The following is a 144,179-nucleotide window of genomic DNA, read 5'->3' as shown; positions in this document are numbered from 1 at the left end:
AATGGAGAAATTCTTTTAAAATGCAATCTTTCAAAGAAGTTCAGTGTCCTTCATTCCTCCATCTTGTTTCTCAATCCTCACATGCACAGAAAGGGAGGTGTGTGTGCGTGTGTGTGTGTGTGTGTGTAATGAGCAATGGCTCTCTGAGGTCCGTGTGGAAAATCATTATCAAGGACAGTCATAAAATCAGCCAATATGCTGCTGAACAACACAACTGTTCATCAACAGATCAGTTCTGATTGGCTGTCAATACACCATGAAATCCAGAATTATGTAACCCTTCATTTCAATAACAAACAGCTCCCTCGTAGTGCAAATCAGCTCATAATCCAGTTATGAGGATTAAATTCTTACTGCAGCTTATTTGGATCAGGACTAACAAGAAATTAATTGAAAGGGGTTGACCTTATAGGAATAAAGCTCTGCAGTTCAGCTGGCAGAACAGACTGAGAAAAAGCTCGGAGTGGGTGACAATACTGGTGATATAATTGGGAACATAACACACACACTCAGATTGGCCGTCTGCATTGCTCACGCGGTGTTGTCATCAATAGCTGGAAAGACAAAATCTTCATGTGCTGTGGATCCCAAAAGTACAAGACAAATAAACCAAAATGCTTAAATCAAACCAAATAAAACACTCCCCCCCCCCCCCCCCCCACACACACACACACACTACCTTTCATGTCCCTGATGTGCTAATTGTTGGAGGTGTGTTCCTGAAATCCAAAGTAGGACTCTCTTACCTACAGATGCACAAAATTTCACAAGGACCTGAAAAGCTGTAATTAAAGGGTGACACATTTCTGCTCCTCTCCCACTGTGTGTGGGATGGCCTGAAATAGAATTGCAGGGTTTCAACAGGCAAATCGCACTCTTACACCGCTGCACGGGCACCATCCTGCGTCTCAGCGAGGGAAATGGATACTGCCTGTCTCCATAAGCACTCCTCATCCTTGTTGGGAGTTTTACCAAACGATCTGACAGACAGGCGTGTTCAGGTATGATGACAGGCGAGGCTGAGGAGCAGTGTGGCTGCCTCAGGAGTCATTGAGTCTGAGGTGACAACACACACACAGTGGATCAGTTTCCAGACCGAGCCCATGACCTGAGCAAGGAGTGCAGCTGGGCGGGCAGCGGCGCATGTTCTCCCTCGACTGCTGCTGGTGATTCACAAACTGAGGCTAATTCCCGTTGTGTGATGGCATTTACATCATCTGCCTGAGGGTTTAATCTTTAATATGGGGCCATTATTATTCTACAGAGCCTTGTTGTGTTTGGGGGGTTACATGCGTGCTATATCTGTGCAGGCGTGTATCTATTTGTACGTGCATGTGCGTGTTAATGTGCCTGTGTGAGCATGTGTGTGTGTGTGTGTGAGAGAGAGAGAGCGAGAAAAACAGGAGAGAAAGAGTCTGTTGCTATGCATTTTTACACGTCCTCCCACCAGTCTCTTCACATGAAACATCATGGCAGAGAGGAGTTGAACACATATAGCTGAGCCATTTTCCTGTGATGCAACAACACTTTAGCAGTAAAAGCTCTGAAAGCCTCAGCGTAGCGTTACAGGTCGGACATGTCCCTGAGCCGTCTTGATGCTGCGAGGGAAGAAGGGCTTGAACCCCCTTAAATTGCTTGTTGTTTCGCCAGATTGCTCCATTACTTAGATGGATTCCAGGGTTAGAGCAATAGGGAAGTCACTTCTGCGTTTTATGGCTGAATCTAAGCACTATGTTATTTTGCAGTTTAACCTGTGATGAAGAATGCTATATGGGTTATTACATAACTTTCGGCTTACGTAATGGCTAAAAAACTAGGTGCATATTTGACTGAAACAACCTCCTTTTCTCCCACTTATTGTAAATAAAGTAACGTGTTGGGTTTCCACCACCAAACAATGTCACTGCAAGTTTTCATGCTAAGATAAATTCTCCAGATTAAACGACACAATACATAATTGGTCCATGCACTCCAGAAAGACACATGGGAGCGTTTTCTGATCAGATTAGCAGGGGACATTGTTTGCCAGTGCCTTTTGCATAGAAACGCTTTGGTTAAGGTTTGGTTTGGTTTAGGCACAAAAACTACTTAGGTTAGTTTCAGGGAAAGGTCATGGTTGAAGTTAAAATAAGTACTTCGTTAAAGCCAGGACACCATCTTGGTTTGGGCCAAAATTACTACTTCATGAAGGTCAGGGGATCTTTGTTGCCATGGTTATAAGAGTAAACAAGTGGTTAAAGTTCAGGAGTCACGGTTAAAACAGACTAATGTTGAATGTCAGTAGGAAACAGGAAACGAACAGCAAGTCTCCCGTCCAACATTTTGTTGACCCATCCATCCACCCCGACTTCTCCTCACAGACTTTGTCGCTCTATAAAAACGTCACCTGATTTCCTCCTTTGCTTCTGTCACAATTCCTTCAGCTGCGGGAGGGCCTTGTCACTTGAACGTAAACAAATGTTGTTTTGGGGCACTTGCTGAAACGACTGATGCTGTCGTTTTTCTTGGGAGGACAGTTTGATAAATTCTAAATGAAACTGCATGACTACAGCCCTATTGGCTTTTGAAATATGCGCAGCTAGCACGGCACAACACTGCAGCACAAATACTGTATGATCCTGAGAGGAACTTGGTGTTACTTGAAAATAAGCTGATATAATTATGGTTTATTTTAAAAAAGTAATTACATTATGTCACACCCTCTTTTGGCAAGTATAATTACAAGTGTCATTATGCAACCTACAGCTATGCTCATGGGTCACGTCCAGCACTGACGATGGCACACCTATGAAATAGCAGCATCCACACACTTCTAATGTGATGAATTATAAAAGAAGTAATTTATTTAGGGCTAAGTAAAGAAAGCCTTTTTCTTTTCTGACATCTATGACGGATACCAACTTGGCTTGGATGTGACAGCACTGTGTGAATTTCACAATCGCAGCACTCTCTCCAGAAATAATGTTATAAATCTCAATATATTTCCATAATCTCTATTTTACTGGCAGCGAACTGGCCGCAATTTTTTTTGCGGAAGGGCTGACAAATGTGTGGATGCTGCCATATGGGAAGCATTTACTGCTCTCCGTGCATGTTTAAGTGCTGTGCATATGAAAGAGATGTCTTTTGGTGTTCAGTCTGGAGAGGAGTTGTCTGAGTCCGTGTTGCTGGACCGATTTGTCAGTGCGGCCATGACGAGGTAGCATGATTAAGTATGAGTGGTGTACCGGGGAATGGAGTGAGTCTCTTTCTAAGTATTCACACTATTTTCTAAGAAACAGCAGATGGACCCAAGTGGTTTCAATTGGGCTGAGTTTTGTTTTAAATATTGCTTCAGAACCACAAGTTAATGCATCATTGTGCTGTAAACAAAAAGCACAGGAGATAGCTCAATGTCCACTGAAAAGATGGTGTACTCTGGGAAAACCACCAACAACATCTGAAGCTTTGCATTTAAAGAAAGGGTGTCCAATACTGACGATGTAGAGTTGGGTACCAACCCAAAATTCAAAAGAGTGGAGAGAGTGGCCACTGACGGCATGATTCATTTGACACCCTCCGTCATTGCTGTAGCCTTTTTAGAGAAAAACAAAACAAAACAAACAGTGCTTTTGTGCAGCGACGCAGTCAACAATGGACATGTAATGACTCACGCCAGAGTCGTTCCAAAGTGAACAAAGAGATAGAAATTGACTGTGACAGTACAAAAGATGCAGACAATGAGATGGGACAAATCGATCAGATCTCAATAGATCAAGTCAAAGCCAGACAAGGACTCTGGAAGGAACAAATCTGTGGTGACTGAAGCTGCTGCAGGTGTTCCCTCTCAACTTGTAAATCTGTGAATCACTTACACCTCCATGACTGGAAAACCGGAATAACAGGCTGAGAGGGAAATTATATTGGGCAGCTACAGGTAAGAGTATGATTACATATAGACCAGTGGGCGCCATCATTATCTCAGACAGAGCCTTTTATTTACTGGCCTCTGACCTCAGCCACACTGCAATGGGATGCTGCAGAAAAGTTCACCAAGACAAACAGCAGCTTGTCTGTGGGGATGAATGAAGAATGCAGTCAGGCATAACAGACGGCCATGACAGTGCAACAAGTGCAAAAAAAAAAAGAAGGCCAATTTTGGTCTGTGTACAGAGGTGATCAGTTACCATTAGCCTAAAAGCCATTCAGCTAACACCTCAAAGCTGTAGGCTTTATCACAAAACATAATTAACTAATGAGAAAAACCTGGTGGCCATTAGTGGTGAGTCTGTGCAGCTGAAGGGCAACGACAAGATGTCGCACCTAAATGGGTTACAGCACAGCACCAGGGATGACGTGTGCGTGTGTGTGTGTGTGTGTGTGTGTGTGTGTGTGTGAGCGGTGGGCTGAGCCGGGGTGGGATAAGAGGAGCAATTATGATACCCACTCATTTTGTGATAAGAGCTGCTTCCAAGCTGGAAAGAGAAATAAATATATTAAGCAGCTTAATAGAGGGTAGACACCAGAGTAAGATTTAGTGGAAGAAAAGACAGAAAGCGAGATGGAGATAATGTGGAGCAACATAAAAAGGATAAAAGGATAACAATGGAGGTGAGGAGACAAGAGGTCCAAGGGGAGAAGTCTGTGTGTTCCTGACTGAACTACAAATGGAGACCAATCAGCCTTGAAGTTGCTAGGTTCCAAATTTAACTGCAGCTTCAAAGTTGATCAAAGTTGTTCATCTGTCTGGGGCAAAAGACAGCATGAGGTCTTACAGAGTTTAGACTTAAACTACTTTTATTGATACTTAGACAGTCAAGAAATATCAATCTATTCTCAGAGATGTTAAAGCTAATCATAAATGTTGCCGTGCAACCTGAGGTCGAGATGTCAATATCTAACATTTTAGAGGTAATTAAAGATCAAACATACAATTCCCTGCTCTGGTCATAGATAATTAGAGAACTTCACACTTCGAGCTCAACAGGCTCTCTTGAAATGCCGATGCAGATTGGTTAAACGGTTAAACAAATTCCCTTAGTAGTTAAAGACACAATAACCTAAATAAGACAACTAATGAATTCATATGTGAAGGTATAATATAGTATCCTGAGCTCATTGAGATTCATTAGCCCCTAATTGGTTTTTAACAATGAAGCTCTTGTCCAAAGGCAATGAATCTAGTTTAACATCTGTTCAGAGAAGCCTATAAGATTACAGACAAAATGGAAAGCTCTGTATATGTATGGATTAACAAGTGTTATTAAATCACACCTGTTAAAAGAGTAAGAGGTACTTAGCTTCTCCAAAGCCATTATTGGATGATTTAGGGCTTGCCTGAGCGACGCTCTGCGCAGGCCATGCATGACACTGCGAGCCCAGGAGAAGGGGGGGGGGTGTCCCGCTGTTGGAAAAATCATTAGCTGAAACCTCAAATTCAATTACCTCCTTGGTACTGGATCTCCCCTGATGGTCCTCTGGAGAGCTTTGCAGCCAAAATAACTCCCATAACTCCCCCACTTTTGTGAACTCCCCCGCCAGATGAGAGGGGCAGGCATCAGGAGCCGCCATCGACGGAACAACACAATCAGAAATAGTCAGAGAAACATTTAGCGAGCTGGCGGGGAGCAGTGGAAGTAAACAAATACAAATCAATGATTTGATGATGATTTGTTGTGCCACAGGACTGAGTGGCCACGCAGCAGGACAGGATGCACACTGAAACGTGTTACAAGTTTTCACACAATGGCCTCCACTTCAAATCAAACCTTGCCATCTCCAGTGGAGGAAGAAGTACTCAGATCCTTTACTTAAGTAAAAGTACCAATACAACAATGTAAAAATACTCCATTACAAGTAAAAGTACATAAGTATTATCAACTAGTATCAAAAGTAAAAGTAGTAGTTCTGCAGAAAAATGGCCCCTGTGAGTGATATGATGATTTATGACATTGTCAGATTGTTATTGATGCATCGATGTGCAGCAGCAGTTTATTGTTGTAGCTCTTCAGCTAGTTTAATCAGTCCAGTGGTTCCCAACTGGGGGGTCGGGCCCCTCCAAAGGGTCAAAAGAAAAATCTGAGGGGTCATGAAATGATTAATGGTGGAGGGAGGAAGAGAGATCAAAGTTCTGCTACTCAAATTAGTATTCTTTGTTTTTTTACTTTTCTCTAATCTTTGCTGTTTTGTGAAATATTGGATAATTTTACCTCTTTAGGTATCGAACAGGCATTTCAATGAAAACAGAAGTTTATAGGGGAAATGTCTCTCTGCTGGAGCTGCTAACAACTCATGGACATCATAAACCAAAAGGTTGTGTTTAATCTCAAACAATGTGCTGTATTTATGTTTTGTGTAAAAGTAACTTGTCACTATTAAGCTCAAATAAATGTAGTGCAGTAAAAATGACTATATTTCCCTTTGAAATGTAGTAGAGTAGAAGTAGAAAGTAGCTTAAATGGAGATACTCAAGAAAAGTATTTCAAAATTGTGCTTTATTTTATATATATTCCACTGTTGGACATGTCCTGTGTGTGCCTGACTTTCTGAAGTCCACTGGCCTTGTCCTTTTGTCCTTTACAGAAGAAAAAACAATACAAATAAAGGGCAAAGATGCATGCGTGCACAAAAGAGAGAAAAAGAAAGTGGGAGAGGGAGAGGCATTAAGGGAGTGTGTAGGCTGTGAGCACCTTTCTATGCTCTTGGCTTCCATGAAGCCCTGAGGGAACAGCTGAGCCCTGCAGTGCGCTGTTAGTACGCCATGGGCTGAGACAAGTGGATTAACAGGGATCTTATTCTGCTTGATGAGGGGGTTGATGAGAGGCAGGTGGTGCAGCAATGGAGAGGATCTGTTGGTTAGAAGTATTTGAGAGTGTGTGTGTGGTTTTCACAAAGGAGGTGTAATAGTTAACAGCTTTTCCCGCGTCACATTCTCATCTCGTCAAAGCCGTTTAGAGTGACGCAGAGCTCATGAGAGGAAACCGAAAATTTTAGTGTGTGAAGTGATTCCTCTGCAGCCTCGTGGGAATGGAAGATTTAACAGATCAAGCAGGCATTGTTGACTTTTTGTACATCATGTCTGGGGTATAGTGGTAGTTTTACATTCCCATACATAAATTGCCTTGTTAGAGCATTTAAAATTAAATCAACGTAAATTATGAATGGCAATGCCTCTAAGTCTTTCCTTAAAAGGGATGATGAGTTTTGGGGGGAGTTGTACTCATTTTCAGCAACGTTCCAGTAATGACAGTGTAGGTTGGTTGACCACTTTGGTCCAGACTGAAATATCTTCACATCTACTGGATGGATTGCCATGAATTTTTGTACAAACATTCATGGTCCCCAAAAGATGTTTCCTAATAACTTTGGTTTCCCTGACTTTTCCCCCAGCGCCACCATGAGGTTGACAGTTGTGGTTTTGAATGAAAGATCTCAACAAATGCTGGATCAATTGCCATGGAATTTGGTACTGACATTCAGGTCCCGTCCAGATGAATTGTAATAATTTTGAAATACAACTAATGGCATTCCCATCATCCTCTGCTGTAATTTGTGTTTAGTGCTAATTAGCAAATGTTAGCATGCTAACATGCTAAACTAAGATGGTGAACGTGGTAAAAATTGCTAAACATCAGTATGTTAGCATTGTCATTATCAGCACGTTAGCATGCTGACATTAGCATTTATCTCAAAGCCTCGAGCTGCTAACAGGCTGTAGACTCTTAATCTTGTTTTTCAAGTTACCCAGAGCGATGCTTTTTTGACTCAGCATTCAGCATGTGACATAACTATTATTGTATTACAGCAATAATGTCAGCATTAAACAGCTCCTTGAAACTGACAACTATAATCAAAAGTCAAGTACAGCATTTCCCTTTGTTGTGGAACCATCTTTGTTGTTTTTTTTGTCTGAATGAAAATGAATCCTGAACTACTCTGATAATCCCTCCTCCCCCTAATACAAATAGTTTATTGAATTGCTTTATTGGCCATCCTAATCATAAACAGTTTTTGCCAAGATGTGATACCCATTCTAATATAAGAAAAAATATATTTCATGTTGTTTTCCTGCACCCTGAATTGTATTAGAGTTGAAGTTGAAGATGAAGTCATGAGACTGATTTGAGGAGACTGATGGGACTGTGAAAAAGATAAACTGGTGATATGAAAAAGAATAATGTTTATGCTATAATGCAAATCAAAGCAATATAGTCTACTGTGAAATCATAAACCTGCACTTTTTTGTCTTTATAGGATAGTTGAAATTGAAGAGTGAGTAGAAATATGAGAGAGACTCAGGGAGTTGACACACATAGCAAAGGCCTCGGCTGGATTTGGAACCAGGACACCGGGGTGCTATGGGGTTCTTTCCAGCTGCTTATTTATACATCCTTGGTCTTTCATTTCTCTGTGACCTGGAAATCGATCGAGGTCTGCCATCTTTAAAAACTTTCCAATTGGTAAAATGCCTTTTGGAGTTGAAGAGCAAGAACCCTTCCAGAAGAGCTTGGAGCGAAGTAAAGGGCATCCTGTGCATTTTAAACTTCATCTTTTCTTTTTTTTAAAGACTTTGTTCTATTTTTTGCATAACCATAAACATTAGGTATATTAAAGGCTACATTCGGTATTTTTAAACCTGGGCCCCGTTTTTGTTTTGTTTTTTGTTTGTTTTTTTTATACATATTTTGGGATATAATTGACAAATAGGTACAAAAAGATTTGGAATTCGTCCCGTAGATTGCCTCAGTCGGCAGGCGCGAAACGGGCTGCAACGGCTGCAACGTAATCCTTGGCGGCAACTGTGGCCGTCAAAAGTACTTCCAGTAAAAGTGCTTGTTTTTGCCAGTGACTGACTCAGATTGTTATTCTAAGTGTCTGACACCATTATGGAAAGGATCCTTACAGAGATAGACCTTTTTGTTAAAACCAGAAAACGAAATTTCTTGCTCTGAAATTTCGCAAGAGGTGAGTTGCTGAGTCAGAGTACTCTTACTTCGTACTCTCAGAATAGATATTCTCTTCACCACTAAAAGTGTAGGCATTTTGTTTGATCATAAAGCTTCAGTGTCTTTTAGAAGCTAGACATCGGATGAGTCTTCATAAATGTAAAGTAAAATGTAATATTTACAGTCTAGGGTAGGACACATTACATGTAAATTGTCCACCTTAACATATGGCACTATTTGAACACCCTACCATAAACGTGTCTGTAATGTGGCCTTTTGTTTGAAACAAGGTTTCTGCAGGGTTCAAGGTTTGAATTTAAAACTTTTTAAATTCCCCACAGAATGCAATTTAATAGTTTCAATGCCATACTGGCCAAAGTATGAAAGTATGATGGAAAGCCAATAGAGATGATATGGCTTAGAATTATTTATCATCATATCACATTTTTTTTCAGTACTTCCCAGCAGTATATAACTATAATTCCTTTTGATATAATTAACTAAACGCTATTTGACTTGGGATGTATTTATATATTCAGGGATTGATTTTCAGTGACAGTTGTTCACACAGTCCTTATAGAAAGCAATCGGTTGTGGATATGTGGAACTACAGGGTACTATCTATAAAGACAGAGATGTGATTTGGCGAAGTGGAAAATGTTACGAAATGATGCCACTTCAAAATGACGCTTGTGGAAGGATGCCCTATTTGGCAGGTACATGTTGTGCTATTTTCTCCATCTTTTCACATCATCCCCGTTATCTAGATAAGGGTAGGGGAAAATATGTCAGTGAGAAAAGTGAAGAACTTATGGTATATATTTTAGCACTTCTGTCAGTATGTACTTTGTACATTTCACCCAGTTTGCAATATTCATGGATATCAATGTAAGATGGAGGCAGTAAAATCAAAATGTCCCTACTTTAGTCATTTATAACCATAACTGCAAGCATGCATACATTTCTTACATTGTCTCATTAAGTATGTTTTCCTTGGGTATTTTATTTGCATCTATAAGTGTGAGTTTTTGTGTGTGCATGTGAATGGGTGAGTAGGAAAATGCTATTTCAGAAGCCCAGTAATGATGCCATTAGTATGAGGATAGAGTGAGTACTAAACCTCAGGGCAGAGCAGCACCACAGATGATTCCCCTAGAGTTAACTTTCCTCATATCCATCAGTCAGTGAGGCCAAACTAGCACCAGAAATCGACACCAGCAGCAGCAGCAGCAGCAGCAGCAGCAGCAGCATTTACATTATGCTGTCACCCTCCCCTGGCAATAATCCATACACCTGCACTATGACAGCAGCCTCCGTTTGTTCCTGTTTCTCTCTTTTTCTCAACTCCTCTCTGGATGTAACTTTTAATTTAAGGGAAACAGCCTTCCTCTGACTAAGCATAAACTGCATATTGTTCTCTTAGTGATCCCTATCGTGAGCCAGTCAGCACTTTCTAGGATACACAGAGATTGGGTGGAAACTGCTGAGACGCACAGTGCCACGGCGCTAAAGAAATGCACTGTGGTGAATCGAGTTTAAACCCCAAGCTTTATGAATCTGTATGTCTCTGTAGCCGCCTCCTCTATTCTTCCAGTTCACCTTCCTCTCTTCTTTTCATCCAACAAAAGTGTGCGGGGGCCATTTTGAACTAGAGGCCTCACAGCTGTCAAAGGGACTGGCCAATGAGGGAGCAGAGGAGCAGATGGCAGGAAGAGTGGGTCCAGATGGGAATTTTTGGCCAGAACAGCGAGGTTAGCGCAGAAACACCCTGACACTAAGTGCCGAGGAATCTTTAAAAGAACCAAAGTGAGTCAGGGCTTCGGTTTTGATGAGTCCTGAATAATGTCGGAGACAGGACCACGACACGGCTTTGGGAACAATTACAAAAGTTTGCTATGAGCACTCAGCACTACAATAAGCTTTAATGAGCACGTTAATGATTGGTTTATTCTAACCTATTAAGGGGCTTTAACATGGCGCTTGGGAGAACATTAGTCACCACACAGCAGCCAGCCGCAGGGAATCATCCAGGATCCACTTCAAGAGGAGCTTGATTGTGGTAACGACCGGTTGGAGGCTAAATATTCACCTTTCACTCTACGTGGAAATCAAACCGTCTGCACCTCAAACATTATATAGAGCACGATTCACCAGATTTCCTCTCAGTGTATCTTGCACTATGTTCCTTTTAGCTCGAGGGCAGCTAACATACGGTCACTTTTCACTTGTCCACAGTCGAGATCACCAGAAAACGATTCTCTGCATGAATTCGTCATGGCAACATTTTTGATATATCCCTCAACACCCGACCCATTACCCAATCCTACACCAGAATAGCTCAGTTAAAAGACAGGGCCAACTTATTGGAAAAATCAATCTTGGTGGCTGCTAAGTGTGGTAAGAGTAAAGTTAATAAAGCAAGAAACACTCAATTATTAATCTGCTCAGCAAAGCAAAGGAGAACCATCTTCCTACACAAGCGGTGAGTTCCACGGCTAATATTTTAAAATCTTTTTTTACAACCAAGTCTGGATTTGTTGCTCCCTCACATCGCATCAGCAAAATCTAAAACATCTAATATTACTGCTGCCTACACGTGAGGTATGTAAGTTGTTCTTTCAGTTAGCACACAGTTTTTAACAAAAGGTGTGTGTGTGTGTGTGTGTTTTCTAGATGTGGACATTGAGGCCAAAGCTTCAGATGTGATTGAATATGTGTTCTTATTCCAATTTATTCAAGTCAGATGCAGGTCTCTGATGTTTTTTTATGCCTTTATGTTATTGTCAAAGAATCCTATTAAAAGACCAGAACTAACAAGTTTTGGTTTTAGTTTGTCTCTCTGTCTCCCAATTCCCTATCTATCCCTGTCTGTGGCACAAAGAAGTGAAAATAGGTCACCAATATATACTTCAATTTGTAAAAAAGGCCACTACAGCTCCTAAAACAGCTGGCCATTGCAGTTTTTAGCAAACGTTACAGTAATCAAACAGGAGTAAATTGTGTGTTAGTTGGGGACTATTTTCTGCTGCAGATTTGATGCTTTAGTGAGTATTGACTAAGTGTATAGACTCGAAATAAACTGCCCATGTTCATGGTATTGCAGGAACACATCATGCAGTGCAACACTGGGGCCCATACAACAATGGAGGTCTATGGCACAGAGGAATAACCTGCATCAGGCTTTGGCTGAACAGGTAATATATGCCAGTAGGATCAATTCATTGTTGGTTTTGGTCTTTTCATGGGGTTTGCTGACAGTAGGAAGAATATAGAATATCACCAGACTTTCCTTTAACAGTTTTTGTTGCTATTCATTTTAGGAGGAGCACACATTGTGGCCAAGGATCCTGTGGTTTTCTGGGGATTTATTTATACACTGAAGTCCCAGGTAGACAGTATAAAGCTTGGTTTCACCTTTATTGTCCATGATCGTGCCTCTTTATTATTATGGTAAATCAGGTTGATGCTAGCCAGCAGTCTGTGATATTGCAGGATACCTGCTGCTGTTTTGCCCTCTAACAGTAGATCTTTCTCAGACGGTTTTATTTTGCCCGTTGTGATTCACAAACGGTCTTTATTGCTTCCATCTATGTTGTAGCTTTAGTTAGTTTATAGGGCTGTGTCACACCCTCTGAAGACCAACCTGCTTCTTAAATGTCCCTTTTTATCTTGCAGCTCCTGGAGCATGTCGAACAGTAGAACTAAGTACCCAGGGCCCCAACAAGGGAAGGGCTCTCAATGTTAAAAGTAATTAAAAGTTTGTTTTTATCTGCTGTTTGGAAATTATATGTTATTGGCATTATAAGTAAACTACAGTATTACTGGTGGCGGAAGGACTAAAACAATATAAGAACCTTTCCTCTTGTGTAAGTATTATACAGTATTATACAATTTTAAGATACTTGTAATGAACAATGTTTCTCAAGTAATAACTTTTGAGATATACTGCAGTGTTTTGATCAGTTTTACTCTTGTGTTCACAAACATTGCTGATGCAAATAAACCTTTAACAGCATCAGAAAAGTTGAAAAACTTAGACTGAGTTATTAGTAACATTACTCCCTGTATTAAGACCAGTCAGTCAGTTTGAGAGTGATAGCAGGTTCTAATGCTGTCTTTTCAGTTTAAATACTGGGGCTACAGACCGGGCTAGCACTTAACTCACCTTAATTCTGCAACTAAAACATGATTCCAGTGAAGTCTGATTCTGTTCTTTTTGTTATGAAGTACAGTAATCCTTTTTCAGTGCAGGGGCCAGAGTAGGATGTCTTTCCACTTTTGTCTTACACTCTAGGTATGAAGAAGACTTAAACACTATAACAAAAATAATGTTCTAATACCTCAAAGTGAAAGCTTCACACTTCAGTTACAGTATGTTGTGAAAAGAGGGCTGTAATGTGCAAAGATTTTATATTGTGCAGACTTTCTTAAACGCATTATTAACAACTCCTTACTGGTTACCCTATAACCACTAGAGATGTATGTGTTTACCTGTTGATTCAGTCATTTGTACAGATGTGACAATGCAGTACAGATGGGCCCAGATTTATGCGCTCCGCCACTGTCTCCTCTAATGTACATTCAGTGACTTTGACTAAACAAATGTCTTTTTATGTCGCAGGGAGTCTTTGCAGTGTCACTTTTGCATGTGTGGTGGTAGCTGAGCACTATGTCGGCCCCCCTCTCCAGGACAAGCCTGGTTTAAGTGGGTATTCATTCCATTTTAACTGTATTTAATAATTAATTTGAACTCTGCATTTGATCTCTGCAATACAAATCTCTTTTCACAGTTTCTTTTATTTATATTCCCATTAGCCATCCTAGCAATAATCACTATTTTTGCTGGGGTCATAAATGCATTTATAACATTTTTTGTCTACATTTTCCTTTTCACCATTTTGTTATTATTTGTCAGTAAACATTTAACAACAATTTAGAACTTGAAGCCAAGTGTCTGATTCGTCTTTTATAAACTTACCTATGTAGGTTAGTTTTGGGTTTGTTGAACCATCGAGTAAAGCTGCAGTCGCACATATAAAAAAGTGCCTGACGTTATGGTTGTTGTCATCTGTGAGCTGAACCCCTCATACATCTACAACCTCGCCGCAGAGGCGTCCAGTGCCACAGTGGTACCTGGGGCAGTGTCCTCAAAAAGTAAGTAAGGGTGAGCCCCTCAGGTCTCAGCACATGGCGTCATACTGTCACACTCTCCCATCTACAGTCCTTTGATGTGTTGTGAAAAGGCTGCTTCTGTGTTATCATCCATGTTGGATTTTTCTCTTAGATGACAGTGTGTGTGCTCTTTGTTCTGGCTGAGTCTCGTGACGGGTCTGCAGTGTGCTGTATGAGTATCGGGCTGCGTCACCACTGACTGTAATGGCTGAACACTGCAGGGTGGAAAAACCCCTGCAGCCTGCATACATTCATACCTTTTTGTTCTCAAAGGAAGGAAAAGATAATCTGACGCATATTCATTAAATAAGACGAGATCAAATACTGTTTTAAGGAAGTCGTTAATATCAATATTGGTTCGATGCCCTAGACCCTGTTCTTCGTTCCAGTAAATGGTCACGTAATATTAACTGCTAGTAACTTTTTGCCACAGCTAATTTGTCAGAGATAGTATGCCGTTGAAAGAGTGTGAAAGGCTCTATGATCAATAATGTGTTTGTCAAATGAATGCAAAAACCTCAAAACCTTGATTTTCAGAGAGCACAACAATTTAGACAGAGCTGGTCTTCACCATTACCTCCTCCGTGAATACAAATTCCCATTTTAATTTAATCAGGCACAGCAGGACGAGCTCATGGGGTCCTGCTTGGAATTGACTGCGGTGCAACACAGGTTTCATTTCCTGTTCAGAAGCCTTTCTAAAAAGGCACTGTTTTAAGCTACTGTACAAACTATCACCATGGCAACCATAGCTACCCTAAAAAAAGCAACAAAATGGATAAAACCACAACAGTAAAACAAAAAAGCCACTTCTGATGAATTCCTCTGTAATTACAGAAGCAAATCATTTATCTGGCGCTCAGTATTTTTTGAGTGGGAGGTCTACTGTAAGAGACGGTTAAGAAGGGGCTTATTTATCCAAGAATTTCCTTTTCCTTTCCATCTATTCATTTCAATCCTGTACGCCATCACTCTCATTCCGCTCCACCGACCTTATGTAAGAGAAAGGTCATAGCATATCTATTATTAAATGACTCGGTCATGGTTTATTACATTATTAATCACCTCAGTGTAGTCTCTAAATACACACAGTGTGACTTCGACCCGGGTGTCATATATGTTTAAGCAAAAATAGGCCTGCAATCTCTCAGGATCAACCCAACAGTTAATTAGTTGACCAGCCAAGAGACAGACACGTACGTCAGAAATATAAATAACGTCTGCGCAAATTCAGCAACGTAAACCTCTGAAAAAAAAAATCTCCCAGCCCCGGTGATTTGTCAGCGGGCAATGAAGAGGTTTCCCTGTGTTCGTACCGTCGTTAGAAGAAAAAGTGTACATGAATGGCAATGCAACTCTGAATACTGAACATGTCCTTTGAGGGAACTGAACAAACAGCCTCTGTGTAGTTGATACGATTGTATAACGTCTGACTGAGCCACCTGAACTGTCAGCATATCAGGGCCATAAAAGCAGCACAGAAGCAGAAATGTACTGTGAAAGCACCGCATGGGGCAGAGCAGCAAGAGCTCTGAGACACCCGCCCACCCTTCCTGAATCAGCCGTTTCTGTGGCGACCAGAGCGGAGGGGGGTGGAGGGAGGTGCTCGGTGAAAGTGAAGAGACAAACATTTGAAACCCGGTGGGTGAAACATGAAGGGATGGGATGGATGGATGGATGGGGGGACAGATATTGAGGGATGGGTGATAAAGGGATGTGGCAGGGTCAATGGGGAGATGGGGTTGATTCCTCAACATCACAGTCAGTGACAGATTGACAGTCGGAGGCAAACAACAGCAGCATCCACAGTGAGAGAGACAAACACCAAGGGGATTTTTCACTCTCAATGGCAGCCCAGATCACGGTCATGGCTCAGGGGTTTAAACCATCTCGACACTGACAATGTCTCTCTGTGAAATCTCATTCAGCCATATGGCCCTATTCAAAGCCTCGTATTTCTCTGTCCTCTCTGTACGCAAATCATACAGGCTGGAAGTAAGTCACAGCACATTAAGGCTTACTTCACAGACAAACTTCCAAAAACAACTGAAGTTGATTCAACAGGTTGTGCACCGGAGGAAATTATTCTGGACCGACCTGCCGATTCCCCGCGGTAAACAGTCATGAGCTGCCATTACACACAAATGACATCGCAGGATGCAACAGTACAAGCGACAAGTGTTGCATACGAACATGGAGGGGAAGGCGCTGAAATGTTTGGTTTAGACGAGAGATTAAAAGACAGCTTTGTATCATAATAAAAGTAAGGCTGTTTGAACTCAGTCATGGCCAAAGCAATTAGTAAAACAAAATCTAATTAAACATGATTAATTAAAACAGTGACATCACTTTTTGACGTGCTGTCAAAACGTGGACATACGGGGAGCAAAATAATTCATTCATTATTACAACTTCATACCAGATTAATAACACAATGTCCTTTTTTCATATAATATTACAGAAAAAAGAGCCACGCATAATCTTGCTCATTAAATGGATCCATGATTTGATGTCAGCTCTATTTTTGAAATCAGGCCAGTATGTTGGAAACCTTATTATGTAATGGATTAGACTTTGAACTGAGAATATTGTTACCATTTTATACTACAGTGATTGGATCCTGTCAATGCTACACCAATTAGGGACGGATGCAGTAGTTCTCTTGCGCAGTTGAGACAAAAGGCTCAGACTAAGCTCCAGAAAAAAACAAACTGTAAATCTGAAATGTAAACACCTGCAGATTTTCCTGACAGTTGTCGATAAATGACTGTGCCCACACACGCCGCAAACCAAAATACATGCACAATCTGCGTTCCATCAAATACTGTAGTCCACCACAAAATCTGAGAGCATCTTCATCGTGTTTTTTTTTTTTTTTCCCTGTGTCTAAACAAGACTGAGATAACAGTAGCAGAGCTGAAACGGTTCCCACTCCACCCACTTTCTCTTTTACTGACACATGGATTTACACATGGGGGGGAAACGGGATGAAATCAGACAGATTCACTCCTATCTGAGGCAACGTTTTCCCCAAGTCCCAGTGGTCTTTCTCACTTGCCAGTCAAGAGGTAAACAAGCCTTCACACAAACGAACATACATGCAAACATACGTGTAAAAAAAAAAAACACCCCCATCCGTCACATCTAAATGCGCACATAACTAATGATGGATACACCTCATTGCTAAGGAGAACTTTCAACAATCCATGTTGGCATTTGTTAAATGTATACATTCTGTTGTAAATACACATTCTCCATCATGATAATCACATCACATGTGTCAAGTGAAATAAGCAGTGCACTACTGAGAGTGGCTGATCATGTTGAGACTCACCTGCTTGTGTGGCTGGTGTCAGAGTCCTGGCGTGCGAGGCTGCTCAGACAGCGGCAGAGGATGCGCAGGGACTGGACTGAGTCACTCACACTGGACACATACCAGAGGACTGACTGGCTCTGCTCCGCACTGCACAGCTCACAGCGTCCTTCCTCTTCCCTCCCCGAGTCTCGGAGACAAACACCAGCTCTGCCTCCGCTGCCTCTCCCTCTCTGTCTTTCACACGTACTGTAGCAGCAGCAACAGAGGGAAGGCTGGGGGCTGCAGACTCTGTGATCAGCACAAGTCTCTCTCTCTCTCTCTCTCTCTCTCTCTCCCTCTCTCCCTCTCTCTCTTCCTCTCTCTCTCCTCCAGGCTCTGTGTCTCTCCTCAAGTCTGGCTACAGGCAACCATGGCTGGGGAGATGAGCAGAAAAACAGTGAGAAAGTGTATATATACGATTAAAGTTGACTCCCTCAAGTATATATGTTGCGTGTGTGTATGAGAAACAGCATGCTCCGACAACAACAATGCACACAAGCCTACAGGCTGTGGGAGAAAGCCTTACTCCCGCCTCCTGAGCCCCCTTTTTCACCACCACCTACCCACCCACCCATCCACCCACCCTCTCCTTGCCAGCCCCACACTAGCCTGTTGAAATGAGTCACCAGCTACCAGCCAATCGCGCAGTGGCACACAGCCTGCGATTAGAATAACAGGAGTATTTATGCACGCCTGTGTTGAGGAGATGGAAATGAAATGGAGAATTGTCTGGGAGGACTTGACATACTTTGCTCTGGGTGGGGAAGATCAGGTGATATCTGAAGAAAATAACAGGATTTATAAAAAAAAAAAAAAAAAAACACCATGTCACAGCAAACATTTTCTCCTTAATCGTATCCCTTACTATTTCATACAACATCTAGTAAGCAAGGAGAATTTTGTTTTTGGTCTAACAACCCCTTTAACTGCTTACAGAGCATCCAGCATGAAGGTAGTATGTGGTTATAAATTTAGTGTTCATCACTGCATCACTTGTGAGGTGTGACGCACTGTGTGCTATATGATTCATTCCATCAAGGCTGTAGCCACATTTGAGTACAATAAGGTCTGACCCCGGTAACTTTCATGTGAAAATGAAGGAAAATTACTAAAATAGAGTCACTGCTGTACTACCGTTCCCTGCCATCTGTAACTACGCACTGATCTGCGGTGCGTACTGCCTGCCATGGTAAGTGCCCTTCTGTGTAGTGAAGTGGGAGGAGATATTTTGGGCCTTCAGGGTTCCAGAAGTTAAATTACTGTTCGTTTTCTGTGTAGACAATGTTTGGTGACTGGCAAAAATCAAAAGGAACAAGAGTATATACTTAAAAACTTAGCAAAGCTTACAAATCGGAGACAGTCCCCCAAAGAAAAACAACAGTACCAGTTGTTTTATGGGGTTATACTGAGTCCCTGAAATGAATAAAATCCAAATGTGCCAAAGATCTCTATATATTACTAGAAAAGGATCTCACTAACGAAATACCTAACTCATTTTTCTCCCCTTTTTTTTCTTTTTTCTTCCATATTCTGTTGCCTGTGTAAAAGTTTTATGTCTCTTATGTAGTGTCTGTCATTCCACAATATGGCATTGTATATTTGTAATAAATAACTGCCTTACAGTTTGTAAACTTTGAATTTTCTACAATAAAAAAAAAAGCTGTTTGACGGGGTGAAACGTCATGATTGACAGCTGAGATTGACTGTGGTGCGCTCGCGACTGGGTCGGGCAGGTGTATGGGTGGGACCTCCTTTTGTCCCATTTTCTTTTCTCTATCCAACAGTTGTTTGATTTTAAGTTGATCACACATTTTGATTGCACTCAAATTCCACAATCAGTTGTAGAATGTGTCACTTTTGTTTCTTTGTGACTTAACTATGTGTGAACCTCATATTTTTAAGCACTATGATGAAGAGTGACAATTATATTTAGCAGTATAATGCGGCCAAAGCACAGCATAGGCCACCACGCACACAGAAAGAGAAAAAGAGGGGAACTAAATGAGCAGACACTCACAAGTGAGCAGGACACATAGTGACAAAGTCTTGGAAGTAGAAGGCCCTTTTTGTGGCTTTGGTGTCCTCTTTCATATGACTGCAATGATAACTTTATACAGCACAGTCAGAAAGTATTAGTATGGGGACACATTTTTTCTGTCCTCCAGCATGTTAGATTTGAATTGAAACAATGACGTGCTGATTTTGAGCTTCAATTTGAGGGTGTTTACATCCATATCAGGAAAAGAGCGTATGTGATGCTCTGCCAGGCCTGTGCTGGAACTATCTTCTCTTATTACCTGTTTCTGGTTTGCCATCAGTCCGATCTTCAGTGGGTTGGACTGACTTTCCAGTAATTGGCCATAAAGAAAACCTCTTGTGCCTTGTCTGTTTAGGATTATTGTGTGTAACGTGAACATGTGACGTTGGCATTGTCGTTTCAGTGCTGAACTCAATATGAGAGCAGGTGTTTGCAATGACTTTGCTTTTCTTCTTCTGTGTGTGTATCCAGAGTGATTTCCATGCATTTAAATTTTGGCTGTTTTGAAGGTTTCAATTACTTCCTGATATTTACATTTGATGAACCAAACAAGTGATGCAAATGTTTCTTTCTTTTCTTTTACGTTCTGGTGTATTGTCTTTAAATTGGGAGACTATGTTTAGAGGCAACAACTCTAACAACTCTAAAGCTGCAAGTCAGCACTTGAAACACCATTCAAAGTACAGGACCACAACAAGGAGAAACATATCAATGTCCCATTTCTTTCTAACTGTACAGTGCATTTCATATTGATATAGTATACATACAGTAATATGGCAAGTTTTGAGACCCCAGACTCGACTACTAAATGCAGAACTTAAAATAATGCTCCATTGATTTAGCATTTAGCGTTCCTATAACATTGTGGGATTCAGGATGGACAGTTTTTAAAAAAGTAAATCGATGCAGCTCTTTTTTGTTCCATGCATTCTTCTCCATTGTCAAAACCTGGCGCCTACATTACCCACAATGCAACTCGGCCGTCGACAGTCAACAGTGCTCGGAGATTCGGGTGCGTTATTCTAGAAGAGGCTAATGTAGCTTCAAGCTGCCAGCTTCAGGTGGAGATGAAGAGCCACAAAAGGGTTAATACTACTGGAAACTGGAAAATCAGTGAACTTCCCATTTAAAGACTCGTCCAGCCCTGATTCTGAGTCACTTTTTTTTATTTATAACCTAACTGTGTGTGAACTTCATATTTAGAAAAGTGGAAAATTGGAAAACTGGAGTATGAATATCAACATAACATCCATAAGACCCCTGAAACTCAATCCTGTGACCTCTAAACTGTTTATCACCCCCTCTGATGACCAGACCAGCCTTATTTTATTTATTTATTTAAACTTACAAGACTCCAGCCGAGCCAACATTGTTATTAATCTTGATCGACATCCCACTTGCTGAATAAAAGGGTTATTTTAAAGGGTCACACTTGAAAATCAATTGTGAACAGCACTTTTGGCCGAGACGAGATTTAATTTGATACAAGACTTAGAGAAAATCAGTAAAGATGTGAGACATCTGTGAAGTGCGGGGCACATAATGCAATAAACGTAACTCAATAACTGTCACCAAAAACTGTTTTAACGACTGTAGACCAAAAAAAAGTGTGGTGGTCTATTGCCAGGGTCACACATCCAAATGAATTTCTGTCATCTCTGGTGCAGCAGGAGAAATGATTTGAGCCAAAGGGCGTGAAGGTGAGGAAATACAGAGGAGGTAAAAGGAGGGACGGTGAGGTAAAGGAGATCAATAGCAGATTGTCTGAGAGCAGAACATCAGGAAAAAGAGAAGCATGTGAGGAGAGGAAATGGAGCCTGTTCCATATGACTCAAAGGAACGCCGCAGTGTAGCTGTTAGTCATTTCCTCTCCACAGATTTCAGTTGCAGGCTGGAAATAGACTTTGCCATCAGATGCAACTAATAGAATATCCTAATGATTATATGGATGAGCTGCAATCATTCCTAACATACTATTCAAATTTCCATTATTTTACTGTGATGGAGGGCAAAAATTATTGATTTTGGTATAGCTATTCAGAATGAGTGAATACGCTAAAGACAGGGAGAATGAGATCACGTTCTTCATTTAGAAAGAACACATAAAGTACTTTTACAACAAAACATACAGTGGAATAATAATTACAGTGACCGAAGTAGCGGAAGAAGTACCCAGATCCTTTCTTTGAGTAAAAGTACGAATACAGCAATGTTCAAATACTCCAGTACAAGAAAACCCTACTAAAGTAAAAGTACAGAAGTATTATCAGCAAAATGTAGTATCAAAAGTATCAAAAGTGTCAAAAAGTATCAAAAGTAGAAGTAGTCACAGACATAGATTTATATTAGATATAGATATAGATATATTATTATACATTATATTATTAGATTGTCAATAATGGAGCTATTTTTAACTACTTTATATACATTTAGGTAGTTTAGTCCAGTGGTTCTCAATCTAGGGATTGAGCCCCCTTCAAAGGGTCCCAACATAAATCTGAGGGGTCATGAGATAAGAAAAGATTTGGGAAATATTTGATAATTTGATCTATTTGGGGCCACAAACTGTGATGTAAATAAAACCTCTTTGGTGGAACTGCGACTTTCAGACATCTGAAACATGACAAGGAGCCCCAGCTTGACCCTTGTGACCCCTGTTTTTAAAGAGATCACAACCTAAAAGAGTTGGGAACCACTGGTGCAATATTTAACAATGTATTGTATTTTATATATGCTGATTATATGTTTCTAATGTAAAATCTTGATCTGCACAGTAACTACAGCTGTCAAATAAATGTAGTGGAGTAAAAAGTACAGGTTTCTCTTCATTTCAGAAATATTTTGGAGACATAGACTTATGAACGGGGAGGTTTGCTTCATGGTTGGATACAAAGCGGGGAGGAGTTCTCTGCTCTTCCCTTCACAATACTGGACCTTGTAAAAGCAGCTGTATCCAACTGAGAGTGATAGATGGCATGACAACCACATAAGACCATGTTTGACATTTACATCGGAGACTTGAAAATATCAACCGGGATGTGAAGACATTACTCATCCCACTGGACTGTCTAATATTAATGGAATAATGTTTCTCAGATCTTTGACATATAATTGAATAACTTTTGGAGAGTAAATGTGCGAGAGAGACTTTGTGCGATCCAAGACATTTGTGCATTTTATTTAAGAGCATAAAAAATATTGTGCAAGAGGGAGACAAATTTTGATATTTTTCTTCACATCACTGCGCAACTCTACATTAAAGCAGGCAGCCTTCGCCTTTGTCCATGAACGCCGTTATTCACAATCATGTATTCATTAGTGCCCATTGTACACCTATAACACGATCATATCATTTGGCTTGGCTACTTCTCCCACATTACGGTGGCCTGAGCCTGAGTAATTGCATCTTCAAATGTATTATGAAACTCTTTCTCCTGGTAATTTCTGAAAGATGACATTAAAAGGATTACTGTGTGTCAAAGGGAGACGATTCACCAGTCCTGAAAAGACAGGCAGCGCTAAACTGGACACAAAGGTGATAGCCTGTCAGGCAAAAAAGAAACAATAAAAAAAGTCAAATCTGATCCAGAGATCCAGAGAGAAGAGATTATTGTGACCAGTACCTGTTTGTCAAGGTACTCGCACCCCATTTGGGACTTCTCTCCTTCTCTTAGTCTGTGTCTCTGTCATGTTTTCACCCACAGCGCACTTCCTCGGCTCCCTTGAGGACCTCCACATCTGATACCAGCATACTGATGTTAAATGCTCTGAGCAAGGGGGAGCTGCGTCCTGCCATACTCCATTTCAGTTACTGAAGTCTTTGCTCTGGGGGACTGTGAGTACGACTCATGGGGGTTTCATCTCCTCCATCACTGTGCGGTGTCGGGGGATGACAAAACTGTCAGGCCCCAACCCTGAAGGCTTTCCTTTTAAAAGAGGCGCAATTGTATGTGTGTGTGGGAGTTTGTAGGTGAACATGTGTGTTCAGTGGGATAAAAACACATACAGTTTTGTGTCCACATCAATGTCTGTGCCTGCAGACGTGTGCATTATCTACTGGATTCAGTTCAGCTAGCAGTATCTGCAGGTATGATTCAGCTCCACATAGTGAGAACATTATTTACACGTTAATAGACTAATGACCCATTGTGCTGGGTGAGCAGTGTTACTGAGGTGATGAGGTCAATAGAGAAGGGAGATAATGATGAAAGTGATGCGTTGCCTCTATTAGAGTCTGTGTCATCCTGCTTGCCCTTTGATTTGATCACACGACCAGATGTGCAGTGTGATAAGCAAGACTCTCATCCCTCACCGTCACTGCGACAAGAAGGCCTGACACCCAGACTCTCTCCAAAGCAGAGGCCTAGTCACATAACACAACAAGCAATGACTACATTCAAACAAGATATAGCTGTACCTATTTAGCTTAATGTCATTATTTCCTCCCGGTGAGAAAAGGACACACTTTGAAGTGATTCTTCCCCTTTTTCTCTTTTATCCACTGTATGAGCTCACTTAGCCCACACCTCCCCCTGCTTGAACTTTAGCCCAATCAGGTCTACTGACTCGCTCGATCTTCCTTTGACATTCCTGAAGTTGGAAAATTAGCAGAGGGGCACGCTTATCCACAGCTAAATCTGTTGTACTGTAACTTAAGAGCCTGACTGACATATCAGTGATTTTATGTTGTTTACAATAGGTCATTTCCTGAGGCTTTTATAGATCAACATTTACTGTTTTTTATAGGGCATCAAGCCTCAATATTTCTCACGGCAAGCTGGAATCAAATGTTGTCATTCAATTCAGATTAATCTGATTTTAAAAAATGCTGATTTTATTTTGCTAGTTTATTAGGTGGTGTTGTTGTACACCTGCTTGTCTGGCGTCTTTTGTTAAATGAGAACAAATGTATTGTAGAAAAACATGTTAATATTTCTCAAAGTAAAAGGTTTTTAAAAAATAATCATTTTGATACTGAAACATGTCGCATTGCATGTTACTCTGTATCTGCTGGATGTGATCGCAAACACGTTCACCATATCAACTTTATAAAGGATAATGCGTGAGTGCTGTGTTCACAACTTGTTGCGCTGTCCCCCAAGTGGCCCAAAAAAATCAGTTAATGCAGGTTTAAATAAACTGAAACATTTGAGAAAAGTATATTTGCACTGTTAGTCAAGTAAAGTGTTACAATTATGACAACATCTGGCTGTGAAGGGATTTCGGGGTAGTGGCCGCACGCGGTATTGCAACTTCTCCGTTCATCACGTGACACACATCGGGCCAGAAAGCATTTTTCCCATACACAATCATTGGAAAAGGAGCGGCTGTAAAATGGTGAATATATTTATTTTGAGCGTCACAAACCCCCAAAAAATTTGATCCATTTGGGACAATAACACTTGGAAAGTCTAAAAGAGACAATTTATCCCATTCATGGGCTCAGCTGGAGAAGGACTCTAGTGCGCATGCTCTATGGACCAAGAAACACAGAAGAGTGAGGAAGCCCGCGGGGGCTTTTTTCAGCAACTTTCATAGGAATGAATGGGGCGCCATCATTGAACACGGTATCTGTTTTGACTACATCTAACACATGAGTGACTTACCTTTCTCATCCAGCAAACACATAGGAAGACGAGAGTGGCCGTCTATTGTAGCTGTTATACTCATGTTTGGCTCCACACAGCCCAGAAACAATGGCTAGGAAAAAAAAAACTTTTGTGTTTTGTGTGAAACTGCAACTATTCATCTGAGACCAGATACAATTCACACTACTGCTCAAAGGGTGAAGGAACTGCAATCCCCTTCCCAGAAAATACAGAAAACACAACATACACAAAGACAAACATGAAAACGACTTATTTCCTCTGGGTGGGAACACATTTTTCTGGAGAAGTGTGGCCCGAGACACACGCTGCCTTCAGTTTTGTTAGGCCCTGCTTTTTATAGATGACCTTCTCCATCTAAACAAAACATCACCATTTCCAGGTAGCGCTATTTTGTGCAACCGAAGTGTGAATATTTACAAGCCATACCAGGATTGTGATGGAGTGATTATGTCCCAGTGTCCCTTTTCCAATTACCATGCCCGCTTTCAGCTGACAAAGGTCTGTGTTCTTTTCCCCAATAATATCAACCTCTTTACTGAAATCTAATAGAGATACAACAAAACTGTTTTAATACATTTTATACGATTTGAGACCCAGTTGATAAAATCTATTAAATATTATTTTAACTGAATGCATTTATTAGATGAGGGCAATATGAATATGTGCAATTAATTGAAGCTACATATATTTACACGCAGACCCAGATTTGACTTTTCTCAGTGGTAAATGTTGTAAATGTTATGTACGTGCATAATAAAATGTGACGTTTTACACATTGTTTGGTTTTCAATTTTAGGCCAATGAGGATCTTGTCTGAATGAAGGCGCTCTATGAACTCTCGGTCATAACCACTCACGCTTAAGACCACGAAGAGCTTTCAGGAGCCATTGATTTCCTGGTGGCTCAATGCACAACTGCACAGCCACAATACAGGGAGAGGAGAGTCACGCAGCAAAGATAATCCACTTTCATGGGCCAGAAAAAGCATTTGGATCACAACATACAATTCAAAAGGAAGATTTAGGAAGAATTAGACGTGCTAAAACTCAGGATGCACAGTGTATCAACACAAGTACTAACTTTGCTAACATGTATATGGACAAAAAAAGCTGAAATGCTGAAAGTGAAACATGCTTTCTTCTCCTTGCTCTATAAACATCGGTCTCCCTCCCTGCCCATTTCCACATCTTTCAACCATTTTCAATCTAGTCACATCCATCTCCTCCACATATTCTCCATGTCCACCTGTTCCCTTTCAAGCCCCTGACTGATAAACAGCCCACCTCCGGAGGGACTCTATGTTATAATGTCGTAGAGGACAAGATGTCGACCAGCAGACATCTTTATATGTTGTCGCTCTTTATCACAAATCCCTGGGTACTGAGCTGTCATTTTTTTCTCCTCAAAAAAAGAAGACTGAATGCACGTCCACATACAATTGCACACGACACTCTGCAGGAGCACACGCACTGTGAATATACAGTTCCACGACAGGATGTTATACAAGTGTGCAGTAAAATACATACAAGACACTGAACACGCAGCTTACACTGTGCTGTGCTACGTTTATAATCCCTAGCCTTAAAATCTCAGTAGTTGTTTTTTTTTCTTTCGGGAGAGTTTGGCTTTTTCATTGAAACTAAAAAGAAACCTTTATGTGGAGAGCTCTCATTCAAGGGAGATGGAATTAAAATGAATAGCGCAGGAATGACAGGCAAGGTCTCTGGCTGCTTTTCTTTCAGAAGCCATCTTTATTTCATCCCATGCTGCTTTCCATCTGTCGCATTTCAAAAGATTCAGTCAAACTGTAGCTATTTGATCTTGTCCTTAACCTCCATTGAAATCAGACAAAAACAAATGATTGAGAATGACCTGAAATTGCATCTCTCCTGCACTAGATTCTATGTATATTAACAGAAATCAGTAACTATTATTTTGCAACTATAAATGACATGGTCTGTGTACATAAATCCCTTTGCATTTAGCACCAAGGCGTTACATCAACAGTGTGGAGCCCAGAGCACGAGCCTTCTGGATCTGCCACATCCACTTTGGGTGGAAGTAATTAGATAAGACACTTAATGACAGCACGTTGAATAGATGGGATGGGAACCACATGGGCACTGTGTGCAGTCTGCCCTCTAATCCCACCTATCTGTTACCATTTTCACAAGATGCCACCATCACAAGAAACACACGAGGGGCTATTAAATGTTTGTCGGCCTCCTTCTCTCACATCTCTGGTCACAAACACAGAAGTCAATCTAATGAAAGCAAAGCTACAAAGCCTCAACTTTAATCTATAAATGCACAAATTAGCCCAACAACCTGCAAAACCACACTAGCATAACTATAAACCTCCAAGTGATGCTGAATAAATCCTCTGTGCTGCAGAGTACAGCAAAAAGAGAAAGTCACATCTGGGGATCAGATTGCTTATTTTATCATAGAGCCATTTGCCTTTTCTGTGAGGGCAGTAAATCACCTCTAATTGGGTCTCATATGCTGCATGTGTTTAGAGACTGCAACTCCAAACCCCTCCAAACCCCCACTGTGGCATGATATTGAATAAAAAAAGAAACAACAAAACATTGGAGCGCTCAATGAATGACATGACCTTAATACAATGGAAGCTACCTGTATGTCCAGTGAATCAATTTTTTCAGCTATTTAATGGGAAACTAATTAAGCATGCTGAATTTCTGAAACCCACGAAAACCTATTTGGATAAATTTTCCACACTGAACTGCATGAAAGGATAAAAGGCAAACAGATCAAGATAATGATTTCTATATGAGGTGTTATGAAACTGTCACCATTTGCATATCTATTTCTGTCCGCTCTCAGGCATGTCTCCATGACTGTCATGGATTAAAAGCTTCAGTAGGACGTTACCTCATCACGCAGGAGGGGCAGGTCACCCTAACATTGTTAGATCCAGGGTGGAGGGATCATATGATACTGTCCCATTCCCAGCCAAATATGCTGTCTCAATCATACTCTGCTCTGAATTTAATTACAAGGATAGAGAGCTAGCTGCAATTTATACAAACAGGATTAACCACATACTCTCACAACATCTTATTAAAATGTAAAAACAAAAAGGTTCTAGTCATGAGCATATTATTCTCAAAATATTGATTACATTAGTCTGACAAAATAATATAAAATAAAGGTCCACATACTAGCTTTTCCAGAGCTTTCAACTGAACACCAGACAAAACCTGCAGCATCACAGCATCACCTGGGGAGGGGGTAAAAGTCAAGGAGTAGATGGACGACTGTAAGAGCCCACCCACATTCAACTCAAAAGACTTGAACAGAAACAGGGGTTAGAAGCTGTGAGATGTGGTTCAAAGCCCCAGACAAAGCTAGTAAAAGGAATTTTCAATCTAGTGTTTCCAAGGCCAAGAATAAACATTCACCCTCAAACTGATTTCATTAAATACCAACCAGCCAGTGCAGACCAAAATAAAACAAACAGAAAACAGAATAAAGTTAAAGATGTGCACTGTATATGTGATGGTTAAGGATGAGGGTACTTACCGTGGCATTTGTAGGTTGCACCGCCCGGCGGGGACTTCAGGTGGACGGAGTCAAACGCTCCCACAATTTAACCGCGCGTCTAGCAGGTGCACGTTGGTGAAACTGTCTGGAAAAGTAGGCACACCAGCCAAAAAAGGAAATACAGGGCAAAATGTGGAGCACAAACAACTAAAATCTGATCATTTTTTACTGCATCGACGTCACCGAGGGAGGAGGAGGAAGAAGAGGAAAGCTAGTAGCAAGAAGAATCCGTCAAGCTGTAAGTTTACCGTTTTACCGTTAACAAGAGCATAACGTTATTTGATCGCCGTTTGACAACACTTACTGTTGTTTTGAATACATTTCCAGATTCCTCGAACAATCTTTTACACTGTTAAAAAATATTCACTGGGCAGCACAGTAACCATGACTTTTAACCTGTTTCCAAAGTTACAAGTTCTTTTACTTACAAAGATGGAAGCCGGAAGTGACGTATCTGCTTGGTCGTGTCAAAGGGCGCATAGCCAAAATCGACAGTTTATTAGATTCATTAAATCATAAATTTAGGTTTATCTACATGAATCTTATGTGAAAACTTTGACTGCACCTGTTCTTGAGTTCATGCTGCTGATGCGTTGTCTGCTTTGGTTATGCTTTGTCTTCCTGTTGATTGTTTGTTTCAAATGTGTGTGTTGTTTGCTGTGTTTATGCATGTGGCACCCGCTGTGGAGGCCTAATGAGGTTTTTGTTGGTCACAGCTTGTTTGTTTAATGACATTGTGCTATTGTCTGAGGCTGTTCTACCAGGATGGTTATTGTATTCATAATACATAGGCTATGGTTGGGCAATCTGACAATATGTATCATGAGATGATAAAAATGTGTCAACCATCATGGAATTTGCCATACCTTTTAAACCTGCGTATTTCTCCCTTTAATATCTCTGCATGTACTTGGTCATGGCCAAAGTTGCACTTATGACTGTAGGGCAGTATTGGATTTTATGATTTTGGCATTAATGGGATGAACTACATGAACTATATTGATTTTTTTAGGTATTTAATTTGCTGGATGAGCTAAAATGGTGATCTTTTTTCTGGTTATTTTATCCATAACAGCTTCTCTATTGATATGAATTCTCTATTGAACCATAATAGAACATCTAATAATATATATGTGGCACATAGACAAGTCAATAGCAATGGAATTGGAATTGGATGAAGGACCCAAATATATTTCGCTACAGTTTGCTCAAAGTTCAGTACTTCTTGTATAAAACATCATACTAATTAAGGAACAACATTTGGCAACTAGAGCTACACATTTGCTGTCTGCAGCTACAGATCAACCAATGTGATTTGATTTCTGCTCAGACTGAAACTCTCTTTCACACACACACACACACACACACACACACGTATATCAGCATCTCTTAGCATCCGTTAGGACTTGAAAAACAAATTTTAATATAGCTGAATAAATTTTATTTTATTTTGTGCTAGTTGACATCAAAGGAGGACTGCACTACCACTGATGCCCAGGCGGCTGCCACCACAGGGAATGGCTTAAGTGGAGATAAATCCTATCAGATATATTTCTAAAACATGCATGCTCCAGAGACTTCCCCAAACGCACAGTAAAAAGAAGCATAAACATTTAGCACAGGAGAATTTGTCATTCGAGGTTAATCATGAGAGAGGTTTGCATTTGTGCTAAAATAGACATTGGAGAGTGTTGTCAAGACCAACCAGCAGCTTTTGGTCCTAATATATTTTTTGAAATATACAAAGCATCAATTGAATTAGATCAGATGGATGTGATAGGCAGCGTGTTAACTGGTTTGAAAAAATAGATGAAGGAACACATTGATTGCGGTGCTGTGTTTTATGTCGTTATGTCTCATGATTTATCGCAGCGCCTTCGCTGTGTTCCTCTGCCAAACAATTTTGAGCCACATGATCCAGTCGAAATCAGTCGCTCTGTCTTTGTTTCATATTTGGTGGCAGAAAACAAACAAACAAAGACTTGAACATGGTACACAAACCCGCCGTTGGTTGTAACAGGCCTGTTGAAAGCCGGGATAAGGCCAGAGCAAGGCACGAATCAAGGCTGGGTTACTGGAGCTCAGATGGTGGGTGTCTGGAATATTAAACTGGGCAGGCTGGTACTCGGTAAGACCCTGAGTTCAGCAGACATGAGCACACTGTTTGGCCATGATCTGTAAGTCCCCGTCATTTTAACCAGACAGTGAGGAGCTCTGTCTCCTGCATGAGCACAGAGCTTTGGGGAGGTGTTGTGCCAGCAGCGTCCTAGACAAGCAACACAGCACAAGCACAACACATACAATAGATCTGAAAATACAGAGATTAATCTGTGCAGCAGCAGAAGCACAAGAACTGAGAGCAAGGGTGAAGGACAGGAGAGCCTAACCACTCTGTGTACCAACACTTACACAACTAAGTATTGGATGATCATGTTAGCATTTGGATTTTTCAATTCTATTCCAAGCCTTGCAGGGATTACTGATTTTTGAAACATCATTTTGGAGGAATTGTCTAATATGGGCTGTGTCATTAAGTAAGCGAGTAGGATGAGCCAGAAGTGGCACAATTGTGTGTGAGGTAGTGAGAAATAGTGTCTAAAATAGCAGGCTTGAACCTTTTAACAGTGGTTATACATGATCGTGATGAACATCACAAGATGCTGTGCGGCTTTCATTTATGACGAGGCAGTCTTTCAGTTCACATGCGCTCGCGAAGACACAGACAGACGCGCACACGTAAACAATAAATACTCATGCGATCCAGCTTTGATCAGCCACAGCACGTAAACACATTAGCTGTTCTGTAAAGCACATGTGCCTTTTCGAAGGCAGGCAGAGAGAAGTTAAAAATGAAAACTGCATCCATCCCTATCCATAATCAGCATCTCCAAAGGCAGAGACAGTGATTCAAGCACATGTACGTGAGTGCATCAGTGCGCACAGCTATTCGCTTTCATTGTCTGGTGAAAACAGTAGAAAATGTTAATCTGTTTTGTGGCTGATGCAGGACCTCCTTTTCTGCTCATAGATGCACATGAACGAAATGTAAACATGTTTTCTATATTCTCATTCTGTCATTATGTTGGATTTTTTTGGCTGTGTCCGCTATCAACATGCAGTAGGAATTAATAATTCAAAAACACTTGCGTCAAAAGAGACTGTACCATTTATAGCTACAAATGGCTTTATATTTGTATTTAAAGGGACAAAAAGATGCCCCTCTCAGCATTCAAGCTGCAGAAAATGCGGAGGGTAACAGAACAGAACTTAGCAGACATGTATCACTGACTGAGATATGGCATATACATAATGCACAAGGCAAGAAATGCCAGCGAATGTATGATTAATATGAAACCAAAACATGGGGCGGGAGGTTGGGGTGGAGGAGGTGTAACCAGCAGCAGCTGTGTATAGCAGGTAGAAGCAAACCGCACAACCAGACACAGCAGCAGCAATGACCAGCGCAGTGTGAGTGTGAGCCTGCCAGATTGTAAAGACCACTTGATTTGATTGTAGTAGGACTGTAACAAACAATTATTTTCAGTATTGGTGAATCTGTCTGTTTATGTATTTGTTTGGTCTATAAAATGTAATTTGTGATTTTGTGCTCTCTATATCCAAGGTAACATCCTCAAATTGCTTACTTTGCCCAACTAACAATAACAATGTTATAAAATAAATTAACACATCAAATTCTTACATGAGAAGCTGGAACAGCTAATGTTGACATGCTAATGACATTTTTTGGAGCCCAACCAAAACTTAATTTTACCACTATTGATATTTGATGTTATATCCAGCCAGTTTCTATTTTGTAAATGTCCTAACCTCTTAATCAATTATTAAAAGTGATTTTTTTTTTAACCCAAATACCTGCAAACTAATGACATTCCCATCAGCCCTAGCTGTCCATCATGTTTTGTGCTAATTAGCAAATGTTAGCATACTAACATGGTAAACATGCTAAACCGAGATGGTGAACATAGTAAACAGTAGCCTACACTTTCCTAATATCATTGCCATTATGAGCATGTTAGCATGCCAACGTTAGCGTTTAGCTCAAAGAACAGCTACATAGTACAACCTCACGGAGGTGCTAGCATGGCTGTAGACTCTTAGATTGGGTCTTGTTTAACACACAGCACCAGGAAAGTGAGCTGACTGTCTCCTACAGGTGAGTAGCTGCCAGAGAGTGCGCTTATAGCTCCTATAGTAACTCCTTAAAATCCTATAAAATAAGTTCTATGTCGAGCCTTTTTTTAAGTGTGAACAGATGAGAGTTTGATCTTTTTGCATTGATGCTCTTCCTCACCTACATTAGCTGCTGATGCGAAGAAAGTCACATGATTCTCACTCGCTCACAGTCAATTTCCCAACGGCCAGTTACTAGGCCAATTATAAGACCCCCCATGTAATTCAGCGAACAGACCTGAGGCCTTCCGTTTTGTTGCTTCTGCAGGGAACTCTGGCTAACTAGCAAACTTCAATCAACTCTCTCTGTAGTGGAAGCTCCTCAAATATAGCTGTCAGACTCTCCCTCCTTCAGGGATACGCCGGAGTGTTTGCAGTGAGTTAGCAAAACACAAAATCCTCTTAACGTGGAAAGAGGGTTTCATTATTTCTAGGGTTACCTCTGGTATTCAGAACGGTGAAACACTTTTAATTTTCACACATACCTACAGGAAAATACTTCTTAAAGACATTGCATTCATAAATCAAGTTAATTTAATGGTATGTCTTCTCTAGAGGAGTCAAGTCAGGTTGCCAAGCAGATGGGGTGTAAAGCCTTTGTAGCCTATTCCCAGTCACACCCCTCAGGAGCCCAATCCATCATCTGCTGATCTGTCTCTGAGTGTGCACTAGTCCCACCCTCTCATTATGGAAATGAAAGCCTTAATTGGAAATTGTGTTAATTCTCTGACATGTTTGAAACTCTATCTCCCCTTCACTTCTTCTTCATTGGAGACACACTAGACGAATTTGGGGCAGCAGCTCCACTGATGCATATCCTGGTTAAATGTTTTCATCTTCGCCCACTTTCCACTATTCACGCCACATTATGAGCCCAGTGATTAATGCCCACAAAATTTACAAGCATGCTGGTTCACCAAAACTAATCTATGGTGGAAAATTGGAATGAGTAGTGGCGAGTTGCTCTAACACTGCATGAATAAGGATGTTGTTTTGAACTAAAGATAATCTTGTAGATGACTAGTAGACTGACATAAAGGATTACAGCTCCGTTCATGTCGGACATAAAATTAATATTAATGTATCTACACAGATGAGTACGGGCCAGCTTCAAACACTCTCTGTGTTCAAATATTATTCATGCCCCTCACTTGACAAAGCCCCCATTTCTTTAGACCTGTGATCTAGAAATGAAACACAGCACAGCGGCATCATGCTTTTGAGCTCTTGTTGAGGCTACAGAATGAACAAACAGTGAGACAAGGCACCTTCAATAGGACAAGAAAAAAGAATGAGGTCCACCCTTGTGCTAAAAGGAGGACACCTAATAGCTACAATACACCTACTAAGTAATAAATATGACAAGTTTGTCTGCAGTGTGATGCATCTGCAGGGTCAAGCTTCATGTGAAACTAATGTGGTTTTCACAATGAGCACATGTGACGTTACATTCTGTGGATTTTGTCAGTTGTCTCAACTCTGATCCTGTCTAAACAGTATGTCAGGAAGAAACATTATGCATGCATAGAAGGAGTTAAATAATAATACGTCCAACTGTTATGCGCATTTGCATTTGGAAGCAGTGAGATACCAGTAGCTGATGGCAGTGGTAGACACAGATTTTAGATATAATATTAGACTCTAATTAGTACAAAGATGATATGTTTGGGAAGATGCTTAGATAAAGAGCAGTACTGCTGTCAGGATTGTAAGTCTTGAATGTTTCCTTTAGAAGCAATCTGTTTTTAAATATACAGGTGAACCTACAGACTATAGCTTCTGTTTTGTGCAGGTTTTTTTTTTATCATGCTGCGGACAAAAGATTTCACAGTGTTTAAAAAAAGCAACAAATCCTCACGTTGCAGAAGATGAAACCGCAGAATGGTTAGCAGTTTTGCTTAAAAAGTAATAAAACAATGAATCGATCAATAATAGTTGCTGAAAAATGTTCTGTGAATCAGCTAATTGATTAATATACTAATCGTTTTAGCTCTTAAGGGACCCTTGTCAAAAATATTTGTTTATGTTAACAAATGACTATCGGCTCAGATATCATTATCAGACTTTTAGAGCTCTGTATTTGCATCAGCCGATGCAGTGCCTTTGCGTTCGGTTGTGTTCGGCAGTGGAAGACCAAATGCGAGTTGGATCTGCCACACTTTTTGATATGTATTTGGATATTCATATTTGAATGCCAGGTTTGACTCAGGTTTTGGGTTGTGGATTTGGATGATTTGGGTTGACAATCAGCTCCAATTAGTAGCTTTGGATCAGTTTTAGCCCAACTTGGCTGATTTTGGTGCAACATTCCTGATCACTAGTCTGGCATGTGTCCGGCAATCAGGAATACTGGATTTAAGTCAATTTTGACTACCTGGCAACATGTGCGCATCACATTAGAAAGATTCAGGTTTAAAATCGACAAAGTGGCCCTTTTAACTGTGCACCAAAAGCGAAGGAGAAAAACATTTGTCTGTACAAGCCCTACTGTACGACAAAAGCCACCACACTGGGATCAAGTCTGACCCAGGTGTTTACCTTAGCTGCCTTGCTCCAGTTTACAACCCCAAAATCTGTGTGGCTGTTTAGCATATGAATGATGAGATATGATAAAAGGAGTTTAGAGAGGGCTGATGAATATGTGTGGCTTTGAAGCGGTTGTTGTGTGATCGTGTGCAGATGAGAGCGTGGGAGGTGTCGTGTGTGGATGTGTGTGTGTCTGAAAGTGTTTGCTGATGAGGGTGACATTTGTGCGCACAGTGAGAGGTTTAACCACCAGCATCTGGGGCTTCTATCTCTTAAACCCTAAAACATCAAGCCAGGAGAGGAAAGACCCCGGCTCAGCCCGACGGTTTAGTGCCGCTTCCACCACATAGTCAGTGTGTGTGTGTGTGTGTGTGTGTGTGTGTGTGTGTGTGTGTGTGTGTGTGTGTGTGTGTGTGTGTGTGTGTGTGTGTGTGTGTGTGTGTGTGTCAAAGTGAGGACGTTGCTCTCCACACACAGGATTTCAGCACTCTGCACATACACCGTGGATCCATCACCTTAGCAACCAGTCGATTGAAAGATGATGAATCATGCCAAAGACTGCTAATTTCTTTGCAGTTGTCAAACATGAACAATGGGCGGTAAGATGGAGTCACAGAAACGTCACCACAGACAGAATGTGTGCATGTGTGTGTGCGTGAACTTGAAAGACTACCATAAAGAGACAGAAAGGAAGAGAAGCAAAATCAAAGCTAATCGGGGGGATATTGATAGAAAGAAAGACGCTGTTTATACGTCTGACTGACCAAAAGGAAGCTCCTCATCAGCTTGCCGAAGAGGCTTTCTTCTTAATTAACCCACGATACAAATAGGTATTTGTAATATAAATAAAGGGTAGTCATGAGGTCTATTACATGGGGACTTCAGCTGATGTACATTTGATTGCACACCAGGGATCAGTAGCTATACACAAATGCAAATATAGGTCCAAGCAGAAATCTGCTTCAGACAAATCGCTCTGACAAATACTCCATCTCCTGTTAATATCAGGTGAGAGTGAATGGTGTTGGAACAGTATGATCGGATTTCCTGCAGGTCTCCAGTGAATGAAGCTGTAACAACACCACGGACCTCATCTTCTCTGTACGTTAAGGTGACTGAATGGGCCTGGATGCTATTCCTGATACATAGCAGTCTTTGATTAGAGGGGGAGGGTTCTGAGTGGTCCATCTGATGTACATTACTGCCGCTGAGAGTGCTGACACATCCCCCTCTGCACACAATTATAGCAGTGATGGCCTAAAAGACATTGATTTAGTTAAAGAACAGGATTCGAGAGATGCACTGCTGTTACAAAAAATGTGACTGATGGAATAATAATCAATTCATAATAACGTAATGTAAAAGAGGCAGCTTGGCAGCCTCAAACTCTGCCGGCCTGAAATGGTGCTACTAATTCACCAATGAGATGCAAATATTGCTTCAGCCGATTGCTGTAGAATCAATAATAATGCAGAATGTGAGCGATTTCATGTCAAGCAATACATGGTTAACAGCTCCCACTGCTGGCGAACATCACAACTGCAATCATGTGCAGCACCAGAGATTTCCAGTCAGCTCCTTTTTTTTATTTGAAGCTTTGATTGATTTATAGTCCTGTTTTCAGCTTTGAAGTGCAGGAAACGGAGAGTCTGTGTTTCCTGTAGGGTTGAATTGTCTGCTATATCATCTGGCTTGGCTGATTTTTAGTGCGGAGTTTGTGTGTGATTATACGTAACCCGACCCATGATCATCAGCAGAGCATCAGATAATTACTGAAAAGCAAATTGATGCTGAAACAATTAGTCTTGATCATTGACAAAGTAATCAACAATAATCCTGACAAACAATGAATCATTTAAGTCATTTATCTGTTCTCTTCTGTTCTGTATATGTCCTGTAAGAATCATGGGACCCTCCTTTTATAAATTACACAGGGTCCTGGCCCTTATGTCTGTCCTATTGGTCCTTTTGGTATTGATATAGTCTATCAAGCAAAAAAAAGAAAAATTGAAGACGTTACCTTGGGCTTTGGGAAATTGTGATTTCATTTTTCTGTTTTTGTCTGCAACTGACAATTTTCATTATCAACTAATTTTCCAATTATTTCTTGATTAATTGATTCATTGTTTTGTTTGTAAAATATCAGGATGTCAAAACGCCCCTTACAATTTCTCATAGTCCAATGTGATTGTCTTCAACAGTCCAAAACTCAAAGATATTCTGTTGACTATCATGTAAGACAATGAAAATCATCAAATCCTGACATTTGGGAAGCTGGAACCAGGGAATGTTTGCCATTTTTGCTTAAATAATTACTAAAATGATAATTCGACTATCAAAATAGTCCATCTGCTAAGCGATGAATCAACTAATAGTTGCTCCAACAGATTAATCAATAATGAAAATAATCTTTAGTTGCAGTTCTAAACCAAATAGCATCAAAGATTATTTTAAGCGCTGTAAATGACCGAGTTTTTATTGTTTAGACAGTGAAACTCAAAATGAATCTTGACATCCTCGACACCAGCTGATGTTATTTTTGCTCTTACGGGCCCGATGATGTATAACCCTCCGTGTGAAATGTATGTGGGAGCTGGTGGTGTGCAATGTGCCATGTCCCGGTCACAGTGTTCCCTCCTCTCTACCGGTCACTCAGCAAGAGAGTTCCTGTGGGCAGAGTGAGAGAGCATCACACTCTGCCCACACATTTGTCCTCTAAAAACCACAGTCATCTTCATATGCAAAAAAAAAAAGCTGAAGTCAGACAGTGAGGCTGTGAATTTTTGAACCTAGTCAAAGTTTTATTTGTAAAATATATGTAATATAAAAGGTTACCATGATGATGGAAACTTAAATGCTGACTCTCTAGACTTTCAACACCCAAATCTTAGAAATACATGTGTCATTGACAAAAAGTGAGAACTATAAAAGGAAGATGGAGTTTAGCAACAATACAGTAACTAGTCGTTTGCTTTATGAAATCTGATGTCAGGACTATTCTCTTATAGTGTGGACACAATTTCAAAAAGTGCTTCCTCTGGACCAGCTCTGCTTTACACATTAGCTCACCTCCAGGCGGTAACAGTACATCTCCTCCTGTGCTTATATGTGTTTCTCTTTGGAGAGAAAGCCATAGACTATTCATAAGGATGAGGCAGAATCTTGGTGTATTATTCATTAGAGAGGTCCTTGTCTGAGGCATCTATAAACTCAAGGTGGATACTTTTTATACACTACAGTACTACTGTCCATTTTCAGTTCAGTTTAAACTGTTATTTAAATGAAACTATCTGAGAAGCCCGCTAACAACTCAAAGACATGAAACATGATAAGGGGCCCCAACTAGACACTGCTTTTTTGTAAGAGGTCACAATTTGGGATCCACTGTGTTAACCTTTAACAATGTTGTGTATTTTCTAAGCGTATCTTATGTTTTTCTGAAAAGTGAATTGTAGCAGAGTAGAAGCATAAAGTAGCAGAAAATACTACCTCAACATTTTACTTGAGTACAATGTAAATAAGTTTTTATTTTTGTACTGATAAAAGGAATAAAGGTAAAAGTTAAAGGCCACCCTGTGACTGTGAATTTTTGTAATATCAGAGTTTTGATGGATGATTTTCTGGTAGCACTGAAAATAGACCCCGGGATTTGTACTTATTTTGGTTTCCTGAGGAGGGCAGCAAAACACCTATAGATGCGCCACAGAGTTGAGAGCTCAGCAACAGGTCTGCCCTGATCTCCTCCTGGATCTGTTAATCCTTTACAGCATGTGGATGAATAACGGGTGGAGAGATTGCAGCTCTCAAGTCTCTCCTGCTGGCCCTCATCTGTTTTGTCTTTAACTCAGTTTTTGCAGCTTGATGGCTTTGGTTTAATTTAAGTACTATATCACATATTAGTGAGGTCCTTTACTATAACAGCGGTATCTCTATGCACAGTATCATTTATTTATACACTTACTAGCAGACTCATATTACATTACTCACTTTACTCACATCGGCACATGTTAAGCATTGTCGATTAGCTGCCGATTGTTTATTTTTTTTGCACCTCTGTGTTAGACTTTAAACTCGAAACATAAGTCACTATATTTAAGAGATATATTCTTGTCAGAATGGAGGACTATTTGTATGTTGCTGACAAACTCTGAATCTCAGTTGCAGTTTAAAGTTCTGTAGAAAGTGAAGATGGAATACCAACCATTCACAGAAGATGCCTTAACATGGCTAAAAAAAACTGTTGAGGTTCAGTGATGAACCGGTGTACGTGTAAAAGCTTACGATGCATTTATAAAAACCTTAATTATAGACATATAGAAAATTGTTGCAGATTACACCAATCTTCAGTTTGGCTATTGCATGGAAGAACATTCATAATATATTTAAAATGAATGTCATCTACAACTCCAAGTACATTTTAAAGCTATCTTTATATTCTTTATATTCAGGCGTTTTTTTCCCTGCTGTCTTAAGCTGTCCCAAACCTAGTGACTCGAGATGACTTCATATCTGAAACATATCTGTGTTTCTTATAGATGCCATTTATTTGATTGATTGGTCCTCTGCTTTTGTAAATTTGTTGTTATTTTAGTCACATAGTGAATGTCATTTACTCTCCACCAGAGAGTGCAGTTTACTCAGAAAGCAAAAAAAATCCCTTTACTTGAAGGTACCACACCACCATTTTTTAAATCTCCCCTCACACTGGAATAGAAACACCAGACTATTCTTTAATGACTGGTCTATTGGCTTGATGAAAAATGCACATATTTAACCCTGTGATATGGACCCAAGGCCTCACAACCCCGAACAGGACAGTCAGATGTAGAAGATGGATGGATGGGTGGATGTATTTTGTCCCACAAAGCAGCTGAGTTTGCAGATGAGAAAGTTCACAGCAGGTGTTTTATTCAACACTTATTACTTAATATTTATTCGATATTTGATATTTGATTAATTGTTGAATTGAATGGTTCCAGCTTCTCAAATTAGAGGATTTGGTGCCTTTCCTTGTCTTACATTATAATAAAATAGAGTCTCTTTGAGTTTTGGACAGAAAAGGCTGTTTGAAGATGTCACCTTTGAGCTCTAGGAAATAATTCTTCTACTGTTTTATAGGCCAAATGATTTATCGATTAAAATAATCACTAATGAAAACTAGAGTGTGAGAGTTGTGATGGCAGCGCATCATATTAAGCAATTCATTTCTACAATTCTTCTTCTTGTCAGGACAATCGTGGTTTGAGCAGAGTATCAGAACAACTCAAATTACACCATGGCTAAGTAATGCAGGCTAGTTTGACCATTTCCAAGCTATAACAAATTTAACCCGTGTGTTGCCTCCCGAAATTATGTATTCATTGTTTTTTTAAGAATTCACCCACACCGTGCCACTTCCGCCATTTCGCCATCAGAAAAAATATCCCCTGAAGAATTTCCAGAAAGTGGTACAAAGTGGTAACCACTGCATATGAATGCATGAATGGGCCAGTATTTTGTGCAAACATCCATTAAGAATGATCATTATCTGTACAGTGATCCGCGACTTAAAACAAATGTGGGCCAGGGGCGTGAAGTGGGGGGCCAATGGCTCCTTCCCTACTTCCAGTGCCCCTGCTCGACACCAGCAAACACAGCAATGACTGTTTCGCGCTTGGCAACTGTTGCTCGTCCAACACTGAGGACAACTTCTGGAACAGTCTTCCAAATCTCTGCTCTACTCTCCTGTCCAATGAGTGTCCAGATCACCCTGTATTAATAAAGCAAATTTACCAAGCATTTAAGAATACTTCATCAACAATTACTGATGTAAATATTAATAATATTTATTATTTAAAAAATACTGACACCATAATGGGATCTCAAAGAGGCCCAGTGGCTTACATACAAATACTGTAACTAATTCATGGTTTGTCAAAATTCATAGTTTACTTATTCTGACGTGCTACCCATTCATAAACAACATTTTCAATAGAAAGAAAGAAAAATAAGAAAAAAATAAGTTATCACATCTGACGGCAGCAACATCCTACTGAGCGAGAATGACCCTCGGCGACATTTAAATCCATTACAGGCCAGTGAGAGTAACACATCCATAAGCCCCAAATCTCTTTAATACAACACCCATTAGGAAAGTGCTGAGCTCTTTAGCAAGAGCTAAGATGGTCCACTACTCAGCAATACCACTGCCTCTGCCCTACATTCAGTGTAGTACAGAAAATCGACCACTTACCACATATTAATATAGAGACCAGGATATATTTTAATATATATATTAAAAGCCTGTCATTCTTCTGCTGCTGCAAGAGATTTTTAATCTCTGTAAAATATTTTCGTGGTTAAACTAGGCCTTTTATTTTGACTATTTTGATAATGTATTCATCATTTCAGTCATTTTTCAAGCAGAAATGCCAAACATTTGATGGTGGTTTGAGGGTTTTTTTCTTTGTATGACAGTAAGTTGAATATTTTTAGGTTTTGGACTGTTCTTTGGACAGCGATTGAGGCCAGTGGGTAAGGGAGATTGTGGCTTTGAGGTAGCAACACCAAAACTTTGGAATAGCCTTCCACTTTCAATCAAATGTTCCCTCTCCATTGACACATTTGAGACAAAACTCAAGACATACATGTTTTCAATGGCCTTTGGTTGCTCTTAGTGGTCTCAATATTTTAGTATTTTATTGTCTTTTGTTTTTATAAATTGATCTTACAAGTTTTTATTGTTTCTGTTTTACATGTGTGCACATATCTTAATATTACCTTGTATTCTTCATTGCAATTTATTGTTGTTATTGTGCCATTTTTATTTTATTTAATTTTATAATGATTTACTACTGATGTCTTTTACTCGTCATTGTTGTGCCATTCACTTTTTTTGTTTTGTACAGCACTTTGGTTGTTTTTAAATGTGCTATATAAATAAATTTGCCCTACTCTACAGTAATTTGTGTTAAGGAAGAGTGGCATATTATTTGTTTGTCAGAAGGTATAGTCCAGTATGTATGTGTGATTTTGACTTATTGTACAAAATGGAATTCATACATACTTTTATAATGCACCTGTGACCACCCTCGCTAACATGGTCTAAAATATCCATTTAGTTTCAGAAGTGGTTTCAGAAGTAGGCTAAAACCACATAACATAAAGGGTGGCACCCTTCAATGTTGGTGGCGCCCTTCAATGTTGGTGGCGCCCTTCAATGTTAATCTTCAGTGCTAGATTAAGGGTTTGGAGTTACAAGTTACAAATGAATTACGAGATGAATTTATACTAATTTATCACCTTTACCTGCTTAGCTCCATTCAGGGTCCGGGGGGTCTGGAGTGCCTCCCAGCAGAGAGACACCTTGAACAGGTCACCAGTCTATGATACAGCTAAAACAGACTGACACTAATGCTGAACTTCACATCTATATATTAGCAAATCAGTGGCTACAATACCCTCCACTTTCACGTTTCTGCTGAAGGAGTTGGGAGCGCAAAGTCACATGAATATGAAGAGACATGCAAACTGTGTTGCAAACCAGTCGCCCTCAATAGTATTCTTCAAATTTAGTGCACACGAAAAAGATGAATTATGTATTTGTAATCATGCTTTAAAATAAGCAGTCATCGGATAGCTCCATGATAGGCATGAGCAGGTGCAACCTTAATATCTTGATGAGTGGTCAGTTATGTTTGCAGTGGTGGCTGGATTAGATATTAACTGTGGCCTAAATCACTTTGTGCTGACGGATTTGGAAAGTGATAATCCAAGGTGTGCCTTTAAAAGCCAGACCGTGGCTACCTGGGTCCATTTGTAGCAAGGTCCCTCTCCATCACTCTCCTGATAAGCCAGAAGAAACACCACCGAAGGGCTGATCGCAACCGCAAGCAGCAACCATGAACGGCACAGAGGGACCATATTTCTATGTCCCTATGATAAACACCACCGGCATTGTCCGGAGTCCTTATGATTACCCTCAGTACTACCTTGTCAACCCAGCAGCTTATGCTGCCCTGGGTGCCTACATGTTCCTGCTCATCCTTCTTGGCTTCCCCATCAACTTCCTCACTCTCTACGTCACCCTCGAACACAAGAAGCTGCGAACCCCTCTAAACTACATCCTGCTGAACCTTGCGGTGGCTAACCTCTTCATGGTGTTTGGAGGATTCACCACAACGATGTACACCTCTATGCACGGCTACTTCGTCCTCGGACGCCTTGGCTGCAATTTGGAAGGATTCTTTGCTACCCTCGGTGGTGAGATTGCCCTCTGGTCTCTGGTTGTTCTGGCTATTGAAAGGTGGATGGTCGTCTGCAAGCCCATCAGCAACTTCCGCTTCGGGGAGAATCATGCAATCATGGGTTTGGGCTTCACCTGGTTGATGGCCAGTGCTTGTGCCGTGCCCCCTCTTGTCGGCTGGTCTCGTTACATCCCTGAGGGCATGCAGTGCTCATGTGGAGTCGACTACTACACACGTGCAGAGGGTTTCAACAATGAGTCCTTTGTTGTCTACATGTTCGTCTGCCACTTCCTCATTCCACTGACTGTCGTGTTCTTCTGCTACGGCCGTCTGCTCTGCGCCGTCAAGGAGGCTGCTGCTGCCCAGCAGGAGTCTGAGACCACCCAGAGGGCTGAGAGGGAAGTCACCCGCATGGTCGTAATCATGGTCATCGCCTTCCTGGTATGTTGGTGTCCCTATGCCGGTGTGGCCTGGTGGATCTTCACACATCAGGGCTCTGAGTTCGGGCCAGTCTTCATGACCCTCCCGGCCTTCTTTGCCAAGAGTTCCTCCATCTACAACCCAATGATCTACATCTGCATGAACAAGCAGTTCCGCCACTGCATGATCACCACCTTGTGCTGCGGGAAGAATCCTTTTGAGGAGGAGGAGGGAGCGTCCTCTACTAAGACCGAGGCCTCCTCTGTCTCTTCCAGCTCTGTGTCTCCTGCATAAAAGGGCCGTCAAAACAGGCTCCATGATCCACTATCCAAGAAGAAGACTTCCGCTCCCCCTGGGAAACGACTGAAGGCTAATGTCTACAGAAATAACTTCCTTTTTGTATTTTTACAAACGAGTTGGTTCAACCTAAAGACAGTTGCAGGAAAGGTCAGCCCATTACAGAGTTGTTCCTGTATGTACAGAATATCCAACTTAACAATCTATGAGATTTTTTTTTTCCTGAGAGGAAAGGGAAAAATATGTTAATCTTTTACAGTTGGATCCTATATGATACTGGCTTATTTTTGAATGTAGAGGCATGTAATCAAGGCAACGTAAAATAAAACGCACTTTGCAAATGACTCATCCTGTTTATGTTTTACTTGCAAGTTGGGTGGCAAAGTTCATATGACTGTAGTATATTTAATCAAATGAATAAATGTGAATGACCTATTCAGAATGCATTTATGTCTTGAGTCAATTTCTACTTTAGAGCTATTATTGTAGAGACTACCGCTCTTCTGCTACAGAACTTGATGGTACAGACACTTAGTGAATAAAGTTTAAATTTCTTTTGTCAAGGTATTTGCATTGCTACTGTAATCTCATGTCAATCATGGGTCACCTTGGACTTAGAACTTGGCCTACCTAAGGGATTATGACATTAATCAGGGATGAATATACCCACGACACAATACCAACTATATCTGATGACGAATATTAATCACATTAGTTAAAGGTTAACACAGACAAAGACTTATGGGATAACACATCAGTATTACCAAGAGACACCTTGATGCAAAGGTTATGGCAAGGAACCAATTACTCCTCACTTGTGTTCCATCATATCACTAACAAACCATATAGACCTTCCTAAAACGACTGTCAAAGGAAGAAGAGGTAGCGCTTTACTTTATCTCCTCGTATTTAGCATTTATAAACAGGATACAAACATTTAATAAATGGTTTATGAGATACTATTATGTAGTTGTAAGCAGATATAAATGTTTATTAATGTATCTGTCAACAACAATAACTCCCTCTGTGATCACCCATAAGTGAAGGCTGGATAATAAATGACAATACATTAAAACAGTAATATAAAATATGCCTTCATAGGAGATTGTTGACGAATGCTGTACATTAATATACATTTAAAATGTCCTTAAAGCTGCTTTACAACTACATCATAGTGTGATCTAGTGATATAAACCATTTATTAAATGCTTGTATATTGCTTATAAATGGTTAATAGGGTGACTTAGAGTAAATTGTTACGAGTTATGACCGCTGACAAATACTGAACATAAATAAATACTGAAAAGTGTCCTGTGTACTACTACATAATAGTGTGTTATAAAGGATTTATTAAATGTTCTCATACAGATAATAAATGTTAAATACAGGGACTAGGGGACGGGGAAAAGTGTTACAGAAGAATCAGTTATTGGGAGAGCTGCACAACATTTCACAATATATTTTAAATAATCTTCTCTTTTCAGCTGTCAGAATATAGAGAACAAGATTTAGGTTTTCTGTTTCAGTATTACTCTATAATGACCACTGCAGTCCTGACAGTGGATAGATATTGCAAACTGAGTTGTACCAGTATGTTAAATGACAGACACTCAAGTATTAACGTGATTCCTCCTCCTCAGTTCCTGGTTGTGCAGTAGTACGCGACGCTAGAGAAAAACAAACACCTCCAGATCTCTCCCATAATGACCTTCATGCGTAGCTATAGCAACCAACATACCAACGCATCTTTTGTGGAATACAGATATACTCAACCGAGCAGGCTGAAGTCAAGCTCCAGCTGAGAGCTTAAGGGAAAAAGAAGAAGAAAAAATCAATCACTTGCTGCTTTAATTTAGCACTAAAAAAGAAAAGCTTCTCCTGCTGCGGTTGCTCTAGGTATTTGAAGAATATTGGATAGATGGCAACCTTATGAAATGTTGTTCACACAGACAAGAAACCATTTAGCTTTTTGTAAGTAAATACCAGCTCTAATATATACGAAGAAATGAAATCAGCCCCCTAAACAGCTACCCAGTTCTATTCAGTGTCCATCAATTAAACCATCTTAATGTAGAATTATTATATTGTACCATTCGAGTTACTGGCTGTAACTTTCTAACAATTAAAGAAACATGAATTGTGTGTTTGTTGGAGTGTATGGTGTACTGCACCACTACGTGTTGTACAAATAAGTAGACAAAGAAGGCAATGCAGCTGACAGCCCATATACTACGGACTTCTTTTACGCTGTTCTATTTCCATGTTACTGTTGTGGATTGAAGTGTGTAAACCAGTGGACTATCACTGTTATATCTAGCAAATTGTTCCTCCAGTGTCGATCTTCAATAACACAAAGTCTCTGAAGCTGCATATTAAAACCACAACTGACACACCAGAGTGATTTGATTAAAAAAAAAAAGAGTGTACAAAAGCCTCTCTTGAAACATTACTTCCAAAACGGCTGTGCAGAAATATGAAATCCTTTTTTGAATTTGTATGGAAAACTTTATTTGATAATAAAAATAGCATTCACAGACTTCTTTTGATAGCTACATATACATTGTAATCCATCTCAAGGAAAGAAGCTGGATAAGTCCACATCTACTTGTACTTAGACTAATGTTATGTATAGCTTCATGGGTCAAATAAAGCTATGAACAATGTAGTATTTATATATGCATAGTTTTATAAAAAAGATTGGCCCATATACATGTACTGCTTTTTATCAACACAGAGACAGCATTATGTCCGGAGCACATTGCAAGAACTAATGCTTGAAGAACACAAACTGCATACAAGTGCTTTATAATACAAAGGCAGGCTAACCATCGAGAGAGATTCAAACCATCAAACAGTTTCTGATTGACCAAATACAGTCTTTCATTTTAAAATGTCTTTACATACCTGATCCAGAGTAAATCAACATATTTCCCATAAATCATCAGGTCCATTTCAGAGATATAAACACAATATCACATTCCTCACTGCTGAGGTTTTTCATAAATTTCTCTTTTGTACAAGAAAAAGGCAACATTTTATTCCTTGACAGGTTCCTAATAGTTACATTGGAAAAAATCTTTACAGGTGATGGCCAACAGGTTCACTTCTTAAATGTGTTTCTTTTTTCTTTTTCTTCTTCTTTTTTTGTTAATACAGTACCATGGCGACAACAGTGATCAAACAATGCATTTGTTGTGGTTTATCCAATATATTTTTAGTTCTCTAATGAAACATAAAACAGAGAATACACACAAAACACATTATAAAGCAGCAGTCAGACTCCAGTGGCGTGACAGCATGGCTCAGCATGGCAGATTGGTCGTCTCCAGTGCCGGGACTCTCCATATATTACCACCACAACAAACCACATCAGCTCTTTGTGTCAAGGACGCAGGAGGTGGTCGGTGCGCAAACGTGGGTGTCATCAACATGAGGACAGGGCTAACAATGACTGTGGGATTACAGTGCATGTTCCTTATCGATTATTCTCGCTCAGACCTATCAGATAAAGTGGTTAGACTACACTTAAATTTACACATGCATCTTGCACAGGGATAATTTACACATTTGTTTATTTGAAACTTTTTTTGGCATATCTGAAAAATCATACTTTATGGCAGCTTCAAGCTGGTATTCTGTACTACATTGAGATTCCGATGAGCAACAAATTTAGACAACTCTCACTTTCCCAGCAACAGAGAATCTACCAGAGCAGTTTTACCTGCTAGTTGAAAGTGAGTCAGGTTCCTTCTCTGCTACATCAGTACTCACTGAGGAACAAAGGGCCAGAGTATTAAAGTTATTTTTATAGTCCTACTCCAAGTGACAAAATAATGACATTGCCAATTTTCACATCACATTGTCTGATTTCTTTTCTTAATTTCAGTAGCGTGTGGGTGTATTTAGGAAAAGGAGGGTGAGCTGCCACACATTTCAAGGATGCAACAGAAGTAACGGTACAGCATGCTTTCCCAGGTACAGTGTGCACTTCTACCTTGGTCCTTTTTAAAGATTTAATGAAGCTTGCTCAAGATATGTGCCAAATTAAAAATAAATAGTGAGCAAATGCAAAAAAAAAGTCATATATTATTTATATAATTATCACTCTACTTTTACCTTCAGATCTTTAAATTTAGATTTTTGTCTCAAGTCCAACGTGACCATCAGTGTCTTGTGCTATAGTTTGTTCAGTAAAGCAATTCAGGAATGGAAAAGACATCTAAAAACAAGTTGAAAACGAGCTTAGTAGTTAGAAGTTCCCACAACTGGAAGCATGTTTCATACCTCTGAGGGAACAAATATTTAGATTCAGCAATGCCTACAAAAAGCAATATCACTGATTTTATATGCAGGCACATACAATACCTTTACTATAGTACAACAACTTCTGTTATGTTCAAAATAACTATAACAATGACAAAACAACCAGTATGAACTGATAGAAGGATTGTACTCCTGCTGTTTTATGAATCTCTGGATGGGATCACAAGTAGTTAAGTCAATCAAATTAATCAATAAACCAGTCGACCAAATAAAGCACAAGAGTTAGTATCCTCAGAAGTCCAATTCCAGTGTATGGTACATAGTTTGCACAGATAGAGGAGAGAGTGGCGAGGGGGATCTCTGCTCTGCTCTAGATGCTGAGGTCTTTGGGGCTTTCTTTGTACAGCCTTCTCTTGGGCTCAGGGAGCTGGTTTGGGCTGCGGCCTACTGCGTTATTGTTGTGGCCTGTGTTGTTGTAGGCAGCGTTGTTGTGTGCAGCGTTGTTCTTCATCATGCTGTAGTAGTCCTTCAGTCTGGGCGCTGCTGCATAGTTCAGCTCGTCCCGGCTGTAGTTGCTGTCAGGGGAAGAGTCCCGCTCCACTTGGTATCGTCTCTCCGGTGTCCCGTTCATCAGATATTTCTCCTCCCTCCTCTCTGAGGAAGAGTCTCTCAGGAGGTTGCCGTTCTTCGTGGCTCTTTCATATGTACGGCCCCTGGAAAGAGACAAGGTATCCCCGTTATTGTTGGAGCGCTCGGGAGTTGTGACCCGCCCAGCCATCTGTGAGTCCTTGAGAAGCCGCCGCTCGTAGAACTTGCGCTCAGGGGTGACTGCGAGGAACCCTCCATCGTCGTACTCCCTCTCAGGTGTACGGTCCCGATGGGCTCGCTCTGCCCTGCGGTCCATCGACTTGGCCCGCCGACGATCAGGAGACGGGGCGCGCTTTTGGGTTGGTGAGCGGTCAAGGGAGCCGCGGCGCTGCAGGCGAAACCTCCCGTCCAAAGTAGAACTGCTGCTTGAGAGCTCTCGCCCCCTCATTTTCTCGGCAGCAGCAGCCTTCTTCCCCGAGCTGTCTTTCCTCAGAGTCTTTAGGAGTTTAGAGATGCCGCTCTCCGACTCGGACTTCTTGACTTTGCGGCCTCTGCTCTTCTTGTTGCCACTGCTACTGCTGTTACTGTTGTCTGGAGACTGCTGTCTGGGGGTACTTTGACTGTGATTGTTATTCCAGGTGTGATGATGGTGGGGGTTAAATTGCCGGCCTTGGTAGTCCATCTGATCTGACCCAGCCCTGTCCCTGTCCCGGCCACGCGCAGCCTCCTCCTGGCGTGATGGTTTGTGAAGGTCTGGTGGATAACTGGACTCCAATGAGGTGTGATATCGGCTGTTAGGTGGCAGCGTTCTCACTTCCGGAGTGTTTTGTGCCCCGGGCGTGGGAGGGTGCCCGTCACTGCTGCCGTCTGCAGGAGAGGAGAAAGGAGGAGAAGCTTGTTGACTAGAAATACCTTATAAGAGGAACGAGGTTGAAGAATACATTAACATAAATAACATGTGACATTCATTGAGCTCAGCAGACATGTATATCCTTGTTGGTTCATGTGAGCTCTTGCATTGACATGACAGACAGTCAATGCAGAGATTTATGGAAATCATGCATACATGTGCTCTTTCATATGCTTTATATATCCCCAGAAACAATCAGGCTAATCTAAACTGATGTGTGACATTCTGCTTTACATCCATACACGTAAAAAGGCATTGAAGTGATAAATCACTTCAACGTGTTTTCTCTATATAGGGCTGCGGGTTGAGTCACAAGGTGATGTCAGCAACAACAGCAGGTGCAACACATGTGTAGGGCAGGGGTTATCAATGACACAGCAGGCACCTAGGAGATCATTCAAAACAAAATTGTGCATCATTGGGAAGAACAAACCAAAAGCAAAAAAACACAAAAGAAAGCCAAGAGTGTGTTTGGCTGCAGGTCTGCCGAATTAGAGACAGGTTGCTATGGCAGCAGCATGTGATGAGCAGTGGCATTAAATTAGTCAGAGTAAAAAATATCTGGTGTGGGGCTGGCGGAGGGGAGAGGGTTTGTGCGTGTACGGATTCACAGAAGTTAAATTAGGTAAAGTTAAATTCAGGCATGACGAGACATAAAGCATGCACACCATGTAAACACAACTCGCGCGCAAACACACACACACACACACACACACACACACACACACACACACACACACACACACACAAAGTGGGATTCAGGTAGGGATGAGCTGGAAGGAAGGGTGGATAAAATTTAAAGGAAAAAGATGACCGGGAGAGTGGATTGGGACAGACTTTTGGCTACAAACCGTGGTCTGATTTTGGCCCATTAGGTAGAAACAGGGCTCTCCCATCTTGTCATTCCTCATTGTACCAACAGCGAGATGAGGAGCCATCATCGCTGGAGAGAGGAGGAAGAGCCCAGCGACAAGAGACAATCAGAGAGAAAGAAGGAGGAATAGAGAGGAGAGAACAAATAAAACAGACAAGAGGCTGTTTTACAGTACATCTTAATAGAGCGAAGATTTTTTTGTTTTGAAGGGTTGTTGTGAAAGACAAGACAATATTACACTTTATATAGTAACCAAAAACCCATTTGAGAGGGGGAGGTGTCAGAAAATTAAACCCCAGATAAACCCAGAAAATAATGCTGAGAAATACAACAATGTGACTCAAGCTGTGAGAAGAATAATCCATCAGCAGAGCATACAGCTCTCAGGAGGGAATATTACTTCAGCTGTAAAACATTTGTGCTACTGATCCTATAGCTTATAAATCACTGAACAGGCTTTTGTGGCAACCATTCCTTCATTGATCAGTAATATCTGACAGCTCAATCTTGTGCTGAAACTGACAGGTTGCTTTAAATGAATGGATCAGAAAGTGTCTTTCTGTTGAAAGCCTTATCATTCACAGCAGCGTTCATTAAAATCAATTCAGAAAGGAGTATATGTCCCTGTGGTGCAGTAAGCAGATAAGAAGCTTTATTCTAGTGTGTGGTGTGTACAGCTGGAACAATAATGAGATTTCAATGATGGCATTAGCAGTGTTATTTACAGGAAGAGGAGCAAAACATTGCAACATGTTCACCTACCATATTCAGGCACAGATCCATCTCCCCGTTTGAGGACGAGCCGCGCCCTCCGACCACCATTCTTGATCAGTTCAATGGCACGTGAATGCTTCATGTTCTTTGTGCTCTCACCGTTAATCTCCAGGATCTCATCTCCCACCTGAAAACAGAGAGGCCATGTTGTTATCACAGCTAGCTGATGATAGTGTTTGACCAACAGTGTGCAAAGAGGAAATTTAGCTTTATTACCAAGATGTATAGAAGAAAAATAAACTTCCTGTAGTCACAAATTCAGATTTTTACGGTTTCATACCCTCATCTTGCCATTTCTGACAGCAGCCCCATCCTCTGCTAGTCTCAACACATATAGGTCCATGTTGTACTCCCGTCCTCCTCTCAGGCTGAAGCCAAAACCTTTACTGTCCCGCTCGAGGTCCACAGAGTAGAACTCAGCATCCTGTGAGACAGAAAAGGAGAGATAAGGAGAAAGTCACAGGGAAACCAGGGAGGAGGAAGAGGAGTGACTAATCCATGGTGCTCAGGGGAGTCAAAAGGTGAGTCTAAACTTCAGGACTAATCAAGCCATGTCCCACAAAAACTCACCAAATGTCAATGGCAGTACAATACCCTAGAAAGCATGAATAATTAATGCCACATGAGCCTGTGAGCAGGGTACAGATCACTAAGCAAGGGCATCACAAGGGCTGGACCCCAAACTTAACATAATCATCAAAAGTTCCCTCCCAGGAGAAGCATGGTCTCTCCCCAAATCATTTTCTCTGGCCCTCACAGATCCAAAGCTTCATAATCAAAACCACTCACTCATGTCAGATTTTACAGATACTTTTCAAGATAACGTAAAAATAGGTGGGAATATGGTAATTTGTGTGTGACATATCTACATGTAATAGAAACATACAACTTAGGATGTAACACCCCAACTTAGACATGATTAAAAAATTTGACTTTGTGGGAAATGAGAATTGATTTTTAAAATGTCAAGAACAAGTAGGACGCTACATGCACTGTATGTGCAAACTTAATCCTGAACTTGAACCTCAGCAGCTTTCCTCTGTTTATTGCTATAGTACGTGTTATGGTACATGACTGATAGTTAATAAGTAAAACATCTATTCTTACCTGTGTTGTCTGACTTTGTGTGGGTGGAGGAGGAGGAGCTCCTTTCGACTTTGAGTTATTCCTTTAAAGAAAAAGAAACCCATATGAATACACATTGTGCCGTATTAAAGAATATATTCTAGAAAAATGGATGCATTATTACCTACCGGAACTCTGTGGCCTGTTGAGGTGTGTGTGTGGTGGTGATGGTAGCTATCTTCTCAGCATTAGTCAGCAGAGAAGCATTGGAAGATTCTGGAAAGAAACACTGAAAGATTAGATCAAAAAAAGGAAAAAAACTAAAATAAAATAAAGTGACTGCTTTTGTTAAATGCATTTGCCCACAGCTGTGTTTTAAAAAGACACTCTGGAGAACAAAATGTTACTGTCCAGAAGAGTCCGCTGAACCGCCCACAGGCGGTATTCAACCTGATGCTAACTGCCTGTGATGTTGTCATTTGCCATTTGCTCATGGACAACACTGGCCCCAACTGCACGAAAGAAAAACAGCAGTAAAGAAAGAAACTACTTTTCATCTGCTTTTTCCAGGAGGGGAAAAAAACAAGGACAACTGTCTTTTCTTGCCTTTCTTCAATTTCATCTCATCACCGGCAAGAACACTGCAGCACACATTAGTTTGCACTGACACTGGCAGGAGAACAGCTCTGTCTGTGTTTAGCAAGAACGCTAGCCTGACTCATATTTCTCAGGCTCCTTACTCACTCTCCCCTCATTACTCCAAGAAATATGACTTCCTCGCGGCCACCTCTCTGTCTCTCTGAGCCACAGCTTTCTGTAGCCGCACACATCTTTCATGACATTTGAAATGAGAATAAGGTGGACCAGTAGACGCCATCATTCCCATATTACAATGCCGTGATTTTTTCATTTTGCATCATGCATGTACACGCCCAAGCCTGTGAGTTAGTGAACATGTGTGTGGGGGAGTTTATTCCCAACTCTCTCACCTCCAGTCTTAAATAAACTTTTTCTGTCTCTATGGAGGGTCCTACAGTAGGGCTCTGCTGTGTTTTCACTGGTGGACCAGTGGCTCAGCCAGTAGCAAGTACCCTGATTACAGCACTTGACATATTTTACCCAAATGTAGAGCTTTGGGTCGCAAACTGCTTGTGCTGCGATATTATGCAGTTCTGTTTCCTCTTCCTAAACTAAGCTCAAGAGATTAACGCCAACAGGAAGCACTTGATTAAATGTGAGCAGTGTTTCTAATCCTTTCAAACTGACAAAATGTTGCAAATGGTAAGATATCTGGCGAAGAAAATAAACAAAAAGCAGAAAGAGAGAAGGAGAGAGAAGAATTGTGTAAGTGCTACAGCAGTTTCTGGGGGCAACTTCACCTTACTCCTACTCAATGACTCACTCTCTAAGATACCAGGGTTCACACCCTGATGAAGGGTGCTCTTGCCTGTGAAGAGCAGCGGTGCCCTTTCCTTCCCACCACATCCATGAATAAGTCACATTGTGCTGCATTATGAAACAGCCATGTGAGGCTTTCAGCCAAAAGCCTTACCATCACCCGGGATGATCCTGAGCGAGACTGTGTTCCCGGCTTCCTTGATTAGGTTGACGATGTCCGAGTGTGACTTGTTGGTGATGGAGCAGCAGTTAACAGCCAATATTCGGTCCCCTACTTTCAGCTTCCCGCAGCGGTCCGCCGGGCTTCCCTCGATGATGCGCCCTATTTTGTGGGGCATGGCCACACAAGCATTTCCAGCTTTTTGTGTTAACATACATGTTTGTTTTGCGTGTATATTGTGTGTGGTGATGATTGGATTGATTGGTTGTATAGATTTTAAATTTTACAAAAAAGGAAAAGACAAAGAAGACAGGGAGAAAGAGACGAAAAGAAAGGTTAATTATCCAAATTACTACATCCCAGTTCACCCACAGAAAACCATTAAGTTGAATGTACATCAAAAGTTAACATGTGACAATCAGTACACATGCAAAATACTAGATGCCTCCGAAATGGGAGGTAAAACTGCCGGTCACAGCATCCTGACAGCACCTCCTACCAGGGATCAATGAGCACACAATCGTTGCTGCAGTGTAAGACGGTCAGATAATTGAGCTGTGGGATCTGGACCAGCTCAGAAAACGATAAGGATTCCTAAAGAGGAGCGCCCTGAGGTGAGATGTGCAGCCTATAGCCTACATATGGTCATGTGGTCGATGCAAGCACTGCAAGAAATACAATCTGCACCTGAGTGACAGTTCAATACGGCACATCTTGTTTATACAGGACCTCTGAACAGTCCCTGGGGATCTCCAGTTCTCCTCACCCTCCCATTATCTCTGCTCCTTCCATCCAGTATTTTTGCAACATCCATATTTATTACATCATCCTTACTTCGCAGCTGCCCTCCCTCTGTCTTGATTGAAAAAATGCGCTTGTATCCTGTCACTGTATCTAAATAATGTGATGTGGGACATTACAGGGTGTGGCAAGTACCCAGGATTTAATACCCAATCTGCTAAGCACTACACCAACCCCAGGTCATAGTAGGAGGGGAGGAAAGGGGGGGATGGGCCCTACGGTTTATATATGGGGGATTGAATCAGCTGAAACTGCTTTGTTCATCCCAGGACTGACAAACATCTAGCGCTCCTGGAAGAGTCCTCAGAGCCATGTCTGTTTTTTAAAAATAATACACTTTCCTCCGTCACGTTTCAGCTCACGTCCCACATGGTTGGAATCCATTAGGAGAGTGAGCGCTGGATGCTAGAGTATGATCCTAGATCAGTACATGAAAGCACCAAAGTCCATTTATCTCGTCGTCCCTAGAGGAATAGTGACGGAGCAGAGCAGGGGAGCGCTGTGAGGCAGCAGCAAAAACAGGAACCTCAAAAGACTACAAGACGTTTAGGCAAGGTTGTTGACTAGTACTGTCACTAGTGTCCCTATTAATAACACGTTAATTCTTGCATTGCCTTTTGCAGAGCAACACCATTAGCCTGTGGGATCCCTGGGCAGTCAGTGTGGCAAACGTCTCATCCATTCTTGTGTTTTCGCCTGTGACACACCACAGTACATCATCATAATGGCTAACTATACAAGGGACCTTGGCATGACATTGGTGTTGGAAATTCATCACTCAGAGGTTAATGCCAAATTTGTTCGAGGAGGACGTCTACAATTCCTCATCAATGCCTGAGCAACTTTAATACATGCAATTCTGCTGTTTTGCCGTGATACGTAAATGGTATAGACAGCTCAGGAGTGTGCTGAGTAGACTTCAATTACATGCTGAATGAATTGGTGAGGGCAGCTGTGAGGCATGAATCTGTGATGATGGCGTTTGTGATAAAGCTGCAGCCAAGACCAATCCTGAGGGAGTGCGCTCTGAACACAAAGAGATTTCTTTATCCCTAAGCTCATGATAGCAGGTTTGTGACCTCGGTCTGTGGCATTAAGAGCACTCCTGTCAAACCCGCCTGCTATTCATAAAGTAGAGCAAACTCAATGAGGAGTAACTGCAAAAATATTGTAATTGTACCAGGAGATGGCATCACTCATTTTACTCAGTGGTTCATTGATGATCTCTGTGGACGTGTCTCTTTGCGGGAGGTATGCACAGGATACTGGGGCTGTTTCATGCCAACTCTCTGGCTTTATGAGATCAAATTGTTCGGGGTATCTGCAGGTCTTGAAAAGATAAAAAAACGTTGTCTTTAGTTTCATCATAAAAAGGCCTTAGAAGGTATTAAAGTCTTAAATATGTTCTCTTGTCTGTCACAGGCAGTAATAAAATGTTTTTGTATCTGAATGAGGGCTGTTGGGAGACATTACCTAAAAACTAAAAGTGGAATTGTTTCGACAGCGCGTGCAGGATGCTGTTCAATCTTTTTTGTGGAGTTTCAGTCGGCACAATCAGATCTACAACAAGCGCTGTCACTACTGCAGAAGCTCGGAAGCTCATTCTCTCATAACGGGCGAGACTGGATTTTAGCAAAAGCTTGAATCAACTTAAATGAATTCATAATTGTCAGTTGGTTGATTCATTCTTCCATTTTCTGGTTCTGTTGGTTCAGGTTGTGTTAATTAAATTATTATATGATTATATAATTATTGTTATATAATTACTGCTGCGAAGTACTGAAAAAATGTGATGTAATAAATAAGAATTCATGGCCATAACGTCTGTACTGGTTTTATCTCATATTTTCATGCTTTGAACAGTATGATTGTGAAACAGTTATTAAGTTGCATTATATGTGGTATTAAAAAGATCTGAAAAGGTCTTCAATTTAACTTGGTGAGCCCTTCTTAAAACCTATGAAACGGGTGTGGTTTGAAAATTGTTTTCGCAAAGTATTATCGTCAGTGCCATGTGGTAACCTTTGAAAAATATTGCTTTGAGGACAAAATATTATTCTGTTTTGAAGTTATCTGAGTATGCTGCTCACAGTCGGAGAGTGAACTAAATGATCTTCAGAAAAACTCTTTTCACATAACACGCACCAATACAGATTACGAATGCCCAAACAATCAAACTGTTGAGTCAGATTAAAGTCTAAACTGAACCATGTTGAAGTCGTTAGTAAACAAAATAAATTCTCATGTCAAACTGAATAGAAGTCCCTGTCAATCTCAACTAGCTCCAGCTCAGTGTGCCTCACGTACCAAAGGTGGTGCCGGCGTCGGGCCTGGAAACAGACGACACAATGACGAAACCGAAGCCCTCGTTCTCTCCGCGCTGGATCTCCACATCATACGGCTGCAGAGAAGCTGGCACCACCGCACTCCCGCTGCCACCTCCGCCGCCGCTGCCTATGCCGCTGGTAGATCCGCTGCCAGAGCTGACGGTGTTGAGAGAGTTCTGGCTCCCCTGGGGGGTCCGCTTGCCCTCTGTCAGGCTGGGCGCCTGGGTGCTGCTGTGGTGGGAGGAGGCCGGCGACGGGGGAACGTCACCTTCCCCTTTTGACACTGGAGATAAGGAGGAAGAGAACGGCCTGGTTAGACAAGTTTTACTTACTGTACTTACTTACTATAACATACATGTGACAGTGCATGACACATGTATGAAGACACATGCACAAGTTGTATGTAAAACTCTTATCACCTGGGTATCCGGGGGACTTGCGCCTGACTGTGAGGTTGACATGGCCCTGTTTGGCAGCCTGCTGCATCAGCTGCACCACCAGCTGGTGAGACTTGCCCACCACCGCCGTGCCGTCCACACAGATGAGCTCATCGCCCGACCGCAGGCGCCCGTCCTCATCTGCTGCCCCGTACTTCACTATGTGTCCTATGTAGATCTGGAAAAGGCAAGCGCACACAATGCATGATGTAACGGATTACTGACTTTTGTTAAATGACGCTGTAATCCATTGTATTCATTGTCTCACAAACAGAGTGACATGAATACAGTAGCTTTATAATTATGATACACTATTATGGCTAATCGAGAGCCATTAAACTGCAGTAAATTAAACCACCAGCCAAGAGAAAGCACAGTGACTCATTGTGACTTATCTCCTTCTATCTCCTTCTGATTTTAAATCTGTTAAACACAGCAGCGTCTCACAGTCTACAGTTGCACTACTTTGAAGGTATTTGTGGCTGACGTTCAGAGAAACCAAGAAGGCCAGAGCAGCCTATTGGGGCCACGGAGAAGCTTGTGTGCTTTAGGCATTGTGTGGGCGTGTACACACAGCTCCGACAGAAACAAGCGCACAACTACCACCCAGCATTTTTTGGCACAAACAACAAGTACTAACTCCTGTGGGGTAGACCTGAAGCCTGCTGCCATTTTATTTCCCTCTATTCCTCAATATCTGCCTTCCTCTCTCCCTCTTGCTCCCTCCTTTTAAGACAAATATATGGCGCACAACCAGAGGGATTGTGGGTAAGGCCTTTGCTTCTCTTAACAAGCTGTCTATATGATCCTCCAGAGAGCCACAGCACCAGTTAGAGAGATTGATGTGTTAGGACTTTCTGCTTCTTTGGTTTAAAGGCAGACTAGACAGAAGAGCAGGAGGAAATGGAACAAAACAGAGAACATCTTCTTGAACTGGGAAGCATACAAAGCAAATAGACAAAGCATTCAGAGATTTAAAATGATCAGCAACAGTATGGAGTGTGTGTGCACAGTCTTTGAATTCATCAGCTATTGTGATAAACATTTGATGGGATTCAAAGGTGGAGGGATACTTACAGGCTCCCCGGGCTCATTTCCTCCCAGGATACGGAACCCGAACCCTGTATCCTTCCGCCAAAGGAAAATGTCTTGCTCCTGGCAATCTGGCACTGAAATGCACAAGAGAAACAGTGAGAGGACTCCATGGAGATCAACCACCAAATCTGCCAAAGACCTGCAGGCTCCGCTCAGCGATGACTATGATTTGCATCTACAGAATGAAGGCTAATCACCGAACGCTTGTTACTCTAATCAAGAAGTTATGTCTCCCGTCTTGTCTGATTATAACAAATCCACGTCCAGTTGTGTAATCGCTGATCAATAAGGTTTGTTTGTTTTTCTATCAGTGTCAGAATGAGAGCAGGCAGGATCAACAGCTGCTCCTTCCCTCGCCTCCGCCCTGCCTCGCTGAGCAGATTTGGCTCCTTGTTCTCATGTGTAGACCACAAACTAGGCTGCATGCTGTGACCTCGTCATACTCGCAGACCTGCAGTCTGACAAGTTACTCAGTGGAGATGCCCTATTATTAGCCCCCATTTATAAGCATATAACCTTTATAACGCCTGAAGCTGCTCAGTTGTCCTCCTGGAGCCATCTCCTCATGTTTTACAATCTACATTTTGTCATCATGAATGTATTTACTATGATTTTCTGCTGTGAATCTGTTCTGTATACACGACATCTATTGCATGTCTCTCCGTCCTGGGTGAAAGGATCTCTCATCTGTTGCTCTTCCTGAGGTTTGACCTTTTGGGAGTTTCAATGACGCCCGTGTCTATAATGCATTATAAACATACTTATAATGTAGTTAAGTTACAAGCACTCATAAATATTCATAATATTATTTCTTTTTGTAAGGATCATAGCTGTAATAGATTGTAATGATTTTATAATGTATTATAATCACTGTTTTATTCACTGATTACAAGTTACTTTAAGTGGTCATTGGGTGTTTTAAGTGAAGTAATGAAATTCCTTTGATCCTTGCAAAAAGATTTTTTGATACTAAGTATTATGATACTTTACTTTATAAGTCATTACAAAATGCTTTGCAATGTGTTATGATTATTGTTATAAAGCATTATGAACAATTTTGAGTACTTATAACTTGCTGTGAGCAGATTATAACGCATTATAAGTATGTTTATAATGCATTATAGACACGGGCATCACAGAAAGGGTTCCTCATTCGAATCGAGGGTCTAAGGACAGAGGGTGTTGTATGCCGTACAGATTGAAAAGCCCATTGAGGCCAATTATGATATTGGGCTATATAAATAAAATTGCCTTGACTTGACTGTAACCGAACCTTTCTTACACACATGGATTTGTAGCCTAATTTTCGCCTATTTCTCTCCTGCAGTCCATCACAGGGCAACTCCCCTCACATTTGCATATTGCCGTGGACAGAGCAGACTGTGGAGGAGGACACAGGCAATTTGGTGTCAGTCTGTTCAACCCACAGGGCCAGTCCGCACAGGAGGCACAGGCCACTTCTTCTTGAGCTGCCTGCTGTCTACACGGCTGCCACGCAAGGCCAGTAGTGAACCCATTAGCTTCAGCCTCTCCGACCCCCCCCCCCCCCCCCCCAAATAATGTGCTTGGTGTGAATTAAACTGCTAGACTTGTAATTAACCCTCCGCTGAACCGTGCGTATGGAGGAATGATCAAAGCTCAACGTAAACTAACAATAAGAGGTGCAGCTTCAAACCACAGAGTGTGCACTTGCATGTGGCAACGTGCACATGAATACATTTGAAAACACAGACGAGAGAATCTGGGCCTCTTTGTCATTCTTTGTCTCCTTCCCTCTGTCTTGTTTCATTGTGTCTCCCCTCCTCCCCCGCTGACTCAAAAAAAAAAAAAGAAAAAAAAAGGGGGCTGCAGCTCCTTCAGGGGTTATCAAACAGATATACCAATCAGCCGCAGCTTAAAGCAGCCCTCTCCGGGCCCAGTTAATATTTAATCAGCAGCAGTCCTAGATTCTACAGGCAGCCATGATTATTAACCAACACTTCAATACACGAGCATGTGCACGTCTGAGCTGGCAACAATCACAATGTGCGACAAGCTAACACAGCAGACCTACCATAGTCAGCACCCCTCTACAATCACAAAGCAGTCTTTTACAACACAGAGATGTATTTAAAAACATATATTGACCTATTCTCCCTTTAAATATCGCCACCAGTACAAGTACAGGAGGTCTGAAAGATGTAATTCAGCCAGAACGGTCGAGTGAACCCGTTATTTCGGAAGATCCTTCCCCCTTTTCTCACAGGCTCTTCTATTAGAAACACAAAATAAGTGGTTTGACACCCTTACAGTGTTTCCCCATGAATAATGCAAGAATAGGCCATGACTGCAAATGATATTGAGGAGTCTCACAGAGAGGCTGCCTACTTTCTGGTGTTCCACTTTTGGCTTTTGGATTCTCTTGTTTTACCAGTGACTAAACAGGGCGTGAGACAAGCTGTGTGGCTGCTGATAATGTAAATGTGGTCAGTTTTTTAAATGTGGTTTAAAAGGTGAAGTGTGCCCTGTCCCTTCACTGGATGATGTGCAGGAGAGCACACGCTATTCTTTGTTTGTTTTCTCTGTACTTGCCAGTTCTTTTCAGTCAAGAGGAAGACAAGAGCATTGTGTGTGTGCGACTGACACATGCACACACACATACCACCACACCACCACCCATCAGCAAGCACTTGTGTGTGTTTTCAAGGACACTTCCATCTTGGAGGCACCTTTTGTCACAGAATCAGTTGTGACTCAGTGAGCACAGAATTGTTTAGCAAACACACAAATAGGCAGTAACAGACACAAACACATGTAGACAGAGATGTGCTCTGTGGTGATCGCACTGTATACACAGCTGTGTCTTGTACTCTGTGTAACTTCTCCACGTTTGAAGAAATGCACTTGTTAATGCACTCTAAGCAAAGCAATTAGAGGCATTTGGAAGGTGTCTTTCCAATTTATCAAAAGGGTCCAGCTATCCAACCAGTGGACATGTTTACATTTTACATTTTTCATGACCTCTATGTTTAATCCCAAAATCAAACAGTAGACCTTTTATTTAGCAAATGATTTTACAAAATGCTTAATAGTGGATAACAAAACCCACCCAGCGACACCTCCTAAAGCAAGAAATAGTCTGCACTTAACCCCTGTGAAAAGATTGTTGTGAAATAAACAAACAAGATGCAACGTGTTCATTAGTGAGATTTAGAAGTGCTGGTAAGTGGACTTCATCCAGGCTAGCTGTTTCCCCCTGTTTTCAGTCTTTATGCTAAGCTAAGCTAATCGGCTGTTGGCTGTCGCCTCATATTTGCCATATAAACATGAGTGGTATCGATCTTCTCATCTAACTCTTCGCCAGAAAATTCCTTTACATCATAACATAAAAGCTTATCTACAAAAATGTGTGATAATAGCTTCAGATCTTTAGGCAGGTCAATCCCCAAATGAGAGCTTTTTTCTTATCTTTTATCTTGAATCTAAACCATCAAACGTCTCCTGCCAGATGATCTCAGCCCATATTCAACCTTATACGAGGTTAAAAGGTCTGTAATATCGCTGGAGGATAAACCTTGCTGACCGTTTAAATGCTAAAGTCAGCAGAACTTTCAAATTCCTAAAATAAGTTAAGAACTGAATTCTACTCACGTCGGCTCTCGTACATGCTCCTTGACTGCGCCCAAATCTTAAAGGGGTCTGGCTTCTTCTGGAGGGTGAGGGTGCCATCTGCGGGGTCTTGAGGGGGCAGGCCTGGCAGAGGCTGGGTGGGGGCAGCAGGAGTGGGAGCCACAGCCTCACTGGGCATGGCAGAGGGTGGGTGGCTGGGAGAATCGGTGTGGGTGCTGCGATGGCTGCACACACTGTGCTGTGAGCTGCTCTGGCTGTCTTTCCTCTCTAACTGGTGCTGGGTGGACAGAAAACAGAGATAGGTGTATGTGTGTAAAGGAATGGGGGTGGATATAAGCAGAGGATGGAGGTAGAGGGCAGAGAGAGGAGAAAAAAAAGTAAGAGTGATAAGTGAGTCAGTGATAAGGGCGAGATATAGGGGAAAGAGATGAGTGAGAAAAGTGTTGATGGAGGACAAAGAGAAAGAAAAAGCATCCAAGGTCATCTCTTTTAGACATTGCAGTAGAACATTTCTCACTAAAAACGTCTGCTGGAGTGTGAGGAGAAATTACTTGGTTTCCATGGTTGCGAGACAAAGACAGATTGAAATGTGAGGGAATTTTAATGAACAAAGAATGTCGCCGTTTATTGCAGAAGGTCCTGCATGGAAACTTATGCAGAGAATCAAGGTTGGCTTCAACTGAAATGTGTAAAATCTGGCATGAAAGCAAACTGTAAAATCTCAAAAGCAGAGAAGAATCCCGCTGAGTAGGAGAGAAGTATCACGAGTACGTTGTTGCTACTCAGTTAACTGCTTAAATTGTGTAAAATAATCGGCTGTTTTGACAGTGAAATACAAACGGTTTAACACTTAAAATATTGAGTGTTAATCGTGCGTATAAGGCCACATGCAGATGCACGCGAAAAAAGTGCAGCCTCCATTTATTTGAATGAGGCCAGCTGCAACGCAAATTTGATAAGCCTTCAAATTTACGTTATCTCTTACTCAAACTCGTTTTTCATTGTGTCACGGATGCCTGACGCAACACCCCCCCCACCAACAAAGCTGCTGTTTTAACACAGGGCTGTTTTTGGTCACCTGCTTCGACGATATATATAGTACTGGCTTGTTATTGCGCTGCTAGGCACCTTATGGTTTTCTGCAATCTTTGTATTCTGATTCTGCAACCAGAGAATGTACACATTACCACGTTGTTATTTGCAGATGCACATTACAAAACACTTTACAGCTTCATGAAAAATGAGCCTTACTGGGAAAATGCAATTACTGGCGGTGAAAAGGCGCAAATATGACAACAGAATCATTTTTCATCTGATGTGAATAATAAACCAGTGCGTGAAATGGCAGAGAAGTCATGGCACAGTCTCTCACTCATCACACTGTACGAGATGAAGGGTCAAATATTCCAGTAGTGCTTCTTAATGAGGACAATAGCCAAGCAAAATTGACTTCTCAGTTGATCACTGGAGACTTGATTAATGGGTTGGGACAGCGCAGTCTCTCTTGCATATGGGAGTTTACTGTGAGCATTTATTTAGACTCTGTACTGGAGGCAAAATCGTTGTTCTGGGCTGACAAGAAGTCGCATGCAGCGTGACATTTCACTGACATAACACAGAGGGGGGAAAACTGGCTTTTCCTCACTGGAAAGCTAATCCAGAGTGACACTCAGGCAGTGCCACTATTGGTCCCACTCGACCTCCTTACAGCGCCCCCCCCCCCCCTCCATCCGCCGTGCCATGTGACCTGAATAGGTAACACCCGCAGCCCTGATATCATTTCAAACTAATCCTAATTCTAACATCCAGCCATCTGAGGGGAGGTCTTTTGTAATGCAGATCAAGAGGCACAGGACGAGGTTTTCTTCCACTCAAGTGGTGGGAATTGAACCCACCACTGACCTTGGACGAGCCTGTCCTGAGGAAACGTCCTTCTACTATAACTCGGTGGCTCTCCAGGGGTGAATTAGGGTGACAGTAATTTAAAGCTGCACTGGCATCTCTTCTGAGCTGGTATTGATTTTTTTATCAGGTTGAGATGAGTCGTAAAAATGAGGAGGCGTTTGCTCTTTAAACTCCTGAATAACTGCACTGTCCCTCAAGAGACCCTTGCGCTACTAAAGAACTGGTCTTTCGCCCCCTCCCCACCGGCCACCCCTCCGTCCTCCCCCTCCATCCTATCTTATCCGTCACAACTACCGAGTCACATTGCAATCTGTTGCAATCTCTCCTCCAGCTCCCCCAATCTCCCTCTGCTTTGCTTCCAGCTCACTCTGTCGTCATTGCCCCCTTCTCCCTGTCTGTTAGCCTCAGTGCGTCCTCTGCATCTGTGGGCTATCGTAGTGATTCACTGTTGTGGGACAAACCATCTCCACACTGGTCTTCCCCTCCCTCATCCACATCCTCTTTTCCCCCCTATCTTTCCTTCATGCTTCTCTCCCGTCTCCCCTCAGCTGTGGCTGTCTGCCCTCCCCAACAGCTGGTCGCTGTTACACTGCTCGGTCCAGGCTATGCCTAATCAGTCACAGGTTGGCAGCGTGGCAGGAGTTGAGGGACGTAGAGAGAAAGAGAGAGGATATGAAACAAAGACACATGACAACACAGAGGCAAGATAAGCAAAAGTCAAAGTGACAGACTGAGAAAGAAGTAAAGAGGAATGAAGGTTTATGAAGCTCTGTATGCAGAATAGTAGAACAAGAGTTAGATGTCATGTCTCTGTGTCTTTTGTTCTTTAAATAGCGCTCCTTTCACTCAGTTGAGCTAACATGCGCGCTCACACACACACACACACACACACACACACAAAAGAGCTGAAGATCATAGTACTCACCACCAGCTTTGGACTCCTCTTGGCTGGCACCACTCCTGCAAAACATCGGCAGAGAGACAGAGAGAGCATCAATGACCTGCGGGGCTCTTCCCCTGTCCCCTCTGATCAAAAACTCCCCAGGACGAATGGCTGGACCCTGGTTCCTGCTGCAGAGCAGAGCGCAACTGGCCCAGCTCTCTCTCCTCCTCCTCCTCCTCCTCCTCCTCTTCTTCCTCTCTGTTGCTTTCTCTCTCTGAGCAACACACTGCGCTACGCTGCTCGCTAATCTAAGTGATCTCCTCCCCCTGTGCTGTATCCCACTTCACTCAGCGCTCTCACCCGTGCTATTAGAAGAGGAGCAGCTGATTTATCTGCATTAGACAGGCCGACTTATGCTGCAGCCCTGGAGTGCTGGTCCAAGCTACAGGTCCCCACAAGCATCCACAGACCCCCCCTCCCCACCCCCCCACCCCCTTCCAGTCTTCTTGCCAGCTGTCTCCAAGATGAGCTCTCCAGCAGAATCTCAACTATTAACTGCTGAGAAGGAGCTCAGCAGCTTGAGCATCATATCAAAGGAAAGCCTGAGTTCCTGCCTTACTATGCACATCTTCTGAGCAACTACAGAGCTGTTTCCTCTCCTCTCCACTCCTCTGCTTTGCTCAAGGCTTACATTGAGAAGCTGATCTTCTCTCTCTGCCTATTTTTTTTTCTTGTTCCCTCCCCCCTCCTCTTCTTCCGTGCACCATGACTTGCTCTCCCTCTATCTGTCTCTCTCTCTCTCTCTCTCTTTCTCTCTTATACACCAGTTAACACACTGTAGAGAGTCACCAAGAAGATCAATCTCGTTTGTGCTAATGAAATATTAATACTTGGAGCCAGTTGTCAGGGGAGAGAATTCACAGCATACCAGTGTAGGGAATAATCTACATTCCCGCTTAGCTGCTTTTATTTTCACACCCATCGCAACCCAATTCATTCATCAAGTAGTTTCCTCTACCTCAAACATATTAACACACAGCTATTCAGACTCCACCTTCTCTCCAAGAAAACTCCTGAAGCTTCTTTTCCCTGCCACTCACTACAGCCCAGTGCGTTCAGACAGAAATAGACAAATGAATGCATGAACGACGCGAGGCAGGATCGGGACAAAGAGTTGCTGTTGCCAAGGCAATCAAGTAGTTCTGTATACAGTGATAGCAGGCCTAGTTTGTTAAATACGAGGAGTGAGCAGCAGCAGCAGCACACCACATTTACATTAATGTCAGACCTTTGATCCATCACAACGTCATCCTTCTTCATTTTTGCTATAGAGACCTATAAAAAACATATTACTTCCCACAACATCTGATACCAAGCATGCACAGAGAAAAGCTTACTGGAAGTATTAATGGGACCAGCGACATTAATACATGCAACAACATGCAAGCATCCATCTTAGCCTCTTTCTGCTGCATTGGCAAAAAATCATTAAATGTTAAAACTCTCTGTTGCTGCAAAGCCCCTCTCTCTACTCGATTCATAATTTATCCTCCCTATTTTCCCTCCCTCTCTCTCCCTCTCTCCCTCCCTCAGATTATGGGGTGCCAGCTACTGGAGCAAGTGGAACATCTCAGCTGCTGACATGCTGATGAATGTTTTTTTGTGTGTGTGTGTGTGTGTGTGTGTGTGTGTGACCCAGGAAGGACACACATCAGAAGGTCAGATATCAATAATAAGTGTTTCCCATTACAACAGCAGGTTATATGACCCAGGAGCCCTAAATTACACAGTGTGGGAGGTCAATGAAAACCTTTCACTTTGAAACAACCTCTGAAAAATCTTCAAACTGCCAAACGAGGTCAGCATAATCAGCATCAAGCGTAAAGAAATTGAATTTAACTATGGCCATATGGTTCATAAATTTGGGCGTGGAACTGAAGGGGAATAAAGATGCAAGGAACGGACATAGTTTGACCCCACCTCTACATTCCTCCACTGTGTCAGCTAGAACAGCTGATTTACATGCTGCACGGTGTGAGCGCATCTTCATGCATGATGCAGTACATTTAAATCTGCTGAACTTACTCTGGCATTGTGATGCGGACGCATGACGTCTTGTAATTCAGAGTAACAGAGTAACATTTATGAGCAGCTGAAGCTCGGTGAAAGAAATATGGGAATCGCATGTTCCTGCACACACGCATCCGTGTGGAAGCATCCATAAATGCATGCATGCTATATGGATGTAATACCAGCACAGGAAGGTATGCAAGAAGGTGAGTGTTTTATTTATGCACAGGGCACAAACATCGACGAAGTATGCAGGCACGCACAGACACACGTAGCATTTACATTATGCACCGGGGGCCTTAATCCTGATATCTTTTACTCTGCTGAAGCTGCTGAATGACAGTAAAGCTCTGCTCAATACCCCGCAACAGAACGCTGCTCCATTTAAAAGACTCGAACTGATCACTAAGCATGCAACATTGGCTTAAAAGGCCTGATTTTATTATTACAGAGGCAAACTTCTACCAGACTGACTAAGACTGTGTCCATTATCATTCAAATGAGACGGGAAGTAAAAGAAACCCAAAAAAAAGCGAGCGTCATCAGTTGTTTTGGTGACCTAAACTGGCTCTAAGCATCAGTGTGGAGGAGGCTGCTTCCTTTACTTCTTTTACAGTGAAGTACACTTATAATAATGAGCAGAATTACAAAGAAATGTGTTGGTGGGGAAGTTATTGAACAGCACTAAAGGCAGGGAGCCTCAAAGACATGTTCATATTATCAATCGGCAATATGAGCATTAGTGTTTCTGCTCAATAGCTTGTATAATTTGTGTGAAGGAGTGGGTCGGACCTGCGTATTTCTTGATTAGCCTTGACAAATGTCCTTGCCATCTGTCCCATCACACATGCAAACTGTGGTGTCCACTGGTGAACAGCAGCCCAAGTTCAGTAAAATGCAGAAAATTTGATTTTGCATAGTTGTGTGGTTACAAATGTGTGTGTGTGTGTGTGTGTGTGTGTGTGTGTGTGTGTGTGTGTGTGTGTGTGTGTGTGTGTGTGTGTGTGTGTGTGTGGAGCAACAGCACTGAAAAAGCTTGAGCTTTTCAAACTGAATCTGCAGCGCGGTGAGTGGCTCAGTGTTTCAATATGCCGTTGAAGCTGTGGCCTTGGTGGGTCTATGCAGAGCCCACACAAAGCGAACGAATGGTCCTTCCTCCAGGTTTTCTATGTACATTGTTAGAGGGCGTACAACATGAGTAATGCTCTCTTTTGTTGAGCCAAACCTGTAAACATTTGTCCCTGCTCTACTTATAAGATTGTCCTATTATCCAGTACTCCCATCTCTTCATCTACTCTAAATTATATTGTCTCGCTCTTCCTCGTCGCCTGTTATCATCATATTTCATTCCTCTTCCTTCATATCCTCAACATTTTATATCCCATCCCTCTGTCTTTTCATTTTCTCTCTTCTCTCTCTCTGTCTCTCAGGGGACAGGAGCGCTGTGCACGATTGTCATGGCAACAACGATGGGAAGACAAGATGGAGGAGTCATAGCTGTCCTGGCCTCCTTCACAGGGGAAGATCCAGTGTTTGAAAACACCAGATGTTGCCTTTAAAATCTCATTGGAAAATAAAAACGTCTTAGAAAAGCTTACGGTAATAATAGATATTTTTAACAGTTAGATACTCAAGCATGCAACTGCTTAGAGTGCAAGTGCGCCACAAAATCACTAAATGATAAAAATGGATCCTGCACATCACGCTTGCTTAACACATTTCGGTCCACTGCACATTTGTCAGGTGATGGTTAAGAAAGGCTGTTTTAATAAATATATATTTCCAAATCTTAGACTGGCTTGCAGACTCTCACTACACAGTCCTTTAGCAGCTCATTCCTCCATTACCACAACAGCCTTTTCTACCTCTTGTCTTTTTCCATTGCACAAATTACCAGTTGCCATTCCTCCCCTCTTCTAGGTGTTTCAACGACCACAGAATTGAAACTAGGGATACCATTTGTTGGGCAATCCAAAAACCAAAATGTGGCTCTGTTCATTTCAGGCGCACTCTGGCAAAATGCACTACAGCCTTCTGTGAACGCTCTGTGACAACAACACATTTGAATTTTTACTTGTGAGGCTTCTGAGCTCGCTGTGTATCTATCTGCGATTAGCCACAAGCAAACTACTCTGACACTGTTCAGTTCAGAGCAATGCTGCCTCCTAAACTGGTGTAATGTTACAAAATATGTTTTTTTTCTCTCTCTTTGTCATGCACATCTCTCAACAACTCAATCTGAATCTGACAACGCTTAAGCTACGTTAGGTTCAGTTTTAGTCTTAATAAGGATTTATTCATAAATTTAACACAGAATATTTTGCATGAATGTAACTTCTGTAACTCAATCTCATATACAAAATTGGAACTGTGGGAAACATAAAATAACGGCCATGTTAGAGAGAAAACAATCCCTGTGTGATGTTGTGTTTGTTTGACCTTGTGCTTTGTGCCCTCTCTTGAAAACTGACTCTGCTGACTCTGAGTCAGTCAGCGCAGATTGATGAGTCACAGATGAACAGATTAAGGCTTCTTCTCCTCTCGCTGAAGTCCACCTTGTTCCTCCTCCTCTTCTCCTCTGCCTATAACTTCTCTAAACCAATCGCCTCGTATACGCTCCCCTCGCTGAACCTCCAGTGCTGTTCAGCAAATCTCACACTCTCTCCTCTAATCCTCCACCTCCACTTTCTCAAGACATGATCCCTGGCCCTCCTATTTCTCATCCTCTACTCTCTCCTCTTATCTGCCTTACCTCGCTCCTCTTAGCTCCCATAATTGTTGTTTGTGAATGATTATGCGTTAGCTGCTAGCGATCACTTAAAAGGTCACACGCATCATTCTCAGGCAGAAAGCCGAGCCCACGTCTCAGTCCCAACAACCGCTATTACCCAGTACAGCTGCAGCTAATGATTCTTTTTTATAGTTGATTAATCTGTGATGAATGTTTTGGATTCATCAAGTAAGTCGTTTAGTCTAGAAAACGTCAGAAAATAGTGAAAAATACCCATCATAATTTCCCATAACCCGAAGTGGTGTCTTCAAAGATATTCAGTTTACAATTATATTAAAAAGGGAAAAGACGCAAATCCTCACATTTGAGAGGCTGGAACCAGTGAGTGTTTGGCATTTTTGCCTGATAAATGACTTGAAAATAGTTTTTTATTCATTTTCTGTTGCTCGACTTAAGCTGCCTTCACACTGTGAGACAGCAAAGATCGTATTGGGTCTAATAAAATCTCAGTCGCAATCTGTGTCAGACTGCACGATATCAGATTGAGGCATATCAGATGTGCGATGAATTTGTAGCACTACGATTTAAAAAAAGTATATCAGAGCAGAGGCACGTCATGAACTCGCATCATTCATCTGCGCCACTCTTTATTTAGCTCCTCAATGTTTTTTTTGGTTTGTGTGTTCGCACATTTCTTCCCTAAATATTATTCTAAAAATGGCGCTTACGAAATGTCACGCCTGCCGTTATGGCAGACGACCGTTATGGATTGACGACCAAAGATTTTTCCACGTTTCTCCACGTGTTAACTTTTGTCTCAGACAACCCAGAATGGCACAGTAATCAATTTAACATTTCAGCTAAATTTTCTAGCGCCTCAAACCTCAATACTGCGTGTCAGCTGTCACTGAAAGCTTGTTTAGACTCTTCTTAACTTAATCTTCGATCGGACAGTTTCTGATTTAAACCATAATCATTTTAAGACTGTATTTTATGAAATAAAAGACGGGTTTTGTGGAAACCCATATTTATATTTCGTATTGCACTATTTCAAATTTCAAGCAACACTCAGCCCTGCGTCTAACCATTGAGATAGAAGCTTCATTCATCTAAATACCGACCACCTGGCTGCCTGTGTGTGTGTGTGTAGTGTATATCCCTCATCACCTGGCCACTCACCTGAGCTCATGATAATGACAGGCCGGTGTCAAAGCTAACAGAGATGATCTATGACTGCCCGTAGCCTCCTTCCCACTTCTCCTCTCCTTTACTTCCTCTTTGTCTCACTCTTGCTCTCTTTGCACGTCTCCCTCTAAGCTCTGGTAACAGGAATGCTGCCCCGCATCATTCTCTCTCTCACACACACACAAACTCACAGACACACTCACACAGGCCCGTAATGATGCTGACATTTAACACGATACAGCAGCGTTATTCCAGCAGCAGTGCACAAGGTCAACTCATTAGAGGGCATAATTGATGTGGGGTGCATATCCCAACCTGCCGGCATGGACAGCAATTTACCAACAATAAGGCTTGGACACAAATGAGGGACCTCGGATGTCATTCAGTGTCTGCGTGGATACTTTACACTCGAGCAAACAATTTGTTTTGTTTTGACATTTCAATGAGAAAAACATTTATCTCTGGGTCATTCCAGGCCAAACGTGTTGTGTGTAGGACCGTGAATGGCACAGTGTAGCAGTGAACAGGCTGAGAATCCAGAGAAAGTAGCGTTCACCATTAAAAAAATCCACATTAATAACGTGCGACTACATTAGCAAACATCTGAATACTCAATTTTCTAATCAAAATCAATGAAACATTCAGTAATTTTCTGTTTCCATGAACACAGACTTGAATCTCCACACACTTATTCATTACATGGTACCGTTTGTTTTGTTGTTGTACACATCCAGAGCAGAAAATTAACAGTCACAACCTTCACAATACCTAGTTATCATACAAGCATCATAAGACGAAAGCAAACGTAAAGACCGACAAAGTCTGTGAGGTCTAATTCAGCAACATCCGTATTCATAACATATACGAGTCCCTGACCTAATGTGCTCCTCCTCCCCTCCCCTCTCATTCATCTATCTCGCCTCTTTACCCATCCTCCCACTCCTTCCCACACTCATCTGCTCATCGACTGCCATGCTAACTAAGCCCATCGTCTCTTTGCCTCTCCTCGTTTCATCCCATCCAGTCTAAGCATTTTCAACCTGCCACCCACTCTCTTCCTCACTTTTCTCTCCTGCTCTCTCATTATGTCACTCTTTCCGCTCCAACTATTCAAGCTGTTCAGCAGACAACAGCGCATTCTTTTGTGCGCTTAATCACATCCTTTCACGTCAAAACTTCAGTTACTGCATCTATTTATCCACCCCTGCTGATAAATATTTGACATCAAGTTGTAACACATACCTCTTTGCACCAGCATGGTGACCTCGCTGCCTCTGGGACATTTGCTCAGCAGGTCCACCACCTGATTGTGGCTCATATTCTGGACATTTCTCTTGTTGACCTCCATCAGAATATCCCCCTCCTTCAGGCCACGACAGCGTGGATAGTCCACTATCTGCTTGACCCTCTGCCCGCCTCCCGTCAGGCTGTCGGCAATGGTGAAGCCAAATCCCTTGTCGCCCTTCTCCATGTGGATGGTGATCAGCTCGGGCTGGGTGGCTATGGACGAGGCCAGGGTGACCACATCGCTGGAGTAGCCGTGCGAGCCGTTAGACGCCACCTCAGCCGAGGGGCTGTGCGGCCGCGGCTCCCTCATGCCGTTAACGGGTCCGGCCTGGTTGGAAGGCGAGTCAAACGTCTCCTGTCCGTTGACAATGATAGGCTCCTTGTCCAAGATCGCCACTGAGGTCACCAGGCTGGTGTTGGGGTCATCGGGGTCAAAGGGCAGCGGGTAGCCACGGCATAAAGCCAGGTCCACCATGGAACCGATGGGGATAGATTGGAAGATCTTCACCACCTGAGCGTGTGTGTAGCCCAGCACAATGGTGTCATTCACACTGACTATCACATCACCTGCATCAAGGAAAATTATACTGTTAGTGATGCCATCATTTACACAGTTAACATCTTTTTAAAGTTAATATATCAAGTCAAATTTTTTTAACACTGTTAAAAAACACTGTTAGCATTATTATCCAGTTGTTAATAGGCAACCTAACAGGGGTGTACCATGCCTCAAACCCAGTGTATGCTGGGATATGATCCAGCCCCCTGCAACCCTGAACTGCATGGCCCAGTTCCAATGCCCCCCCCCCCAAACACCCCAACTGACGCCACCTGAAATGACTGATCACTAGAGGCAATTTATCAGACTTCTGACAGCTCCCTCTGGATCCAACCTTTTTCCCATATGCAGTGGTGTTCCCCAAAACCTGCAAACAGACTTTGATGTGTAAAAGTTCCCCTTTAATCGACATCACCTGTGACATCACTGTAACTGTGTGAGTGCAGGAGGCTGTGAGTGCTTCAAACGCTGTATGAGGAATTTGTGAAATCATATTACTTGGATAGAGACATTTCTATGCACAGTGAAGTGTGAGGCTGATCATTCAGACTGTATGTAGTTGAATGAACTGGAGTGTTCATTGTTTGCTTCTAGGACCAAATCAATATTTGTGATAACCTATTTTTACAATGCACAATTCCTCTACCATTGCAGTTTAAGGTCAGAACGCTTTACATTATGTGCCTTTAAGTAAGGCCTGTAAAGTTGCGGACTTATGGAAAGTGTCCATAACGGGCTTAAAAACCAGAAAGCCCTTAAGCACTTGCTGAACTGGAACTGGGCCCATGAGCAGTGTAGAAGATGGATGTAGTGTAGGAACACTACTGTGTGTGTTGCTGGAATGAAAACAGTGCCCCCTGTGGATGGTGGTTATGTACTGCACCTGTCTCCATCTTGCCATCCACGGCTGCAGGCCCATCCAGCACTAGACTTTTGATCTGCAGAAACTCATCTGGCTCGTCGCCTCCAACCACAGTGAAGCCGAAGCCGCGACGACTCTTCTTCAGCTTTGTGTTGATGAAGGTTCCTTTCAGCTCTGCTGGGTTTCTTGTGAAGAAAGGCTTCCCTCCTGCAGAGCACCGGAAAAACAACTCTTAGCTGTGTGTCCTTCCACATCCTCTACAGTCAACATTCCTGAACAATGTCTTGTAGATACTGTGGTAATTTTGTCTCTCAGATCAGGATCATACTTTGTAGACTGCTGTCTTATATGTGGAAAAATCTGCAAGCTGAGAGGAGGAGGGTTGGGATTCCTCAAATGTTAGGCCCAGCTGTGAAACAGTTGACTGATAACCAGATAACCAGACAAGGTTATTAGAAGTCTCTGACATGTGTCTAACATTTGGTCTGCGTGCATTCGCTTGTCACTTCCACATACTGTAATTTCCCATATCGTTGGGATCATGTTTTCTGTCCAGAAAACTTTCTTTTTTCTCTTCTTTTCTTTTTTTTTTATAATCGCTACCTGTTTGAATCTGAACTACATCTACCTTTGGGCCACTGTCTAGAGCATATTACAGAAAAATCAAGCAGTAGTAATTATGTATCTACAGTGTCTATTAAACATAAAGATTTACGTTTGGCTCCTGCAGGGCCGGGAGGTAGAGTTGGTGGGACCTGTGGGTCCCTGTAGGTCTCCAGGTGGTTTGGAGCGTAGTTTGCTAATGGAGCCGCTGCTGAGGAGTGCTCCTCTATCCACTCTGTACAGACACAATCACACACACATTAATCAACACACACACTCAACACAAAGATGTTCTTACATGCCGCACACATATAAACACTTGACAGCAACATACGTATAGACATAGAGCTTTAAGCACATACCGTAGATACTTGTAGGTACCATGTTATTCATTTTTATGCCTCAATTGTAATTAGCTCCTCATCAGCTTCTACTAGTGTTGAATCCAAGATACTTTTGTGTTGTAATGAAAAACAATTATATTCAATCTCAGCAATGATAATTTAGCAAAAGTAATGTTGCAAAACTGTTTTATGACATTGCAAGCTAAAGCAGGGGGTTTCAAAGCCTGACACTGTATGCCCCCACCCTCAGACAAAATCTAGACAACTGTGCCCGTATGTCCAGAGGTTTTCAAACATCTGTATATGATTGGATATAGGAGTGTCAGCGTTCCAGGAATATAAGAACCAAGTTAATATTCATGGATGTCGTCTCTCTTACTATTATTCTTTGTCTTACTTCTATTTAGGGGGGATTCATCATGCTCTAAATTCTCATAATTTGAGGGCTTTTGGCTACAACTTGACCCGGTTTTTTGTAGCCTGTATTTGTTTACATTTTAGCAAACTGGCACCTTTTAAAAGTATGCCGAATTACCTATTGGCAGTTCCTTTTTGTAATGTACCCATGGAGGTACAGACGACTATCACTGGATTACTGAAGAAACATTAAAAACTTGACGTTTATTCATGATGGCCATTGGGGATAATGATATCCTTGGGCATTGTAAGTTATACTGAATCTAAAAGTGTGCCTATCATGTGTGTGTGCTCAAATTTGACTGTGTCATGACTCCAAGAAGAAGTGCGATTTTTTATGCAAATTGCGGCAAATTGATGCTGAGGGTTTTTAAAAGTACCTTAATTCCTCCATGAGCTGCATGTCACAGCTGCTGCAGCTCCAACTCCGACCACATTGATGAACTTTCAACTTGAACGGGCCGAACTTTCAGAACACCAGCATGCACCGGTCCCTTTCACCTCACACAGTACCTTTGCATCAAGTCCCTCCCCCCACGCCCCCCCTTAAACTTTCCTGTGCCCCCCCTGGGGAGGCGTGCCTCACAGTTTGAAAACCTCTGGTAAAAATCTCTTTCACGCCTTTTCATGGCAAAGCAAATTAAATGATCAAATACAAAATGATACACAGCATTTATGATTTTAAATCACATAAATTAAAACCTAAACACCAAAGACGACACCGGGGCTTGGGCCATTTCTATTTTAGTAAAACTTACGAGAATCAAAATTTGCATTTAGTGAATTTCCATCATGTCTTGACAAGGGAGTTGAAGTCACAAAAGCGTGAATAGCAGTCTGGCCCAAACCCAGGAGAGCACTGGACAAACTAGAAGGACACGACACTCACAGACATGAAGAAAGAAAGAAATGGTGCCGTGCCAGGGCAGGAAACGAACCTCGAATATACCGCTCACCTTCTGGAGGCTGCGGCTGTTGCTGCTGCTGCTCCAGGATTTTGCGACGCCGCGCCTCCACCACCGGGTTCTCATACTGGGTCTTCCTGTTTATATGACTGAGTCAGAGGGAGATAAAGCAAGATAATAAGGGTAAAGATTGATTGGAAAACAGAAGAAATGGCATCATCAAATGTGCTCTTATCAATGTGATTCAGATTCACTGAAGGAGAGAGAAGATCTGTAAGAGGGTCTTTAATGTGGAGACACCACCCTGTTTTTCTTTGTGGGGTGATGTGTCAACAAGGTTGTTAACTTACTCTACGTAGTACACCCCGTACACTGGGTCTTCTATCCTTTCCCATCCTGGAGGAAGCTCTGAAAAACAGAAAGCACACAACATTAAACATAAAACACTTTCACATGCCAAACATTCAGCATAACATCATTATACTATTCTGTACTATACTAGTCATTATACTACAGGTACAGTAGATATAGTATGCAAACATGCTTTTAATTGGTTTAATTGGTTTCTACATTCCAAGGACTCACAACACTGTTAAATGCTCCCTTTAAAATGTCTGTTTTATTACAATCGTAAAAGTAAAATGTTTCAAGCCCAAATTGACTCCTTATACCGAGGATTCCAGCTGTGCTAGTAGTCATCATGTCCGACATGTTTTCATAAACTAAATTATGACCTGGATCACTCTCCCGCTGCCTACAACCATTTTTATGATGGTCATTATGACTAAAACATCTAAGACACTGCATGTAATTCTCTAAATATTACCATAGTGTTCCTCTCGGCTTGCTTCACTCTGTGAAACCCCCCATGCACATTGTATACACACCTAAGCACAGATGAGGCCTATTAAACTGACATATTCCCATTAAGATGTTGGCATCTCAGTCCTCCTCCTCACTGTATTTGATTTCAGACAAAGACATTACCTCCTTGTGTTACTGTGGGCTTCTCCCAAAGTCCAGTAAACACTTTTTATAAGAGACTGGATTTCACAATCGATAATCACAGGCTGTCTGCATCTGAGCAGCCAGCAATAATAAAGGCTTACAGCCAGACGTTCAAGGCCTTGTTTGAGACTGAGCTCTCGTTCCATTACAGAGGTGTTTGTGTTTCCTGCAAATGGGATGAGAATCAGCAGCTGAGCCATTTTCCAGTCTGTGAAGAGACTGAAGTACATTTATCAACCTGAGTCCTCAGCAAAACCTCGGTATGACTTTGTGCATCTGAGGCATACAACTCCTGTTATTCACGCTATGAAATGCGAGGAGTTGAATGATCCAAAAATCCAAACAGGCATAACCTTTGGATGTTAGAATTTAAGGCGGAGCTGTGATCAACAACATGTAACGACACCCCATGCAGTACAGTACAGTACATCTCACAGTAATAAATGTGAGACATTTGGAGAGCAGAGCAAGAAAAGTAATAAAAAAACAACTGCCAAAAACATTTAAGTCATGACATGACACAGACATAACTATAACATAACTTTTATGGTCGGGTTTACATCAGATGGTTTTATTTACCATCTCAAATCATTAAACCATCTCCCCTCTGCAGGAACCTGCATCTGCTGGAAAATCCATTATGCTTTAAAGTTACTCTGTGGAGTTTTCCGTAAACAAATAAAGATTTGTTTACATTGACAGTTCTCAGCAAAACATATTGTGTGTATCCTTGAGGCCTAAGGAACACATTGAATCCATTGCCGACTTATTTCTATAGTTTTTTATGAAAATCGCATTGTTTATACAAGCTTGCAGTCTTCCCCTCTTTTTCATATTGCTATTACAGCACATTACCACCACCAACTGTCGATGTGCACCACTGCTCTCTACAGCTGGCACAAGCATCTATCATGTCACCTGCTTACAGATTGCAGAGCGCAAGCTGGTAGAGCACAAAATACAAACACTCGTGGTCAAAAGCTTCTTTAAGTCCTTGCAACTGTCTTTTATTCCTCAAAAAAGCCCTTCACTGCAGCCTGCTGATAGAATTCAGTTTGGATTTCAAACTATGTGAACAGAATAAATCATATTACCACATTTAGTGCAGCATTTCAGAGATGATCGATTTTCAACGATGGATAGGTCATAACTGTCATATAACTTAATAAAACCAGCATAACTTTTGTCTTAAATAAATTAAAAATCTTACCTAGATCCGTCTCCAGGTCCTCCGTATGTATCCCTTCTTCTCCAAGATGAAAGCAGGATGAAACAAAGCAAACAAGATGAAGAATAGAAAAAAGGGATGGATAGCAGAAGAGAGGTGGGTCAGGGGATGGAGGAATCAAGAGAAAATAAAGAATGAAGTGACAGTCCAGAGAAAGGCAAATAGGGAAACAGACACCCCTTAGTCTCGAAATGGGTATTCACAGGATAAAGCAACATCTAAGAAAACATCCTAGTAATGTAAATACATGCTACTTTAAATTTCACCACTTGATGGTGCAATTTTGCAATTTGTGTTCTGAATCCTGAACTAGTCAACTGTCACTTTGAATTTATCAAACATTTCTTGTTTATTTGGGCTTTATTTGTCTTCTTTCCAGTATAAAAGAACACAAAATCAACTATTTACTGTAAAGCAAATATAGGACACATATTAAATCAAAACATATTGCGATCAAAACCAAATCAAGACTATGATAAAACATATTTTGTAAACACACTTTGTGGAAATCAAGCAATTTACAATGTCACCACTCAGTGCACTAGAGCAGCACAATGTATGAGACATCAAGCACCACCTACTGATTCCTAAAACACTACACAGAAGTGTGAATGTGCACTTTTATTGTGTAAATCATGTGTAGCAGCTTACCATCGTCATCACACTCTTCCAGGGGCCTGGAGGCTTTGTCTCTACACCGAGGATCCAGCCATGATGTGGTCTTTGTGTTGTGGCTGAGAGGAAACAAACAAGACAACAGAACAATTCAACACAGGCCGTCAAACCGACATATAAAAGCACAGCAGGGGCGCATGAATGCATCAGTAAGAATTAGAAAGTAAACCATGTCAGCAAGTTTACAGAGGACAGCAGGCGTCTGCTGCAAAGAGAAATGAGAATAACAGAGCGACACAGGCAGGATATCAACAATAAACAACCTGACTTTTCCCTCTATTGTTAAATAAGAACATACTGTAATTCAGTGATAGCAGAAATGAACATACAAGCTCTGAAAATACACAGCCATGTCCTGGTGGTGTGCCTTTGCCGTGCTGCAGAGAGGACAGAGAGGTGGAGGTAGTCAGGTGATCAGGATGTGATCTCCTTTAGAGATCGGGACATGCAGGGATTAACAGGAAAGCAGTGGCACCCAGGGGGCTGGGCAGGTTGGCTGGGGAGGCCTAAAAACCAAATCATGGGGGAAGACAAGCCACTGGACGAACAAAAGGGATAATAGTGCAGGTAAAATACAGAAAACACCAACTATGGTATGAGCTACGGTGAGAAATGCTTATTCAGGCAGTGCAAAGAGTGTGCGCAGGAGACCAAACTGTTGCCGGTTGTTGATACATACTCTATGAAGTAAAGCTCCCCGCTCTCAGTGTAGGCCATCTCCCAGTTTTCAGGCAGCTGCCCCAGTGGGTCTTCTGGAGAGACCTGCGGTTCTGCGAGGGTCTGCTGCCCACTCTCTGCGGTGGAGGTGGCCGCATTGTTCAGACCACAGGATGGAGCATTGTCACGTGCGGGGTACGGCCGGAGGATGCCGCCGCGGCTCTCGTCCTGGTCGTTAGGGTTACCTGCGCACAACAAAGGAGAGGGGAAGAGACTACGCACTAAGGATCCTGGGTAGCACGACGAGCACAACACAGAACAACAACACCAAGAAAAGACAACAAAACAAGAGTTTATGTCTTATGCATGCAAGAAAGGAACAGATGAAAAAAGCAGACATGCTCACTCCTTTAGCACATAGCATACACCGTTAACCACACCAAACTCCCAGCACTTCCCCTTCCCCCTATCTCAAGTTTTTCTACCGCCCAGTTCTAGTGTACTGAAAGGGCCCCAGGAATATGCTAATTATGCGAACAGTCTTTCCCAAACTCTTTTTGACCCCCACCCTGTTTTACCTCTCCACCCATAAGCCTCCTTCTCCAAAAGCTAGCTATTCCCAACCCCCATCCCCACTCGCTCCCCAGTTCTGGCCCAGTGTCCTCCACCACTTCCGTGGGCCTTTCAGGGTTGATCAAATGCTAATTCAACACTCTGGCAGCCTGGCAGGGGGATACAGAGAGGGCATAGATTCACAGCATCAAGAGAGAGAAACAAGCCATCTCTTGCACTTGAAAAACAGGATAGAACTCGAAGAAAAAGACGCTTTGGGATAAAAAGCTCATATTGTCACCTATTTTCTTTTATATATATTAAGGAGTTGATTTACACGTAGATGGCAATTCTGCTGAGACGTGTCGAGAAATATCTGGCATGAAAATAATATTATCACCTGAGGCACTTGATGAGCATGTACACATGCTAGAGGGGAATTAAATGAGCAAAATAAAAGTGAAAAAATAAGATGGAGGTAGGACAGGCTGTGAGGCCAGTAGCATGGAGAGAAATCGATGAATCTTGTGAGTGCGGCCTGTAATCTACTTCTTCCCCCATTACACCCCTCCTCACAGGCAGATGGCAGTGTTTGGAGGCTCACAGAGGAGGAATCGGCACCACAAAGACATGATGTAACCACCAGACACCCAGCGCCGTACAACAGGAGAGGATCATAAACACACACACATTATCTCCCTCCTTCTGTATTCCTAATCTTGCGCACACACATGCGTACACAGACACTCCAAAACAAGCATCCACTCGAGAACAAACAAAGAAAGCTGCAGAAACGGAAACTTCCAACAAGCAGAGGGAGGCTGGAGAGGTGCAGCTACGCCCTCACCTGTAAAACTGTTGTTCATTTCCGTGGCCTGGTCGTCATCGTCGTCGTCAGCAGGCACTACTCGGGCGTTTTGCATGTCATTGTAGGACTTGGTGCGCTTTGGGGTGGACTGCTGGGAGCCTGCATCACTGAGAATCACTGTCCCGATGATGGGCTGCCTTGGCGGCTTGGGGGTCCCATAATAGTTACCTAGGCAACAAGGAGGACATTAGCATGCTTGAGAGAGAGACATGGAAGGAGGGAGAAGGAGAAACCGAGACAGAGAGAGGAAGCCGGGGACAAAAACAGGCAGAGGGGTCTGTGAAACCTCCAAATAATACGCTGAGAGGAAAAGACATGAAGCTGGATCACAATGTGACTGCAAGTCGAGGAAATAAGCAGCTGGTGGGAAAGCAAAGCCGTTCTAGTTTGCGTTCGAGGCTGCAGAGCTGTATTGTCTGGATTCTGAAAGCACACTGAGCAAAAACAATGGACCAGCTCACAACACCCAGTTTGTTTTAGCAGCCTTTTCTGACTGACACTGTTCTTCTCAGTGGTGCAAACAAAGAATCTATCAAGTTTTTTCTGGCATGTACGCATAATGTATCCATATATTCTTTGTAAATATGAGAGAAAGAGGCGCCTTGGTGGTCTAGGGGTCTAATGGATACCACATAATGGCAACATTAAAGGAATAGCTCGATAGCTTTTGGGAAACATGCTTATTCGCTTTCTTGCTGAGCGTTAGATGAGAAGATCGATACCAGTTTTATATCTGTCGGCTCAATTTGATGTTGGAACTAGCAACAAGTTAGCATAGCTTAGCATAAAGACTGGAAGGGGAAACAGCTAGCATGTCTCTGTCCAAAAACAAACAAGATATGATGTGTTAATTAATGAGCTTTCTACGGACAGACCCAGGCAAGCAGTTAGCAGTTTCCAGTCTTTAAATGCAAAAAAATGATGCCACACCTTCTGGCTGTAATTCCATATTTACAGTACAGACATGAAAGTGGATCGGTCTTTTCGTGTAACTCTCAACAAGTAGGCTAATAACCTCCAAAATGCTATTTCTTTAACGGTTTGATCTCAGCCATGGAGGTTGTTGCCATGTCATCTCCCCTCATTTCCTGTCAACTCTGGTTAAATAAATACACCAAAATTTCCCAAAAATACTTAATAAAATTGTGAGAGAAATATGTTCCTATATAATCATATATCCATAAAAATCCAGAGCTAGCTGTGAATCAATAACCCTGTCTTCCTGTGGTTGTCTGGATGGCCACAGACTCCTGTGGACAGGTATTTGACATTGTCTGCGTGAAAGGGAGAAACGTGCCAACACACAGCAGAACCTGTGCCAAGCAGATTAATGTCGTAACATTCTCTCCCAGCCGCATGCACACACACACACACACACACACACACACACACACACACACTAGACTTAGCCCTGCATAGCACACAGGCTCAAAAACACACAATGCACAAACACACAATCCACCCCCACACACACACACACGCACACATGTTTACACACACAGGTTTGCGTCAGTATGCGACTTAGCGCTGCACAACACTGTCCCAATCAGAGTGAGAGGGGCAGATGTGGAGTGACCTGCTGTCTCCTGGATGCACCCCCGCCCCCCCATCATGCACAGTCTAATCGGAATCAACTGAGTGCACAGTCTTACGGTCCGCCTGCATGTAGGAAAAAATAAATGTTGATCGCTGCTACGCTCACTGTATCTGTGGAGAATCGGGACACCTGCGCCATCACTGAGTGTCAGTTATGGTGATGGTAATGATGGTCGTCCTCACCTTCATATGTTCCTATTTCAAGAAGCGTGCCACTGTCCTCAAGCTCTAGGAAGTCCTCCACAGACAGGAAGTTGTAATCCACCCCTGGGACCTCTCCGTCTCGAGGGGGGCGGGTTGTACCTAAGGACAGGAAAAAGCAAAGTTTAGGTGGGTGCCAAAAACCTGTTAAAATTCAGGCCACGTGCTTACAGTTGACTGAAGGTGAAATACGATTTTTTCCCTCCTGGATGTTCAATATGCTTCTCTCACAAATAGCACACTGAACGCCCTTCATTACTGTTAAAATCCAGTCAACATCCCAACATTCATTCAGCTTTTTGAGATGATGACCGGCAACTGGGTGGAAGGGCCTCCAAAGCAGTAAATGAGAGAAGTCTGAAATCAAGAGGGCGTGATTGTAATTCAGCACGGTGATTGGAGATGAAGCGACTGGTGAGTGGCTGCGAACATTATGTTAAGAATTTAATTGACTCTCGCATCTCGAGCTATCTCTCTCTCTCTCTCTCTCTCTCTCTGTGCCTCATGGGAAACTGCTGCCTGCTATAAGTCAGATAAAATAAAGGTCACCTTAAGCAATAGTCCTGATACCGTTATCAATCTATCAATTTCTTCATGATGAGTCTGGAATTGTAAAATGCACCGACATAATGGTATTATAGTCATTTTACTTAAGTGCTTATTGATTGTTAAAGCTACATTGTGCCTGTTACGACTGCAATATCGAACAGCTACCCTTACTGCATTCTTGGGTGTTGTTATGTTAACTGTTGCACAATAAAAGCTTTTCAGTCTGAGACAATATAAACCAGGATTGATTCCTTTGTGTAAAAAAAAGAAAACATGAGACAGTGAAACTCAGGATATTTGACATAATTCTGAAAAAACTGCGCATTAGAGGTCTGACTAGACTCTTAATCAACCCTTTGGTTTAAAATTCTGTTAAAAGGTAAACCAAAATTGAATGAAACCAACATTACATCCTTGCTGGCCTCACTGTCCTGAGCCTGATCCCCTATTGGAGTTAATGATTAGTGGTCTGCGGTGTTTTTGCTTTGTAGTGGGAACACTTTGTAGGAGGAAGCTGACACCAGACAATGGAGACGGGGGCTATTGTGTCTCTGTCTTTACAAAAGGGAGATGAGATGAGATGACAGGCCAGATGGTTGACGGAAGTTGTAGCCCATCTGTGATCAAGAAAGGAGTGTTTACATGCATGTATATATTTAGATACACGGCTACAATATACTGTCACACCCCTGTCAAGAGAGATAGACTCCACTGCAGTAGAGACACATAGTGGGCCAAACACACAGACACTGGGTCTCTGGTAAACAGACCTACAGTAACTTCCTACTGGAAAAGACACAACTACCTTGGTCCACAGCCATGCTAGTTAGGTGTGCTTTGAGCTAAATGCTAACACATCTTAGTGTAGTGTGTTGGCATGCTAACATTTACTAATTAGCGCTAAACACAAACTACAACTGAGGCTGATGGGAATGTCATTAGTTTTGAAGGTATTTGGTCATAAAACAAAGTATTGGACAAATAAAGATTTTGTCCATACGATGGTGCTGGTTGAAATGTCAGAGGATCACCAAAGTGATTAATTACAATTACTCCAGACCACCAATGTCAACCTGTTGGTGGTGCTAAAGGAAAAGCGTATCACCAAAGTCAGTAGGAGTCATCCTCTTGGGACCCTGAATGTCTGTACAAAATGTTGTGCCAATCCATCAAGTAGATGTTGAGATATTTCACAAGAAAAGTGAAAACACTGCAGGAAAAGTCAAAGAATCCCAAAGGTCACTAGGGTTCATCCTCTTGGCACACCAAATTTCATGGCAATCCATTTCATAGTTGTTGAGATATTTCAGTTAAAGCCAAAAGTATCAGCCTGCTGGCAGCGCATGAGGAAAAGTCAGGGGATCACCAAAGTAATTATGATTCATCCACTGGACACCATGACTGTCAGTACAAAATTACATCTCGATCAATCCAATAGTTAGTTTGAAGCAAAGCGGTGGACCCACCGACCAACAGGCCGACATTACTATCCCTAGATTCATGCCGCTAGCATGACTAAAAACTGGTAAAAACAAAATATCACTTTTTGAAAGCAGATGAGTGCAGAAATCAGTTTATTGCTCTTCAACCTAACATCATCACTGTGTTCTATTCTAGACGGGTGTGAAAGCTCATGTTTCACACAAGACTCTTGCTTGTTCAAGTGATTACCTGAGCCTCTCCAATATGCAAGCTCACACTCCTTCCCTCAGGGTGCACCGCTCAGTCCAACACCTGCACTGCACTGTGAAGGCAACACAGATTCTCTTTGTCACCTTTTCTCCCTGCCCCTTTGAAAATTATACTCAAGATATATTGATAAGGAAGAGGCGATTTATTGACAAGACGTAGTGCTCAGAGTACGAGCAACAAATCGCTCACCAGAAGATAAAAAAAACCACACAATATATCATCTAACTGACCACTTACAGCAGCAGCAGCACACAAGCAAAGTGCTGCTTTGTATTCACCTCAGTGGATCAGGATGAGATGAAAGTGGAGTTGTCTGGGAGTTTGAGTCATAGGGCTGGGTGGTCCCATGGTGGGAGATGTTTCTGAGGCTCAGTGTGCTCTAATGACGCTATCTGCTGAGCAGGGAATGGAGCTGTTATTCCAGGCTATTCCCCACAGTAGAGGGCTCTGATAGGATGACTAATTCTGGTGTGCCTATAGTACAGAATATCGAAGGCTGAACACTGCCTCATTACAAAAAATCTTTCAACTTCTGCTATGTGTTACGTCATTATACGTACGTATATATGTTTGGCATGAAACAATGATTTCACTGCATGTTTTCTTCTTTTAACCCTCATGATGACTTGAGTCAGAGAGCAGCTCTGCAACCATTTGACGATTTGACTTCCTACATGACAATCTGAGCTCTGGGTTATTCTAACTAAATGCAATATGTTAAGTACATCAGGACATCACTCTTGTTGCACGGGGGCAATCTGTCCCCTGCATTGTGACGTATTTTATGATGTCACAGCCGTGGTTGCCAATGCATTGTAATTCAGTGTCGAGGTGCTGAGTTACAGTGTGTCCTGGTGCAGTGGGAACCACTAAATTATTGATCATAGCGAACTCAAACAAGAGAAGCCAAAGTGGAGTTTCCAGTTTTAGACAATTGTCACGTTTGTCATGTTACAGCAATATAAAGATACCGTTTCTCAAATCAAAAAGTATAAAATAAAATAAAAAAATTATTAAAATATTTATTATTGAAGCAAACAATGTATAATTTCTAAGAAAACCACATGCTGTGGTAGCCAGAAACACATAATTCTTCTGTCAAACCCTGAGTGTTTTAAACCTAACCCAGCATCTCAAAAAACAGAAATTCAACTCAACATGCATCTATCAGCAGATTAAAACTGGACTAGTTAAACAAAAGCTGGTCTAGTTAAACCACCGACAGCCAGTAGTCTAATACCAAGTGGGCACAAATATGTCCTTTTCTTTAAAATCAAAGAGACGACAACACACGTGGGTCCAACTTGATGCCCTGAAAGTGAGATCTTCATGGGAACAGTGTGACTACACAGAAACCTTCACAGCTACAGATAATCACACACAAATTAATCTGCAACTATTCTGATAATTGATTAACTGTTTGTACTTTTCTAAGCAAAAATGCCAAATATGATCCAGGTTCTCAAATGTGAGAATTCACTGTTTTTTCTTTGTCTTACATGACAATTAATTTAATTATCTTCTGGGTTTTAAATAAGGAGCAAGTTGTTTTCCATTATTGCTCATTAATCTCTTCCCATTCGTCCACTGATAACACAATATTTCCCTCTTTTCTATGCTTCTATTTTATATATAATCTTTCCCAAATCTGATTACTATGCTGAGGTACCTTTGGTTTATTTCATATCATTATAAACTGAATACCTTTGGGTTTTAGACTGTTGGTTGGACAAAACAGGACATTTGTAGATGGCACCTTGGGCTTTGGAAATATTTGATGAATCGGTTCTGCATATAGCAGTCTTGCTTATTGATTGCAACAGTGTCCCCAATGGCCTGATACTCCCAGAGACATTAAAGTGATAGCTATACATACTGTGTATGTACATATAATGATAAAATGTTTTTCATCAGCACTTGAAAGCTCAAGCCCATTTGATGATGACATTCAAACACTTTACTGTTGCTAAAGAAACAATGACGTCTTTTGGAAAATTTTGCCAGAATCATTAACTAATCTAAGGACATGTAGTTAAATTTGGCAGATAACCCCTGTTGAATACCCAGCAGCTAATCTCCAGTTGGAGAGCGAGTCTGAATGCTCTCAGTGTACGACAGAAACAGTGAGGTCAGACTCGCCTCCTTACTATCACTGAGGCTCGTCTCTATTTTCTCTGGCCAGAGAAACAATGACTGGGCCATACTCAGCCCTGGCCCTGGCTCTGATGAACTAACTTCCACTGACAGTCGTCAATGGGCTCCATTCTTTCACTGTGAGAAACCAGCCAGTGTGTGCATGAATGGAAAAATGAAACAAGCACATTTGGAAACGTCTTCAAGTTTGAAATACCACCAAACCCCGCAGAGAGAAATCTTTGTTCAGGGACTAGTTGGGTGCTTATTCACCCAGAGAGCATAGAAGACGGTATAAAAACGCATGAGTGTTTTCTTTTGTACTATATACCACTGGTAGTAGTATATAGTATATGTAGAATGGAGCTTTCATAAAGGCTAGGTACAGAGTAGCATAATAACAGTAACACCTGTAAAATGAATGCAATTCAGTACAACAACACAAGCAACCACTTAAAAATAACTAAAGAGCCGAAGCAATATCTCTCTGTCACTGGTGAAAAACTGAACATTACAAGCTTCACAAACATAGTATTTATTGCAGGAGTATTGCATTGCATCTCTTCTTATTTGTTTTCCCAGTTGATGCACATGCAGGAAAAAGCATTAAAAGCTAAAAATGATTAGAATAATTAATCACAACTGACAGATCTTTTGACTGACTGAACATTGGCAGGAAAAGTGATACTTCGGTGAACTGTGGTGAAATGAGGATCTCTGTGTTCTGCTGTCTACTTTGTTTTGCTTTTAGAAAATCAAATATGACAGGCCCGGGCCTACTTCTGCAGGCTTCAAATATGCTCTTGAAGTAAAAGCCAGTTTTGCACATTGCATTTCAAAATTAGTTTTCAGTGTTGTCAGAAGGTGTTGGTTTTATCGATGGCATTTTAATTCAGCACTAATATTGTCTTAAATGTACCTGCTGCACAACTTTGTAAAGCTGCTCACCTTAGGTGTTTAGCACCATGACCAATTTTCGGTGGCTGTAAGAAATAGTGCAAGCTTGCCCACGTGTCTGTGGCTTTGCTCAGTATTTACAGTGGCGTTACAGGGTATTGATTCTGTATGTCTGTATGTTTTCTAACTATTTCAGTGTCTTAGTGCTGTAATTTCAATTTGTGGTGAGAGACAGAAAAATGGCTCATGTATATGCCTCACATCTACCAATGTAGTGTATATCATGCATAAATAACACAACACATAATGCACAGAGAGGTGCTATTATATAACAGTGACAGACTCAGACTGTTTTCATGACATTTTGTTATAGATAGAGATGCTTCATGCACATCTAACAGGGAAAGCTGAAGTCTGCTCCTTTCCTTTCTGCCACAGGGACTCAGCAGCTGAGAGCGAGTTCACCGCTGGTTGAAGTATTTGTCTTAAATCCAACAAATGTCAACACCTAAACTGCATTTGGTAAAAGTGTCAGAAAGTATTTACTGTACTCAGCTCCTCTGTTAAGCAGTCATGTTTTGTTAAGACTACAATAGTCACCAAAAAATCAATCATCAGTATTAATGGAACATAGTAATATTCTTATTTATTATGGAACAGCAATGATAACACACTTTGAGGGTCTGTTATAGTACAGGAATAGCTCAACATGTAGGGAAATATGCTTATTTGCTTTCTTGTTGAGAGCCGGATGAGACCATTCGATACGGCTTTCATGTCTATAAATATGAAGCTAAAGTTAGTAGCCAATTAGCTTAGCTTAGCGTAAAGACTGGAAGCAAGGGGAAACAGCTAGCCTGTTTCGGCTTGAATATATCTCGTTTGTTTAATCTGTACAAAAACTTAAGTGTAAAAACAGCACATTGTGGTTTTATGGGAGGTAACGTGCGGGACTATTTCTTGGCCGGGCACACATACAGTAACTTGTTATTTTTGTATGGATTAAACAAACAAGATATACAATAGCACGTTAATTAGTGAGCTTTAGAGGTGCTTACCTTTGGACAGAGCCAAGTTATCTGTTTCTAGTCTTTATGCTAAGCTAAGCCAACCGTCTTCTAGCTGTGGCTTCACATTTAACGCACAGTCATGAGAGTGGTATCAATGGTCTTATCTAACGAAAAAGAAGTGTATTTCCCAAAATGTCTATTCTTTTAACTGACCTATGTTTCACATTTAATCATATGACTCAGTCAAGAAATCCTGTCAGTTTGGTTTATATATAATCATCTAATTAGACAGAGAAAGTTAATTTGCTTCTGACCACAGTCAAAATATTTTCCTATCAACTGAAACTCTGTCTGCTGTCTGAGATTCCTCAGGCCTGAGAGCTCTGAGGGGGATTAGTTTAGCTTTGAGAATTACAAATGACTGTTGGGCCAACAACAGGACAACACACTTATCAACAACAGTTTGGGCCATCATGTTTAATACTTCAGTGATGCTCAAATGGGAGCTGCTGTCATCAACCTCTTCTTCTTTCTAATTCTTTATAGTGGTTGGCCATCAGGTGCTTTGCTAAATTTGTTGTGTTAGCACATTTCGTTAGCACTGCTCTGTAGCATCGCTTGCATATGTGCTTGCTTGTATCATTTGCCCTTCCTTGTTAATTTGCCTCAAATGCAAAGTTATTCAAACAGCACTCCTGCTGTTTTCTTTGTCCATCAAAACCAGTCGTGCAGGCTCTGCCCTTGCCATCTTTAAAATTCAGAATCAATAAGTAACAAAAAATGGATATATTAGTTGACAATAGATGCTAACCAAATTTGTTGCCGTTGCTCTGTTTACAGTTTTACTAATGCTGCACATGCTATGTGATGCTAGCTACAGATGTTGCATCCTGCTGAACAATGTTTTTAGGATGGAAGCATAAAAATGTCTGTACCTCAATTGCTACTTCATGTGAAATGGTAAATGTCGATGAAAGAGAACAGTAAGTTAAAGTAATCAGTTTACTGACAGATCATTTCAACAACAATTTAAACGTCTATGATTCATCTCCAGCAGTTGAGTGGGGACAATATAACCGACAGGAAACAGGAAATCCATCAGAGAACAAAACGCCAGTGGAGTACTTTCACATGTGAGTTTGATCAAGACTCTTCAAGTGTCACTGCCACTACCAAAGATCAAATGATCACAATAAATGACTTCTTCAAGGATATTTTGGCTTTAAAACTTGTAGACAAGTTACAACGTGCAAATCCAAATCTCAACACAACAGTGGCTGACAGAAGACTAAACTCTGTAAGAACAAAACAGTTCACACACTGTGTGTTGCTCCCAAAGTGTGGAGTTTCAAAATAATACACCTCAGGGGCAGCAGATGGATGTGAGTGAATTCTACATGTATGCGAACAGCTTTCAACATGTGTACCAGCAAAAACAAGAACAAAGAGTCTACAGCCACGCTAGCGGCTCTGTGAGGCTGCACTTGCTTTGTGCTAAATGTCAACATGCCAATATTTAGTAGGTATTTTTTACCCTGTTAAAAGTCTTTAGTTTGGCGTGTCAGCATGCACACACTTGCTAATTACCACTTAACACAAAGTACAGCTGAGGATGATCCTGAGGGGAATCTTAATGCCTGCACCAAATTTCATGGCAATCCAAGCAACAGTTGTTGAGACATCTCACTCAAAACCACAAATATCAAATTCATCGTGGCTAATAGAGATAAGAGCACTACTGCAATTTAACTAGGAAGATTTTGCACAAACAAACTGCAATTAAACCTTCCCGTAGATTAAGAGTCATGCGATGCATTGTGTTTTGTAGTGAAATCTGCAACCTGCATCAGTGTTTGATTTGCTAGTAGCTCATAAATACCAAAATTTGTGTAACCAAAGTGGTAAAGTCATGCTGCATATATACCGATAGACTGTGAGACGATAGAAAATTGTCTACCGTCAGAGATTTTGCTGTACTGTTTATACCGAGGTTACAATCCTTTTAATCTCTCTGGCTGTATTAGGCTGTTGCAGGCAATGTTGCAAGTCAGTCAGCTGGCCTGTATCCATAATATGGCTTTCAAAAGAAAAGAGAAAATCACCAGCATTATACTCAAAGCTCCTCTTTGTTACCCTTTACTTTTTATTGTGTAATGAATAAATATTATCTCTGTCCGCTCAGCACAGCTGATAAACATCTTGTGTCCCTCCCACCATCACTCTGATTCCTCCTTTGTATCTCCTTCTTTCTCCTGCTGTGCACGCTCTGTACCTCGCCATTAATTCCTCCTCTTCTTTCATCTTCTTGTCTCACCACAAGGAAGTTTAATGTCTCTGTTTATGTCTTCCTGCTTTTGAAAATATTCAGAGGTTTTAGTGGGCGGACGCAGCCGTAGTTGTGGTGAAGTGTCCACCACAACGCGGATGATCCCTGCTAAACACACAACATCCAATCAGTATCAATCTCTCTCTTAACAACAATGTCAATCAGCAACTCCATGTCATCCCCGCAGGGGGAAGAAGGGAGGAAGTACAGGTCTTGTTGTGACAGGGGGCATCTGCCAAATGGTGCAACGGCAGAGAGGGAGAAAGATGGAGAGAGTGGAAGAGGACGAGGGTGGTGCAGACACATGACACACAACGGGAAAAAACAATCACCTAATGGGCACGTGAAATCCCTCGCACAACAAAACAGCTCACGCTTTCTCCCTCGATCTCACCTCTCGCTGCCCAACAAACAACCACCAAGAAGCCAAACACGAACACACACGGCACCTCTGGCTTGTTGTGCGGCACACTGTCTGTGCTGGTTCTCCTCACATCTCCACTTTCATCTTGTCTGGGCATCGTGTCATTGAGTGAGTAGCATCTCGCTCTCTTTCTCACAAGGATGAAGCTGGGTGTGTGCATGCATGCCGGTGTGTGTGTGTGTGTGTGTGTGTGTGTGTGTGTGAAAGAGGTATTGATCTAAGCACTGCTAAAAGGATAACGGAGTTCAGGCAAGCCTGTCCTCGCTTCTGTCACGTCATCAACATTGCCTCTATGTCTCTGTCACTGCACTGGTAAACCTAACGCTCTCTCTGCGCAGTGCAAAACATGCCAGTCGATTAACCAATTAGTTGATGGACACAAAATTAATCAACAACATTTACTAGTTCCTGCTTGTTAAATGTGATTTTTTTTCTGTTTAAGAGCTGCAGCTAATGATTATTGTAATTGTCAATTAATCTGTCAATAATTGTTTGGATCAATCCCAAAGCCCAAGATGATATTTCAAATGGCTTTTTTTAAATCCTAAAGATACTTCATTTACAAATCCTCACATTTGAGATGAAACCAATGATTTTTTTTTTGCATTTTTTGCTGATCAGTGAGCAGATTTATTTTCTGTTGATCAACTAATAGATTAAATGATTGATTGTAGCAGCTCTAAGCTGTTTTATAACTTTGGACTGTTGGTGAAGCAAAACAAGCAATTTGAGGACACTAACATCCAAATAAATTGTAATGTGCATTTTTCTACTATTTCTGATACTTTATAGACTTAACAATGAGTAGATTAACCCTAACCCCTCCAGAGATTAATCAATAATAAAAAATAAAAATCCAATGCAATAACCCTGCTTTTGTAAAGGTATAATGTCCAAATATCAGAGAGTTCTTGACTAATGCTACATTTTTAAGTCACATTTTATATGGTGGTTGTACTGGATCACATTGTACTATAAAAGGTGTAAGGTGTGTTATTATGGCCCCATGTGTAGGATGTGGAGGGGCAAAAAGAGCTATATCAAGAGCCAAATCTTAGAGTAGTGTTGTATGTCTGCTTACTTTGCATCCCCCACTGTTCTCTGCTCTAGATTTAGCTGCAGTCTGTATATGGCATACAGTTTACAGTAAACACACACATGGATGCAGGTATGAGCGTCCACGCTGACAAAACCACACAGACACACAACCAGAGAGACAGCTAGAGACACAGATAGAGGAGAGACGGAGGGTGTAAATACACACATATAGTGTATTCAGAGTGTGGACTATAAATAGCAGGTTGTGGAAGCCAGTTTCTGTCCTCACTGGCAGTTCATAAAAAGCTCCGGAGCAGGGGACATGTGTCCCTGAAGTGGCCTGTTTGAGTGCCTGCTATGACCCACATCCTATCTCCTAATACTGGGCCACTCTCTCACTGCTACCGAAACACGCATCATAAACTGCAGGAGCATCCGAGCTGTCCTAAGTCATTAATTACAGACCTTGAGAGAGTTGTAGACCTTGGAGAAAATGTTATCACCTCACAGTAGGTGCTCTATGTATTTGAATCATGATGGACACGTTTCATTTTCATAGGAGCTGGTCATCTTAATCTGCAATCCAGCAAAAACAAAAACCCAATAATTTTCAGATCCGTAACGGCGTCAAGTTGACTATTCATCCACACATAAATTTGTCTTTGTCTTGGAGAATATCAAAGACCAACTTGAAGTGCAAGTATAGCAGTAACATCACAACTCAAAATTTAAAAGAAGATCACTTCCACCTGCACCAGAACATGCACAGTCAATAGAAACCATCTTCAAGTTCCTTAATCTCATTAAAACGGACTCACACAGAATCTAGAGGAGTTTGCATTTTCCAAATGTCTTTGATTTGTCTTCTGCTACTGGACACTATAAATGAGCTAGAACTTGCAGTAAAACATTTAGAGGCCATTTTATCTAGCTTCAGAGAAAAGCAGATTCTAAGGCCATCTGGCTACTGAATCTTTTACAATGCACAGGGCTCAACTTGCACTGTATCAGCAGCCAAATATTCATATTTTCCTTCATACATCCACATCATTTGGTATTTTATCATCACAAATACTGAGCTACTACAGATCCACTGAAATGCTACTACACTGACTATTTGCACCAAGGTCAAGGAACACACAGTGTTTTAGTTGAAAATGCCACACACTGTTTTTTACTGTACACCGTAAAAGAAATTCACATTTTTGCATGAAACAAAGTTGCACTGCAGCCCTTTCTGGTGGGCTGACGCAAACAGTGTGAGTTTATACTAAGAGAGAAGCTGTTATCTCTGGAGGCTGACTAAATATTTCATTCATGTAGCTGAGTGAATGTTTGTGTCGTCTAAAAGTGGCCCAAACCTGCCAGGGATATCCACATGTAACATAAAGTACTGCACATGAGTAGAAGGCTAAAGGATGAAAATCATAATTTTTTAACTTTGATAAGTCTTCAATTTAAATGACACTTTTATATTTATAGTCTTGTTTTTAACAACAATGCTAGTGCTGTGGCTGTAGGGATGGCAATGTCGGTGGTTCGGTCCACGACTGAAATATCTCAACTACTGGATGGATTGCCATGACATTTTAAACTGTCTTTGGTGATCCCCTGACTTTTCATTCCAGTGCTCTAGAGCCACAATGAGGTTGACATTTGTGGTTTTGAGTGAATGCAGAGTGTCTCAACAACTATTGGGAAGACTGCCATGGTAATTTGCCAGTTAGCAAACGTTAGCATGCTAACACGCCAAACTAAGATGATGACCATGGTAAACATCATGCCTGCTTAACATCGGCATGTTAGCATTATCATGCTAGCATGATGTTAGCTCAAAATGTTTCTAAAAGGGTAGTTTTAGCAGAAGAATTTTGCTCTAACTTTTTACATTTTATATTTACATTTTGTGTTGTGCAAGCAAGCAAAAAAGTGCGGGATGTCAGACTGGGTCTGTCTATCTCTACATCCTCTGCAGCCTCTCTCTTGATGTCCTGTTCTGACCCCTGGTTCAGTTCGGTTCACTGTTACATGGGGCCAAGATAACCTGAATACCTCTCTATGTACACCCACGTGACCTCCTACTTGACTGTTCGTCATCAGAGACACATGCTGCTTATGATTATGTCCACAATAAAGACAGTAAAAGAAAAACAAAAACCATCATACACACACCACCACCACCACCATCTCAACCACAACCACATACACACCCACACACAAATCCAGGTGAAAAAACCTCCTCCCGTGTATTCACAAAAGGCTGTGGGGCACTGACAGCACTCTGGTGACATCTGATACCCTCAATCGCCTTCCTGCTGTTGATGGTCTGGGGAGCTTCCACTAATTGTCTGACACAGACATATACACAGTCGTAGACACACACTGGTTCAGCTAAACATCTGCTGTTTTTAACCCCTGCTGGTTGTGAGTGTGCGCGTGGCGGTGGAGGGGAGGGGGGACTCACGAGACCGAGCAACTTCCAACTGACCTGAGAGTGAGATTAGCCTGATGGTGGGACTATAAACTGTGCAGGGAAATGGTTGTTTTTCATTTTAAAAAATTTAAAAAAATTAAACTTTATGTTCTTAAAAAACTAAATATTACCACTAATGCTTGTGACGGTCCCCTCCATAACAACAAGAAGCCATAGCGGCAGCATAAATTGGGGCGTGTTTCCAGGATAAACACACGCTCTGCGTTGATAGAGAAGTGTGTGTGTGTTATGAAAACAGAGGCTCAGAGGTGACGTGAGAAGAAATTACGTGCATATCTCAGAGCAGACAGAGCAGGGGAGGGGCAGAGAAAGCCAACAGTCACACAGGGAGTTAGCAGGGAACTCTCTTGGGCCTCTAAGCCAATTACCGGAGCAGCATTGATTGAGGCAGCACTTTAAGGCCTCATCTACACAAGTAGTCCCTTAATACACTGGTCAGACGATGGGAGCGTCTCAACCACAAACTATGGATGTACGGCCATTTGCATCCATTATGGTGTCAGCTGGACGGATCTTTTTAGAGATGCTAATATGACTAATACAGACTATTACAACATATTTGGTCTGAAAATGGATTAAACTTATTTCAATTAAAGGAGGTGTCACTCCATCTTCATGCTTGAAGGCTAGAAGTCTACTGCAGGGATGGACAGGTACTGGGCCTGTTTCCTCGGTCCTGATCAGCCGACCTGGAGACCAAGGTGAGTATTACGTCCTGAGTGCCGTGGCTGTGTTCAATCAGCGCTTCCATCCCCCATTAAAAGGAGTGCTGGCCCATAATGATTTATGAAGGGGAACGGAGAGAGAATCAATGTGGCAGAGGCCCTCAGATTAATGATTAAGCAAATAGCAGGCCCACTCCAGATCCTATCAGGGACTGAGGTGCTGTGAAGAGCATGCCATGCTGTAGTAAGTTCAATTAACTACCATGGGGTTGGGGAAGCTTCAGCAAGGAGTGACAATGCCTCTTCTTGCCTCCCACAATGAAACACATCCTTCATCCTTCAAAACTCACTATTAAACAGAACAAGTTCCTAGGAGATTTACATTACAATTACAATTACATTACAATTTCCTGAAGTCCAAGGTTATGTCTTTAAACCAGTTTCCAAAAACATTCAGTGTCCGGTCACTTAAGACACACGCACAGAAAGCTGCAGATCATCACATTTGAAGAGCGGGAACTAGGTCAGGTTTGGGCTTTTGACTGAAATGGTTAACCGATTATCAAAATAATTTTCTGTCGATTCACTAATCAGTTAACCGACTAATCATTTCAGCTCTATATTTGTTAAATGAAAAAAAAAACAAACATGTTTATATTTCTCAAAACAACGTGTGTTGTAGTAGTGTTTCAGTATCTGAGGTATCTTATTGGCATTTCAAACAATACCCAGCCGTTAATTTATGGAAAGGGGTAACTTTCTTTATCAAAGAGCCTATTTCATTATTTTTTATAAGAAGAGCGGGTTCCTCGCTGTGATTGTTTGTATAAAAGGATGATGCAGTTACCCATTAAAGAGGAGAAGGACAGAGAGAGGCCAGACACACAATACTGCTGCTGCCCAACACAACAGGCCATTCTTTCAGCTCGCGCCACAACACTCCTCACAGCTGAGTCCCAGCCGCTATTCTCCTGCTGTTCCCCCTGCTCCCTCCCCATCTCTCCCCTTTCAATATGGGGGAGAAGAATGAGGGAGTTGGGAGGAAGGAGGGGGGGGGGCTGATAATGAATAGTGGGAAAGCACATACAATCCGAAGCGTCATTAACTGGAAATCTTGTAAAATAACACAAAAGATGGCAGGGTAGTTGTTTCTTTTCACCTATTAGAAACCACTGTTTATTGGAGAAAACCAAGATGAAAACAAGGAGGAAGGAGCTTTCATTTAAAGAGTAAAGCAGAGAGGACAGAGCTAGTGCACACAAGGAGGTAAAAACGAAGGGAAGATGAAAGGGAAAAGATGAGGGAGAAGATGCAGACACATGGCACAACACATCACAGCTCATCAGTATCACACCACAAATCTGCATAGGCACTGATTCCCACAGTCTCTTAAAAAAAAAAGAATCCACCTGCCTCTGTATTTCTGCTTCTGTGTGTTTCTGTTTATCCTCCCCACCCACATCCCTTCAAATCTAATCCCGGAAGCCAGGGCATCATTCCCAGGAGAAGAAGTAAATGTCACAGAATTACCTCTACACCGCCACTGCTGCTACTGCTGCTGCTGCCGCTGCTGCTTTCCCCTCCACACGTTATTCCACAGAAATATTCAAAAAGATAAATCCACTGAATGCTGCTCTCCCTCCTCCAAGCGAACCATCCATGGATCATCCAGTTGTCTATGAGTGAGTGCTAGCTCCCAGCTTGCGAGCTCATTCAGGCAGGCAGCTAGTAGGCAGCTGCCGTTTTTCTTCAAAGCTCCACGAGCAGAGCAAATTAGAGGTCCAGCCCAGCTTAGAGGCTAAGCCATTGTGAGCTATTCACACTCCAGCTCCTGTCTGAGGCCAATGGCTGCAGCCTCACAGCCCCCCTGCATACTCCCGCCCACTGCCCCCCCCCCCCTCCCTCTCCCTCTCCTCTGTCTTTCTCTTCTTCCTTTCTCCTTCTCCTGCTATCTTAGCCATAAATATAGAGTCTTGACATTACCTAACACATGGTCCCTCCTGATAAACAGCCAGCTTCAGGCAGGTCTCGTGACTGAGAAAACCTCTCCAGGGGTGAATGCTGGGTTAAGGAAGGGTGTAGGGGGCAGCAGGACTAAGATGAGGGTAAGAATCGGAAATTAACCAAATAAATAATAAAATATACTCCTGGTGTTACCAGCTTGGTAAGATATAAATGTGTAAATATGATGAAAAGAGTTTTTTGGTTTTACAAGAGGGAGTTGGTTGCAGGTTGGATTTGTTTACTATGCTTTGACCGGAGTCGAGCAGAGAGCCTGGACTTGTTTAGGACCTTGGGAGATTAAGAGCCCAATGGCAGACCAAAGGAAAATGTGTACCTGGCAGTGCAGGCCTGTACCTGCATGGACATGGACTGCTGCCCAGGCAACCTGACCACAAAACCCAGGAGCTGCCCTGAGGGAAGAGGACTGCAGCTTTCTGTTTGGATACACATGGTCCAATCTTAGCCACATGCCCTCATTGTACCTAAAAGTTAAAAAATAGTAGCTCTACTGGCAGTCCTGAAGTATATCAACAAAAGTGTTGAATGCTACATTTAGTCTCTTGAATGTAACTGTTCCATATGTTACCTTAAATACAGTTGTGTGGAAGTTTTCTACATATAATCCTGATATATTTAATTGGGAATCAAAAAATAAGCAACAGTGTTTGTTTGCTGCATGAGTATTTAAAATAACCTTTGCTGTTACATGGCAGGCTACTTAGGTTAGTAATAGTATTAACCTAATACGAAGAAGATGTCATTCTTTATAGTAGAGTAGTAACACTACTCTACTATAAAGAATGACATCTTGTTACTGAGGAATAGCTGAAGGACAAGGTTGGACATGTTTTTGTTGGATTAACATAAAGCTAAACTCAGTTTGTAGCTTGCCAACAGAACATCCTCCTGCACAATTTTACAATGTCAAACAGGGGAAGGAACATTTCACTTTCATTCATACAGAATATCCTGGCGCAGTGTTTTATCCAATTTTGCAGATACTGGTATAACTGTAAAATATGACATTTTGGGAAATATATTTTCTTACTGAGAGTTAGAGAAGCTCAAAAGCACCCTCATGTATGTACACTAAATATGAAGCTACAGCCAGCAGATTAGCCTAATTTTTTTTTAGTTTAGCATAATGACTGGAAGCAGGGGGAAACAGCTAGCCTGGATCGGTCTAAAGGCAAAAGAAATCCTGCCTTCCTGCACCTTTAAAGCTTATTAACATGTTATGTCTCGTGTTTTTAATCTGTGCAAAAACCAATGGGTAAAAATAATGATTTACTGTAGGTTTTATTGGGAACAAACAAATATAATGTGAGTTTGTAGTCTTTATGCTAAGCTAAGCTAACTGGCTGCTGGCTGTAGCTTCATGTTTAGCATGCATGAGAGTGGTATCAACCTTCTCATCTAACTCTCAGCAAGAGAGTTTTTCCTAAAACTATTCCTTTAGGGATAACCTACATTGACAAAATGGTGGGACGAATAAAACATTCATGTAACGAATGTCATTTACAATTTGCAAAATGGCAAAACACACTATTCAGCTATATTCAACCAAATATGCAAACAAAATTACCTTCACTGACGGCATGAGACACACTGTAAAAGCGACCATCCCATTGGTAGGTTTGTTGAACTCTAAATATGTAAATGAGTAGAGTAAACTGCACTGATGGAGCAATGAAGCTAAAATTGCCTTGTTATGGAGCATCAATTAAGGCCCTGGGAAAATAAGAGTGTGCTAATCCACAAGAGTAAATATGATAGAAACACCACAGATACTGTAAGCAGCCACACGGACACAAAGTTCAGTGAATAGTTAAAGCATATCCCATTTTAGATCAATCTGGCGTCATCACACTCACTGCTCGGAGGCATCGAGCCTCGCAAACACTTAGGAGCTACAGTATGTGGGCTAGCTGCCCGCCAGAGTCGATCCACATCCAAACCATCACAAGACACTCACACACAGAATAGTCTTGTACAAGACGACAAGATCAGAACAGAGCCTTGTTCAGTCAGTGAATTAACACAGTTCATTTCCTTGACCTCAAAGACGGGGTTATCATCATCACACTCTGCTGACAAAAATACAAACACTAGCTAGCTGTCTGAAATATAGTCACTAATCTGTAAATAGTTAAAGAGAATTCACACCTGCTTTAATCAACAATTCCAACCTCTGGTTTTTCTCCATGTGGACAGGACTCCTAGTTCAGCTGCCCCCCCCCAGCTATACAGAGAGAACTACATGAAGCATTTCTTCAGTTGTGGGACAAGATAGCGGCTCATTAATCAGGGACTGATCAGATCAGTTGACCTGAGTGACTCTGGGGTGATCCCATCAACAATCTTCACATCTCTGCTTCTCAAGATCAAAGGACGATTGTCTTACATGAGCTTGGCGAGGAAACACGAATGAGGATTTTGACTAACAATAATATTATTGTGAGGTATGCTTTCTATTGCTGATCACAGTGGTTTCTCACCAGGACTGATGAAGTTAACGTTAAGACCAGACTCAAGGTACAGCTTGTTCTAAACTCCAGGTGCAGAAACAGAAACAAAGGTTGGTGTTGATTTAAATGGTTTCTTCTGGACAAATGTACCATAAGATGCCTTTGAAAGGGGCCAGGAAGAGATTGTCAATAACAAAAACAGCGTCAGAGACCACAGCCTCCACTGCCACCGTCCACCCACTTGCCAATCACACTAACGGTAACACAAGAAGGAAGATCTGCAGTCCTTTTGGCCTGTGTGTGTTATGTGATTTATTTTTATGGTGACAACTGATGCCGGTTTGTGACTGTAGAATATGCTAAATATGGCAATGAATACACCAACACATGCATTAAACATAAAGCTCACACACACAGTCCATGTAAACACACCCACACCCACACACACACACACACACATACACAGAGAGAGTCTGCACCTGTCTTCATACATCATTACTATGCAAAAACACATATTTGCCCAGCTTCCTCAATGAGCTTGGAAGCCATCGTTTTTCCAGCCCTCGTCGTTTCCAGAGCGAGTCGTGTGTTAACGCAGCAGATATTTGGTCACATGAACAAAATATGAACCGTGTGTATGTGAAAAGCAGGCAAACAGAAGCTTGGGCCCACTCATCCGTTACAAGAATGAATGGCCATCATTAGCATGAGGCTCCCCAGCAGCACCCTGCAATGCAGCGACACACACAATGGCGAGTGCCACGCTTCCCCCTGCCGTTCCCCCAGAGAAGCCCTTTTGTTTGAGCAGCATCTGGACCTGACCTCCATGCATTCGAGGCTGATGACCCCCCTTCTCTGCTCCCTCTCAGCTCCTCATCTCTTCTCCTATCCTAACCTCCTCTTAAAAACCTGCTCTGCCTCTACAGCAACCCCCCCCCCCCCCCTCCTCCTCCTCCTCCTTCATCTCCTCTCCTTTTCCTATACCCTGTCCGTTCTTCACACACAGATACCTCCTCTCCCTCCCTCTTCTAGCTAAGGAGAGCAGCCATCTCTTGCTTCTTGAAAAGAAGGTCTGTGTACTAGTGGGCCTTGCACAAAGCCTGCAGGGTGAATTAGAAAACCAAAGAGGAAAAAGCACCAGGGCTACTGGCCATCTGTCCCTCTGGGTTGGACGTGCCTGCTCCAAGTGTGCCTGCCCCCCTCTTTCCCTCACATAATTCCCACCCCTACCCCCACCTTCCCTGATTCCCTTAGCCTCTATACACAGCATCAACCACACACACACACTCTGCCATGCATACATCACAGGCATCGGATGGCGGATGGTGGTGAGAGTGGGGGGAAAAAAGAAGGAGAGAAAGAGGAGAGAATAAGGAGCTGCCACTTGCCTGGATGCAGAGCGAGCCTGGAGCCAGCAAATCAAACCGTAATCCCTTTCTTTGTGTGAGCGGCAAACAGAGAAATTTGTCTCCAACAATGATTTCCCCGAGATCGGCAGTGGAGTGGAAAACAAGGAAGCAAGGGAGTGAAGGACAGCAAGGAGGGGAGAGAGAGAGAGAGAGAGAGAGAGAGAGAGAGAGAGAGAGAGAGAGAGGAGGAGATGGAGGGTGAGAGCAGCAGAGGCAGGGAGACAGTGGGAGCAGCTAGAGTGTGACAGAGAGAGACAGAGGAAGGCAGCAGCCACCGCCGAGCCACAGGGACGCTGACACTCAGTGGAGGATTTGAAGTGAAGAGAGGAGGACGACAGAGAAGGGGGGGGGGGGCGAGAGAGAGAGAGAGAGGGAGGGAGAGATCAGGTGGGGGGAGGAGGATTGGTTCGCTCTGTGGCTCAAACGCTGGGATAACGCCGAGATAACCCTCATCCCCGAGCAGCAGCTGTAGACGTGAGGGAAATGAATCCCACGAGAGAGCGACTTCTCTATCAATTGTGACATTTGCTGCACATGATAACAATGGCCATCTGTAGCAGCAGGGCTATGAAGGAAAGGGGAGGAGGATTGACAGGGAGGGAAGTGTGTGTGTGTGTGTGTGTGTGGGGGGGGGGGGTGCTTGTGTTCTTCCTATAAACACACATGCTCAAAGGACAGAGAGAAAAAAAACACCTCGGCCAGTGGTGGAGGGGAAAGGCACCTGTTCGAGTCAAGCACAGGGAGAGGGAGTAACACATGTGCTCAGGAGAGGGGGAGGAGACATGGGAGACCCAGAGACAAAGGGAACAGAGGGCAGAGAAGTGTGGCCTTTATTTGACTGCTTTTGTCATTCTGCCTTGTCATGCCAAGAAAATATTTGCATGTGTGTGTGTGTGTGTGAGGGAGAGACAATAAACAGGAGGTGGCAGCGATAGTAGGTCACCAAGAAAGGGAGAGAGGGAGGGACAGGAAGAAAGAGAGAGGGAGGGGAGGGGTGAACAGTATAAACATTTCAGTGTGAAGACTGACCAGCAGTGTGTTGTGGCCCATTTTTGCCTTTATTGCTGGAAAAAAAAAGATCAGATAGTGAGAAAAGTGAATATTAAGCCTCACACAAGATACTGGTGATTCTTATGATTTCTTATGGTCAACAAATCCCATGAAAAGACCAAAACCAGCACAGAATTCATTCAACATACATGTATTTTCTGTGTAGCCAAAGCCTTAAATATCCTATTCCTTTGTGCCACAGACCTACACTGTTGTTAAAAACACATCAGTGGGCCTCACTGGGTGACATGTTCCTTTATCAACATGAAGGTGGGCACTGTAGTTTATTTCAAGTCAATCCCACATACACCGTCCAGCTGCTGTAAATACTCACTAGTGCATCAAATTCATGTCTGAAAATAGTCCCCAACAAACACTATTTACTCCTGTTTGAGTAGCGTTTGCTGAGTAGTGAAGTCAGAAAGTACTGAGAGACAGGCTTAACACATTGTTGGTTTTAGTCTTTCTGGGATTTGTTGACATAAAGAAAAACACAGAACAAGGCCAGCTTTATCCTTTAATGATTTATAACTACAACTACAGAGTGGGCAGAGTCCATTCTGTGTTCATTCAATGAGGCTTTCTAGAGACACCTTTGTCTGGACCTTTTTATTTTGAGCTACAACCCGGAAAAAAGTGGAATATTTCCAATTAATGAGTAATCAGGGGCACTTCCTCCACGGTTGCATGGATGTATTTATTCTGATCTTTACTTAAGTGAAAGTAACAATAGCATCACTGTAAAAAAAACAAAAAAAAACTCCACTACAAGTCCAGCATTCAAAATGTTACTAAAGTATTAGTAAAAAAATATACTTAAAGTATCAAAATATAATACAGAGTTATCCCTGTCAGTGTTATATTATTATATTATCGGAATATATTATTCTGCTCTAACATCTAAACAGCATTTTAATGTTGTAGCTGGTCCAGCTGGAGCTTCAAACACTGTTGGGTGGTTTGATCAATAACAATGAATCATATTTTCAAAGATGATCATATGTTTTGTATCTAACATCTCAGTCTGTAAAGGAACTATAGCTGTCAAATAAATGTGGAAATGCTCAGGTAAAGTACAAGTACCTCAACATTGTACTTTGATGTTTGATACAGTACAGACATTTATGTTCCCTTCATGACGGATTGTAATAGCCTTGGCGATCCCCTTACTTTTCTTGTAGCGCCATCATCAGGTCAGAATTTGTTCAATACTTTCAATATTTATGACCAAATACTTGCAAAACTAATAACATGCCCATCGGCCTCAGCTGTAGGTTGTAAGCATGTTAGCGTGCAAGCATTTAGCTCAAAGCACCGCTCGATACAGCCTCACAGAGCAGCTAGCATTGCTGGAGACTCTTGAGTCTTGGTAACGGTGAAACAGCTGCAGTATTGTTGAGTTTTGTTAATAACGAAGAGCTAATGTAGCTCTATGAAAGGTTTTTCTGCACATTTGGACATTTGTCAGTACATTCTTGTCTAAATTATTACAGTGGGGAACACACTTCATCACAGCTCTAACAAAGCAGAGTGAAGAATAGCAGATCTGAGAACAATGAGGCTCTTTTCTGTTGAGATGACCAGAAAGAACACTATAATAATAAACATTTGAATGAAAACGACTCCATGAGCTACACATTGTTCCTCCTGTCTATAATCTCACATCTAACTCACAGAAAGGTAAACTTAACTTTAGCTTACTGCCGATGACCTTGTTCATTAGAAGCAAACTGAAGCCTTCACATTTCCAGTCCACTGTAATAAAACTTACACATATTAGTGCAGTTATAAAGGTTATCCTCTAAATTTAGAGGAAGTAGCACATGTGTAATGGCTCACCGATTTTGCTGTTACTGTTAAAGATGCTCGGAGGGTTTCACAGAATCTCCTGACAGCAATGTCTGAATCAGCATGTCTTATGTGGTTCCCAACCTTTTTTGGCTTCTGACCCCTTAAAATGAAGCATGGTCTACTTGTGATCCCTCATCACAAGTTATGGTTGTGGATATAAGTGTGGTAAGATTGTAAGCAGAATTTTGGATTTGTCTCATGTGAGGGACTTTTAGAAGCATGACAATGTGAATGTATCAGGTATTTCACTTATTTTACTTATTTATAGAGATTTAAGACCTGAAAGCATCCAGTATTTTACTAATCTTAAGACTTTTAGAGGCCTGGAAAGGTGAAAATATCCAGTATTTTACTCATCTTAAGGATTTTAGAAGCCTATAGAGGTAGTATCCAGTATGCAACTTTTAGTATGTACATTTTATGGGCTTTCATGGGCATTAAGACGTTAATGTGTCCAATATTTCGCCAGAAAGAAAGCAAACACTTGTGAGAAGTAAGAAAAAAAATGTAATCCCCTTAGTCATCTGGTGACTAGTCAGACTGCCTTCTCAAATGCCTCACGACATATTTAGCATTTTTATTTTGTTTATGTTCAATTTAAATATCTGTCGCAGAGGACAGACAGCGTTTCCACCGTCCTGTGATCTTTGCGAGAGCCCAACATGTTCATCACATAATCAGGCAGGAATCTATTTTCAATATATCAGAACATCATAATCCCAGGCAGGGCACCGGGGGAGGCTCAGAGAGGCGGATTTACCGGTCACATGGCTCAGCGCAAGAGAAGGACAGACAGCCAGATATAGAGAGGCAGAGAGTGGAAAAGCAAAGTAAGAGAGAGAGAGAGACCACATTAATCTAGTCTAGAAGCTTTATTAGGGAGCACTGCAATGCAAACAGTCCATAGAAGCAGGAGGAAGTGGTGTTTGATGAGAATGATGATCCCTTTCTTGGCTGATTAAATCATGTCTATGCATATGCGTGATAAAACAATTCCTCACAGGGGAAACACACACACACACAAACACACACACACACACTCTCTCTCTAATCACATCTATAATAGATCCACTGTGCCATTTTGTTGAAACACTTTAAGCCTCATGACCTTCGTGGTCATCGCAACTCAAGCAAAACATTTTTTGAACACAAACATGAAATGAGTACAGTAGGAAAATGAACTGAGTAGAGCTGGACTGTGTCAACCAACCGCAGATCCAACTGTTTGTTACGTAACCGAGTCCAGCTGTGGAGTCTGGCACGGCGCTGGGCGTTTGGCTTGAGCCACACTTTTTGTATAATTCACAGCTATGTGAGACAGCTGCACAAATGGTGCTCTGGCGCAGTCAAACTATGAGTGGCTTTAATGGACAGTAATGTGTAACAAAAACTACAGTTGGTGTTTAGAGAATGCATGTCTGTTATTCATTTCATTTGTTAGAAGCAGAGCTGGTGAGGATTTTACATGATGAAAGGGAATTCAAGTGTAAAAGAATAATTTATGGGTGAGTGAGAGGGAAGAATGAGATTAATAGGAGAAGAAACAAATGAGAAAGAAGCCAAAAGAAAGTGGGTCATTAGGGTAAAGATGAAGAAATGATGTTAAAGACTGGTTAAAGACGCCATTCTTCAGCCAGATGCCCTGGTTTAAGCATCCACCGTCACATTATTATCTAATATTTTTACTCACAAGGCACTGCATGGCGATACAGATTGGCTCGGATGGTCTTCTGCAGCTCGTGGTCGGGGGACGACTTCTGAAACCTCAAGCTCAGGTAGTGCTTCAGGTCCTTGTTGAGCTTGTGACCTGGAAACAGCAGACGGACAAAAACAGCTCAAGTAAACAAACCTCAACGTCAAAAAAAACAGCTTGTCTCTTCGCTGTTTACATGCTGTCATTTGGCCAGAAGTAAGGTCATGAAAGGCTGTGACATTTCCACAGTTGAAATGCTCCTTGATACCAAAAGAGCACAAGACCGGCCTTGTTTAACTTTCTAAGTCAATTTGAAAAAACTGAGGTCCTCCAGTAAGTAAATTAATTTGTTCATTTATTCATTCTTTACATGCAAATATAATGTAGTTAAAGAATGCAATCAAATTTAAACATATCTTCATCTCTTTCAGGTAAATTTGATGCAACAAGATTAAGAGCGGCTCTGTGAAGCTGTACTTATACACAGCAGTGCTTTGAGCTAAATGCTAACATCAGCATGCTAACACGCTCGCTGTGACATTGCAAACATGCTGATGTTTAGCAATGTTTACCATGTTCACCTTCTTAATTCAGTTTGTTAGCATGTTAACATTTGCTAATTAGCAATAAACACAAAGTACAACCGAGGCTGATGGGAATATCATTACTCCTGCAGATTGTTTGTATCAGACAAAGTGAAAGTTGGACCTGATGATGGCTCTAGAAGGAAATTGAAGGGTTTCATGAAGCTATTAGAATTCATCCTGTGGGGGACATGAACATCTGTACCAAATCACAATCCATCCAAAAGTTGTTGAGAAATTTTACTCAAAACAACAAATGTGAACCTTATGGTGGTGCCAGAGATTTATCAGTCATCATCTTGGTGGACCAACCGACAGACTGAGTGACGTGGCTTAAAATTCAGCACAATGTGATGCTCAACCTACTGGTTTTCATTTATTCTCTATTTCATTAGATGGAAATGGGGCAAAAAGCAAAGAAATAAATCACATCCACAGTCAGAGCTGAGTAGAACAGGGAAAGAAACACAGTACGTAACAGGATGGTTAATTTAGAGAGAAACGTAAAGATTGAGGCGGGTTTGGGTAATAGATTAAAAGTGTTTCTGATTGGCTGTAATTCCCAGGCTTACTCAGCATTCATCCAATCAGAGGTGCTGATGCTGCTGGCTGAGTTTGAACAGGGCCCCGGCGCTCACAATGGGGCCAGATGGTCAGAGCTCGCTCTCACGCCAGGGTCTCATTTAGGACCATTTAATGATCTCCAGATATATCATCCATGTCTGGGAGAGCTGGCAAGCAGTTCTTGGGGGAGGTGCCGTGGCCTCCTGTCGGCCTCCTATCACAGCGGAAGAGTTTCTCCTGGCTCTGTGCTTTGAGATGGCAGGGTCGGTGTGCTGACTGAGTTCACTTTGGAACTAATGGGAATTATAACATGATCTAAGCTTTAGCTTCTGTAATTTGACGTATGTCAGTGTGAAAATGAATACATAGAAAGGGGAAAGTTATACATTTTTCAGATGTGATTGGATCACTCAAAACTGGGTGTGGCTTTGCAAATACAGAGTGATTTGGAGCTATTGAAGACTGTTAAGCCTCTACCAACATCTCCCTTAATAGCGTTGTTGAATCAGGAGGAGGAGGACAAGGGAGAAATTAATAATTTAGACCTCAAACACATTCTTTCAAAATGTAAACAATGTTTTACCAGCTGCTACATAAACCTGCTACTATTATGTTGCTTTGCTAACTATTACGACTTACAAGCTCACTGCAAGTGCTGGAAAGGAAAACAGAGGGACTTTAATTTAAAAATGCATTACAACATACATGTAACATATACCAAGAGATAACTGAGCAATTAACACAGGGACACAGAAAAATGTATTCTTGTAACTTCGTCTTTGAGAAACATTTCTACACTTTTTCTTGTTGTAAATTTTTGTTCCCTGTGATACTTACCCATCAGAGGTTTTATTCAACAAATGGTTTAAAGGAATAGTTTGACATTTTGGGAAATATGTTAATTCATTTTCTTGCAGAGAGTTAGATGATACCATTGATAAGATTGAGCCTACTCTCATGTTTGGATGTTAAATTATTAGCTTAGCTCAGCATAAAGACCGGAAACGTCCAACAGTGATGAAATCCATCTACCAGCACCTCTAAAACTCACTCATTAATACATCATGTCTTGTTTGTTTAATCCATACAAAAACCTACGTGTAAAACAACAATTTCACTTCAGTAAGTGACCAGGCAAGTTTCCAGTCTCTATGCTAAGCTAAGCTAACTAGCTGCTGGTTTCAGCTTCATATTTACTGTACAGACATAAAAGTGGTATCAATTATCTCATCTATCTCTTGGCAAGACAGCAAAGTAGCGTATTTCCCCAAAATGTCAAACTATTCCTTTAAGGTCAGAGTTGGGGCTGTGGTTGAGGTTTGGGAGTGAAAGCTCTACTAAACGAGGCAGGAAGTGCTTGCAGCCTGAAAGGAAGTGCTGCTGAGAGACTGGGGACAAGGACAGACAAATCAGAAGCATCAGTGTAGCAGCTGAGAAAGTGAAAACGGTCTTAAAGCAAGACGACAGAGTATCTGTCATCTGCCCTGAGGAGTGGCCCTGTGGTGACATCATCATCTGTCAGCCCTTCACATCCACCCCCCCCCCCCCCCCCCCATGGACATTACTATAAATACTGAAGCATGTAACACTGATAATGTGAAGCACCGGGTCCCAAAACACAACAACACACAGGCATCTAATACTGCAATGACGATGAATAGATATTAAATCTAAACCAAACCAGCCGCGAATACATTTGTCAAAACGAAGACTGCAAGACTACAATTCAAAAACAATCCTCATGATACATTTGTCACACAGAAATTTGAAGCACGTTGACAATAATAATAATTTAAGCAGAAACACAGCTAAGCTAATTTTATCATAGCCATGATTCTGACTCTGGTACGGAGCTTTTTCTACCCAGAAGTGGAGACACTGGTTGGTAGTCTACTTTGCTGTATTTTTCCGTTCCTCTACACACACACACACACACACACACACACACACACACACACATATATGCACACAGCCCACTGTGTAATTCAGTGCAAGCAAAGCACAGTCAGGTAATTGTTACCTAGCAACCAGCCAGTGCTGACGGCCATCATTACGGTCCCTGCTAGGCAAGCAGCAGTCAGATTGTAAAAGGAAAAACAGATACAACAGCAACACATACACACACACGCATACACACATACACATTTAACATGTACCAGCATTCTTTCAAGCGGTGCATCCTCTGCTGCTCATGTCTGTGGTGATTTGATTTATATAAACAGCACCTCATCAAAAACAAAATATGTTACACATACATTAGTGTTTGCATTCACTGTCATGTCAGTTTTGCTGGCTCAGATGCTTTTCCCCGAGATAAGGACCGCTGTCAGTAACAACCCCCCTCTTGTGGGTACGTACAGCTACCAGAGGGCGGGCCACCCAGGTGTCACGCTCTATCAATGAGAGAGTCATCAAATATTCAATATTTATGAGGATTAAAGCCGTGTGGATCAGAGATTACAATCACACCACTGTGGCGTGTGTGTGTGTACAGTTCGTTTACTTAGTTTCTCCCTGGATTTTTAATCACAAATGCTGTTTCACTAAATAAATAACCGGATGCTATGGTGCTGTAGATGTTGCATTCTGCGTGTCAAATAAATAAAACCATACTTATATCTAGCTGCTTGACGAAATAAGTTCGCAGCGAATTCATGATTTATTGTGATACATTTCAGCTGTGTCTGTGTTTGATACATTTTCAGTTGAGTGTGCTCAAAGTGTGCTACACATTTTTATTTTCAATTTATTTTAACGTTCAGCTTAACAAAAGTATGTCATGTTATTTGAGACTTTGGCATAAAACAACTTCTTGACCCATTTAGAGTGGTTTCCCAGCAGCGTGTAACAAAGAAAAACAAAAACAACCAGATGTGGTGAGAAAACAGGAGATATTATCACAACTCCACAACCACAGCACTGCAGTGTTGGGTTTTGTTTAATTCGCCATGTATTGAAAGGAGATTGTTGTATTGTACACAATAAGATACTGTTGTTGTTACAGGGAATGTGCTGGACATTCTCATACGCTGTGCCCGCTAATCCACAGCTGTGTTTCTCCTAAATATAGTCTGAACTGTGCTGATATTTTTATAAAATGAGCTTATATTAAGGGATTAAACATTTTGTTACAGCTACAGATTTGATTTGAATACAATAGAGACTGCCTGTACGAAAATGTGTTAATGTTAGAACAAGAGTAAATGCTCCGAGAGCTCTTTTATAGCACACATCAATATAGTCAATATCAGTGTATTAATGCTGATGTGTCTTTGTATTAAATAGTCTACACAGCCATTTATATTAAAACAACTTCTCACTGTTCATACAGAGTGTGACCTGTAGTCACAATGGCAATAATACAGACAAAAATAAGAAATGAGCAAGTGTCTTTTGATTTAAGAAAAAACAACATATTTACACCAGTAAAAACCATCATAGTGTAGAAAAAAGACTAGAAGTGTACAGCCACGTTAGCGGCACTGTGAGGCTGTAAGTGAGCTAAATGCTAACTTCAGCATGCTAACATACTCACAATGACAATGCTAATAAATTGATGCTAAGCAGGTACAATGTTTACCATGTTCACCCTCTTAGTTAAAGCGTATCAGCATGCTAACATTAGCTAATTAGCACAAAACACAAAGTAGGGTTAGTGTGTGTACAGGTGAGCAATTTCCTAGTTTTGCAGGTGTTCAGTCATGAAGCAAATCATTGGACAAATTAAAACCTTGACCTGATGATGGCGCTAGATAAGATGAAAAGCTAAGGGATCATTAAAGTCATTAGTTGATATATTTCAGTCTAGATCAAAAAGTGGTGGACTGACTGATAGACTGACTATCCACAGAGCCACAAGATGGCTTAAAATTAGTTGAAACGACAAATCGATTAGTCAATTCAAAGTACTTCTTAAAGCAAAAATGCCACAAATTTAGTGTTTCCAGCATCTAAAATATGAATAATTGCTGGGATAGTAAACTGATGTCTTCTGGTTTTGGACTGTAGGTCAGGCAAAACAAGTAATTTAAATAAGTCATCTTGGGCTCTGGCAAACTGCAATGGATGTTTTTCATGATATTTTGACATTTTATGGACCAAAAGATGAATCAATCCAGAAAATAAACGTTACTTGCAGCCCTAATGTTATTCTGCCTGTCTCTAGATGATAAGGTGGATGATTTGAGAGCTTGAGGATATTCTTGATAACAACAATGAAATCATTCCATCAGGGAAAATCTAAGACACCAGAGACATTAGCACGTTGAGAGATGTTTCCAGGGAGCTGAGATGTTTGTGGAGCCGGCTGGTAAAAGACTGTGTGTGACAGAGATCGGTGCTTTTCAACCCTGGATGAGGCAGAAGAGACGTGTCAGAATGTGAGGCCCCTGTCCTCTTACAGATAGACAGACAGAGAGAGAGAGAGAGAGAGAGAGAGAGAGAGAGAGAGAGAGAGATGGGTTTAACCCAAATAAGAGTGGATTATACACATCCTCCATGCCTCCAGTCAGCATTACATAACCTTAAATCTAGTTATGCATCCCTGTCTCATTTTTGGGCTGAGGGAAGGGTGGATGTGTGTGTGTTGTCAAACATCTGAGGAGATAGTGATTCACACATTCTCTCAAATATATTTCTGTGAACATGAAAACACAGATATACACACACAAAATGAATTTGTGTTCAAAAGATACGATCTTAACTGGAGAAGTTGTCTTAAGAAGCTCCTTTTAAAAGGTTTGGATGTTTTTTTTTATCTCGTGCTGCATGGTAGAAAAGAAGTGACACTTGGAGAGAATTCAACAAAAACGAAAACATACCGGCCAGATAGCACAAGAACACAAACATAAGGTTGTGGCTGCTTAAAACATCAGCAGAAGACTGCCAAGCAGCTGCAGCCTATAGTACCACATAACAGCTGCCATCACTACAAGTCACTGCTACTACCTGTCAATCATGCCAGGTGGTTACCATTTCAAAATCAGAGTGCTGGACATCCACACAGCAGTTGAGGTTTGGATGCTTTTGATTATTTTTTGTACAACTAGGCAAATCAAGTCAACAGCTTATAGGGAATAAACATTAGAGAAAGCGTCCATGTGTGTGTTTTTCTTGTTTCTTGTGTGTGTGTGAAGCTCTGTTCAGCTGCTGATTGGGATTCATCTCCCGTCCACCAGCTCAACACTGCCCTCTGTGTCTCCGAGACTCACCACTGAAAGTCTGCTTCACACAGACCCGTTACCACAGCAACCCAGAGCCGACCGGTGAATGAGATGAGCGGTCATTATGGGCTGCTGCCCCCCAGTGGTGGCTCTCAATTATATGAGGTTGAAAAAAAAAAAAACAGACCGTACAGATGTGACTTCAAAGATGTGATTCTTGATCCCTTGTGGTTGCAGTTGGAGTTAATTCAAGATTCAAAATAGCCTGAAATACCATCTACTAACTGTGAGGAGGACTCTTTTCCACCATCACACCACCAAGCAGTGGTGGGAAGAAACTAAGTACATTTGCTAAAGTACTGTATGTAAATACAGTTTTGAGGTACTTAACTGAGTATTTGCATTTTATGTAGCTTTATACTTTTACTTTGCTGCATTTCAGAGGGAAATATTGCACCTTTTACTCCACTACATTTTCCTCACAGGTGGAGGTACGTCGCTATAGATTAAACTATCCAACAGCATATAAAGTACAAAAAAATTAGCTCCAAATCCATCACTTGTAACATTAAAATGAATCAATAATAATATTTAAATAAGTGGATACACATATATTACAACACTTAGGAAGGACCAGTACTCTTACTTTTGATACTTTAAGTACATTTTGTTGATTGTACTTTTATACTTTTACTTGTAACAGAGTATTTTTATAGTGGTATTCCTAGTATGTAGTATGTAGTATGTCTTCCACCACTACCACCAAGGTGTTTGTAATGCTCCGAAAAGTATCAAACACACATGTGGGCAGTCAACATCAATTGAATGGAACTAACAAATACGTTATGTGTTCAGTAAAATATCAACACACTTGTTTTCTTTCAGGATACAGACCACACATGGATATATATACTGGCCACAGCAGGAAAAATCCCTAAATTATAGCTGCTCTCTGGGAGAATGCTACACAGCTAAGACTCTGCAATTGGTAAGTGACTAATTACTGCAAGCAAAATACATATTACAAGATAGGATGAGCATGGAAACATTGAGAATGGAAACATTCTCAAACAATCTCTTTTTTACCCCTATTTACCCTAAAACAGATTCCAAACAAACACAAACATCACCAAAGAGAAATCAACTTTGTAACTCCACCCAGCTTCTGGGGTGAGCTGGTGCAAGAGAGGAGAGAAAAAAACCCATAAAGATGCCAGCCAAGAGTCTGTATGCATCGTCTAGCCAGTGCAAGTGTGGTTGACACATGTTGAGAAGAGCTCTGCTCTTGTGTGTCAGGCTTGTCTTTGTGTGTTTCTCTCTCCCCTGGAAGTTGCCGCTGGCACAGATTAGGTGTTAAATGACAGGCAGGTTAGGGTTAGGGTGCCCTTACTTTGGGTAGAGGAGAACAGACAATCCTGCAGTAATTTGAAGACACAGACACACACACACACACACACACACTGGTCTACCTAATGAAACACCACCTGTAGTGATGACAGAGAGGATTACAGTGCAAGACAAGGCACCCTCCCAGGCTCGGCCCACACCAGAGGGTGTTGGGCTAAGGTGACCCTGTCTAGGTGTTTGACCTTGAAACAGCCGGGTGCACCGCCCATCACAGAATTCATGCAACTGGTATGACATGCTTTAAAGGAATAGTTCGACATTTTGGGAAACAGGCTTGCCGAGAGTTAGATGAGGAGATCAATACCACTCTCGTATCTGTCTGTTAAATATGTAGCCAGCAGCCGGTTAACTTAGCTTAGCATCAAGACTGGAAACAGGTGGAAACAGTTAGCTTGCTACGGACACCATACGTTTGTTGTTACACACTTTGTACAAACTAGCTGTTTCCTTCCAGTCTTTATGCTGAACTAAGCTAATGGCTATTTATTTGGTGCACAAATATATATGTTATATTTTTAATTTGTACAAAAACCAAAGTTTAAAAACCACAATCTGGTTTTATAGGGTTTATGTGCTGAACTATTTCCCCAGTTTTTATACAGATTAAACAAAGATGTAACCTGTTAGTTAGTGAGCTTCGGTGGTGCTGGTAGGCAGATTTTGTCACCTTCAGACAGAGCAAGGTTTGCAGTTTCCTCCTGTTTCCACTCGTTATGCTGAGCTAAGCTAACTGGCAACTGGCTCCAGCTTAATATATAGAGTACAGACGTGTGTGTGATATCAATCTTTTTTTCTAACTCTCAACAAGAAAGCGCAGACATGTATATTCCAAAATGTCAAACTTAGGGGTAGCAGAGAATACATAGAAAGATCTCAGAAGCAGTGGTCAGATGGGGATTTCACAAGCCTGTCTGTTATCACATTTTGATTAAGAAGGCTCCGCTCTGTCTGCGTCCTACTGTCTGGTGTGGCGCTGTGGCACAAGAGGAGCAACAAACTAAACACAATTACAGACACAAAAATCACACACTGATTGTCGATTACAGTTTTATTTCTATTAAGCCATCTTCTAAATCTTTAAATTGCTGTCTTTGTCATCCTCTCATACAGCTCCAAAGCCATCTCAGGCCAATAACCCAGAGCTCAAACCGAGCACAAAGAGACGGCATTTCCTCCAGAGGACAAATAATATTGTATTTCCTCTGGCCGATTCCAAATAATGGCCACAGAGTAGGAACTGGAAATGCTGGTTCTTAAACAGTAAATTCCATTGTTTCAGGGGCTTCCTGTGGGTCTCAGGACATCCCGTCAGTCAACACTGCACTCTCCAGTTACAGATGAGAGCATTTAACTCTACATTATCCAGCAAAATAAGGAGGGGCTGTCTGAGAGAGGTGAAGATTGGGGGGGGGGGGCGCAACAGACAAAACTAATCAAGCACTCCTTCTCTCAGTGATGGGTTTCACTCAGCTCTCTTGGTGTGATAATGTAGCTGCAGTCTCCAGCTATTACACGGCCATTATCCTGGCTGAGAGGCCATGACAGCTGATACAGAAGACATGATAATAATGATATTAAACATGGGACACACTTGTTTTGTTCTCATGTCAACTAAACACACTCACTTCTTCTCTAACACACATATACATTCGCTCACTCACAAATATAAAAGCAGCGTGTTTAGCTTCTTTTCACTACTTACAGCCACCGTCTTATAGCCGCCTTCCATGAGCCCTGCAATCAGCGTGGCAGGGGTGGAGAGGAAAAAACAACAATCACACAGAGGTCCCGTCATAAAGCTCTGGACCGGTCCTCTGCCTTCTCCTTCTATATTTACTTCCATAACCAGCCACACCCAGAGCTGCTTTCATGTTATTCCCAGTCCAAAGCCGTGATCAGTGGGGCCGGGGAGCATGGAGAAACCAGACCGGAGGCCTGAATCATCATATTCAGCAAAAGTGTTTTCCTCCTCTGTATTTCTTAACATCAATCGACTTAATGTCAGTGCATCATTTTATCAACAGCAGTGCAAATTGCATCTCCTATACATTACTGCTGACCATATCCCAAAGTGAATAACAGCTTTTTAGATTGGTGAATGCCTTTATCTGGTTACCAAGCAACAAATGGTATCAGTTAATGTCAGTGTGGTTGGAAAATCAGCTTACAGAGATTCAAAATTAAATTAAGATACTTAAAGAGTAGTTTAACAGCAGCTGGAAATATTGTTTATGCTGATTACCAGAGGTTAAACCTCTCACCTTGTTGCAGTGATGTCGAAGTGTCTAGTCTCCAGGGCGTCTCAGCGCGCCGTGACATCACTGTTGGGTGTGGTTACACTTTTGACCACATCTCTGTCCACAAGGTGCAACGTACAAATATTTTATTTTATTTTATTTGGGTTTTGGTTCTCCCATTATAACTATTTTTTATATCAAAGTTAAGTTATAGTTTCCTGGTGATACATTTGAAAACACATGCTGCTTAGAAAGGTCATCCAGGTGCTTATGGGAAGCTCCAAAATTCAAAACTTGAGAGTTTCCAATGTCACAATACACTTACAGCATTTACATTTACTTATTGTTTTGTCTTCTGGACATTGTTTTGGGACATAACATAGCTCTTGAATGCCATGTTGTTGTCATATGCGACACAAGAAAAGAAAATCTAACATATAACAACACTAATCATAAACGTGTATTAATACGCTGAAAATTAGTTAAAATTAGCTATTTTGATAATCAATTCATCGTTTAAGTTATTTTCTTCTGCAAAAATGGCAGAAATTCTCTTTAATATGTATATTTGCTGTTCTTTCTTAGTCTTCTACAATATTAAACTACAAAATATCTTTGGTTTTGGACTGTTAGTCAGACAAAACAAGCAGTTTGAATATGTCAACTTAGGCTCCGGGAAATTGTGATGATTCTTTTATTTTATCTTTTATAAGCTTAATCAAGAAAATAATCAACAACAACAAGAGTGCACCAGGTTGTTTCCTTCAAACACTGGTTTTGAACGGAGCCTCTGGTTTTGACTATCAGAAGAAGAAGAAATGTATGGATGGTTTATGTGAGGAGGCAGGCGGGCCAGTTCTGACCCAGTTCTCCAGTGCTGTGCTGCTGAGTCAGAGTCAGCAGTGCATGATGGGAGTACTGGTATGATGGAAGAGTCACAGACAAAGACACACACACACACACACACAGGCGAGCAGAGGCGGTATGTTCCGCTCCAGTGCGCTGCATCTGTTCATTGCTAAATATAACCAGAGGAACCCGGGCCTACCGCTCCCTCTGCTCTGTGTTAATAGCTGAGCAGGCCAAAGGATGGAGGAAGAAAAAGAAGGAGGCAGGGAGGAGAAAGAAAGGTTGGTACGATTGTAAAGACTAAAAGAACGTAAGAAAGTAAAAGCTTAAGGGAGAGGGGTTGAGAGGAGGGTCAATCTCGAGGCAACATCCCAGATAAACTGAGATAAATTCTGCCTGCGCCCAAAAATATTTTAACGCAGACTAAACATGGACAGCTATTCCAGTCAAATACTGGAATACCAAACTCAACATACTCCAGATGGCAGGATCTCTATTCTTACCCCCTGAGTTCATTTTTGAAGTAAAAGGAAAACACACACCGTCACACACAAAGGGCCCCTCTGTGATTAAAGTCCCCTCTTTCACAAGAGCCGATGACCACGGGCAATGAGACGGAGATGAGATACACGTCTTCATCTTCCCTCCCCCTGCCCGCCTGCCTCGGCTGCAACAGCAGACTGGACCACATCACACACCACAGGGACGAGTGTGTCATCACCAGCCGGCTGATATGATGAAACTCACAATAAAACACAAGACGAGAAATTACCACATTAGACTTGAATTATAGTTTATATGCATTTGGATGAAGGAGTGGAAAAGGAGATGCCTTTCCTTCGGGTGTAATAACCACTAATTTGTACCTTGAAGGGTTGTAATTGAAGGGGCCGCTTGTGCAGGTGATGTGGCACGCAAACAAACCAGTGGGGTTGACTTGAAGACGGGACATCCAGTGACCTATATACTGTATCTCTGCTGTGTTAAACCTAATATTAATTAACATATATGGAACACCCACTTTTACAAGAATAGCCAAGCTAACCGAGGGGCTATCCATCAGATGTACAGAGCTGTGTGCAGGGAGATAGCTGACAGACAAGAGGCCCCACAGGGAGATTCATTAAATTAATCTGTCATGTGAATTTCCTCAGTTATGGATGCTGCTACCAGAATTTTGTGCTGAGAGGAAGCACTATTTCAGAAATGCCAACTGGGCATGTTTGTTAGAGGATTTAGCTAATATGCTAAAAAAAAAAAAAAAAACAGAAAGTGAGGCAACGTTGCTAAGAATTACATTTTTTTTTAAAGTGGAGGTTCAATAAACCTGCTTTCAAACAGACGGGAAATGCGAGGATGATTCACTTACAGTGGGGCACACGTCTCAGTCTCTATCAAAACTGTCTGAGAGCAGAGATAACACGCAGCAGACTGACAGCTGGGGATCAACAGCGGAGATAAGATTAAAGAGAGGCCTTGGATCTCAGCAGCCGGCCTTGTTGTTATGATGCTGCAAACCTTCATAGGTGCGTATCAGTCCTGCCTCTTCAAACCTAATCATCCCTAGCAACATGTAGCAGCACTTCACAATACACAAGTTCTGTTTCTTAGCTTTTTAAAGGAAACAGGAAGATAGACAAAGAAAGAGAAAAGGCAAAACAGAAACCATGAAAGTGACATTGAGACATCATTAAGTTTCAAGTGAAAGGAAACAGTTTTGATCAAACCCGTGAAGAACACTGTAGAAGTCGACCAATCAATCAAACAGTAAATCTAACAGCATGTGAATAGTAAAAACTGATGTTCTGTTGTGCTACTTCCCAAACCCAGGGTGCCATGCACAGGCTTCTGGCTTTCGGTGATGCAACAAGATTGATTTGTCGGTTAAATCTAGCAAGTATCCCCACGGGCGACGATATGACAGATGGCCCAGAGAACAGAAGAGTCTATCCTTTTTTTTGTGCACACAGAAACACGCGAGATAACGATGGATCTGTAACCAACCAGAGGCACAATGATGAAGATAAGATGCGGAAAGATTATGACATTTTGTTCATTGTACCTTTAAAAAGGCATCTCAAGAGACACAAACCATGTCAAGAGTCTAAGATCACCTCATTGTGCTCAGTGAACAGACTAAACCTAAGTATTCATTAAACCACCGACATGACCCATCTCTGCCTAAAACTGCTGCAAATTAAAAGGTGAATATGTGTCCGTGTGTGCTGTTTGTCTGCGGTCACACACTGTGCCTCCTTCATCAACCACTCTCCGTCTAACCATTGAATATCTGACCTTCAGACTGGAGGAAAACACAGATTCTCCTTCACAGCTGGGTATCCCCGGACACAGAGATGATTGGGAGACATTTGAGATGGAAGTATGAAAGGAGATAACCAACAAGTGATAGAGACAGAGTGACAAAAAAAGGTTAAAAAAAAGCAGTGATTCTGAAAGATGGAAAGGCATTGGAAGAGGTTCCTGGATGCTTCCAAAACAGAGAATAGTTTAGTGTCACTATCATAAGAATCATTTAAAGTAGAGCTGAAATGACTAATAGATCTGTCGATCGGCAGAAAATTAATCAGCAACAATTTTTAAATGTCTTACAGCATTATTAAAGCAGCTTCTCTGTTGTGAATATTTGCTGCTTTCATACTTGATCTGTCTCAAACAAGCTATTTGCTGGTTTAGAGCTGAAACAATTAGTCAATTAGTCGAGTAGTTGATCGACAGAAAATGAATCCAAAATAATTGTTTCAGTTCTTTTCTGATTTCAGCTTCTCAGATATGAGGATTTGCTGCTTTTGTTTGTCATTTATGATAGTAAACTGAATATCTTTCAGTTTTGGAGCAATGGTCAGATAAAACAAGGAAGAGCACCTCGGGTTCTCGTCTCAGTAAAAGACACCTCTCAACCTATTTCTACCTGTTCGTCATTATTCATGAAATGAGTCTCAAATAATAATGCTCATAATCAGTTATTCATGAGCTCTTTCTGACACCACTAAACAGAAATAAACACATACGTTTTCAGTGAAGTACAGTATGACCTCCTGTCTTTAATCAAAATTTGATTTCCCCATGTGGTTCCAAGTTAACAGCTCTTGGTTTGTGTGTAAAAAGGGTTAGATTGCAAACACGAACCGAACCAGAACGATGCATCTTTTATTTTCTTGGTCTGCACCAAATGAACCAAACTACAGGTGTGAAAAGTGACCTTAGTCTTCTATGATAGTAATTTTTTATATCTTTTGGTTTTGGACGAGAAACATATCAAGAAGAGATAAATCAGTAATGAAAATAATCTTTAGTTGCAGCCTTAATTTAAGGTTGACAGAGAGAAAAGAGGAAGAAAGACAGACGAATATCTGGAGTATTTTGATCAAAGTTTTAAGCTCCCCACTGTTATCTCTCCACCTCCAGCTTTAAACAGTTTCCACTTCTGCGCTCAGACATAATCTTACATAATGGGATCCTGTGACACAAGCTGTACCTTTGAAACATAAAAAAAAAAGACTGGGAACCATTGATGTTGACTGTTTGATGACTGAGAAGATGGACACAAAATGCAGTTTAAAAATAAATACAATTGAATAAACATTTCTCCGGATCAGAGATAATTACATAATCACACTTAACATTAATATGTTGGGATCACTAAAACGAGATCGAGCACTGCTTCCCACTCAAAGCAGTTCTGCCTCTGCAGTGTTTAATTGTGGCTGCTGTGAGAGCTTTAATGAGGCGCTGATTCATTGTGTTTGAAGTGACATAATATGTCAAGTCCTTGTCCTCTTGAGCTCTCTCTTAATGAGAGCCTGTTGTCACCCACAATTAATGAAGATATATCAAGATGCAGAACACAATTATTAGGAAGATTTTTAAAGGGATATGATGGCACAACATAAACACGATTTGAGTTTTTAAAATGGAGCCAATTCCTCATTTAGTGCATCTTCTTTTGTAGCTCCCTCTCCAGCCCTTGTAGTATCATCGCTATGTTCAAGGCTATTTTCATATAAATGGAAAAACCTGATTAGTAATTCCTTCCTTCCCACGTCCTTCATACTAATGACAAGAAATCCACCAGAGCTTGAGAGGTGATGACAATGGGACTGGACAATTTCCAATGCTTACCCAGGCATTTTCAAGCCAGTGATGAGTTCAAGGTCTAAGAGGAGGAAGGATGTGTGCTAATTGTGGGCCAAACATGTTGAAGACCTTGTGCCTCTTTGAAAGCTTGTCCTGGTAAAATCATGGAAGATAGTAAACAAGAGAGGTGTAATCCACGTGGAAGATTAAGACTGGAAAGTGAGAAGGTTGGAGCAAACTCCATCTGATGATGAAGGCCATTAGAAGCAGCTGAAAGCTCCAGGAGAAATCTAATATGTGGGCGAAGATATTTGTCAAACTTAAAGGTTAAGAAAAAACCTTCAAGCTCAACATGTCTTCATGAGTTTTAAACACATTTAATAACAGTTTTAAATCTGTCTGGGAACGACTTGTATTGATTGAACAGTTAATAAATGCTTTATAACACATTGTATGGATTTACTTGTGTGTTTAATCATATATCATTCAATATATTTAAAGCTACTGTGTTATCACACATTCAATTGAACTGTTTACACTGTTTACAGATGCTTCACATGTTATTTCTGTCAGTGTATAAAAAACCTTCCATTTACCTGCTCAAGTTTGCATTAATGAAATCTAGTAACTACTCGTTCACAGTTCTTCAGATTATCTGATTTATATTCCAGTCGGATGGGGAAACTTCATTTTAAGAAGCTCGGGGTTCATTTTTGTGATATCTGCAAACCGAGAAGGAGCTTTTATCACTGAGATAACAACTGCAGCGACGCCTAGTGCATGAAAATGATACAAACTCTTTACTAGAACTGCAACATCGCAAATACAGATAGGTAACTTAACCATTTAACAGAGGAAACTGCAATTAAAGTAAAATAGCTGATGAGGCCAGTGCCTGAATTGGACCACAAAAGGTACCAGTACCCTAATTCAGCAGTTGCATGACATGATTATCGCAAAGCTATCGTTAGCAAGCTAATAGTTAGTGGGTGTAAATATGTATTAACAACTAAGCACTAGTTTGTGTGGTAAATGTGGTGATGTGTAAATCTCTACTAAGTAAACACTCGCGAGGCTAAGTTAGAAAAGCTGCTGCAACCGGCTCTTGTTGGCTACAGCATCTTGCACTTCTAGCTCGCAATGTTTTAGCCCATTTAGAAGAAATCACAAAAACATTTTAAAAGCATACTGTGTGCCTTACAGCAGTCTCATAGGATCTAAAAGCTGCTGCCAGTGACGATTATCCAGAGTAATCAGTTTTTGGAAAGAGATGTTGCTGTTGTCCAGGGTTGGAGAAAGACATCCAGGAGAGAAATATCTCAAAGCACACAGCAAATAAAACCAAAACTATCTGCAAGGCTAGATACCACTAGAGGAAAGTGAGTTTCTTTAAAACTGAAAACTTGTTTGAAGGCTCAAGGATGCTCCGAGCCTCTGACGTTAAATATTTGAGAGTTGGCTGCCAAGAAGCATTACACCCATGAGGTATGGCATCACAAATCAAAGGCAAACAGTTACCAAATACAGTTTCCTTGAACGCACCAATATGGAGGGTTTTCAGAGCGGTCCCTGGCTGCTAATGCATCAGCAGGTGATGAAAACTTCAGGATGTGAGGACTTCATAGTATGAGCTAGTGTCGCAGCTCTGCTGGAAATCGAAGTTTCCAAAATGGTTGGCAGTAAAGTGCAAACAGTTTATCATTAATAGACTAAAACATGACAAAACACGTCATCATAACATTTGCTGCAGCTTTTCTCAGTGTGTTAAATTGTCTCCCTTTATCTCACCCTAAACAAATGACTGTTCAAGTTACAGCCAAATTACAGTCCTGCCCTTTATTTAATTCTGCCTGACCTGCTCAGCACAAAGTATTTCTCTTCTCAGTGCGCTCGACTCCCCCACCACCGCACCTCACCCCCTCAGCACAGCCAGATGCTGCCAACTTCTGACGAACAGCTGCAGCCCAAGGTCACTCCCTCCCTCGGACAGACAGAAGCTTGCAAACAGTCCCAGACCGTTAACAGAACAAATGTGCACTGTATTTGTGTTGGAGGACACCATGTATATCTCTTTTAGCTGTACGGAGCAGCAGAAACAGATATTTACCTTTTATCATCTTGTCTGCTGAGCGTTTTAAAAATACGCCTCTGTCTCTGCTCTTCATTTAAAAAGCAGTTATCTGAAGACAGATTGTGGCATTTGCAGTGACGGTTTACTGACTAATCAGCCTCAGCTACCATATATAACCTCACACTGATGCTCTATATTGAGAACAGAGACAGACATAAAAGACTAAAATATTGTTTTGCTTCTGAGAGCTCAATGAGACTTGAGTCAGCTTCAGGTCAAGTTTACAAAGGCAGCATAACACGAGATAAGACAGGGAGCGAGTTGCACGAGTTAAGTGTTCAAAGTAAATTTAGCTGGCATCAGCAGCTCAAGAAAAATGTTTCCATCATTATCTCACTTTGTCAAAATAGTCTAAATTTACTATGGAAATACAGTGAATCTGAGCCGCAGCTGGAAGAAAAACAGCAAGTGAGTTGATAGGCAGAGGCATGTGTCAGATTGTGGTAGATGTGTATGTGAAAGCAGGCCAAAGGACTGAAGGAAAATATTGTTTTTTAGGAAGGCTCATGTGATATGTTTACCCACTGGTCATGACCAGAAAGTCACATATGACTCTTGTACAGCAGGACAGCACAGACGGTCTGCAAATAGAAATTAAGAAACTCTTCAGGAGGAACTTTATGGACTGTAAATTAGTCAGAGGAGAAAATTGTGACTTTTGCTGAAATGATTAGCCAATTAACCGATAAGTATATTGAATATCTTTGGGTTTTGGACTGTTGGTCAGACCAAACAAGCAATTTTACAACGTCGCTTTTACTTCCAGACATTAATCTGACAATAACACTGTCACAGTTAATCTTTTTTTGGCTCTGGGGATGGAAATGTTGGTCGGTCGGTCGGTCGGTCGGTCTGCCGCCTTAGTCCAGACTGAAATGTCTTAACAACTATGACAGGATGGATTGCCATGAAATTTAGTTCAGATATCCGTGGTCCCCAGGGGATGAAGCATAATGACTCTGGTGATCCCCTGACCTTTCCTCTAGCGTGACCATGTGGTTCACATTTGTGGCTTTTAGCAAAATGTGTCAACAACCATTGGATGGATAGCCATGAAATTTGGTGCAGTTTTTGACCAAACACCTTCAAGTGCCATTCCCATCATTCTTAGCTGTACTTTGTGGTTATAGCTGATAAGTAAATGTTAGCATACCAAACCAAGGTGGTGCCCATGGGAAACATTACTTCCTAAACACCAGCATGTTAACGTTTTCATTGTGAGCATGTTAACATGCTGACGTTAACATTTAGCTGTGCATAAGTAGCTACAGCCTGACAGATCCACTAGTAGGGCTGCAGAGTCTTAGTCTTTGACCTAATAGTTATATAAATACTTGAACAAATTAATATATTCTTTGAAAGATAAAGATGTTTTCAGGTTGCCGAAACAAATCTGGGGTCTGTCACAAAGCTGGCTTATTGAATTATCTTTTTAATGGCTGGTTTAAAATGAAATGAAATCAGTCAAATCTGGACAATCGACTGTAATAAAAAAAAGCTGTTATGGGTTTTTGCATTATATGGCTCACTCTGAAATTCTGCTCTGTGGGACAGTGTAGTTCTGCAATAATTTCCATAAAGTTTAAAATTGAACCAAAGTATATCAAGGACACACCTGGTATATTTCAACATTTTTTGGTGGAGCAATTTGACAGTGTGGTGATTTAAAACAGTGTGTAGTCACATAGTTTTATAACAGAAAAATATTAACTTTGAGAAAATAACTAAAGTGGCAGGTTAGGGGACTCATCAGCCTGTTGTGCCTGTCAACAGAGAAATGTCTTATGGGTATTATGCAGATGAGTTCCAGATGCACACGCAGCTGTTTACATGCAACACATCAATCACACTGTGTGAAGCTGCTAAACACATGGACTCTGAGGTGGCGTCGTTTTTTTATTATTATTCATTAAAGCTTTATCAATTATACTACAACAGTAACTACAATCTTTTTTTTCATTAGTTTTTGTTTAATTGTGTTTTTATTTCGAGAAGCTGCAGGGATATACACTCTATACAGAGAGACTTCCCTCAAAACACTAATCACCTCATTGTTGCGGCCTCTCTGCCACTGTGACTAACTCAAACCACCACAACCGGAACAGACGTCAAGCTTCTCGACCGTAATGAGAATATCAGATGGAGGAAGCCAGTTCCTGCAAAGCTGCTTTGATTTAGATAAGACGTCCTTCCACCTGCCACAAGACGCAGATATATGATTGGGAATGGAGGAGATAATGTGGACACACACTCTCTCATACGCACAGATGCACAGAGCTCATAGAGGCGTTTGAACCCAGGAGGCTCTTCTCCACCTGTTTGAAGTTGTCAGTCCTCTGGTGTGGTTTCACTTTTTCACCTTTTCCAGGGAAAACTCTGGGAACCAGATCATGGGAAAACTAGTCGGGTTCCTCTAAACCTCGAACATCAAAGCCGGCTCTGCTTACTGACTCTAGCTCGTGTGTTTGTGGTTGGTTTTAGGTGTAACATGGAGAAGTGGAACCTTTCTGACGAGTTTACATCTCTGTAAACCGCAACACAACTGAAGACAGATGTCGATATAACGATATGACTAAAAGCCGTGATTGAACATTATAATTTTATACTCAAAAATGCTCTATTCGGTCAGCTAATGACAACCCCGTTGTGTGGCGGAAGCTTCAAATAATGACCGAAACAACTGTCGTTCAAATGTGCTCACCAATCAGCTCCAGTTTTACAGAGAATAAAGTAAACAAAATTTTACATCCAACATGTCACGTTCACATATCACTAAACCTAGCTACGAGGGACTGGGGGGTTACTTCCTTGCAACTTCAAAATAAAAGCATCTCTGAGAGTAACTCATGAAAGAGTATATTGCCTTTTAACACTGTCCATAGTAATAGTGAACTATTATCATTAATTTCTCATACATTCTCATTTTCAACATGTCTTTTATAAATGACTAAACAACTTTAATTGCATTATTTAAATACCTTAAACCGACACAAGTCACAGGCCCTCCTCAGTCCTTTGGATCCATCATCATCAAAATACATGATTCTACCACTAGAGGTCTCCATGCATGAGATTACATCTGTATTTGAAACAGCTTCACCTGACACATTTCTGCATTACAGTAACCATCCCCAGCTGTTTTGTACAAATACATGTCTGTGTTTCTCTCGTCATGTAACCGTAATCCAACATATTTGCCATTTAATGAAGGCGTTGACCGCGATTTGCTGTGGTGCACACGAGGGCGTCCCACTTTGCCAAGAAACTTCCTCTGCTGCCCAGGAAGTGGCGCATTTTAAAACTTTCAGAGGAAACAACGGTGGTTTGTTTGGGATAAACATAAGAAAGTCCAGTCCGGAATAAATAAACAAAGCTACACTGCACTGAATGTCTTTATCTATGTAACAAAAGCTACTGCCATATATTAATGCCATTGACTCAACATGCTATGACTAAATCTCTCTGTATAAAACATAAACTGTATTTATCTGACTAAATACAAAAAGTATTTTCCACAAAAATACCAAAAAAACAATGATTTAAATACTGCACAAACACTTTTTTTTGCAATAGAGCTCTGGGCTGCAACAAATATTTATTTTTAGCATCGATTAATATGATGATTTTATTTCTCGATTAATTGTTTAGTCTACAAAATGTCAAAGAATTGTGAAATATTCCCATCTCAATTTCCACAAGCCCAAGATGACGTCTTCAAACTGCTTGTTTGTCCAAAAAACTAAAATATTCAGTTAACTATCACATACGACAAAGAAAACCAGATAATGTTGATGATAAACTACTTAAATGTATATATTATTTATCAAAACATTGCCAAATACTTTTCTGTCGATTGACTAATCGATTAATCATCTATCTGCACTTTAGAATAGAAGATGTTATGTCACCACAGTAGAGCTGAAATCGTTTCATTTCTTCAACCAAAAATGGTGAAAAAAGGCCAAACATTCTCAGTTTCCTGCCTCTCAAATGTGATGACTGAAGGCTGCATGCTTTCTAAACCAAAGAAAAGTCTGGACTATGTTTACTGAAGTAGATATGATAGCTGAGCTCTTTGAGGATATTCCAGGAAATGTATTCCACATGAACATTTCTTCATCGTCCACCTCCTCACTGTTTTGTTGTTTCAATAAAGTGAGCTGTGACCCATCAGGAGAACTACCTGTGCTAGAACAACCACTAAAACAGAGGAGGGACTGTCCAAGTGCAAGTTAAACTCTTACAACATTAGATCACCAACGCTGTACCTCATTAAATATTAACAAGAAGTGTCCTGCCAAAAGAAAGCCTTCACAACCTACTGGTGCAGTCATCGCTGCAGTGAAAGTACAACAAGGGTAAAGCTGAAACTGGAGTTACTCATCAACTAATTCCATCTTTTCTGTAACAGTTATTTAAGAACGATAACTGACCGTCTGAAGTTGAGTCGTAGGATAACATCTTGACATCTTTTACCAGTACATACAGTCAGAGGCGTGCTCTCAGATTAAACAGCAGTGTAAACATTAGTGTCAGGATATCAGACGATATTATACAGTGGTAAACCAAGCAGGGTCAGCCTCTCAAGAGCTTAAAAGCAACCTGAATCTCTGGAGATTGACGGACTAGGAGGAGGGGAGGGGGGGGGGTAGAGAGATCAGCAGCAAGAGAAATCCTCTAAGGATCATCTACAAACCTTTCACCTCGGCTGAACAACACACCAAGGTTTATATAACAAAAATAATGATACACGTGTAGCAGCGTTTTACTTTACAAACAGTCAGATAAGCAAAGACTGCTCTTTCATACATATACAGTATTTTCAGTTCTAAAGTCCTGCTTCAGTTTGTGAAATTCAGCTTGATGACAGAGGACCTTTGGGGAAAATTAGAACGTTTCTCACACTATATGCTATTTGCAACTTAAGGAAGGTGTAATTACTGAGCCTAAAAACCACAACAAACCCAAAGAAACTGACTAAAAGTAGAACTATGATTCATGTGTATAAAATGGAGCCTGTAATGGTGCGTAATCCCTTCCAGATGTGTGAATGTAGGAGAAGCACAGCTTATACGTCAATTTATCTCCACTATACGAGACTCTCTTGCAGTGAACGTATGTGTGAGTGTGAAGGTCGCTGCACGTGCATGTTAGTGCGGCAGAGAGAGTAAGACAGGCCGAGAGAGACAATCCAATGACAAGGTCTTCAAGCTGTATCTCAGTATGCTTTTCTTTCTGGATCACCTGATTCAAACCATCATACTCCTGCAGGCTGGGTGGCACAGAAAGGAAAAGAGAATCTAAACAACACTGAAGCTTTTGCATTGAAGAACTGTCCTCAAAACAGTGACAACAGCCTCACCTGTAGGAGGTGACACAGAAACACCTCAGCTACAGTATCACATATGTCTTAAAAGGTGAGACTTCAAACAGCTCACAGAGACACAGATTCATACCGAATACAAAACAGAAAATGTTCTTCCACACGCTTATCTATCTCTATCTTTCTGTCTCTTTCTCGTTAATTGGTCCAACACCTGCCACATTCTTGACAAAACAATGGAGCTGAGAAGAGACAACACACAAGAAGTGTGTATTTGATTCATTAACATATATGGGTTTTATTAATTACTGATTGCTGGATTTTGTTCACCCCAATGGGGTAATTTATGATACTCTACTACTTAAGTTTGTTGTGTCACCTGAGAGCTGTTTAAAGTCTTTCTACTTCTATTTAGAGCTGCAACAATTACTCGATGAATCAATTATTCCATCGAAAGAAAATTAGTTGCTATTTTGATCATCAATAAATAATTTCAGTCACTTTTCAAGCAAAAATGTAAAACGTTTGCTGGTTTCAGCCTCTTAAATGCGAGGATTTGCTGCTTTTCTTTGTCGTTTATGATGTATATGTAAACGAAGAGTGTTTGGGCTCTGGAAAATTGTGAAGAGCATTTTTCACAATTTTATAGACTTAACGATTAATATAGACCAAACGATTAATCGATAATGAAAATAATCGGTAGTCGCAGCCCTACTTAAATCAGCGTCTATCAGTCGCAGCTATTCATGCACAACAAAACAATAAAAAGCCAAACAGTGACGAGGCTGCCTGAGCAGGTCTCCACCCACCCTTATTGTCCATGATTCAGTCAATCATTATGAAATTCAAACATTTGTACTGTATGTTCTCTACTGTATGATTCAGCATGCGCATCAAAACATCACTTTTTCACACGTTAAACAATCAGTTCGATGGAAAATGAACACATGGGATTATGTTATAATATATGGTATAATTACTATGTGGGTAAACTAGAGTATATAACACACTACATGCAGTACTTCCATATAGCACACGCATACACATTACTGTAGTCACAAAAGGTTGTTTGTCTTAGTTGTCCATGTTATTCATTGCCAGCAATGTAAATGTTAAAACTATCAAAAAAAAAACAATAAAATGATCATTTATTTGCCAGATGTTTTCTGTGGAGTTTAAATTGATGACAAAGATCAGAATTACTTGTGATTCCCCTGTTAAAACATGGACAGACTGATACACACTGTCTAGTAATGACGAAGACTGGTAAAAGATTTGTGATGAAGCCATGAAGCTTTTTCATTCAACACCTGCCATGTTTGTGGTGAATACCCATAAAAATATAACGAGCTCCAGAGAAAGATGGCACAGTGACAACTGACAAAAAGAGGAACTTCAGACTAAATAGCCTGAGCTTGTTTCAAAGGTTATAACCCAATATGTGACCAACTGGTCTTACATCTGCTCCAGATAAACTGCCACTCAATTAATAAATGATCTAACAAAATTAAAGTCTGTTAATGAGAGTGGCAGAAGGTTTGATAAGAAATGACCTGAAAGCTGCAAGACTGAGGCTACACCTCCTCTGCTCACACAGAGCAGAACTGATGGTGCATTCAGGAGGTCCTTGTTAAAGTCCTTAAATTTCCAAGTTTACAACCAGGAAGTTCATAAATGCTGGTAGTAAACTCAGGCAACTCCCATGACAATCTGAGTTGAAAGTACAAATTGCGTTGTCTGTTATGAATTTCATGTGAACACATAATGGAAAATTGACAAAAAATGTGCCAGCTTCATGACAACTATTTCCATTTGTTTTCCATTTTTATTTCACAATTATAATATGTGTAGATGATAATAACAGTCTATGTTCAGACAGTTTATTACAGGCTTCCATTACTAATACTTTGCTTATTAATAACTTTATTAATTGCCCAGTTAATGCAACACGGTTTGAAGTGAAACTGTAAACAGCTATAACCATGTGTGTAGACATTTATGATATGAATACAGTTGAATTTCACTTCAATCTCAACAACAACATGCCATTTCATTTCAGTTTGGGCCACAACACAGAAGATAAAGAGAGGACATCACATTTATTTAGCTGAGATGATTCTACTTTCCAGACCCGAGCAGAAACAAAAGGGAAAGTGTTGAGACAAGTCATGTTTTTGTCATTTCAAATAAGAGACAGTGACAAGTGTCTCTGCGCTTACTAACATGCTGCCTGTTTGCTGCTTTCGCTGAGCCTCGTGGTAAACATGTCTCCGTTTAGAGGTGAAACTTGATGCATGTGAACTCCACAGAATCAGAATCAGAATCAGAATCAGAAATACTTTATTGATCCCCGGGGGGAAATTGTACAGTACCGGTGCTCCCATTCAAGAGTAGAAAGTAGCATAATTTAGAACTAAAAGTTTGTACAAAATATAAAAATAAGAAATACAAAATACAAAATATACACATTTACAGTATTTAAGTGAAATGAGGTGAAATGAAAAATGAAATGAAAATACAAAATATACACATTTACAGTATTTAAGTGAAATGAGGTAAAAATATATACAATAACAATGTATATGTATGTATGAGAGACAAACATACTTTTTTTTTTTTTTTTAGAAACCCTGAGGGCTCTCCATTCTTGTTAGTGATAATGTAACTGTGGAGGACTAATGTATCTCTCCATGAACCTCCTGTACAGGCGTGGATTTACTCTCCTTTATCAGCTGGAGCATTCCTCTGAAGCTGAGGTCATTACAAACACAACTTCTTCTTTTCATACTGATGAGAAATACACACTATTGCGCTACCTGAAACACAACTGAATTATTCCCTTAATAAAATGACATGTGTGTGTGTGTGTGTGGCCTTGTATTACTCTGTGTCACAGACAGTCACATTGTGGGGACTCGCCTCCCTTTTGGGAACATAACGCAAGTCCCCATAACGTAAACCATTACATTTTTAGGGTGAAGACTAGGGTGAAGGTTAGGGTAAGTCTCCATGAATGTAAGTCAATGTGATGTGAAGTGATGGAAACACGACTGTGTGTGTATGTGTGTGTGTGTGTGTGTGTGTGTGTGTGTGTGTCTTGGGTCAGACGAGACTTCCTGGCTCCCTGTGGGGTAACACCTGTTTTCTGCACCACTGAAATAATGCATGTCTTCCAGCTTCCAGACAAACTCACACACACACATACACTGACAAAATTAATTATTAAAGTTTTTGTTTTACATGTGTGAAGATTTATTTGTGATGTAACACATAACAGTGGGTTGTAGTTAGTTATGCAGCCCTAGTGCCGACACAATATCAAACACCAACACCAAAATGATACTATTTGACACCTTACTTTGAGAAACATGAGCACATTTTTCCACAAAATCCAGTTTTTCACGTGACAAAAGGAAGCCAACCCTCTCTAATGTCTAAACACAAGCAGCCATGAGACATCTGCAGGGATAAAACAGAGTCTAAAATTAGCAAAGTTCTGATTTAAATCGGGAACTATCTGATCCGAGAGTAAGTAAACAAGACTACAAATGTCAGTTTTTGGTATTTGACAGTTTTCGATACTATAACAAGCCGCTGTTACATGGCTACACTTAACTGAATGGAAATCATAACAATGAATGCCTCTCTGCCTGCTGGAGTACTGGTCCGCGTTTCATTCCAACCTCATTGTTACAACACCTGAGGCAACGTCTCTGAATTACACAGCCGCCTGTTCAAGCTTAAATGACACAAGCTGCTTGTGCCTTCATTGTTAGCAATGTTAGCGAGCCACTCCATCAAGACCAAAGTGAAATTCCAATGTATAAACCTTAAAATACAAATGCAACACATGCAAACAAGGCTGTTTCAACTGTTCCGTTAAAGACACCCCACCAGAGTTTCTTACAATGTCAAACTCTCAGTCTGTGTTCCTGTTTGTGGCTGAACATGTGAAAATACATAAGAACATGCAAAACATCTGAGATGCCTCACTGCTGCAGAGCTTATAAAGAGACGGAGGATGTGGAAGGAAAAGTAAAAAGCAGAGGATGCAGAGAGAAGGAGGAGAGATAACTGCAGCATTCATGTCACAAGACATTGACAAGCCTTTCAGGGATGTACATATGCAGTCGGTTGCACTTAATCAAGACTGACAAATCTTCATACTTAAGAAAATAGAAGGGACTTGCATTCTGGGACGAGCACATCACAGAAGAGATCTGTGTCTACAAAGCCCTGACATCCTCTGGATGTGTGTAAGCCTTCTTAACCACGTACAAAGACCAGAGACACAATTTCAGTGACACAACTTAGTGCAATCTTTACATAACGGAGTCGGTTTTAAGATGCATAAAAACACAGAGCCAGAAATGAAAGACGCACTGAAATTAAAATTCAGTTTTGCAAAGAAATCACTATATATACATATATATATATATATATATATATACTTATATTGCCTATATCTTGGTGTTTTAACTTTTTAAATTTCTGGTTCCGACTGACAATGTAGGTATTTAACTTGATCGGTTTGTAATAACAGCCACAAAGGGAGGCCGTTAACCAGCTGTGGACTGATGCTGTTAGCCGTCGCTTAGTCCCATCTGTGTTTGAGCACTCCATATGGTACTCCATGAAATGCTGGAAATTTGAAAAAAAAAGTCAAAATATCACAAGTTTCTACACTGAGGCTGAGTTGATAAAAACAAAATGCAAAAAAGTGCAATGGAAGCGGACTTGAATGAATAAATCATGACGTACATGAAGCTTGTAGACGTCACTCAAACTCCACTGAGGAGATGAAAAATAGCAGCAGACGAAAATATCAGAGCTGTGTGGAGCGACGAGGAGACTGCAACGTTCCTCAAACTAATACATGAAACTATCACGGAAGCCATGTTTCCACCATGTTTTCTACAATGTTTGCCATCGTGTGCTCTTCTTCTGCAACACTTTAATGGCACCAGACTGGAGAATTATTTGTATAACGATAGTGGATGGTTTATTTTTCATTACACAAAAAGTGAGTTGAATCAAAGTTTCAGTTTGACTTTAAAGAACAGACTAATGTACGTTTTTAACCACCTTTCCTTGTCTACAGGATAACAGTTTTGTGATACTGCATTGATTTGCTTTTTGCTTTGCTGCCACAGTGTAGGGTCAGCTATTAGTGACCCTAGAGTTTGTATGCACTCCGAGTTTTGACACTTGAGCAGGAGAGATGCTTACTATCCTGAAGGTTTGAGTGGTTAAACAGATGGTCTCCCTAATCACTATACCACCCTGTCACCAAGGAGTGAGCGGGGTGATGGGAGAAAGCAAAAGGTGACCTGAGAGGTGAAGCAGTCACAAAATGGGGAGTTTGTTGTATAAAAGTCTAGATGTTTCATCGGGGCGTACCAGCGGACTCCTGGCCCCACTTCTCAGGAATGCCTGGCATCCAGCTGGCTGCCCTGATTCCCTCTGGCGGGGTTGAAGTGAAGGCAAGATCTAAGGCGGCCGAGGGCCATTTGTCCCTGAGATCAGACAGACACTCGGCCAAACCCACCCGTGATCAGAGCACCATAAACCCCCAGACCTTTTAGGTGCTGGAGGGGTTTGTGGTTCCCTTAAATTCTCAAATGGCAACATCCACGTCCACGTTGTAAAACAGAGTAACTGAAACACAGTGTTGTTGTTCACACCTGTTTCTTGATTTTGTATTAACTCATATTTCAGTCTCAAATGCATACACTGTATATAAGCTAATAAAGTTATATGACCTGATGCACAACCTTCACACCTTTACAGGCACACCACTGTTATCAGCTGCTCATTAAAGGAGACACGACTTTGACGACAAAACCTTTCACCTCTGAGCTGAATTCAACTGATGATAACAGATAGGAGCAACACTGGCGGGTCAAAGTCTTAACGTGTCTGCAAGTACTCCCTCTTTGCACTTTAACCTCAAAATTATGCCACACCATAAATCTATCCATCATTCGCCTGGTCCTCTGTAAAGAAAGTATGATTCATTTCATTACATTTGAAGTGACCACAACCCATTGGTGGGGAGGAAGAAGAATATGTTGCACAGTCAATGAGTGTGTTTGCAACTAAATGTGTGCTTTGTGAGTCTGTATTTTGGTTTGAATAAGCCTGAGTTCTTTTTTAACTGTGAGGAACGTGTCCTCGGGTGGGGGGTGGGGGTAGATGAAAACAACACATGTAACCATGGTAACTGTACACAACAAAGATGGCGACAGCTGCGGCCTCATAATGCTTAAAAGAAATTCAAAAAAGCACGACAAAAATGACACTAAAATCGACTAAAACTAATATTAATTTTAGTCAAAATCAGGTGCCAAAATTAACACTGACTCTCGTGTATCATTATGCATTTGTTGTGTAAATAACAAGCTCTCTCACATTCCTTCCCAATTTGAAGTGTTATTTACAGCTTAATAAAAAAAACCCAGACTTAAAACCACTGGAGTATAATATTCCACCTTCTCCACAGGAATGCTCAGACTTCATTCAGGTGGTTTTCTCTCTGCATTCCTCAGTGGGAGCGACACACCTGCAGGGTTGTAGTATACCGCGGCAATGACCTGCCTGTCTGCACACACCGATACAGTTTCCACCCACAGCACTGAGGTGATGTGGCCTCCTGTAATGCGACCCACAGCTCTTTGAGATAGGAAAGGGCAAGGATCCGAGCTGTCCCCGGAAAGCCCGTCATCTGGTCTGGGACAGCCCTGTTCGGTTCTGCATGGGAGCCCCACAGACCGTGTGGCACAATGGAGGTCTTGTGAGCTACCCAGACAGTCGAAGAATATCCCCCTCCTTTAATTACAGACGAGGAGAATCAGCTGACTTATGCAAGAAACTAATGACAAAGGCACGGAGACGGCTCAGGATATCCTTTATGCCAACAGTCAGAGTGTTGCAGCCGTGTTTACAAGTGCAAAGTGTTTCCATAGGAGTTCAGAATAATTAGAAAACTGTTTATGGATATTAAAACTGTCCCATGGTGCAGGCCCAGTCTGATCATATGTCAAACAAACGCCTGTTCTGCAAACACAAGCAGCGTTAGTGCTGAGCTCTCGTCCCAGAGGGTCGAGACTTCAGCTCCAGAGGTCAAGTGTTCACAGCGCAGCCACTAATGGACATACAGTACAATAGAAAGGCAATGATGCTACACTGAAACTAAACCGATGTTATATAACACAGTTAATGATTTCCCTGGAGAGGAGGTGCCGCAAGCTTTGTCAAATATTGTGAGAGTGTGTGTGTGTGTGTGTGTGTGTGTGTGTGTGTGTGTGAGCGAGGGAGTGAACGTGAGTGTGTGCATTTGTGGAATAAGACATCTGAGGTGAAATATACAAATACTTCTGACATAAAATATAAAAAAGGATTTATTCAATCAGGCATCACAGAACATCCAGATTCGGCCCGGATGAAGAACAACAAAAAGTCATATGCACAATCCACTGGAGACTCTGAGGGGGGAGAAAAAGCCAAAGTTTGAATCAGTGGCTGCATCCCTCTCCCTCTAGCTGTCTATCTCTCAGACAGATGCAGATGCAGCAGACCGTGGGCAATGGGTCAAGCTCATCTAACACGCAGGGAACACTTCCAGAAATAACCCCAGCTGCCCATGAGTGGTGCCCCCTGCTCCCACAAACAAAGCATCCCTCGGTCAACACGAACAACGGTACTTTACAGAGAGGAGCAGAGCTGGAACAATTAGTTGATTAACCTGAAACTATTTTGATTTTAAGAAAAAAGTGAAATACTGCTACACATTCTCAGGTTCCAGCTTCTCAAATAATACGATTTGCTGCTTCTCTTTGTCATATAATCTAAAAGTAAACTAGACATCTCAACTCAACTGGGGCTCTGCTGAGTTGTGACATTTCATGGACCAAAAGATTCATGGATTTGTGAAATTTTAAACTGCAGATGGATACTTGCCTACTGCCAGCAAGCCACATAAGGTGACAGCGGGCCTTTGAGTCTTAGGCAGAGAAAGTAAGGTAACAAAAGTTTTTAGAAATGTGCTCCATTGACGTGTCAAAGAAGTAAACTGGCAGTAGACAGTGCTGTGAGTATTGGAGTAGCCTACAGATGAAGCTCTGGAGCTGCAGTCACTATAAGTGGCCTAATCCCCCCCTTCCCATAGTGGCTTTAGACAAATGAGGGCAGGAGGACTGTCAGGGCAGCTTCATGTCAAAGCCTCTGAAAACTCCAGGCTGCTGTGGAGAGAAGATGAGCAGCAGCATGCAGCACCACTCCTCCGCCCTGCTTCACACGCACCACCATTTTCATATATGAGCTTCTAAAGCTGTGTGCACAATTATAAAACTTCCACTGAGGTACCACTCTTTTGTGCGTGTTCATCACCCCCCCCACACACACACTTTTTTTGTCACACACTTTCTACATTTCAGATGTCTCTTACCTTGACGCACAGTTTTCAACCTGACGGGACCTTGGCAGCACTTAATCACAGTTAAAATGTCATAGAGGGGTAATCCAGACACGGGCAGCCCCTCGACCTCCAGGAGCAGCTCCCCCTCGCAGAGTTTGCCGTCCTGGTAGACCACAGCATCCTCCCTAACTTGCCCGATGTATGGGAACTCTCCATTCTCAGCCCCGCCGCGCAGCTCCACGTTCAGCTCCCCGCACGCCTCCCGGAGAACCGCGCAGTCGTTCACTTTGTTGATCCAGTGATTCTTCTTCTGAATGACTTTTGACATGGTGACTCGGGACCAAACCAAACACCGTTAGTTCCGCGAAATGGTGCAAAAATCAGCCGATGCATAGCACAGAGACGGTCCCAACAGGCAGCAAACTTCAGGGTGTTTGGGTGTCACTCCAGGTTGGGACATTTTCACCCTTCTCCTGAGCCACGGCATGCTGCTCCCAGCGCATGTAAATATCCCGATGGCTCAAAATCCGGATTGTTGTTGTTTCCGCATCTTTGACAACAACACACACTCTGATTCCTGGCTGTGGGGTCTAATCCGGCTCTCTGGTTGTCCCGCTTTACATTCAAAGACTCTTCTCCTCATTAATCCTTCACTTCTGCCTCCTGATCTGTTCAGTGTTTTCCCTTTTTTTTTTTTTTTTTACTTTCCAGAAGAGAAAAAAACACTGCCACCTTCACCTATCCACACCACCCGCTGCGCCTTTAAGCAGGTAACACGACAAGTTCATCCTCTCTGCTCCTGCGCTGTGGATGGAGAAGTGTGGGGGGGGGGGGTTCGGGGCGCATGCGTCCAGCTGCTACTCCACGAGGGAAATCCTACCAGACCCCACACCTACCGGGTCCTAAAGCTCCTCCCCGCATTTCGAAACGGATTACAGCGATCTCGGCGTCTAAGCCTCCCATCCTTTAGTCCCTGTTCACAATGGAACCGCACCACAGAGACCCGGTTCTCTCTGGTCTGTTCAGACTCCAAACCAGCAGCTGTGTGACACCAGGAGAGGCAACTTTATTGAGTCTCACTCTTTTCTTGGAGAGGAGACCTATAAGAAGTTAAGAAGATGTTTCAGGGCTGAAACAGAAACTCTTTAACATTTAACAGACAAAAAGAAAAGCAAGTACTTTATTTTATATTTAGTAACATTTAAATAGAGTTTATCATTAGTAGTAGTTGCAGTAGCAGTAGTAGTAGTAGTAGTAGTAGTCGTAGTAGTGGTAGTGGGCAGGTGTGGATTTAGTGGTTTGGGGGCCCTGTAGGCAGACTCAGGCCTGGGACCTCCCTCTGCCGTATTCTCACCCTTGGTGATAATGTTGGTGTTTGCAGTGGTCTGACCTTTTACTTAAGTAAAACTATACTAATACCACACAGTAAAACTACAAGTAAAAGAAAAGAAAAAGTCCTGATTATAACTAACAATACAAAAGTATTATCAGCACACTGTACTTAGTTAGTTACTTAGATACAAAACAAATAATCAACGGATAAAATATGATGTATTAATAGAGATTAAACTACCCGGCACCACATGAACATACTGTTAGGGGACCTCTGAGTTCGGGGCCCTCCTACCTACAATAAAGCCTCTACTTTGAGTTCATGGGGAATGTTTGTGCCTGTGGGGATGTTGCGTGGTCACCTGTCCATGGATAAATTATTTATGCATTTTTTAGCATATATTTTAAGTAATAACTCCAGAACTGACCTCCATCATCTTCCCATAAACCTCTTTCTGCCGACTGATGAATTTGAGGAAGTCACGTCAAAGTGAAGTTGCACCCTTTGACACATCAGCCTCACTTTCACAAAGGGTTAGAGACACACACAACCCTCTCACACACTTATTGTCACCACACAAGTGATATATAAGCAATAGCTATTTCTCAATAGGTTTGTTGTTTAGTCTTTTTGAAACTCATCATTTTGTGGTAATTATTGTTTGACTTTGCCACGACATTTCCATTGCATGATTGCAGTTTGTGTATTGTCTCCAGTCCCTGAAAAGTTTGTAGGTCAAGTTTGTTTTCCTCCAACATCCCTAAAAAAGCCAAACTAATTGTATTTTAGACAGTGAAAAGGACCTTTGTCAGTGTCTGACAGTAACATTATCTACAATAATGCAAATATCTGGGGTGTCTGCAGTTTGGAAAGAGCGAGGAGGGATCAGGTGAGAAACACATGCCATTGCAGAGGGAAAACAGGCTCTCTGTGTTTCCTGCCTGTTCAGATAAAGTACAGTAACTGGCACTCTACCACAGGCTGCGAGGGCAGTGGCCTGGATAGTGGTGCATGAAAGGCAGCTTTCCATCCCATTTCATCTCAGTGTTGAGTGCTGGGAGTGTTCATGGCGACTCAACTGTGCCACTTTTTACCTCTCCTGCCTGTCATATAGAAGGTATTGGTCTCCAGCAGTTACATGGCTGTCATTCTCTATTTTCATTGTGTGGTCTGTACTCACTTGATTTATGTGTCTGTGTGTGTGTGTGTGTGTGGTAAACACAACATACATGACATATCTATCTATCATTTACTGTCTGTGTTGCACAGTAGGTTCTGTTCTGCCAGTCACACATCACATGACATTCTCAGAAGTAACAGCTGCAGGCTGCTGAGCGTGACTCCTGATGGTGAACACTGTCTCTAACATACAGCCCTGGAATGGTGTTATTCACATGGATGAGTGTTGTCTTGTCACATCTAGACTGCACTGATGTTCAAGAAAAAGTTGTTTCTTAGAAGAAGAGTTTATTAGTGATACACACTGTGCTTTCTTACTGTATGAAAGAAAGATTTGAATAGAAGCTGAACCACAATTTTATGTCAGGTGTACAATTTAAAGGCCCTGCACACCCACACAAGTGGGAGGGATTCTGCCCAGGTTGAAGTTGGACAGACATATGTAAAGAATTAAACCACCAAATGCAATGTGACAGTTAGAATAATAAAGGTGTAAGCTAACACACCTTTCAGCATTTTGAGAAAAGATTCTTATTTCTTGCCCAGTGTTAGTAAACGTACATGGAGTGTATTTGTATAACGCTTTTATCCAAAGCACTTTACAATTTGACTCTCATTCACCAATTCATCGTGACCATCGGGAGCAATTTGGGGTTCAGTGTTTTGACTAAGGACAGGAGGAGCTGGGGATCGAACTACCAACCCTTAGATGAAGATTGATACCACTCCCATGTCTGTACTGTTGCTACAGGCTGCAGCACCCAGCCACGAAATAGTCCGGTACATAACCTCCTATAAAACTGCATCTTGTCACTTTTAAAGTTCCGTTTTTGTACAGATTTAACAAACAAGATATAACATTTTAATTAGTGAGCTTTAGAGGTGCTGGTAGGCAGATTTTGTTACCTTTGGACAGAGGCAGGCTAGCTGTTTCCCCCTATTTCCAGTCTTTATGCTAAGCTAAGCTAAGCTAAGCAGCTGCTGGTTGTAGCCTTATATTCAGCATACAGACATGAGAGTGGTATCAATTCTCTCGTCTAAGTCTCTGCAAGAAAGCGGATAAGCGCATTTCCCAAAATAATAGCTTCATGTTTATGGGTGTCACAGTGATTCCTGTGAAATACTTTAAAATCAGTTTCAGAAAATTTTTATATACTTTAAGTTTTGTTATTATGATTATAATTATTTATATTTATCTATTCATTTATTATTATTATTATTATTATTATTATTATTATTATTATTATTTGTCCTCTTGTATTTAACAGTCTTTTTGAACAGATGACATGACATGATGATGACCCACATCCACCCACGATCAATAAAAACTTGAGGCTCCACTCCCTGTTCATTTGGGTGACTCTAAACAAGATTTAGCAGTTTTAACAAACTGTTTCTTTTATAAGAATAGAAAGTAAACAGTAACACATTGCTTACCTATTCACTTTGTTAAGACAAATGAAAAAAGCCTGACTTTGGGTGGTACATAAAGGCGAGCCTGGAGCAACAATTGGTGAAATAATGAATGCAAATCCTCCAGAATTGTGTAACAGAGACTGTGTTTAGTTTTATGAGTGACAGTAATTGGCCGTCCAAACCTCGGGAATGCCACAAGTCCACAATCAATGCACAGTAATTAAATATTAACCAGCAAGTCAAACATTGTATTGATCTGTCGTGGCGGTCAGAGAAGAAAAGACACTGCATCAAAGCTCTCGCTTGTGACAACAAAGAGCCCATGCTGGGATAGCTCAAGGTGTTTCATTGAATCACATCATTCACTCTGCAAAACACTCTCTTACTTATAGTGATTTATTCATTGTCTTTCTGAATTTCGGCAAGTTTAAGAATCAGAATACAACACAAACACTGAGACAGGAGAAAGGAGTTCAAACACACATTTTTTTGTTGAATCTAAAAAATAGTTTTGGTTTAACTTCGTTCTTTCTCTGTTCACAATAAAGGTCTTCTTTCCATGCATACATAATTACACACTTGTCCAATACTGTACCAGTAAAATAAAAGGATATAATTAATTGTTGAACTACAAACAATAAACACTTGGGACCGTTTGGAGAAAGGATTTTTAATACTTCAATGTTTGAAATCATTTTAAACTTTACTTCAGATATACCATTATGCATTATAGAGCATATTCTACTCCTTGGATTTTATACTAAATTAAGTTGGTGGCATTTCCACAGTAGTGTGAGTTATGCTCCACATGGCTCTGGAACATCATAAAGTACTTTGTGCTTTGGAAAATGGTACAGTAAGCATAATATTACAGGTGAGAATGTTCCTTGTTTACCAATTATCCTGCTCCTAAATGATGAGTCTTTGCTCAATTTATCATGGCTACAAAAAAGAGTGTATTACAGCAGCAAAACAAAATCAAATACTTGTAGCTTGTTGGAAGAACACTTATAAAAATGTTCAAATTTGGTCTTGAGTGGCAGAAAAAGTGAAAGTTAATTTTGTTTTTGGGGGTCAGCAGGAACAAGTTGTGAACAAACTGACATATCATTGTCTTTTAAGTTGATATGGCCATTTATTGTTACTAAACAGTTGCTTATTAAAACATCCAGCAGTTGTGGAACAACATTATCATCCATTTGGCAAATTTAAGTCCAATATTCACTCTCTTTTAGCTCTGTTTTTGGTCTCTACCAACTTCTGAGGGAAATATCTGGCTCTTTAGCTGCTAAATGCTCCACTATGATCACCAGCTGGTCGCTAACTGTGTCTGTCTGGCATTTGGTCCTGAGCAGGTAGTATAGTAGTTTTATATTTTTAGCTTTTTCGCTGAAAACAGCTGCTGTCTGTGGCTGAAAACGACGCTATGAGAGCGAGAGTGAAGCAAAACAGTAATGTTGCAGACCGGACAGCTAAACAATGCTCCATTCATTGCTACGAGCGACCTTTCACATTGTCACATTGTTTTCACATTGTCATTTGACACATCGTTAGTATAAAAACATAAATGATAGTTTTAAGTAAATATTACTGTGAAGTCCAGTCAGCCAGCAGTGTGTGTGCTGGGCAGGCTGATGCCTTCAGTTACCTTCTTGTGCATATGAGAGAGATTAGTGCAACTCAGTTGAACAGCTGGTCAGTGGAGTTTAGAAAGATTTATTTCTGTACCACATAAAAACAATGCCCTGATTTGCATTGTGCACACTGTGTTCTTCATTTGTGTTTGGTCATGTTGTTGTACATTTGATGAAGTGCATTGAAAGGCAGCGTTTTTTTCATTACCAGACAACTTGAGAAGGCTGAGAAACAACGTTGTGGAATACAAAGCGTACTGACACAAATATGAATTCTGTGGCTGTTTGTAATTCAGAGAAACATCTGAGGGGCACAATGTTTGTGCTCTGTAAAATCACGAGAAACAGACTCATGTACACCTGCGAAGGATCAGATGGCTGGAGGGTTTGTTAAATAATGCAGGAGTTACCAGCTGAATCCTCATATTCCACGTGTCTCACAGGATACAAGGTTCAAATCCTCTCTTTCAGAGAAACCTGTAATAGATGCAGTGAGCAGCAGTTACATTTTAATAAGCACAATCTTCACTTTTGGTAACAACATTAGTTCATGTAAAATGCTAATGTGGCAAAATGGCATGATGGAAACACATAATTGCCAAATGAAAGTGCTCCTTAACTAAAATGGTAATCATGATTGTCCTGTCAAAATGTCTGCCTGTTAAGAGAATATCAAGGATAGTGTGGGGGGGGGGGGGGGGGGCGAGAGAGATAAAGAGCAGATATGGAAACACAGACAGACTCGAAGAGAGCCTCAGAACAACAACAGAATGACAGAAAATTAAATATCACAACAGAAAACTGTTTGTGTAACGATGATTTTGGCCACTCATTAAAAATGAGGGCATTGGTGAGGTCGTAACGCATAGAAAGTGAGAGTCGGGATGGGGAAGACACATGATGACAAAGCGACAGGAGTTGTCATGCGGTGGATGTTGTACTCTGGCCATCCAACCCCCTCCCTTACATAAGACACACGCTTGGC

The 144,179-nt window shown here is 41.4% G+C and overlaps 2 protein-coding genes across 2 annotated transcripts; one reads left to right on the top strand and one right to left on the bottom strand.

The window, feature by feature from the left end:
* The first annotated feature begins 43,262 nt into the window (after nt 1-43,262).
* LOC139289325 (rhodopsin) lies at nt 43,263-44,321 on the top strand. The gene has a single exon (XM_070910904.1). The coding sequence runs from the start codon at nt 43,263-43,265 to the stop codon at nt 44,319-44,321; it is 1,059 nt and encodes a 352-aa protein (XP_070767005.1).
* A 4,636-nt stretch (nt 44,322-48,957) lies between these two features.
* LOC139288612 (membrane-associated guanylate kinase, WW and PDZ domain-containing protein 1-like) lies at nt 48,958-137,960 on the bottom strand. Its single transcript, XM_070909941.1, has 24 exons — nt 137,663-137,960; nt 106,862-106,978; nt 83,144-83,263; nt 81,344-81,532; nt 79,967-80,189; nt 79,617-79,664; nt 79,264-79,346; nt 78,595-78,633; nt 76,727-76,784; nt 76,410-76,525; nt 74,823-74,945; nt 74,129-74,314; nt 72,642-73,253; nt 65,456-65,490; nt 62,647-62,902; nt 58,999-59,090; nt 57,904-58,099; nt 57,465-57,767; nt 54,351-54,554; nt 52,987-53,074; nt 52,841-52,901; nt 52,014-52,157; nt 51,722-51,860; nt 48,958-50,042 (listed from the first exon to the last, which is right to left on the bottom strand). Exons 1-24 carry the CDS (start codon nt 137,958-137,960, stop codon nt 48,958-48,960), a joined length of 4,815 nt encoding a protein of 1,604 aa, XP_070766042.1.
* Nucleotides 137,961-144,179: the final 6,219 nt, after the last annotated feature.

Source organism: Enoplosus armatus, chromosome 8 (genome assembly GCF_043641665.1).
Source record: "Enoplosus armatus isolate fEnoArm2 chromosome 8, fEnoArm2.hap1, whole genome shotgun sequence".
NCBI classification, from domain to species: Eukaryota; Metazoa; Chordata; class Actinopteri; order Centrarchiformes; family Enoplosidae; genus Enoplosus; species Enoplosus armatus.
The sequence above is the reverse complement of the archived record's forward strand: the minus strand, read 5'-3'. Positions and strand labels throughout refer to the sequence as shown.

What these genes read in the sequence shown, in the direction of transcription:
- LOC139289325 (XM_070910904.1), top strand. Translation starts at nt 43,263, where the DNA reads ATGAACGGCACAGAGGGACCATATTTCTATGTCCCTATGATAAACACC.
- LOC139288612 (XM_070909941.1), bottom strand. Translation starts at nt 137,960, where the DNA reads ATGTCAAAAGTCATTCAGAAGAAGAATCACTGGATCAACAAAGTGAAC. An exon ending in CGGCCCTGCAGGAGCCAAAC is followed by an intron (nt 74,315 to 74,822) that starts GTAAATCTTTAT and finishes GGTGCTCTGCAG; the next exon opens with GAGGGAAGCCTTTCTTCACA. An exon ending in CAGGATCATCCCGGGTGATG is followed by an intron (nt 53,075 to 54,350) that starts GTAAGGCTTTTG and finishes GTTTCTTTCCAG; the next exon opens with AATCTTCCAATGCTTCTCTG.